The 139,121-nt window shown below is 44.5% G+C and overlaps 1 protein-coding gene and 1 pseudogene across 1 annotated transcript; both read left to right on the top strand.

Moving 5' to 3' along the window:
- The first annotated feature begins 42,664 nt into the window (after positions 1-42,664).
- Positions 42,665-43,241, top strand: LOC110293300 (dynactin subunit 5 pseudogene; annotated as a pseudogene).
- Positions 43,242-57,558: 14,317 nt separating this feature from the next.
- Positions 57,559-112,583, top strand: Melk (maternal embryonic leucine zipper kinase). Its single transcript, XM_021159944.3, has 18 exons — positions 57,559-57,683; positions 60,263-60,358; positions 62,339-62,424; positions 62,886-63,002; positions 64,807-64,950; positions 66,203-66,271; positions 68,118-68,210; positions 74,052-74,150; positions 79,257-79,325; positions 80,687-80,785; positions 87,423-87,509; positions 94,900-95,019; positions 99,516-99,626; positions 102,111-102,342; positions 104,823-104,919; positions 105,966-106,134; positions 109,207-109,310; positions 112,023-112,583. Exons 2-18 carry the CDS (start codon positions 60,301-60,303, stop codon positions 112,198-112,200), a joined length of 1,932 nt encoding a protein of 643 aa, XP_021015603.1. The 5' UTR covers positions 57,559-57,683; positions 60,263-60,300; the 3' UTR covers positions 112,201-112,583.
- Positions 112,584-139,121: the final 26,538 nt, after the last annotated feature.

Below are 139,121 nucleotides of genomic sequence, written 5' to 3'. Positions count from 1 at the left end.
TACCTACTCTCAACGGATCCTCCTGCCTCAGTGTATAGAGTGGCTGGGGCTCCAGGCAGGCCTGTGACTTGGCCTTTTTCTTTCACTTTGTTCTCTTTCTTTTTCTCCCTTCTCTTTCCTTCTTTTCTTCCTTCTTCCCTCCCTCCATCTCTATCTATCTATCTATCTATCTATCTATCTATCTATCTATCTATCTATCTACCTATCTATCCGTCTGTCTATCTTTCTTTGCCCTGGGGATCGAATCCAGGGCCTTACACACTCATGAACTCTGCCTCACAGCTGCTTTTCCATCCTTCTTTGATAATGGCTTTCACTAAACTTCCCCAGGCTGACTTTGAACTCACACTGTAGCCCAGGCTGTCCTTGAACTTTTAATTATCCCACTTCAGCCTCCCAAGAGGTTGAGATTGCACACCAGCATCACCAAGCCCAGCTTTTTGTTTCCATTTGTGCTGTTTAAACAATGATTCCTGTTTCATTTTCAATGATATATTTAACCATATCTAATGCAAAAGAAAATGTGAACATTTTTTACCAAGCTTTTTAACAAACAGTTTAGTTTTCATATGTCCAGAAATTGCCTCTTCTTGTGTTTGTAATTTTGAAGTTTAATTATTATTTATTTAAATCACAAAATTTCAGTAGTAAATATAATCATTATAAGCAAGAATGGGAATAAAATTTTCTCCCAACCAATAGGATCGGTAAGTATTAGTTAGCCTACTGTGTGTGAATGTATACATGGGTGTTCTTAGCACATTTTAAGTAAGCATCGAGAGAATTGGTTAATCTCGGTAGAGAGTTATAGAATTAGAAGGGTTTATGTCTTCCCATTTGATATTTTGAGACAGGATTTCCTTCTACAGCCCAAGCTGGCCTTGAGTCTGAAATTCTTTCAACTTAGCTTTCTAAGCAGTGGGTTGCAGATTTGTGTCCCCATACCAAGCTAAAATTATCCTAATATCTTTTTCTATTTTTTTTCTTTTAGGTTTCTTAGTAACCTTAAAAATACTGATTCTGGCCGGGCATGGTGGCACACGCCTTTAATCCCAGCACTCGGGAGGCAGAGGCAGGCAGATTTCTGAGTTCGAGGCCAGCCTGGTCTACAGAGTGAGTTCCAGGACAGCCAGGGCTACACAGAGAAACCCTGTCTCAAAAAACCAAAAAAAAAAAAAAAAAAAAAAAACTGATTCTGTGTGTGTATGTGGTGTGTGTGTGTGTGTGAGTAGATGACACTTGTATATAGAGAAGTGTGGAATATCTCTAGCTAGAGTTAAGACAGTTCAGAGCTGCCCAACATGGTTGCTAGGAAGTAGCAACTGAGCCATCTCTCCAGCCCCTTAAAAACATCTTTTCTTTCCTTTTTTTTTTTTTTTTTTTTTTTCCAGAGCTGAGGACCAAACCCAGGGCCTTGCACTTGCTAGGCAAGTGCTCTACCATTGAGCTAAATCCCCAACCCCTAAAAACATCTTTTAAATGAGTGAGTGTGTGTGTGTGTGTGTCTGTGTTCCTATGTGCCTGTGTGTGTCTATGTGCCTGTGTGTGTGCCTGTGTGTGTGTGTGCCTGTGTGTGTGCCTGTGCCTCTGTGTGTGTGTGTACACAGGGCAACTTGTTGGAATCTGTTCTCTCCACCACATAATTTCCAAGGGTCTAACTTCAATGGTAAGCCATGGCAGCAATGACCTTTACTCTCTGAGCTGTCTTGCCTGCTGTCTGCTGTGTCTTTTCTTGAAGCTCTTGGTGGGAAGTAGCATAGCCATTTCTTGAAACACAGAGTGTATTGGCTGGTACAGTTGGCTACTCCAGGGTTGAATGTTGTTCATTTCCAGTCTTCCTCCATTGTATGTTGGCATCCTGTTAGACTTCGTATGATGACAAGATTGGCACTCCTGCTGCTGACACAGAAGAGAGGATGTGAGTCCTTCTCAGTGACCCGAGCAAACTCTAGCACTACTTTCTGTTGACTAACATTGAGTATATACCACCCTTGTGCTGACCTGTGGCCAGGGCAACAGGAACAAACTGGTTGACTTAGGAATGAGTTCCCTCCCTCCCCGAGGCCCTACCTAACCCAGCAGACTGAAAAGAAGTGCCTATCCAGACAGTGCTGGCACAAGCCTTTAATCCCCAGTACTGGGGAGACAGAGGCAAGCGGATTTCTGAGTTCGAGGTCAACCTGGTCTACAAGAGTGAGTTCCAGGACAGCCAGGGATACACAGAGAAACCCTGTCTCAAAAAGAAGAAGAGGAAGAGAAAGAGGAAGAGGAAGAGGAAGAAGAGGAGGAGAAGAAGGACAAAGAGGAGAGGAGAGGAGAGGAGAGGAGAGGAGAGGAGAGGAGAGGAGAGGAGAGGAGAGGAGAGGAGAGGAGAGGAGAGGAGAGGAGAGGAGAGGAGAGGAGAGGAGAGGAGAGGAGAGGAGAGGAGGAGGAGGAGGAGGAGGAGGAGGAGGAGGGGAGGAGGAGGAGGAGGAGGAGGAGGGAAAACAGTGCCTGGAGCATTGCTGCCTCCAACAAGAGAAGTCCACTCCTGAGGTAATGGTTGCTGGGGAAGGCAGAGCCATCTGCTGCCTGAGGGCAATTCTAGCACGAGGTTCTTCTCTGTCCCCTTCTCTCAGTAACCAAGTCCCAGGATATTTTCCTGTACGGAGCAGGCATTGCTCAGACTTAGTAGAAGTGAGAAATTTGCATTTTCCTCTCCGGCCACTGCACTTCACTGAATTTTATGGGAAAGACTTTCGTCGAGCGCAGGACATCAGTCTTCATTTGCCTAAATCTTGTCATCTTTTGATCTTTTGTGCGTCAAAGCATAGGCTCCATCAGGGTTTGGATGCAAAGACCTAGAGAGCTGCGCTCCTTAAAGCATCTCCCGAGGCGGTACTTGGTCGGCTCTGCTCATTGTTTTTTAGCACTAGTGAGACTGAGCCAGCTCCTTTTGGGCTTCTGTCAGTGCCACTTTGGGGGGTTCTTCTAGGGTCCTTCCCCATCCTCCTCCCTGAACTTAGCTTCCGCTGGCCCCTTGCTTCCCTGCAGCCACAGCTGCTTGGCTCGAGGGCACTCAATCGGCACTGTCGCCTTGGCAACCCAGAAGGGGGCTTCAATCTACTGTCTCCCCAGAGGAGATGGGTTGGCCCAGAGCCAGGAAGAGGCAGGGGGCAGGGGACCTGACTGGCCCTGAGCAGAGCATGTTGGGAAATAAACAGACTGTCGGGTGTGCTGCCTGTCATGAGGGGGATGGGGGGGGGGATGTTGTGGGTGTGATTGTCTGTGTGTTGAGCAAGCAAATGGCCAAGGATACAAGCAACCTATTAAAGAAATAGAAATGGGACAGAGAAAGAAGGCCTCTTGTGTATCTTGGGGTAAGATCTGTAGGCCTGGGTTTAATGGTTGAACCTTGGTGTTTGTTTCTAGGGCTGTCATAACAAATACCACATACTGGGTGCTTAAAACAACAGAAATGTATTGCTTAAGTCCTAAGGTCCAGAAGTCCAAAATCTCTGAAACCTATAGTGGGATTCATCTTTGCTTTTACCAATTCCCGTGGTGTGCTGGCAGTCCTTCGCATTCCTTTGCTTATGGCTACGTAACTGTAGTTACTACTCTGGAAATCTATGGAATTCTCCGTTTGATTCTACAAGGCTTTCTGCTAAGGACGCTGCTCCGGTCCAACCTACCTTGCTCCAGTAGGATGGTCCTATTTGTTTATTTTCTTTTGGGAGTACATTTTTTAAAAAAGATTTATTTATTTATGTTAGGCATATGAGTACACCACCATTGCTCCCTTAAGACACACCAGAATAGGGCATCAGAGCCCGTTACAGATGGTTGTGAGCCACCAAGTTGTTGCTGGGAATTGAACTCAGAACCTCTTGAAGAGAAGTCGGTGTTCTTAACCTCTGAGCCATCTCTCCAGCCCAGGAATACACTTTTGAGACAGGTGGCTTCAAACTCAATCTGCAGCGGAGGATGTCCTTGAACTCCTGATCTTTCTGCCCCCACCTCCTGATTGCTGGCATTATAGGCAAGTCCTACCAAGCTCAGCCTATTAGTGTCATTTTCTCCACCCATCCTCCCTCTGTTTCTTCTTTTCTCTCTTTCTTTTTTCTTTCTTTTCTTACTTTTGTATTGTGAATTGAATCCAAGGTCCCAAGCTATAGCAAGCAAGCAACTGTACCAACTGAGCTATATACCCACCTCTGATTTCACAGTAGCTGGTTACAGCTCCACTGACCGTGGTTTTAAACAAGGTCACATCCTGAGATGCTGGGCTTTGAAGTGGGACATGCTATAACCCATAAGTAACCTTTACATGAGGAAATGGAGAGATGGTCTTCCAGAAGACTGAAGTTTAATTCCCAACACCCACACGACAGCTTCTGACAACTTCACACAGGCATATATGCAGGCAGAACACCAATGAACATAAAATAAAACAATAAATTACATAGAAAAGAAACTCCTGGGTGAGGGTAGGGTAAGCATTTTGATGATTATTTATTTATTTATTTTTATTTATTTATTTACTTATTGATACATGTCTCCTATAACTCAGGCTAGCCCTGAGCTTGTAATTTTCCTGCCTCTTCCTCCCAAGAGCTGGGATTACAGGCATGCACCATCACATCTACCTTTGACCTTATTTAGTGCAGGAAAGCACAGACAGCAGTGTGTCAGGCAACACAACTCAGTTTGTCACATAGACAGCAGTGTGTCAGGCGACACGACTCAGTTTGTCACATAGACAGCAGTGTGTCAGGCGACACGACTCAGTTTGTCATCAGACGCTTTGTAGGGCTTAGGGTGGAGTGAGCCTTCTGTCTCCAGTGTGTATGCCTCTGCTGTCCCACTAAGTCAGAGCACAGCCACGTAATGAATCATGGCAAACAAACAAACAAACAAACAAAAACCCTAGCAAAGATTTGGGGGTGATTCAAAAGTGAGACTGTCACTTGCTGACTGTCTCAACCTCATCAACTGAATAAGGTTACCATGAGGGTCTTTTTTGTAGAGTTGGCAGAAGAATTTTGTGTGCGTGTGTGCATGTGTGTGTGTGCATGTGTGTGTGCATGTGTGTGTGCATGCGTGTGTGCATGCGTGTGTGCATGCGTGTGTGTGTGTGTGTGCGCGCGTGTGCGTGTACACGTGAGCACGTGCATGGAGAGGGAGGGAGAGGAGACAGACAGATATTAAACAAAGAAATTGGAGTGTAAGCACTCAGGAAGCAGAGACAGGAGACTCTGGAGTTCCAGGCCAACCCGGGCTGTCTGCATAGTAAAACTGAAGTTCAACCCAAACAAACAAAACAGAAATAAAATGCAAATGCCTGGCAGATAACTCAGGAAAGGATTGCAATCATCACTCAAATGCAAATGGCTCACTGGGCAAAGGAGTGCAGGAGAAGCCCTTACCAGTGCAGCACGTCAGACTGCAAACCCTGGGACTCCTGCCCTTCCCCACCCTGCCCCGCCCCGCCCGGAACAGTCATTGCTCATACTGGCAAAGTGCTTGCCAGGTTTCCAGGCTCTTTCTCATCCAGTCCCCTGTCTTTATGTCATCTTCAGGACAATCTCACGAGACAGGGAGGGCTGTCATTGTCTCCATTTTGCAGACAAGAAACTGAGACCCAGGTGGGTTCCATCGGCGGCTCCCAGCTTTTCTTCTGGGACACATGACAGATGATGCTTTCGGGTGGAACACTCACTCCCAAGTGCAGCCCTGCCATGTCTTTATCCGCTTCCTCCTACTGGAAAGCAGTTAGTGCTATGTAGCTGTTAAGGAGGGTAAGAAGAGTTATGTATAATTGATGGGGGGGGGGGGGGGAAGTAGCTCTGATATATTGTAGGTGAAAAAAAATCCAATTGCCAATTTACTATTCATAGTAATCCTGTATTACTATGTTTATTTAGCACACGTCTATTTACGTGTGCATGCCGTTGTCAGGAAAGGCTGCGTATGAAACTGTTAACAGTGGTAAACTCAGGAACTGAGGGTGGATGATGGCCGACAAGCGCTTTTATACCATTTTTTTTCCAAAGCGTGTGTATTATTTTTATCATGAAAGCATTTGGTATTCAAGCAACATTATAGGCAGACCTTGAGTCTGCTCTGATTTTCTTCAAGGAAATCATTCATGAATATGTATAGATTACCTCTGGAAAGATATTTAAGAAGCTGACGGCAGGCAGTGCTTGCCTCTAGAGAGGAAGTCTGCGGGACTGTTGTTTGCAGGGAAGGACGGGGGAAAAATGGACTTCTCGCTGTATCCTTTTATAAGGTTTAATTTGTTTTCAACCAAGTGCATGCATTATAAATTCAAATAAGTTGAAAGAATATTATTAAAAGCTTCAGTGGTTTATAATTACCAGTGAATAATTTGTACCCCACCTTCTGCCTGATATTGCACACCAGTTATTCCTACTGGGTTGGCTACTAACACAGGGTGCTTACATTCACGTTGAGGGCCTCCCTGCATCTGTGGCTTTCTACATTGTGTCCTCAGTGTGTTACTTCAAGGGACACACCTTCACACACCCGCTGTCCCCTAGACCCAGCTTCAGGATCAACAAGACTGGAATGAACTTACCAACCTATCTTTAACTGAACCAAAAAAAAAAAAAAGACACAAAACAAAAAAAAGGTCAAAAATTGACTTTAATGATAATGTTTTATCACTATATCTATTTAGCACACATTCTGTATAATTTTACCATACTCTGCTGTTTTTTTTTTTCCTTAAAATATAACTTACTTGTTAAAAAAAAAAAAAAGCATAATCCTGTCTCAAAAAAAAGTGCACGGGTTTGGAGAGATGGCTCAGTGGTTAAGAGCACTGACTGTTCTTCCAGAGGTCCTGAGTTCAATTCCCAGCAACCACGTGGTGGCTCACAACCACCTGTAATGAGACCTGATGCCTCTTCTGGTGTGTCTGAAAACAGCAACAGTGTACTCATATAAAAACAACAACAAAAGTGCACAATAATTAGATTTGGCTCAATGACTTGTGTTATTATTGTTTTTATTTTTACATTTATTTGGTTGGTGTGTGTGTGTGTGTGTGTGTTTACACACAAGCATGTGCCTCAGCACTGGGATGGAGGTCAGGGGACAACCTGCAGGAGTTGGTTATCTCTCTGCCATGTGGGCCCCAGGGACTGAACTCAGGTTGACAGGTTGTGAGCTTGGCCATCTAAGCAGCTCAGCGTCCCTTGTTGTTTTGAGGCAAGGTGTCTGTACAGCCCAGACTTGCCTGGAACCCATATGTATCTCAGACTGGCCTCAAACTTAAAGCAATCCTCCTGTCTCAGCCCTTCAAGTGCTAAGATTATAGGTGTGAGTCACCACTGCCAGCTCTCACTCTGGTGAATTTTTAAGTATGTCCTACTTGTGTAACAGACACCCGGATCAAAATATAGTTGTGCCATCTCTCTGGAGATGTTCTTCCCTCGCCTCTCCAGCCCTTGCTACTCTTTGAAGGCAGCCCTTATCTGATTCCTAGCACCAGAGATGGACGGCCACCTCTTTGGGGTAACATACTAGTGAGACACACAGTGTCTCTCTACTGTCTGTTGCCATAATCTATCCATGTTGGGGTGCATAGCAGTTGTTTGGTCTTTACCAGACTGGAAGTGCTGAGTCACAGGGTATACACATATTTAGCTATAAGGATCCTGTCAGGCAGCTGTCCACTGGTAAAAAGGTCTACTTGCTTCCCAGCTGCAAACCCTCCGCACCATCAGCCCCTTTCATTTCAGCCTCTGTGAGGCTTACCGACTCTGCTGTGACCCCTTGGTTCCATGGTCCCCATCTGCTCAGTCCTCTGTTATGAAAGCACACCCCACCCCTGAGACACACACACACACACCACAGTGAATCTGAATGCCTAACCACTCTTGCCGCATTTTCCTTCCTGGGACAGAACCCTATCCTTCCCTGACCCCAACCCCTGATCAAATCCCAGCATGCATCACAAACAAATCCTGTCTCTGCCTCAGGTTGAGACCTGCTTCCAGCAGAGACTAAGCCCTGAATGTGAATCTTAGCTGTCCTCTTAGCCCACCACACACTGAGTCCTAATCACAGCTACAGTGTGACCCCGCCCCCAATTCCAGCCGAGGCCTTCCACAAGTTGAAAGACTGAACTCCCCCCTTTTAGATGGTGATTTAAGTTGACCTAATCTGAACTCCTTACAGAAAACACAAAAGGGCCAAGCGCACTGTCCAAAATTATTAGGAAATGTAAAATTGCAATAAAATGTGCCAAGAAGCCATCGCAAAAGTGTCTCCTTGATGTACTTCAGACGCTCAGTGAGACTGAATCTTCCTAAGTTAGAGAAAGAAACTAGGATCAACCCCACTCTGATATGTAATAAAGGAACAGGCTGGGGGTGGGAGTGGGGGTGTGCATCCTAAGAAAGACTGGAGCTAAGCTAGTCCTGCAGATGGTGGAAGAAGGAGAGTAACCTTCCTCCCAGTGCTCACAAGATGGCAGGTTTATTTTAACAATGTTTCTAACAGTTTGAGAAATGGATTTAGAGAACCCAGAGGGAAGTCTCTGATTGGGGAGCCTCTGTCCATGATGGCTTCTTCTTCTTTTTTTTTTTTTTTTTTTTAAACAATGGTATTTGACTCCTGGTGAGATTTGTTCCTTCATTAAATTCTGATCGTAGTGTGTTTACACCCCCACCTTCCCCACCCCCACCCGCACCAGCAGCAGCACCCCCTCCCCCTGCAGTGGCCGCGGGGCAGGAATTCAGAGACTTCTAAGAGGGAGAGACCTTTGGGTTGTTTGCTCTGCCACCTAATCAGCAGCAAGCTGAGAATGTTGTCTTCACTTGGCTACGGGTCCTTGAGAAAAAACGCACTTTTCCTCTTTAACACCGGGAGGAGCGACCTGGTAAGTACCCTGTCCTCTGAAGGCTGGAGGAGCTGGGGTCATCATAGAGATGCATTCTCTCTCTCTCTCTCTCTCTCTCTCTCTCTCTCTCTCTCTCTCTCTCTCTCTCGTTCTCTCTCTCTCTCTCTCTCTCTCTCTCTCTCTCTCTCTCTCTCTCTCTCTCTCTCGTTCTCTCTCTCTCTCTCCCCCCCCACTCCCCACCCCCCACCCCCGGACCAAAAGTCCTGGTTAGTGTAAGATTGCGATTTCCAAATTCCTAAACATTAACTGGGTGAAACAACATGTAGGACGAGGTCACGTGACCATGGAAAGGACACTGGGATTTGTGACAGGAGACCAGGACAGTTCTGCCACCACCAGCCTTTACAACCCCCAACCCCACTTCTATCTCTAGATCTCCTCCAGGTCTCTAGTGACAGCAATACAGTGCACTTTGTGATTGGGTCTTTTATAGACACAGTGCCTTATTTAATCTTTGTAACGATCCCAACGAGACGGGAGCTTTTATTATTCAAATTTTCCAGAACAGCTGGCAGGGATTTAGAGAGATTAGACTTTGCCAAAGGTGCCAGGCATGGTGGTGTGCATGCATTTAGTTCCAGTACTCCTGAGGCAGAGGCAGAGGCAGAGGCAGAGGCAGAGGCAGAGGCAGAGGCAGAGGCAGAGGCAGAGGCAGAGGCAGAGGCAGAGGCAGAGGCAGAGGCAGAGGCAGAGGCAGAGGCAGAGGCAGAGGCAGAGGCAGAGGCAGGTGGATCTCTGTGAGTTTGAGGCCAGCCTGGACTATAGGAAGTTCCAGATCAGACTAATCATTGCTACATAACATGACTCTGTCTTAAAAACAAAACAAACAAACAACAACAACAAAAAACCCACTTACCAAAGGTAAGACACACCACAGTTTGTTTAGTTTGGTTTTAATTTGAATATAACCTTTTCATGTTGGTTGTCACTGATTTGCATATTACCATTTGTTTTGCATCTTTATGTCTTTGTCTTTAGATACTGAATACTAATTTTGGCTCAAGAAGGCAGCAATCATGTTTAACTAGTCTAGAATGTTGATGCATCCACTAAAGAGAGCATGGGTTTCCCCTTTCTCTCTCTTTTTTCCTGTTTTTAATTACATTTATCTGGGGGTGGGGTGGGCCCTTGAGTGTTAAGACATGCATGTGGAGCTTCAGGAGTTTGGTTCTCTCTTTCCACCCCAATCAAACCTAAGCCATCAGGCACAGCAGCAGTTACCTCCAACCACTGAGCCATCTAGCCAGTCCTGCCCTCTCTTCTTGTCTTAGGACGAACCTGGGTTAACACCCTAGCTCTATCCTAGCAGCCTATTGATACCAAGTACAGACTCAGATCAAGGCTTGATAACTAACTCTCCGTCTCAGTGAAATCACAATACCGGACAGAATCGATTAGAAGAGAGACTTATTTTGGCTCGCGAGTTTACAGTGCTTCAGTCCATCAAGACCGGGAAAGCCTGGCGGAACAGCTCAGGTGTCTGTGGCTGATGCTGCTCACATCACAGAGGACCAGAAATAGATCCTAAGGCTTGAGCCTCTGGTTGGGCTACCATTTTCAAAAGTCTTCCCCAATGACCTACTTCTGCCAGCAAAGCCCCACCTCCTAAAACAGTGCCATCCGCTGAAGAGTGAGTGTTCAAAGCATGGGCCTGTGGGGTTTCACTTCAGATTCCTACATCAGTGTTACTCGCGCTGAAAATCACTCCTGACCGCTCAGGTGCCCAGGGACAGGGCCTATAAGTGTCCAGAGAAAGTGTGGCTTTAGTTTTTCCAACTGGAGTGACTCTTATTTGTTCCTTCTTTGGTTTGTGGTACTAAATGTTGAACCCAGGGCCTTGAGGTTGCTAAGCAACTGTGAAGGCTAATCTTGGTTGTCTGGAGTCATCTAAAACCCAAGCATCTGGGCAGGCTCATGAGGGATGTTCTTGACTGGGTCATCTGAGGTGGGAAGACCCACTCTATATCTGGGTTGCAGCTTCTGGTGTCAGCTCATTAAAGGACATGAAACAACACTTTGTTGGGTTTTTTTTTTGGGGGGGGAATGTTGCCCTCAGTCTCACTGGTGTGTTTATATGTCCAGCAGCTGGAATTATAACTTAACTTCTTTGTGATTCCAATGTAGATTGAAGACTGGCTGAGACATTTGGCCTTGTGGCTTGAACAACTACCAGATTCTTGGGTTTTCCTTAGAAAGATGACAGCCATTTTGGACTAGCCGGACCGCAGCCTGTGAGCCACTCTAGCAGATCCCCTTTAAGTACATATTCACTCTGTCAGTTCTGCTCTTTTAGAGAGCCCTGACTAATGCAGAGTGGTCTGCCACTGAGCCCCGTTCCTGGCTCTAAAGTGATTCACAGAACACGGTTGATCGGTTATGAGCCTCCTGAAAGGTATGACCACGAGACACAAGATTTTAAATCCTGTTTGGGACAGGGAATCTCCAAATTAAGATTAATGCCACACCTTCTGATCATACCTCCTTGACCATTCACAGTGGATGGGGAGATTCAAGAAGCCTAGTCACTGGGTCACTACAAGAGTGTCCCAAAGCCCAACCCTTTAAGTGATGGCTCCTTGGTAAAGTGCTTCTCATTTTAGACCCTTCTGAATTAATATGATGCCAACCGAGGCTGAGGATATTTGAGTGGAGTTGAATGCCTAGTTGAATTTAAAGGCAAGTTGATAGTGGACATTCAGAGGTAATCCTAGTCAAGTGGTTCTGAAGATGAGATGCAGCCCTTTTGTGTCTAACCCTGGGGCCATGGTTCTCCTCAATGGCCCCATGTTGATCTGACATTGAAATGATATTCAATCACTGGGACTAGAGACAGGGCAAGGAAAAAGAATGACTAGTACACACAACATAGATGAGTCTCTCAGATGGTAATGAAGCCAGACACAAATGAATACACTCTGAATAATTCCACTTATCCAAGGTTCAAGCACAGTCAAAACTGACCCAAATAGTGGCTATCCTGAGGGTGTTGGCTAGAGGCAGAAAAGATCTCTTTAGCAAGCTATAAATATTCCGAATTTTGGGTTGAGGATACAGCTTAGATGGTAGAGCACCTGGCTACTATGTATAAAGATCTGGATTTAAAGATCCTCTGCACCACACAAAATGGGCACAGTGGCATGAAGTATATCCTAGCACTCTGGAAGTAAACTCCAGAGGATCAGAAGGTTAGCCTGGCATGGTGGTGCCCACCCTTAATCTCAGCACTTGAGAGCCAGAGGCAGAAGGATTTTTGTGAATTTGAGGCCAGCCTGGTTTACATAGTGAATTCCAGGACAGCCAGGGCTATATAGAGAGATCCTGACTCAAAAAACCAAAAAGAAACAAGAAGAAGAGGAAGAGCAGGAGGAAGAAGGGGAGGAAGAGGAAGGAGAAGGAGGAGAAAGAGAAGAAGGAGAAGAGAAGAAGGAGGAGGAGGAAGAGGAGAAGAAGAAGAAGAAGAAGAAGAAGAAGAAGAAGAAGAAGAAGAAGAAGAAGAAGAAGAAGAAGAAGAAGAAGAAGAAGAAGAAGAAGAAGAAGAGCAAGAAAAGAATTCAAGTTCAAATAGTCTCCTTGGCTATATAGTAAGTTTGAATCAGCCTGAGCTAGTGACCCTGTCTCCCCCTGAAAAAAAGTCTATGTCTTGATCGGGTACATAGAAGGATATATATTTTGAAAGATATTTAAAGGCAACCTCATGCTGGCAGTTTATACACAATGAAGATAGGGTAAGGTATTTAGTTGAGATTTGAGGTCTTGAACTACAGATCACACTTTTATGAAAAGCTTATACTGGCCTGCAGAGTAGAGGGTGAGAGTCTATTCCTGCTAGTCTGTATAGCCAATATGGTGGGTTGGATGAGATGCCCCCATATTTTCATGCATCAGAATACTTGGTCTCCAGTTGGTGGTGCTGTTTGGGTAGGTTTAAGAGGCTTGGCCTTGCCAGTGGAAGCAAGCCACAGCTCACTAGCTGTGAAATTTCAAAAGCCTTGCCCTGTTTCCAGGGGGCTTTCTGTGCTTCTTGCCTGCATTTGGAGACTTGAACTCTCAGCTGCAGCTCCAGTTTGCTGCCTCTGCTCCACCATCATGGGCTCTCATTCTTTTGGAACCCTAAGCCAAATAAATCCTTTCTTTTATAAATTGTCTTGGCTATGGTGATTTAGTGCAGCAATGGGAAAGTAAGCAAGACAGCCAACTCGTGCTAGGAATTCTGTCTCTACTGCCTAGATGTTGCCATTAGAGGTAGTTCCCATGTCTACTCAGTTTGATATGGATTTAGGGAATCTGAACTCTCATCCTCACCCTTGTGCAATAAGCATTTTATCCACTGAGTCCTCCACCTGGCCCCAATATAAAGTTTAAATGCAAGAAAGCATGCCTAGTGATGCATGGGACTTTCAAGAAGTCAAAGCAGGCAGAAAGGAAGTTCTAGGTCAGCCAGTGCATCATAGCAAGACCCTATCTCAAAAATAAGCAGAGCAACTGAATAAAACAGCGTGCAGTTTAGAGCTGAAAGAGCATCTAGGATTAAGTCTTGCTCTCACTAGAGTGTTCATACTAGCAAAAAACAACTTTCCTAAAAGATTTGTTTTTACATTTTATTTTTTAATTATCTGTGTGTCTGTGTGTGGATTTGTGCACACAGTGTCCCTGGAGTCCAGAAGATGCCCAGGAGCTGGTTTGTCAAACATCTGATGTAAGTGCCAGGAACTGAACTTGAGTCTTCTTCTAGAGCATCAAGTATTCTTAACCACTGAACTGTTTCTCCAGGCCCCCAAAAAACTTTCTTAAGACCACATAACAGACTGGGATATAGCTCTGTTGATAAAGTGCTCATTTAACTTGTACCCAGCCCTGGGTTTGATCCCCTGGCACCAAACATTTAATCATAGAGCAAACACATACACCACTTAGAGGTGGTGGCAGGAGAGCCAAAAGTTCAAGTTCATGCTTGGTTACATAGTAAACCTGAGGACAATCTGGACTATGTAAGACCCTGTTTCAGAAGGAAGGAAGGAAGGAAGGAAGGAAGGAAGGAAGGAAGGAAGGAAGGAAGAAGAAAGAAAGAAAGAAAGAAAGAAAGAAAGAAAGAAAGAAAGAAAGAAAGAAAGAAAGAAAGAAAGAAAGTCAGAACGCCAAGCCTTGTGGTGCATATACCTGTAATCCCAGAACTTTGGATGCGAAAGCAAGAGGATAGCTGTGAGTTTGTGAGTGTGAGGCCAACCTGGGCTATGATAGCGAGACCTCGACTTCATAAATAAGCGAGCAAATCAATAAATGGAGAAGCTCATGAGTCATCTCTTACAAGGAATGGTTGAAAAGATAGAGGCCATTTTCCTGAAGAAGCAAGCATCCATGACCAAGAACAGAGTTTGAGAGGAGTCAATACACAGTTGGAATTCTGAGGAAAAGGCAGACTCAGGCCTGGGTTGGAGGTTAACCGTAGGGGACTTGCCTGGCATGTACTGAAAAAGAAATCCTAAATTGCTCAAGATGACTCCAGATGGGACAATGGTGGCTGAGTGGAAATTCTGGGAAGTAGCGCATGAAAAAAATCACAAAGCATCAGAGACCATATGGCTTTCCCGCCAACAGGACCTGTGCATCCAGTTATTACTAATTCCCTGGGCTGAACTTTGGGAAAGAGAGACAGATCCCAGTTCTCAAAGAGCAGTGCTAATATCACTACTCAGAAAAGCAATGGCTAAATATTCAGTCTCTCTCTCTCTCTCTCTCTCTCTCTCTCTCTCTCTCTCTCTCTCTCTCTCTCTCTCTCTCTCTGTGTGTGTGTGTGGTGTGTGTGGTGTGTGGTGTGTGTGGTGTGTGTGTGTGTGTGTGTGGTGTGTGTGGTGTGTGTGTGGTGTGTGTGTGTGTGTGTGTGTGTGTGTGTGTGTGTGTGTGTGTGTGTGAGAGAGAGAGAGAGAGAGAGAGAGCGACTGACCTACATCTGTGTGCAGGTGCTCTCAGAGGCTACAAGGGAGTATCAGATCCCCTGGAGTTGGAGCTACAGGCAGTTGTGAGCCATTGAATGTGGGTTCTGGGAACTGACCCTGGGTCCTCTGAAAAAGAAGTGGACACTTAGCCATGAGCCATTTCTCCAGCTCCGTGTCTGGCTTCTTAAATGCAGGTGCAGGGGGGTAGAGCTTGGGTTCTCATGCTTACATAGCAAGCTCTATGACCTACAGAGAGATCTATTTCCCTTGCCACAATGGCTGAAGTTTTAGTTAACAGCTTGAACAATGAAATTCCTCTCAAAAAGAAGGCCACTAATTACCCAAGGGCCTTGGGGTTCTATTAACTCTGGTGTCCCTACATCATTACATCAACTCTTGGTTTACCATATCTGACCCCATCTCCCCCCCCCCTTTCTTTTTGAGACTGGGTTTTTTGTTTTGTTTTGTTTGTTTGTTTGTTTGTTTTTGTTTTTGTTTTCGAGACAGGGTTTCTCTGTATAGCTCTGGCTGTCCTGGAACTCACTCTGTAGACCAGGCTAGCCTCAAACTCCGAAATCTGCCTGCCTCTGCCTCCCGAGTGCTGGGATTAAAGGTGTGCGCCACCATGCCTGGCTTGCTTTTTGTTTTTTGTTTTTTTCTTTTTGTAGCCCTGGCTGTCCTAGAACTCACTCTGTAGACCAGGCTGGCCTCTAACTCACAGAGATCCGCCTGCCTCTGCCTCCTGAGTGCTGGGATTAAAGGCATGTGCCACCACCTCCCAGCCACTCTCCCCTTTTATGTGTGATTCTGGGATTCAAACCAAGGCTTTTTATGTTCTGGCAAGTGCTCTATCACTGGACCACACTAGAAGTCACCTCTACACTTTTTTTTTAACATTAAAAAACAATATTCAACTTTATTTTTTGTTAATTATTTAATTTTTTGAACCAATCCAAATATGACACACTAAGAGAAATGTTTTTTGTTTTTGTTTTTGTTTTTGTTTTTTTTGGTTTTTCGAGACAGGGTTTTTCTGTGTAGCCCTGGCTGTCCTGGCACTCACTTTGTAGACCAGGCTGGCCTCGAACTCAGAAATCCGCCTGCCTCTGCCTCCCGAGTGCTGGGATTAAAGGCGTGCGCCACCACGCCCGGCCGTTTTTTTGTTATTAAGAGAAAAGTTAATAATGTAAAATGAGACTTGGGATTTTTGTTGTGAATACCTAGAGAGTTCTGGTTATCTCCTGGGTGACGTCATCTGCATGCAACTTCCCCCAGACATTTTAGGAGGACACAGTCTCTCTGGAGTTCTTTGGTTCTCCAACAGCAGTTTGTTTATTCTGCCAGGATAACGCGTATCACACTGAGTTTGTGCCAGGTCTCTCACCCACGTTTTTTATTCCAGTGCACTGTTTGCAGCATGGGCGTGGCTAAAGCATTGAAAGAGGAGGGCGGGTGTGTTGCTGTCCGCGGTCCTGAACTTTCAATGGGTTCTGTGACATAGATGTTTTCTTATCACAGAGGCAACAATTACACTCTACGAACCTCACTAAGGAATCCCGAGCAGGCAAGGGAAAGGTAAGCATGTGAATAAAGAATGAAGGCAGCGAGAGAGAGACAGAGAGACAGAGACAGAGACAGAGAGACAGACAGACAGAGAGACAGGCTGCCAGAGAACAACCATTGAGAGGAGGCCAGGGAAGAAAAACAACAAATGAACATTTTTCTCAAAGAATGGCATCAGAATCAAGGAAGACAGACACTAGCCAGGTGTGGTGGTCCACGTCTAATTCCGGCATTTTGGAGATGGAAGCAGGGGTTTGTCAATCAAAGGCATCTTTATCTACACTGTGAAATTGAGGCCAGACTGGCCTATAGGGAAATATCTTTAAAAAGGGGGGTGGGGAGGGTGGGGAGGAAGATTAGGAAGGAAAGGGAAAGCAGAGAAGAAGAAGAAAGAAGGAAAAGACAATGGAGAGAAGGAAGAAGAGGAAGAAGGAGAGGAGAGGGAAGGGGAAGAAGAGAAAAGTGGGAGGAGGAGAAGTTGGTTTACAAAGCCCTACACCTCCTTGAGGTTCTACAGGCAGACAATGGTTTTAAGGGAGGGAAAGAAATTTTTTTCAGTGATGTAGCCACTGTCAAGTTGCCATGCTCCTGTAGGTAACTCTAAGTAATCTTATTGGTACAGACACACAGACACACAGACGCCACACAGATAAACAGAGAGAGAGAGAGAGAGCATCAAAAAGGCAGAGGACTATTATTACTATTATTTAGGAAGAAGGAGAAACATGAAATATTTATAATGAAGCAAATTATTATGTTTGAGGAGTATATGGTAATAGAAACTAAATAATAAGAGTAAATAGGTGAACTCAAGTCCTCAGAAGGAAGCAGCAACTAGGTTAAAGATTTTACTAGGTTGACTGATTGGAATTTTGTGACGCTGAATTAGTGAAAAAAGGAGGATGTGATCCTCTGTGTTCTCGGTATGGTTAACGCGGCCCTCAGTATGGCTGAGGGGGAGGTTTATTGTAGATACGAGGGAGAATTCAACCAGAAGCATCTGGAAGGATCCAGACTGAACGAGACCATGACGGGAAAAGGAGATAGTAAGAGAAGGGGATGTGAGAGGTCAGGAGCAAGCCCGGAGAGCAAGAGGCCAAGACACTGAGTGCCTACCATGGGCAGACCACCAGCTTCCACAACGGAAGATCAAAGGATGTCATTAGACAGCATCTAAGTCCTCCTGGAGAGATTCCCCCACTTTGCTGCAGCCTGACAACCTGATCTTTTCACCAATGTGTTTTTATTATACTGTACTTATTTGTTTTGTCTGCGTACGTGTTTGTGTATGTGGTCATATATGTGGAGGTCAGAGGACCTGGAGATGAAACTCAGGTTGTCAGGGTTGGCAGCAAGTACCTTGCCCACAGAGCCATCTCATCAGCCTTCCACTGTTGTGTTTTAAAAATGCCTTGACATGGGCTGGAGAGATGGCTCAGTGGTTAAGAGCACTGACTGCTCTTCCAGAGGTCCTGATTTAAATTCCCAGCAACCATATGGTGGCTCACAACCATCTGTAACCATATGACAGTGTTCCCATATACATTAAATAAATAAACTCTTTAAAAAAAAAAAAAGACTTCCTTAAAAAATGTCTTGGAGAGCCGGGCGTGGTGGCGCACGCCTTTAATCCCAGCACTCGGGAGGCAGAGGCAGGCGGATTTCTGAGTTCGAGGCCAGCCTGGTCTACAAAGTGAGTTCCAGGACAGCCAGGGCTACACAGAGAAACCCTGTCACAAAAAAAAAAAAAAAAAAAAATGCCTTGACATAAAATTTATGTCTCTTGTTCTCTAAGTATGAGCACATACAATTCTTTCCATGTTGGAACATGTTATTTGAGGCAACCTGAATCTTATGTTCCCCAGGTCATGCTAACTCCACTAGGTTCCAGAATAAACAATCTCCTATTTTCTTTTGAGGTGAGAGCTGTTTTTGTGCCAACAGATACTTAAAGAAGTGTCATAAGCATGTGTTCTAAGGGACACAAAGCTGCCCATGTGTTGGTATGAGCAACTGTGTTTGCACAGACAGGGAAGCAAAGTGTCCTGTGGATGGAGCTGGAAGGAGACGTGTTCTCACTCACACCAGCCTTCAAGTGTTTGCTTTTCAATCTTGATTGCATCTGATGAGTTTTAGAACAAGTGCATAGGGGACTGGAGCTGCAGCACAGCTTGGGGCATGCTCACCCAGCAGGCACAGAGCCCTGAGTTCCACCTCCAGTGCTGCATTAAACTGTGTGTGGCAGGTGCCTGTGGTCCCAGCACTCTGGAAACTGAGGCAAGATGAGCAGAAGTTCAACGTTCTTATGGACTGCATAGCTCACTGACAGTCAGATCTTATCTCAATCATTAAAAAATTCAAACTTGACTTTAGTCAGAAAGCTAAGAAGTGACTAAACTAATTAAATAATTAAACAGTGCTTCAGGAGCCGGAGATGTAGTTCAGTGGTGTGGGATCTGCCTAGAATGCACAAAGCTCTGGACTCATTCATCTGTAGCATGCACACACACAAAGTGATTTTAAAAGTTGTTCGGGCTGGAGAGATGGCTCAGTGGTTAAGAGCACTGACTGCTTTTCCAGAGGTCCGGAGTTCAATTCCCAGCACCACATGGTGACTCACAACCATCTGTAATGGGATCAGAAGCCCTCTTCTAATGTGCCTGAATACAGTTACAGTGGACTCATATGCATAAAATAAATAAATACTTTAAAAATTTTTGTTCCATTGAAGGATTTGTACATTGACTTCTGCTTTAGAGTTCACATAGGTAATTTCACATATTTAAAAATTATTTGCTTCTCCAAGCCAGTGTTTCCCTCCTGCAAAAGATTCTTGTGTAGATCTTGTTTCAAATTCATGCTAGGTGCTTTAAAATGCATTATCCCAGTTAATACTCCAAGCAGCCCACAATATCATTGTAATTGTTTTCATTGCAATTAAATTCATGACATGGATTTTTTGAGGCTGTTTGTGAATAGCTGAGACAATGAATAATGATTAAGAAATGTCAAGGGTCTATTCATATTCACCCATCTGTCTCCCAAAATAGCCTTTGAATATTTGGCAGTCATAAGACTTATCTTGTTCATCAGTGAATTCTCAGCATTACCTAGAACAGCTCCTAACACATAGTAGGGGTGCAGAAATATTTTTGAACAAATGAGTCAATTGATGAAAATGTACAATAATTAGCATCATATTTGAATAATTCAAAGAGCTACATTTATACACAATAGAGCAAACTTACCTAAGAGAAATTGTAAAATGGTCTTAACTGTAGTGAAAAGGTTAGAAAAAAAGGTCTACACACAATGTCTACTAATGAAAAAAATATTCCCCGCATAAACTAGGCTGGGTTCCAGCTTGGGACTGAAAGAGTCCAAAACTCCCAAAGGGAGGCACTTACTCAAGCCTCGGGTCAGCTGCGCACCCAAGAAGACACTGAGACCGAACTTAAGATGTATAGAGAGTAAGATTTAATATAGCAACGACAAGAAAGCACATAAAAAAAAGCACATATACCAGATATCTGGGGTCGAAACTCATGCAGCCAGCAAGGTGCAGAGGAGATTCGGCAACCAGCCCAAAATTTTCACAGGCTTTTATAAGAAAAGGGCAAGGGGGGGAGCAGGGCAGTGAAAGTACAAATTTGCGTCACTAAGGTGTTCTGCCAAGGGGCTTTACATAACCAAGGGGTCGTGTCCTATATTTTGGCAATGTACTCGATCTATTGGAACATTCCGGGATAGTACCAGGAGGCCCCTATCTCAAAAATGTTCTTGGCATAGTCTTCAGTTAGGAGGGGTAGGGGTAGGACTAGGTTTTTTCCAGGAGACCCCTTATCTAAAAAATGTTCCTGAAGCAGTTTCCAATTGGGAGGGGGTACCTTGGGGTAAAAAGTTCAGGAGTGCTCCGGGAACAGTCTCTGGATGGGAGGGGTAAGAGGACCCTGAACTGAAGAGTTCATGGAGAGTTCAGCTTTCCTTCTTTCAGGACCATCCTCCTACCTCCTGGCCTCAGTACTGGAATTACAGGTAGGTGCTGTACAGCCCTTCAAAATGCATTAGTTTTCAATTAAGACAGGGAACAAAACAGTGAGATAAATCCCCTCACATAAACCAAAAGTCATTTGTTAAGGAACAAAGTGGGGGGCCCTCAGCCTATCTCCCTCCTTCTGTCTCTTCTTTGCTCTCCCGTCCCCAGAACCTGTGGAGATCCTCTGTTTACATACTATGAAGGTTTCAGACTTGGCCTTTTTTTTTTTTTTTTTGGTTTTTTGAGACAGGGTTTCTCTGTGTAGCCCTGGCTGTCCTAGAACTCACTCTGTAGACCAGGCTGGCCTCAAACTCAGAAATCTGCCTGCCTCTGCCTCCCAAGTGCTGGGATTAAAGGCGTCCACCACCACCGCCTGGTGACAGAATTTATTCTTTTTTTTTTAAGATTTATTTATTATTATTATATCTAAGTACACTGTAGCTGTCTTCAGATGCACCAGAAGAGGGCATCAGATCTCATTACGGATGGTTGTGAACCACCATGTGGTTGCTGGGATTTGAACTCAGGACCTTTGGAAGAGCAGTCGGTGCTCTTTTTTTTTTTTTTTTTAAGATTTATTTATTGATTATATGTAAGTACACTGTAGCTGTCTTCAGACACTCCAGAAGAGGGAGTCAGATCTCGTTACGGATGGTTGTGAGCCACCATGTGGTTGCTGGGATTTGAACTCCAGACCTTTGGAAGAGCAGTCGGGTGCTCTTACCCACTGAGCCATCCCACCAGCCCCAGTCGGTGCTCTTAACCACTGAGCCATCTCTCCAGCCCCCAGAATTTATTCTTATGGAAACAAAAAACAGGAGTCTCACCTCATGTAAAATAGTTTATTTTGAGACAATATCGGCCATAGCCTGAGAACACCGATTCAGGTTACACCAGATTCCATGTTTCCACATGCTAACAGGTCCATGAAGTTCTGTAGCAACAGAACAAAGAAAGTCACAAAGGCATTTTTCAGTACACTGTTGGGGACATCTGCAAGGGGTTACAGCAGAGTCAGGCAGTCTCTGCTAAGGCCTCAGATGCTATCTGAGACATTTTTAGCATTTTGGTTGTTAGAAGCTCCTGGTCCATTGAGTCAATACATTCCAAAAGGTTTCACCTGCTAGTCACAAGATGTTAGATGAGCCAGAGGTGGGCAAGGAGTGGCTGTTAACTGGGCTAGAGAGTCAGGTGTGGTGACACACACTTTTAGTCCTAGCCCAGGGAGGTAGGGACAGGCAGATAGATGTCTGTAGGTCTGAGACCAGCCTGCTTTACATAGTTACTTCCAAAACAGCCAGAGCTACATAGGGACCTTTTCTCAGAAAGGGGGAGAGTTTAGAGGTAGCCTCAAATACCTGTAAGAGGGCTCTGGATCTGTAACATTCCAACCTCTCCACTCAGCCCGGCAGCAATTCCTGTGTAGGGGTGGCTGCTTTCGTGATGCTTTCCTTCATATGCTCGTCAGAAGGGAAAGGTCATGACCCTAAAACTACTGAGACAAGGAACAACGATCTTTCTTTCTCTCTCTCTCTCTCTTTCTCTCTTTCTTTCTTGCTTGCTTGCTTTCCCTCTTTCTTTCTTGCTTTCCCTCTTTCTTTCTTCTTTCTTTCTTTCTTTCTCTTCCTTCTCTCTCTCTTTCTTTCTTTCCTTCTCTCTTTCTTTTGTTCTTCCTTTCTTCCTTTCTTTCTTTCTTCCTTTCTTTCTTTCTTTCTTTCTTTCTTTCTTTCTTTCTTCCTTTCTTCCTTTCTTCCTTTCTTGATTTATTCATTTTATGTATATGAGTACACTGTAGCTGTACAGGTGGTTGTGAGCCTTCACGTGGTTGTTGGGAATTGAATTTTTAGGACCTCTGCTCACCCCAGTCAATCCCGCTCACTCCTGTTGGCTCCGCTCACTCGCTCCAGCCCAAAGATTTATTTATTATTATAAATAAGTACAAGTACACTGTACTGTCTTCAGACACACCAGAAGAGGACATCAGATCTCATTACGGGTGTTTGTGAGCTACCATGTGATTGCTGGGATTTGAACTCAGGACCTTTGGAAGAGCAGTCGGTGCTCTTAACCACTGAGTCATCTCACCAGTCTCAAGAAACAACTTTCTACAGTGATCTGAAGCACAATGTTGCCTTCTTGCCCTCATGCACTTTATCTTAGAAGACTGGCCTGATCTTGTTTTCTATACCCAGAAGCAAAAAACAAACAAAACCAAAGAAACTCCTCCTTTCTCAGTCTGTCACATGAACCTGCAGTAGCTGGCAAACCATATAAAGGCTGTCATCCTCTGAAAATACACACACACACACACAAAGACGGGGAAAGCCTCAAAATCATGTTCACTACAGTTAAAGCAATGACCTGGGAAGGGTCTCTAGAACCTACAACTCAGCTATGTTGTTGCTGTATGTGGACACCAGAGTCCAGTAAGGTAGATAGATGATACAGCCAGGGACACACAGCAGTCAGTACCAGCGTTGAGGCACAGGCTTCTGACCTCCCTGTGTGCTTCCTATTCTCCAGTATTTCTTAGCTCCATTATTTCTTCCTGCTGACAGGCAAGATCTCAGGCTACAACCAAGCAATGACTACACACTTGACCTTGAGACAGAGGAAGCCTGCAGGCCTGGGCTTATCAGGTTATTCTAGATAGTGCAAAGAACTTTTTGTTTTGTTTACATGTTTATTTCAGGCAAAGTTTTTGTTTGTTTTGAGAAAAGGCTTCTCTGTAGTCCTAGATATCCTGGCACTCACCCTGTAGATCAGGCTGGCCTTAAACTCAGAGATTTGCCTGACTTTGCCTCCAGAGCTCAGACAAAGTTTTGCTATGTGGTCCAGACTGGCCTTGGATTCATGGGCATCTTTCTTGCTTCTGCCTCCTAAATGCTGGAATTATGGGCATGCATCTAAGCGCAGGACTAAGATAAGCTTTTAGACACAGACCTTTTTTATTTTATTTTTTTAAAAAATATATGTGCGAGTGTATGTGCAACATGTGTGTATGTATGTGGGAGTGTGTGTGTGTGTGTGTGTGTGTGTGTGTGTGTGTTACATGCTTTTGGCCTGGAGGTGCCCACAGAGCCCAGAAGAGGGTGTTAAATGGCCTGGGCTGGGTCTAGAGTTATGGGATGTGGACAGCTTTTACTATGAGTGCTGGCAACTCCAGCCCCCCAGCTTTTTTTTTTTTTTAATGGTAGGGTTTCATGTAGCTCAGGCTACCTCAGCTTCAGTATAGTTTGGAGGATGACCTTAAACTCCAGATCCTTCTGCCTCTGCCCCTCAAGTGCTGGGATTACAAGTGTGTCTTACAATACCTAGGTGGTTGGGATGAATCCCAAGCCTCTGTGTTGACAAAGTAATCCTTTTACCAACTGAGCTACATCCCCAGCCGAATGACAGTAACTGTTCTCATTTGTCTTAATGTTTAGGCAACATAGGGGCTGGAGAAATGGCTGCAGTGAAGAGCACTCACTGTTCTTCCAGAGGACCTGTGTTCAATTCCCAGCATCCACATGGTGACTCACAACCTTCTGTAACTCCGATTCCAGGAAACTGGTGGCTTCTTCTGGCTTCCTCAGGCATCAGACACACATAGTGCACACACACACACACACACACACACACACACACACAGACAAAACACCCCTATGCATAAAACAAAATTTTAACAATATATAAGAGGCACATTAAGCATTGATTTTTTTTCTTTTACATTTTAATTTACTTTGTATATATGTATGGTATGTGCACGTACTTGTATGTGTGTGGAGGCAAGAGGACAACTTTCTCTCTGTGTGGATCCTGGGGATCAAACTCCAGTCACTTAGCTTGCTGGTGAGTGCCCCTACTCACTGAACCATCCTACCAGTCCAAACTGGTTTTGTAGAGAAGGATACCAAAAAGTGATGGCTAATCCTTTGGACTTGGAGAGATTGCTCAGAGGTTAAGTTGGCAGTTCTTGAAGAGGACCTGGGTTTAAGTCTTAGTAGTCAACAGTTCCCAACTGCCTAAAATTCCAGTCTGACAGCGTCTGACCTCCTTAGGCACCAGGCATGCCTAAGTGCACATACATATAAAATAAAACAAATCTTTAAAATAAGAGTTTTGGCCAGGCACACACCCTTAATCCCAGAGCTCAGGAGCCAAAAGGATCTCTGTGATCTGTGAGTTAGAGTCCAGCCTGCCTGGTCTACACAGTGAGTTCCAAGCCAGCCAGGGCTTTGCAGTGCAGCACTTTCTTGTTTCTTCCTTTCTTTCTTTCTTTTTTTTTTTTTTTTTTTTTTTTTTTTTTTTTTTTTTTTTTTTTTGGTTTTTTCGAGACAGGGTTTCTCTGTATAGCCCTGGCTGTCCTGGAACTCACTTTGTAGACCAGGCTGGCCTCGAACTCAGAAATCCACCTGCCTCTGCCTCCCGAGTGCTGGGATTAAACACGTGTGCCACCACGCCCGGCTCTTTCTTTCTTTCTTTCTTTCTTTCTTTCTTTCTTTCTTTCTTTCTTTCTTTCTTTCTTTTTCTCTCTCTCTTTTTTTTTTTTTTTTTTTTGAGACAGGGTTTCTCTGTGTACCCCTGTCTATCCTGGAGCTCACTCTGTAGACCAGGCTGGCCTCGAACTCAGAAATCTGCCTGCCTCTGCCTCCCGAGTGCTGGGATTAAAGGTGTGCACCAGCATGCCGGGCCAGTGCAGCACTTTTTTTTTTTTTTTTAAAGATTTATTTATTATATGTAAGTACACTGTAGCTGTCTTCAGACACTCCAGAAGAGGGCGCCAGATCTCGTTACGGATGGTTGTGAGCCACCATGTGGTTGCTGGGATTTGAACTCTGGACCTTCGGAAGAGCAGTCGGGTGCTCTTACCCACTGAGCCATCTCACCAGCCCTAGTGCAGCACTTTAAAAAATAAAAAAAGCCGGGCGTGGTGGAGCACGCCTTTAATCCCAGCACTTGGGAGGCAGAGGCAGGCGGATTTCTGAGTTCGAGGCCAGCCTGGTCTACAAAGTGAGGTCCAGGACAGCCAAGGCTACACAGAGAAACCCTGTCTCGAAAAACCAAAAAAAAAAAAAAAAAAAGGTTAACTCTCAGTCCCACTGGTGTAATATGATATCATGTGGGATCCCATCCTGGTGCTAAGGAGGTGGCTCAGTGTGGAAAGTGCTTGCTGTTACAGTATGAACATGTGAGTTCTGATTCCCAGTAGGTTTGTAAAAGCCAGGGTATGGTGAAGCAGCACAGCTATCTAATCCCAGAGCTGGGGCAGGGCAGATCTTGCAGAGCTCACTAGCTCTCAGTCTAGCTAATCCACATACCCAGGTTCAGTGACGTGATCCTATCTCAAAGCTAAGGATAGGTCATTATTAGGAGGATACCCCACGTTAATTCTGGCCTCCACACTCATAGCCACACTCGTGTGTGTGCACTTACACACTGGCACAGTCCCACATGAGCACAAGTATAGCATACATACACCTACATATTAAATTAATTTAGTTAGTAAAGTTTTCTTTAGGGCCATGTAAGTAGCTTAGATTGTAGGGTGCTTGGTTAGTATGCAGAAAGTCCTGGGTTTGATCCCAAGTGGAGTATCAGTGCAGCCTGTAGTGGATGGAGTGTATCGGTGCAGCCTGTAATCCCATTACTTGGGAAATGATGCAAAGGCTCAGGAGCTAGTCATCCTCCTGACTAGCTCCTCCACAGCAAGCTTAAGGATGGTCTGAGATACATGAAACCCTATTTTTAAAAAGAGAAGGAAAGAGGAAAGTGAAAGAAAAAAAAGAGAAGAAAGGAGTGCGGGTGAGATGGGTCCCAAGTTAAGATGTTGATTGTCAAGGCTGACGTTCAGAGACTGAATTCAGTCTCTGCAGACCACAGGAACCCACACAATGGAAGACGAGAGCCAACTTGCAAGTTTTGGGTGTGTGTGTGCACCCCCCCCAATGATGATGATGATGATAATGATAACAACTATTATTTAACAGTTAGTACAAAGAGTCCCAAACAATTGTGTTAGTTATGCTTTGTCCTCCCAAGGTAAAGTGGACTTTAACCAGTGTAGCTGCTCAGGCTGTGATGAGAAGACATCATTTAATGTGAATGCATGATCAGACATTCGGTATTCTGAGCAGAACCGCACTAAATGTAGTCAGAGGTGAATACTTTATTGAGTAGGAGCCAAAGGCTGTTAGATAGACAAGTCAGGCCTGCATTTGGGAGTGTGATGGAAATGACCCCACGTTCAAATGTATACTTGTGGATTAGCAAAGGGTCACAGAGCTACCCTGTGACCTCTTTTTTTTTTTTTTCTTTCTGTATAGCCCTGACTGTCCTGGAACTCACTCTGTAGACCAGGCTGGCCTCGAACTCAGAAATCCGCCTGCCTCTGCCTCCCAAGGGCTGGGATTAAAGACGTGCACCACCACGCTTGGCCCCTGTGACCTCTTTTATAGTCTCAGATGACAATCACGAGGTCCTGTCAGGAAGCTTCCGGCCTCTGCTGCTCCACGTAGCCCCTCTGAGTGTATGAAAAAACTTGGCTGTGAGCGATCACTTTGACTGTCAAGAAGTTTTGAAAGGTGAGTGGAATGGAAGATGGAGAAAGGAGGGAGGGAAGGGAGAGGGAGCGGGAAAGGGAAGAGGGAGAGGGAGAGAGAGAGAGAGAGAACAAAAGAGAAAGCCAGGTGGGAGGAGCTATAAGAAGAAGGCGATTACTGAAATGATTTCAGGCTTCGTGTGCTGAAACAGTCATTCTTGCTACAAGCTGCTAGCTTCTCTTCTTATGAAAACATGTCTAAGGTGGCAGATGAATATATTTAAATTTTTCTCCCTGAAACATAACACTCCAACAGGATGTGTCAGAGAAATGCCAAGAAAAGAAAGCAGAAGGAGGTAAAATCCCTGAATGAAGTCAGTGACAGAGGGACTTCCGCGTGGACACCGGGAGGCAAGTCCCACGTCCCCACCAGGCTCCTTGGTCTCCCTGATGGAGCTGACCATCTCCTTGTTGGACTTCTGTGATGTCCATGACCGTCTTGCGGGACTGGAGTGACAGGTTATGAGCTTCTCGGTATGTCATTGCCAGCAGCTCACAACCCTCTGGAGTTCAGCGCTGTGTTGTAGTCATTTTATTCCCAGTTCCTCCCACAGAACCACCCGCGGGGCATGCGTGGTAGCTCTGGAGTTGGGCATGCGTGGTAGCTCTGGGGTACATAAGCCTGAGCCTAAATCTAGGACTTGGAACCATGACCTTTGAGGGAAGAGTGAAATCCAGGGGACAGTTAGCCTGGAAAAGGGATAACTATGGGAGACGAGACTCCCTGTTTTTATATATTTGACAGATGATTTGGAGGCCACATTTGAAATGTATTCTGTGGTCCAAATGTGCCCCTGGGACTAAGGATGAACTGTTGTATAATAGGGGCCTGAAGTTAACAATGCTTCGTATCCTGGAAAATCGCCAAGATGGTTCACTTCTATTTAGCTATTTATCTGTGTGTAGGTGTGGCAGGAGGTGCTTGACCATGTGTGTGCATGGTGAAACCAGAGGTTGAAGTCAGGTGTCTTCCTGCCCTTTCCCCTTTTTGAAGCAGGGTCATTTATGGAATCTGATCTTCACCAGTTGATAATCCTTGCAATCCTCCTGTCTCTGCCTCCCAGTGCTGAGATTACAGGTGTGTGCCACCACACCCAATTTTTAAACTAGGAGATCCAAACTCTGATCTTCATGCATGCCCAAAAAGCACTCTACCCACTGAGCTAACTCCCACTCCATCCCTTATTGTATTGTTTTAAATTCATTATTAGCAATTTACAAGAACGCCTCAGTGTGTAGCCCAGGTTATACAGACATCTGTGTTAGTTACTTCTCTGTCGTTGTGACTAAACACCATGGCTGACGCCCCTTATAGAGGGAAGAGTTTATTCAGAGGATGAGTCCTGGAGGCATGGCCGCTGATGGCTGATATGGGAAACAGAAGGGATCACATCTTCAACCCCAAGCACAAAGCAGAGAGAGTGTGTGAGGTAGAAGTAGGGGAAGGCTGTGAACCCTCAAAGCCTACCCCGTGCTGTATTTCTTCCAGTAAGGCTACACACACACACACACACACACACACACACACACACACTGACACCTCCCCAGGCACCACCTGGGGACCAAGGACTCAAATGTCTGAGCTTGTGGGGGACATTCTCATTCAAACCTCTGCATCACTCCTGGGCCTCCTTAGCCATAACCAAATCACAATTAAAAAAAAAAATGCATCGAGTTCAAAATCTCCACAGTCTTTAACAGACTCAACATGATTCAAAAGTCCAGAGTTTCTTCTGAGACTTACGGTAATCTCTTGACTGCTGTCACCTTCTGTAAAACAAAACAAAGCAAAACAAAAACCAATAAATTCCATACTTCCAACATTCAATGGTACAAAATGTATATTAGCATTCCAAGAGGGAAGTGTTGGGGTATAGTGGGGAAATACTGGCCCAAAGCAAAACTCATCAGGACAAACTCCAGGTCTGATGTCAGTGAATTTAGCTCAGCCCCTGCAGCACTGCTGCCTTCAGCCTACATCTCTGCCTCGGGCCACCTCCGCTTCCTGTGTACAGCTCTCTGTAGCAGACGACTTAGGGTTCTGATTTCTCCCACATCCTGCAGTCCAGACTTCCTTTTCACAGCTTTACACAATGGCTGCTCGCTCAGGGCCTTCTGCTTACAGCAACCCTAGCACTGGTACACATTGGTTGGCCTCAGTAACTCTCTGAAACCACAGAGGAAGAACCCACAAGCCCTCGCTCTTGCATCTTTCATGCCCCTAAGTGACTAATGCATAGAGGACACAGCCAAGTTCAACTGTGGGCTTGGGATTGAACCTCGTCCCTTTGACCATGAGCAGAAACTTTGGTATGGTATAGCTTTCTCAAGTAGAAGAGCCCTTAGGCTCCATTCTACTAGTCCAGAGTTTAGCTAGGTGGGGCCTTTCCCTAGGGCACCCCTCCCATTAGTACCGCCCAGAGCAGACTTGCACTACAGTCTGAGGCGCTTGTTTTCCTATCTGCAGATGAAGGCAGGAGAAGACTATAATTTTATATTATGAAATAAAAGAGCCAGGTGCACATACTTGGGAGACCAAGGCAGGCAGATCTCTGTGAGTTCACAGCTAGCCTGGTCTACAGAGCAAATTCCAAGACAGACAGGGCACAGGGCTACATAACAGTGAGACCCTATCTCAAGGAGAGAAAGAGAGAGACAGAGAGAGAGAGAGAGAGAGAGAGAGAGAGAGAGAGAGAGAGAGAGAGAGAGAGAGAGAGAGAAGATTTGGGATTTGGGGATTAGGGAGTTTTGTTTTACTTGGAAATTGGGTCTCTTGTAGCCCCATGTGAACCGATTCTCCTGTCTCTGCTCCCAAATGCTGAGATTACAAGCATGAGCAGCACATCTGTTTTATGTGGTATTGGGCATCAAACCCAGGACCTCACACATATTAGGCAAGCACTCTATCAACTGAGCCATGTGCCCAGAGTTCAGAACTTTTCTTTACGATAGTATCATATCCAGAACCTAGTTTTTTCTTTCTTTCTTTTTGAAATATTTATTTTATGTATATGAGTACACATATACATATTGTGAGCCTTCATGTGGTTGTTGGGAATTGAATTTTAGGACTTCTGCTTGCTCTGGTCAACCCTGCTTGCTCAGTCCCTGCTCACTCTGGCCCAAAGATTTATTCACTATAATAAGTACACTGTAGCTGTCTTCAGATGCACCTGAAGAGGTTGTTGGATCTCACTATGGGTCGTTGTGAGCCACCATGCCAGCTCTCCAGCCCTTCTTTCGAAATTCTAGTTTTCTGAAATAAGAGTCTTGCTTTGCTCCTTATTCCTGGTAATTCTGTCTCTGTTTCCCCAGGGTTTTTTGTGGCTCACAGATGTGCGTACGTGTGTGTGTGTGTGTGTGTGTGTGTGTGTCTGTGTGTGTCTGTGTGTCTGTGTGTACAAACATGTGCATTTGTGTGAGGGCCAGAGGTCAACCTTTAGAGTGTGTGGTGGTTTAAATGAGAACAGCCTCCCCAGGCTCATGTATTTGAATACTTGGTCCCCAGTGGATGAAACTGCAGGAAAATGACTAAGAGGCTTGTCCTTGCTGGAGGAGATGTGTCACTGAGGGTGAGCTTTGAGGTTTCAAAAGCCCACACTGTCTTAGTCAATATTCTGTTGCTGAAAAGAGACATCATGACTGTGGCAACTATTATAAAAGGAAACATTTAATTGGGGCTGGCTTACAGGTTCAGAGATTTAGTTCATTATAATCATGGTGGAAAACATGGTGGACACAGGCAGACACGGTGCTGAACAAGGAGCTGAGAGTTCTATATCTGGATTGGCAGGCATCACTGGGGGTGGGGGTGGCACACGGGACCTGACTTGAGCATCTGAAACCCCAAAGCCCACCCCCCACAGTGACACACTTCCTCCAACCAGGCCACAGCTACACCAACAAGGCTATATATCTCATTTAAAAAATATATTTATTTATTTATTATATGCAAGTACACTGTAGCTGTCTTCAGACACTCCAGAAGATGGCATCAGATTTCATTACGAACGGTTGTGAGCCAACATGTGGTTGCTGGGATTTGAACTCAGGACCTTTGGAAGAGCAGCCGGCGCTCTTAACCACTGAGCCATCTCTTAACCACTGAGCCCTTGGCTATATATCTCTTAATCCTTGTTAAGTAACACCATTCCCTAATGACCAAGTCTCCAAATATATGCACCTACAGGGGCCATTCCTTTCTAAACTACCTCACACACCATTCCTAGTTAGCTCAATCTGCCTCCTGATTGTTTCGAGTTGTAAGCTCTCAGCTATTGCTCCAGCTCCATGCCTGCTTGCCTACTTCCATGCTCCCTGCCACAGCAGTTAAGGACTCTGACCCTTGAAACTATGAGCCCCAAGTTAAATGTTTTCACATATAAGTTGCCTTGGTCATGCTGTCTTATCATTGCAATAGAACAGTAACTAAGAGTTGTTTCTTAGGTTTCATCCACTTTGTTTTGATTTTTGAGAAAGGAACTCTCGTTGGCCTGGGGGTCAAACAATTAAACTATGCTGGCTGGAAGTAAAAGAGAATCAAAAAGAACCGAGCATGTGTGGTGGTTTGAACAAGAATGACCCCCATAGACTCGTGGGTTTAAATGCTTGGCCCATGAGGAGTGGCATTATTAGGAAATGTGGCCTTTTGGGGGAAGTGTGTCACTGTTGGGGAAGGCTTTGAAGTCTCATACTCTCAAGCTAAGTCCAGTGCTGCTCAGAGTCCTCTTCTGGTGCCTGTGAATCAAGATGTAGAACTCTTAGCTCCACCACCACGTCTGCCTGCACACTGCCACGTTTCTCTCCATGATGATCATGGACTAAACCTCTGAAGCTGTAAGCCAGCCCCAATTATGAGAGTTGCTGGGGTCCTGGTGTCTCTTCACAGCATAGAAACCTTAACTAAGACAGTGAGCATGGTAGCACAAGCTTTTTTTTTTTTTTTTGGTTTTTTCGAGACAGGGTTTCTCTGTAATAGCCCTGGCTGTCCTGGAACTCACTTCTGAAGACCAGGCTGGCCTCGAACTCAGAAATCCGCCTGCCTCTGCCTCCCAAGTGCTGGGATTAAAGGTGTGCGCCACCACACCCGGCTGCACAAGCTTTTAATTCCAACACTAGGGACGTAGAGACAGGAGACAGAAGATCTCTGCAAACTCAAGGCCAGCTTGGTCTACATAGTGAGTTCCAGGACTACACAGAGAGACCTTGTCTCACCCCTCCCACTGCCAAATAAAAGCAAACAAGTAGATTATAAAGCATGCAATCATTTTATAAGAGTTTTCAGGGCAAAGCTATTTCTCTAGAGTTTCTTTCCCTCCCCCCACCCCAACTCCCTTAGTTGAAGTCTTTTATTTCTTGACCCCAGTTCCCATATTTTACGACAGGGTCTTCTGTGTGGCTCAGGCTAGCCTTGAACTCAAGCTCTTCCTGCCTCAGTCTCCCGAGTGCTAAGATTACGATGTGCTCTGCCATACTTTTACTTTTCCTCCCTCTTCATGAAACACTTCAGGCCTACTTATAGCGTCAGCGTGTGTGTGTGTGTGTGTGTGTGTGTGTGTGTGTGTGTGTGTGTGTGTGTGATACATGCCTGTGCTTGCGTATGTAAGGGAGTTCACCTTTGCTCATATGTGTGGAGGCCAGAGATTGACATTTGGATATCTTCGATCATTTCTTTACCTTATATTTCTGAGATAGGGTCTCTCACTGAACCAGGAGATCGCCATTTTGGCTAGAATAGCTGGCCACTAAGCCCCCAGGATCCGCATGTCTTTGTGCCCCTGTGCTGGGGAACATGGAGAACATGCACACAGGGCATACCTGACTTTTACTGAGGAATCTAAACTCAGGTCTTTGCGCCTATGGAGCAAACACTGTACTCACTGGAAGCCATTTCCCCAGCACCTTTTTATTTTATTTATTTATTTATTTATGCCGGGCGTGGTGGCGCACGCCTTTAATCCCAGCACTTGGGAGGCAGAGGCAGGCGGATTTCTGAGTTTGAGGCCAGCCTGGTCTACAGAGTGAGTTCTAGGACAGCCAGGGCTACACAGAGAAACCCTGTCTCGAAAAACAAACAAACAAACAAAAACAAAATAAAACAAAAGGTAGGTGTGTGTGTGTTTGTTTGTTTATTGAAATAGGGTCTAATGAGGCCCAGGCTAGTCTTGAATTTAATCATTATGTAAGCAAAGATGACCTTGAATTTCTGATCCTCCTGCCTCACCTTCCTAGAGCTAGGACTCCAGGTTGGCAGCACCACACCAGTTTCTACCCTTAACATTTTATTTTCCTGGTTAGAGAGCAGGTGCAGGAAGCAGAAAGACGAATCTGAAATGCTAGCATTCAATGTTTTCTTCTTTTATCCTTATCTCAATCATTAATATTTGCGGAATGAATTCTGAGAAAACACGGGAATCCTTTGATCATTGTCAAGTACTCCAGCAGAGAGTTCATATCATTTGAGATGGGTTGATCAAAGTCTACAAAGTCCATTAGAGCCAGGCAGCCAGGCATGGTGGCTCAGACTTGTAATCTCAGTATTTGGAGGGAGAGGAACGAGGGTCAGGAATTCAAGGTTATTTTCAGATACATAGTGAGTTCAAGTTGTCTGTGAGGGTATTTCCCAAGGAGGGAAGCTCCATCTTGGATGTACTTGGTGTTAGCTGACAGTCGATTCCACTAGGGTTCCTCCCAGGGACCTAGCAACTGGTTATGTCATCACCTGCCGCTGGCACCAAGTGTGCCAGGTGTGGGCTGTGTATAAAAGGGCTGCCTGCTACTCCAGCGCTCTCTCTTTCTCTCTGTTCCCATGTTTTCTTTTTCTCTCTCTCTCTTTCCCCGTTTCTGTCCTTCTGTATGCCCTACCCTCTTCTCTGATGGCTTTGCTTCCGTCTGTCTGTCTGTCTGTCTGTCTGTCTGTCTGTCTACGTGTCTATCCTTCCGCCTCTACCCCTTCCTCAGGTCCTCATGTCCCTCCTATCCCCAATAAACCTCCTTTTACCTGATCTGTTGCATAACGTGATTTCATTGGCATGGCCTGTCAGTACAACCTCCCCCTCCCGCGCCCCACCCCGCCCCGCCCCACCCCGTCCCTGCCCCACCCTGGCCCACTGCCTCATATTTTATAACATTTGGATTTATTACCACGGACTGGGCCCCCTTACTGAGAAAAGATCTGTGGGCCAGTCTCCATCTGTCTGCTTCCTGACTGTGGATGCAGTGTGACCTCAGTCTCCTGTCGCCATGCCTTTCTCGTTGTCCCTTTAAATTGTGAGCCAAAATGAGCTCTTCCTCCTTTCTCTGTTAGCATTTAGTTATTTTCACATCGTTTATTTATTTTGCATCTGTGTGTGCATGTGCAGGAGAGGATATGAGCTGCAGCACTCCTGTGGAGGCTGGGGGAGAACTTTCAGGAGGCCGTTCTCCTTTGCCACCGCGTGGGTGCTGGGGATTGAACTCGGGTTCTCAGGTTTCGCCTGGTTACCTGCACCCACTGAACCATATCGCCACGGCCCATTACCTTTCTTAGTTTGCCTTTATCAGGTTTTTTTGTTTGTTTCCTTTTGTTTTTATATAACAATAAGAAGAGTATAACCATGGACTGAGGATGTAGTTCAGTTGGTATTTTTACCTGGTACGCATGAAGCCTTGGGTTCAATTCCCAGTACCACATAAAATATAAAACCAAGTGTGGTAGCACTCTTATAATCCCACACTCAGGAGGCTGAGATAGGAGAATCTCACTTTTGAGGCAGAATTGAACGACATAGACAGACAAAACAAAACATGCCCCCCACCTACCGACCCAGGGACCAGCAAGATGGCTCAGCAGGTAAAGGTGTTTGCTGCTAAGCTGAATGGTCTCAGTTTGATCCCTGAGGCTCATGTGGTCTAAGAAGAGGACCAATTCCTATAAGATATCCTGTGACTTGCACATGAGTACTGTGGCTTATACATAGACAGTCAGACAGACAGACAGACAGGAGTAAATGTGTGCATTGCAAGCACAAGGACCTGAGGGTTTTTTTTTAAAGATTTATTATTTATTTATGTATTTATTTAATGTATGTGAGTACACCATAGCTGTACAGATGGTTGTGAGCCACCATGTGGTTGCTGGGATTTGAACTTGGGACCTTCAGAAGAGCAGTCAGTGTTCTTACCTGCTGAGCCATCTGGCCAGCCCGAACCTGAGTTTTATCCCCATACCCAAGTCCAAAAGCTGGGTGCTGTGGTGCTCAGTTGTATTTCCCATGCTGGGAAAGTGTAGCCAGGCAGATCTCTAGGGCATGCTGGCTAGCCAGCCTAGCAGAGCTGGTAAGAGCAACCCCACTGAGAAATACTGTCTCAAAAGGAATAAGATGGGTATTGCCTGCAGAATAATTCCAGAAGTTATCTTCTGATTTCCACATCTGTATGCACCCCCACCCATAGATATGGGCGCACATAAACACACACATAAAATAAACATGCCCCTCACCACCACCAAAACCAAAACATCAACAACAGTAACAACAACAACAACAAAGCCACAAGGACTCTCAGAGGAAATGAGGTGGCAGGTGATGCTGAACCAAAGGCTGGTTTCAGCCGGCTCCAAACTCATCCTTGGCATTCTGTCACTTTCTGATGACCTTTCACTCACTCTGGGGCCAGCTGCATCTGGCATAGGTGTGTGTCTCAATGCATCCTTTCTCAGTCCCACAGGATTCTGAAAAGATGCTGTCCCCAGGCACAGAGGTGTTTATAACATTGGAGTGCACGTTTTAGTTCAGAGGAATTCCTGACCGTAATGAGGGCAGAGGAAAGTATCTTAGAGACCTTGCTAAGCACAGAACCTTACTGTCCAGGGTTTCATGTATTCTTTTTTGTTCGTTTGTTTGTTTGGGAGGGGGTGGTTTTTCGAGACAGGGTTTCTCTGTGTAGCCCTGGCTGTCCTGGAACTCACTTTGTAGACCAGGCTGCTGGCCTCGAACTCAGAAATTCGCTTGCCTCTGCCTCCTGAGTGCTGGGATTAAAGGTGTGCTCCACCACGCCCGGTTCATGTATTAATGGAACAGTGGCTTAGGTAACTGTTGAGTCTGGAAGGAGACATGGCCCATATGGGGCTTGACACTCTCCTCTTTCTATTTTTCTCTGACACAAGCCCTCGTGGATGTAATGAATATTCTGGTGTGTCTTTTTAAACCGTAAATGCTGTGTGAGATCAAGAATTGCCTGGACTCGCCGGGCGTGGTGGCGCACGCCTTTAATCCCAGCACTCGGGAGGCAGAGGCAGGCGGATCTCTGAGTTCGAGGCCAGCCTGGTCTACAAAGTGAGTTCCAGGACAGCCAGGGCTACACAGAGAAACCCTGTCTCGAAAAACCAAAAAAAAAAAAAAAAAAGAATTGCCTGGACTCAAGTCAGGGTCAGGGATGTATTGCCAAGAGCTATCCTGTACTTTGGATAAAAAAAAAATTTACTACAATTGTGATTACAGTTCTATGGTAGAGTGCTTACCTAGAATAACTGAGGCCCTGGGTTCCACCACTAGTCCTAGAAAACAAACAAATACACACACACATACACAAAACACAACACAGACTTCAAGAAAGAGAAAATGAACATAATAAAGGTTATACAGAGATTAGAGTCTGGTGAACCAGGCCTATGTGCAGCAGAATTTGGGGTGCATGTTAGAAAGTGACAGGAAAAGAAGATGGTAAGCCAAATGTGAAGTTCTAGGCAATCCTAGCATGTGTAGCTTGAAACCAAGTGCCATGTTTATCATGACCTACTGACCTACTGACCTACTGACCTTCCAGCACTTAGAACGAACAGTGTCTAGCCAAGGAGAATGAGTGCAGGACGTGAGACACTGTGCTTGATAAACTGGGTACATCGCCCTGTGGGCGATGGGGGCTTCGAGCCTAAAGTCAGTTGCTAGCTACGTCAGTGCCTCTCAATGTCTCTTTCATGAGGCACATCAAGGACCTCTACAGGACTTTCTGTCACCGAACTCAAGCTTAGAAATCCCGGCGTGCTCAACCAGTGGCATTTAAACTAATAAGCACGGTGCATCAAGAGAGTCCATGCATGCACTAGACGGAAGTCAAGTGTGTGTTTGAGTCGAGTGTATGCAACATATGAGTGAACAGAAACAGAAAACATAACCTTTAGGAAGAGACAACAGGCAAATGCGAGCCACAGGAACGCAGAACATGCATTATTCATACTGCAAAACAAATCTGAGGCAAGACATGTCTATTTAGCTATTTACCTAAAGAAAACCACTACTGAACAACACAGGGACGGGCCAAATTTATAAGAAAAGTAGCAATCTGAGCTCTTCTTTTTCCTTCCTTCCTTCCTTTCTTCTTTTTCTTTTCCTCTTTTTTTAAAAAAAAGATTTATTTATTTATTATATGTAAGTACAAAGTAGCTATCTTCAGACACATCAGAAGAGGGAGTCAGATCTCGTTAAGGATGGCTTTAAGCCACCACGTGGTTGCTGGGAATTGAACTCAGGACCTCTGGAAGCAGTCAGTGCTCTTAACCGCTGAGCCATCTCTCCAGCCCCCCTCTTCTTCTTTCTCCTTCTCATCTTTTTCTCCTCCTCTTCCTCTTTCTCTTCCTCTTCCTCTTACTCCCCCTTCCTCCTCCTCCTCCTTCTCCTCCCCCTCTCTTCTTTGCAGAAAGCTCATGGTGGTCAAAATTGTCACACAGCCCAGGCTGCTTTTGAATTCCTGCTCCTTCTGCGCCGCCATTTCCAAGGGTTGGAGTCACAGGCATGTGCAACTATGCACAGACTCTTATAATATAAATAAAAATGGGGCTGGGATATAGTTAGTTGGCAAAGTACTTTCCCAGAAAGCATGAAGCCTTGGGTTCCATCACTGGCTGCTGAATAAACTGTGTGCCGATGGCACAGCCTATAAGTCCAGTACTGAGGAAGGGGCAGCTAGAAGAGCAAAAGTCTAGGGTTGTCCTCAGCTTTATAGCAATCTGGAGGCCATCTTAGACCACAATGCACCTTGCTTCCCAAAATGGGTAGTGGTAGTAGTGGGGAGGCTGGTGAGATGGCTCAGCATGTAAGAACACTAGCTGCTAGCTAAGTCTAACAACCTGGATTTTGCCCTCAGAACCCACACGGTGGGACGGTAAAGCTGATCAGAGACAAGTTGTCTCTGATCTCCACAATAGCTTCAGCATGCCCCGTGCCTCACAAAATTATAAATGTGAGGGCCTGGAGAGATGGCTCAGGGATTAAGAGCACTGGCTGAATTCCAGAGGACCCAGGTTCAATTCCCAGTACCCACATGGCAGCTCACAACTGTCTGCAACTCCTGTTCCAGGGGGGATCCGACATCGTCACACAGACATACATACAATCAAAACATCAATGTACATAAAATAAAAATTAATTAAAAAATAATAGTAGATGTAAGAAGGAGGGACTAATTTAAGAAACATGAGAAACGTAAGGGTGTTGGGCCAGAGAGATGGCTCAGAGGTCAGAGGGTAAAGGTGGTGACCTGAGTTCAAACTCCAGAACCCACATAAACAATGGAGGGAGAAAACCAAGTCTACAAAGCTGTCCTCTGGCCTCCACATACACTGAAGGCATGCATACACATGTAGGAGAAATCAAACCAGAAGACGAGGGACCAGCAGGAGCATGGTGAGGGCCATAAGGTGAGGGGGGCGTATGGCGGCAGTTTAATGTCTCAGATGCAAAAGGTATGATCAGAGATGTGAAGAGTCCTGAAAGAGGGCCCCGAGTCACAAGGGCTAAACAAACAGAGTTTGAATAGCCAGAGAGTCAACGAAGGAAGACCACAATCAAAACTGTGACGTCAAAGTACAAACCCAACAAGAAAATGTCTGAAAGTCTAGTGTGGTGGGGCATGCCTGTGACACCAGCACTTGGGAGGTGGGAGCAGAAAGATCAGGAGTTCAAGGCTAGCCTGGCTACATGATACCCTATCTCAAGGGAAAAAAAACTAAAAGAATTAAATTTCTACAGAACCTGACAATTACTTCTAAGAAGACAGTGGGGTTTGGTTTCCTTTCATCACTAACTTCCTGCAGGAGAAAAAGAACTCTTGAGAATGAAAAGATACGGTAAGTGCCCCCGCCCCGTTTCGCTATTGAAGAGACCCTGGCACTGCACAGTTTAGCTGACACATTTCCACACGCGTGACTGATGTGGGTTGAGCACTCAGCTCCTGACTCTCTTCCCCGTTTGCCTGCCCCACTCACCCTCACTATCCCAGCCACCTTAAAACAAGCAGTGGCAAAGAGTTACACAGCACAAAGCACACACCATGACTCGGCAGACTGGGCATCCATCCACGAGAGAGGTGAAAAGATCAAGAGAGTCTCAGTTCTTCAGATGCCAAATTAACACTTGGAACTGTGCGGATCTTGACAGAAGAGAAAAACAACCATCTGCCGGCAGCTCCTGACAAGTATGGTGTTCCTGTAGCTCACGGTCATCTCTGTTACAGAAGACGTGTGGTTTACAGCGATACCGGCTAACTTTGTTCCTGGTTTTAGAGATGGGCACATGACTAAGGAGGGCCTAAGCTAGTTCACATAGAACACTCCATTAAAGACAGTGATCTTTTCAGTATTAAGCCCAAGAGGTGCGTCAGGACAACTAGAGCTAAAGAAATCCACTCTGCAAAACATCTGTGCCCTGGAAAGAGAAGAACAAGTCTCTTTTCCTGCGAAAATTGATCAATACATGGTATATGGCTAGAGCAATGGCAGCCTCTTGGCTCCTTGAGGTTCTCTCCCGAGGCCCGATGCAGCATAACGAAAGCGGAAGCCACAGATGAAAGGAAATTGTTCTAATGACATGGTTTGAGTCATTTGAGCCTTCTCAGGAGTTGGCACTGCCACTGGGTTTCTATGTGTGTGAGCTCATACATTTCCTCTAATGAAGCTAATTTAGGTTTGGGTTTTCTGTAGCATGAAACAACAGGATCTATAGATTTACCGTGCCCGTCAAAGATGGCGCTACCAATTTATTTACCGTTCCACATGACCTTCTTGTGGTTCTACTGATAAGCTTCTCCTCAATAGGTGAGTGTGGCCACACCTCTTAAGAAGGCCAGGCCCCAGGTTGCTGTAACCAGTGTAGTATTTGACCCTCTGAGGCTCCAGAGGCTTCACTATCCTATCACTTGGGGACCACTGCCACCAAAACTCAACTCATATTGTCAGGAAACTGTTTGACAAGGACATGAGCAGAAGGTGTCACCAATAGTCCCGGGTAAGGTCTCAGCTGACAGCCGCAGTAAGTCAGGAGATATAAGTGAGGGAACCCTGAGGAGGTTCCAGACCCCAGTCTTCGAGTCCTCCCAGGCAGCATGGAGCAGAGGTAAGCCGTTGTAGCTGTGTGACTCATCTAATACCCCATGCTACAGGAGGTATGAAGTAAAATAAATACCAGCGATTGTTTTAATGCACCTCACATTGGGGAGCAATTTCTTCCACAGCAATAAATTAGCTAATACATAACCCTAATAGATACAATTGGTATTCTACATTAAACTGTTCTCAGAATAGTGGAGGGCTGGGAGCATAGATAGAGGGGGGGCCTGCTTAGCATCAGGCCCTGGGTTCAATTCCAGCTGCATAAAATTGGGAGTGGTGGTATACACCGGTGGTATATATCAGTAATCCCAGATCTTGGTAGGATCATCAGTGTCCCTGCAGTACACACATAAGTTAAATAAATAAATAAATAAATAAATAAATAAATAAATAAATAAATAAATAAATAAGAAACAAAAAACCCATGGTAGACTGCTCTTGAGGAATGTCACCTAAGTTTGACCTCTTGCTTCCACAGGCACACATATGTACAAAGACATGTGTGCAAACATGCTCGCTCTCTCTCTCTCTCTCTCTCTCTCTCACACACACACACACACACACACACACGCACACACAGCAAAAAGTTCTCTTACCCCACTTATATACCCACCCTCTCTACCTCCCAGAAAATAGCTGCTCTGACTTCTGATCTGTTGTACCCTTTTGAGTGTCCTGACAATGGAATCCTGCAGAGCCAGTCTTGGGCATGCTGCCCTCACCCGGCATGGCTTTTTGACTAGTGTGCATTTGCAAGAGATCATAGTTTCTTTTCAGGGTGAGTAGTGTTTCATTGTGTGAATATGTTTATCCATGTCCTAACTATGGTAAAGAAATATGAACATCATTCAACATTGTGAGGGTGTGGTGGTTTGAATATGTTTGGCCCATGGGAAGTGGCACCATAAGGAGGTGTGGCCTTGTTGGAGGAAGTGTGTCACTGTGTAGGCAGGCTTTGAGGGCTCTTAGTGTTCAAGCTCCACCTAGTTCAGAAGAAAGCCTCCTCCTAGCTGCCTGCAGAACAGAGTCTCTCCTGGTTGCCTTTGGATCAAGATGTAGAACTCTTGGCTTCTCCAGCACCATGTCTGCCTGCCTGCTGCCATGCTTCCTACCGTGATGAGAATGAACTGAAGCTCTGAAGCTGTAAGCTGAGTCTAATTAAATGTTTGCCTTTATAAGAGTTGCCTTGCTCATGGTGTCTGTTCACAGCAATAAAATCCTAACTAAGACAGAGGAATGTGTTCATATTTCCTGGGAGGGTGACTGCTAAGTTACTGGGTAAGAAAATGTTTAAGTTCATTAGAACTACTTAAAAGTTTATCTAAGTAGTCTTAATCTTGTGTTCCTCTCAGCAGCACAGGAGCATGCTGGTTACTCTACATTTGCCAGGATTTGGTATGGTTACTCTTTTGGTATGATCAGCAGAACTTGCTGATGATTATAAGTGTTCATCCTGATGAGTATCTTTTCTTTCATCTCTGCTTCCCTAGTCTGCTTCCAGGTCACTCTCTGTGGGATAGGGAGTAAACAGCAGTGTTAGGGTTTAGATTGGGCATTTGTGGGAGCCTGGTGGTGCTATCATGTGGTGGAGTTGTAAGGTCACTGGGCTTGTCAGTGTGCCACCATGTCTGTGACTTCACAGTTGAATGGGTCACTAGGAGGGTGTGGCTCACCGAACGCACAGTTTGGAGGGTGTGTCTACTCTCTGTTTTCTTCTCTCTCTGATTCCTGTCCACCATAAAGTGGGTCAGCTTGCTCCCTGCCATGTTGCCTATCCAGGAATTCTGCTTCCTCACTCCAGAGGCTCAGAAGCAATGGAGGCACCTCTCCATAGATTGATATCTATGAGTCAAACTATGTCTTTCTGGGGCTGGAGAAATTTCCCAGTAGTTAAGAGCAGTTGTGTTCTTGCAGTGGACCCAGGTCTAATTTTCAATTTTACATAGTGAGCTCACAACCTTCTCTAACTCCAGCTGCAGGAGATCCACACCCTTTTCTGGCCTCCTAGGGTACCGGGCATGCATGCGGTACACATGCATACATGCAGGTGAACACTCATAATATAAAATAAAAATAACTTCTTAAGTGTGTTCTGCTCATGCAGAGGGCTTGAGTTTCTAGCACCGAAGCTGGGTGGCTGACAACTGCCGGTAACTCCATCTTCAGGGGATTTAACACCCTCTTCTGACTTCCACTAGCACCTGTGCATACCAACTGTTAAGAAATACAGTGTGGGGTCAACCGGAAGTAGCTGGAATCACCGTCAGCCTGAGCTACTGACAGGATCCTGAGGTTCAAAGAGGGGGCAGCCATGGAGTTGGGCAAACTGCTGTACAACAAGTCGGAGTACATCTGGGAACAAAGGTAGTCGCCAGTCTGTTTTGTGTGGAAGCCAGAACATCGTCCTCAATGGCAAGAGCATTATAATGAATGACTGTATCATCTGAGGAGACCTGGCAAATGTAAGAGCTGGACGTCACTGTGTCGTGAAAAGCCGTAGTGTCATAGGCCACCATTCAAAAAAATTCAGCAAAGGTGTTGCATTCTTTCCTCTGCATATTGGGGATCATGTCTTTATTGAGGAAGACTGTGTGGTCAACGCTGCCCAGACTGGTTCTTATGTTCACGTTGGGAAGAACTGTGTGATTGGGCGCTGTTGTGTATTGAAAGACTGCTGCAAAATTCTCAACCATACAGTATTACCCCCAGAAACTGTGGTCCCCCCATTCACTGTCTTCTCCGGCTGCCCAGGACTCTTCTCTGGGGAGCTCCCAGAGTGCACACAGGAGCTGAGGATTGACGTCACCAAAAGCTACTGCCAGAAGCTCCTACCCCTAGCACAAGCCTAATGTCTCAGCTTCACATCTTTAATTCTTTTGAACTCTAAGACGAACCTGGAGATAAAGAGAGCAGCCAGTGACTACAAGAGCTGTCCTGTTTTTGACAACTTCTACTCTCCCGTTGTTGGCTTTTTTTTTTTTTAATTTTAAATGGCTCTGAGCATTTAAGAATTTAATAAGGCTAGAGAGATGGCTCAGTGGTTAAGCATGCTGGTTGTTCTTCCAGAGGACCCAGGTTCAGTTCCCAGCACTCACATGGCCCTACAACCATCTATAACTCCAGTTCTAGAGGATCTGATGGGTTTCTGGCTTCCATGGTCACCAGACATACATGTGGTAAAGACATATGCAGCCAAAATATCCCTTCACATAAAAAAAAATTTTTAACAAGAAAAAAAAAAAGAAAGAAAGAAAAGAAATACAGTGTGAGGCCGGGCGTGGTGGCGCACGCCTTTAATCCCAGCACTTGGGAGGCAGAGGCAGGTGGATTTATGAGTTCGAGGCCAGCCTGGTCTACAGAGTGAGTTCCAGGACAGCCAGGGCTACACAGAGAAACCCTGTCTTGAAAAAAACCAAAAAAAAAAAAAAAAAAAAAAAAAAAAAAAAGAAAAAGAAAAGAAAGAAATACAGTGTGGTGAGGGGGTACCTGGCAGGCCCATGCCAAGGTGTCTCCTGAGAAATTAAGCCATACAACAGATCTGGTATTTGGAGAAGGGAGAAGGGTGAGGACCTGAAGATGAGGTCGAGGCGCTGCTGGTGGTGACATAGCTATTGCTAGGGCCTTGGGAGGAGTCTAGTGGAATCACCTGTAAACTAACACCAATCCCATCCCACACTATCCCATACTATTAAAAGAAAATAAATCTTTCCTCTGTTGAATTGCTTTGCTCAGATGTTTCGTTACAGTGACCACAAAAAAAAAAAAAAAAAAAAAAAAAAAAGAGAAATGACTACATAGAAAATCTGCACCAAGAAGGGAGGTCATGGCTGGGAGTAGTGGCACATGTCTTCAATTGCAGTACGAGGAAACCAAAAGCAGGCAGATCTCTGTGAGTTTGAGACCAGTCTGGTCTACATAGCAGTTCCAGGCCAGTCGAGGCTACGCAGTGAGACCTTGAATTAAAATGAAAGAAAGAAAGAAAGAAAGAAAGAAAGAAAGAAAGAAAGAAAGAAAGAAAGAAAGAAAGAGAGGAAGAAAGAGAGAAAGAAAAGGAGAAAAAGTGGGATGTTTACTGTGACTATATCTGAGCATGGGGTTCAGAAGTTTTTTAGAACTGCTTGTGGGGAGGATTCTGACAAGGTTTGGAGAAGCAGGCTAGAAAGGCTTGGAATGACGAAAGTGGAGTATAATGGTGATTCAGGCAGCTTACCAACACAGACGGTGGAGACACAGACAGTAAGACTGATTCTGAGATAGAAAACCACATTATTTTTTCTACCTCAAAATCAGGAGATTCTGGATCCTCTTGAAGCAGAGTTACAGATGGTTATAAGTCACCATGTGGGTGCTGGGAATAAAGGTGGGCCTTCTGAAAGTGCAGCCTAAGGACTGAGTCAAGGGTAATAGTGCTTGCTTTCTTCCTTCCTTCCTTCCTTCCTCTCTTCCTTCCTTTCTTCCTTTCTTCCTTTCTTTCTTTCTTTCTTTCTTTCTTTCTTTCTTTCTTTCTTTCTTTCTTTCTTTCTTTCTCTCTCTCTTTCTCTCTCTCTCTCTCTCTCTCTCTCTTTCTTTCTTTCTTTCTTTTAAGATTTATTTATTTTTTTTATGTATATGAGTTCATTGTAGCTGTACAGTGTGAGCCTTCATGTGGTTGTTGGGAATTGAATTTTTAGGACCTCTGCTCACTCCGGTCAACCCCGCTCCCTCTGGTCAACCCTGCTCGCTCAGGCCCAAAGACTTATTTATTATTATACATAAGTACACTGTAGCTGTCTTCAGCAGTCAGTGCTCTTACCAGCTGAACAATCTCGCCAGCCCTAGTATTTGCTTTCTTGCTGTGGAAATACCTTGAGCCATTTAGAGACTAGCTGGTTTTTGGTTTTTTTTCAAACTACAAAAAACAAAACAAAACAAACAAACACCAACTTCCATAGTTTAAGAAAACCAACAGTGGGGCCAGTGAGACTGTTCAGCAGATAAAAGCACCTACTCAGACAGACAGACAGACAGACAGACAGACACACACACATATACACACACACACACATACACATACATACACAGATTAAAATACTTGTTCTGTAGATCATACTGGCCTTGAACTCAGAGATCTCCCAAGTCTGAGATTAAAGACAGGCATCACCATGCCCAGCTATGAAATAATAAGTTTTAAAGTAAAATAAAAATAACTTAACTGGGCCAGGCAAGGTGGCAGATGTCTGTCTTTTAATTCCAGCACCGGGGAGTCAGAGGTAAGGTTGATCTCTATGAGTTCAAGGCCAGCCTGGCCTACAAAGTGAGTCCAGGACAGCTAAGGCCGAGTTCTGGTACTGGGTAATCTACAGAGGCAGGAGGCTCACCACAAGGTGGAGACCAGTCTCACTACCCATCTAACTCTAGATCTGTGAGGGTTACATAGGGAGACCCTGTCTTAAAAAAAAAAAAGTGTAGAGACATATATATATGAAAAAAACTAAAAAGAAAACCAAATTCTATAAAAGCAAGCCACAGATGCCTGGCCCACATTTCAATTCCAGAAATATGGTGCAGCGACAGAAAAAAAGAATAAAAAGAATGGGTTTGGGAGTTAGAAGTCCTGAGTTTTCCTCTCTTTTCTCTCTCTCTCTCTCTCTCTCTCTCTCTCTCTCTCTCTCTCTCTCTCCCTTCCTCTCTCCCTCCCTCCCTCTCTCCCCTTCTCTCCTCCCTCTCTCTCTCCCTCTCTCTTTCTTTCTCTCTCTCTTCCTTTCCCCTCCTTTTTCTCTTTCTGCCTTCATATCCGGTCCACTTCTTCCCCAACTATCTAGAAGTAAATCGCAAATGCCCTATATTTTTTTAAAAATAGTGTGGGGCAGCTTAGGTTCACCTGAAACTTGCTGCAAGGCTGAGGATCATCTTGACTCTCCCTCCCAAGTATGGGGTCACAGGCACCCCTATTCCTGGTTAATGGGGTGCTGGGCTTATGCTTGCAAAGCCAGGGTGAGCATCACTGTGGCCCCTTTCCTTGTTTGTTCGTTCCACTTTTGGGAGATGTGGTCTTACTGTAGAGTCCTGGCTAGCCTTGTTCTTGGGGAGAAATCCCTACACCTCCCGAATGCTGGGACTATAGGCCGACCACACACAGCTAAAACAAATGTAAATACTTTATTTTGCCTGTTTCTTTTAAAAAAAAAAAAGCTATTTAATTATTTTATGTATCTGAGTACCCTGTAGCTGTCTTTAGACACACCAGAAGAGAGCATCAGATCCCATTACAGATGGTTGTGAGCTACCATGTAGTTGCTGGGAATTGAACTCTGGGCCTCTAGGGAGAACAGCCAGTGCTCTTTTTTGTTTGTTTGTTTGTTTGTTTGTTTGTTTTTGGTTTTTGGTTTTTCAAGACAGGGTTTCTCTGTGTAGCCCTGGCTGTCCTGGAACTCACTTTATAGACCAGGCTGGCCTCGAACTCAGAAATCCACCTGCCTCTGCCTCCCAAGTTCTAGGATTAAAGGCATGAGCCACCACCTCCCCGGCCAGCCAGTGCTCTTAACCACTGAGCCATCTCTCTAGCTCTTCCCTGTTTCTTTTTAAGATGGGTTTCAATATATAACCCAGACTGGCTTTAAGTCATGATCTTTCTGCTTCTGTCACCTGAGTGTTAAGGGACAGGTATGATTTACTACATAGGCTAAATCACATTTCTAAAAAGTTGTGGGAAACTAGGTGTTGCTTTTAATCCCAGTACTCAAGAGGCAGAGGCAGGTCAGGTTCACTCTCTAAGAATTCAAGGCCAGTCAGGTCTACATATCAAGTTCCAGGCCAGCAGAGGCTATATAGCAAGATCATGTTGTTGTTCTTGTTGTTGTTGTTGTAATGAGGAGGGGAATGGATAGCACAGCAGGAGAAAACTTAGTGGAGTCGTTCCGTCCTTTACCTTGACCTGCGTTCCAGGGATTGGATTCAGGAAACAGGTCTTTGTGGGGCAAACATCTTTTTGCCAGATCATCTCACAGGCTCTAATCACAGCTTTGGAAGGACTTTTGTTCACGATTTTGTTCCTGGACTTAGGGGTCTAGGCTGGCTCCATTTTGACTAGAACTCAGACACTGGATTTTGAAGAAACCCACAAATGACAGTGAGTATATATATAATCCTGGCATCCCATGGACAAGACAGAGTCTCAGTAGTCCAGGCTGGCTTTAAATTCTGTCTTTGTGAGGAGAACATTAAATCCTGATCCTTTTGTCTCCAAAGACTTTTAAAGTTTAACTAGGGATTATTCAAATGTTGGGGGGTATAACACACTGTTAAACACATGTGTGGTGGTTTGAATATGCTTGGCCCATGGGAAGTGGCACTATTAGAGGTGTGGCCTTGTTAGAGGAATTGTGTCACTGTGGGGGTGGGCTTTGAGATCTCAGTGCTCATGGTCTACCTAGTGTGGAAGAGACCCTCTTCCTGCCTGCCTGGAGGAGACAGTCCCCCTCCTGGCTGCCTTTGGATCAAAATATAGAACTCCTGGATGGCTCTTCCAGCAGCATGTCTGCCTGCACGCTGCTGTGCTTTCCATCATGATGATCATGGACTGAAGCTCTGAAGCTGTAAGGGGGCCCCAGTTAAATGTTTTCCTTTACAAGAGTTGCCTTGGTCCTGGTGTCTCTCCAGGGCAATGAGATCCCAACGAAGACAATGTATGTTAATATAGGTGTATAATATAATAAAGTAACTATATATTACACATATTCTCTTTCTCTACATATATGTGTATATGTTCATATATACCTTTTGTTTTCTTTCTTTCTTCCCATGGCTGAGAGCTTCACAGTTGCTAGGCCAACACTGTCACCGAGCCATACCCACCGCCCAATCCTGCATGCGTCACCCCTTCACCCCCTAAGCTGAGAACAGAATACAGGGCCTTGTGTTTGGTAGGCAAGCTCTTCACTGCTGAGATAAATCCCCAACCCCCATGTATGTATCCTTTAAAAACATTTTCTTTCAAAGTTAAGCCCTATATGATCATGAGCCTATCCCAAATTGAAAGGTTGGAGGGATTGTGCAGGCACAGTGAAGAAAGCACTTGCTATGTAAATGTGAGTACCTCAGTTTAAATTCCAAGAATCCATGTCAATCCAGGTGCAGTATTAAATATCTGTAATCCCAGCATTCCCACAGAGAGATGAGAGGCAGAGACCTGAGAGAACTTGGATGCTCTTGAGCCTGGTAGTTTGTTATAGGCAGTGGTGAATAGCAAACTCTGTGAGGGGCTGGACTCAGTAGCTAGACACTGGCTGCTCTTTCAGGAAACCACTTTCTATGCCTAGCACCCACATGCTATCTCAATACCATCTGTAATTCCAGTTCCAGGGGATGTGACAACCTCTTCTGGCCTACTCTGGTACCAGGCATGAACTTTGTACACAGATACAAACATATATGCAGTCAAAGCACGCACGTGTGCATGCACACACACACACACACACACACACACACACACACACACGAGGGAGAGAGAGAGAGAGAGAGAGAGAGAGAGAGAGAGAGAGAGACTTTTTCTTCAAAACAAGGTGGAAAGCAAGAACCTATACTTACATTTGTCCTGTGACCTGCTCATGTGTGCTCTGTGTGTGTGTGTGTGTGTGTGTGTGTGTGTGTATGTGTGAAAGTTCATGTCTGGATCCAGAGCATTTGAATCAATGACCTCACTTATGAGAGGCACGTGTTCTTTCGCAGAGCTCAGGTTTGGCCTTCTTTTTGCATGACAAGGATGCTTCATGGATGGTGCTGTGTGTGGTGTATGAGCCCATCAGGAGTTGCATAATGATGGCCCTCTTTCTGTCTGTACCACTTTTAAGGTAGTATAATGGAATCGGTGGTTAGAGTATACTGCCACCAAGTGGTAACAGTTTGGTATGGGCACAAAAGGAGATCCTAGGAAGGATCTGAGATCCTGGGAAGATTTTCCTACAGTGGATTATAAATTGCCACTATCCTCCAGACACGCTGAGGTGCTGGATATGGAATCTGGGCCTTGTATAAACTAGGAGAGATATCTACCCCTGAGCTGTATCCCTAAGCTATCCAGTCCATATCACTACTTAAATGGGTATATAGATAGATAGATGGGGTCTCACTATGCAGCTGTGGTTGACCTAAAACTTGTGGGGCAAAACAGTCTGACTGCAAACTCGTGGCAATACTCCTGCCTCAGCCTTCAAAAAAGCTTGGATTGGATTATAGTTATGTGCTACCATATTTGGCACTACAATGTTTCTTTAACATGACATTTACAAGCATTAAAAAAAAAGGGGGGGGTCTTGTGTATCCTAGACTGGTCGTTAATTTACTATGAAGCGCAAAGATGACCTTGAACTTCTTATCCTCCTGTTTCCAAATCCAGAGTGCTGAGATTATAGGTAAGCCATCAGACCCAGGTTTCTACAGTCTGGGATAGAAGCTGGGATTCATGCAGGCTAGGCAAGAACTCTTCCAGCTTAGCTGCTCGAGAGTCTAACAAGTTACCTTTTAGAGTAAACCAATACTGTGACTCCACGGCACATTATAATAGCCAGAAGGCATTGAGCCCAAGACCCTCATACAGCATCCAGGATTACTAAAGCCAGGTATGTCAGCACATGCCTATAATCCTCTCAATCAAGGGACTGAAGCAGGAGGTTGCTGCAAGTATGGGGCCAGTCTGGGCTAAATAGTGAGGCCAGCCAGTGCTGTATAACAGTGTGTGATAGATAGCAAGGGCCAGCCAGAGTTCCACAGCAAGATCCGGTTTTTTTAAAAACAAAATGGGGGCTGGAGAGATGGCTCAGTGGTTAAGAGCACTGGCTGTTCTTCCATAGGTCACAGGGGTGAGGGGTCACCTAGGGGGCATGTGTGGTGAGGGGTCACTTATGAAGCAACAGCACCACGGGCAGGAACACCCCAACATGGAGGGTGACTTCCCTGTAGCTGCGTAGATTGTCTCCTCTTTCCAGTTTAACACCCAGAATCAATAAGCTCTACCTCCAGTTCTTGTACAATAGGGGTACAGTGACATGCAGAGGGCATAGAGGCAGACGGGGAACAGGTAGGAGCTCAGGTGAGAATCCATTAACTCTCCCCAACCTCTCCTTTGATGAGGAAATACCAGTAGTCAGAAAGCCTGATGTCTTGCAAGTAACAACTGTGATAAGGATAATGGACTATGCTCAGATGTTTGGGAGAACATGTTGTGAACCATTTAATGTAGAATATATATAAAGAATTCAGGCCGGGCTTGGTGGCGCATGCCTTTAATCCCAGCACTTGGGAGGCAGAGGCAGGCGAATTTCTGAGTTCGAGGCTAGCCTGGTCTACAGAGTGAGTTCCAGGACAGCCAGGGCCACATGGAGAAACCCTGTCTTGAAAAAAGCAAACAAAAAAATTTAGTACATTTTCTCTAGATTAGGACATTCACTCATATATCATATAGTTCACCAGTTCACTGTCCAAAATCAGAAAATTTCACCAATCCCTGAAGTTGCTTCAAAATCAAATCCCTGAATGTTTTCTTTTTGCAATAGGATCTTGTTACATAGCCAAGCATGGCCTCTGGCCTTGGCCTCCTGCTTGCTGGGATTATAGTCAGGTACTACTGCACTCAGCTTTGCTCTGAGCATTTATTTTTTCTTTTCTTTTTTTTTTTTTTTTTTTGGTTTTTCGAGACAGGGTTTCTCTTTATAGCTCTGGCTGTCTTGGAGCTCACTTTGTAGACCAGGCTAGCCTCGAACTCAGAAATCCGCCTGCCTCTGCCTCCCGAGTGCTGGGATTAAAGGCGTGCGCCACCACGCCTGGCTGCATTTATTTTTTCATTCATTTATTTATCACAAGCACACATACACACACAGAGTAATGCAATAAAATTTTAATATATAAATACCATAAAATTGTAACAATGAAATATTCCTTAAAAGCGATTAACAAATATTTATGGGATGAGTTGGAGGCTGCCCAGATAACAGATATTTCTCCCTTTTGTTTTGTTTTTGTTTTCTGAGACAGGGTTTCTCTGTGTCATCCTGGCCTTCCTGGAACTCACTCTGTAGACCTCTTGTAGCTGGCCTCGAACTCAAAGCTCCAGCTGCCTCTGCCTCCAGAATGCTCGGATTAAAGGCACATGACATCACCACCCAGTTTGTAAATATTTGTAATTTGCTTATCAATTATTAAGTGTGTGTGTGTGTGTGTGTGTGTGCGCGCGCGCGCGCGCGCGCGCTCGCGAGCACGCGTGCATGCCCTCATGAGTGTCAACTTACTTACGGGAATGATTTCTGTCTTTTTATCATTTGGATTCTAGGTTTTGTATCGTTTTATCTTACATGCATTGGTGTTTTGCCTACTTGTATGCCTTTACGTGAAGGTTTCAGATCTTGGAGTTATAGACAGTTGTGAGCTGCCATGTGGGTGCCGAGAGTTGAACCTGGGTCCTCTGGAAGAGCAGTCAGTACTCTTAACCATTGAGCCATCTCTCCAGTCCCCATGTGGATTCTGCTTGTATTGAATTCAGATCATTGGTTGCAAGCACCTTCATCTGCTGGGACATCTCAATGGCCCTAAACTCAGCTTTTTAAAAAGTAGATTAAAAAAAAATCCATCTCATTAGAGAGCGGTTGACCAAGGCACCCAGTGCCTGCACACACATCTGCATACACATCTGTACACACCTGTACCCACAAAACCACAGGTATGTTCGTGAATACATCCTATCTCCTTCCCCTCCCGTCCCCAGCAGACTGTTACCTGAGTTTTAATTTTGTGTGGTTTTCAGCATGTAATTAGGTTGGCTATAAACTTCATTTGGTTTATAGTTTGAGGTTGGCCAGTCTGGGTGACCTCAGCATGTGGTTTATAGTCTGAGGCTGGCCACCCTGGGTGACCTCAGCATGTGGTTTATAATCTGAGGCTGGCCACCCTGGGTGACCTCACAGAGCATAGGATCTTGCTATGAACAGCGCCTTCAGCCTGTGGACTGCAGCTTTTCTCTCCTGCTGTATTGATGACTCAGTCACACATGGCCACAGGGATTCACAGCTTTCACTTCGACATTAGAGACCACACCACCCACCCATGCTAACCCACCCCTGCCTTAATAGGCCAGGCACATTCTCAGCTGAGTGGCTCCTCTGGCTTTCTCTGAAATGCATATCTACTCACCTCTGTCTCCTGGCCAGCATCCCCAGAGAGAAGGCTAGTACTCAAACATGGGGTCTCCGGTGTGTCAGCCATCTCTGTCTTATATGTCCTCTGTACCCCATGCTCCCGTTCTGCTGAACAGGTCTTCCTTCCTTCCTTCCTTCCTTCCTTCCTTCCTTCCTTCCTTCCTTCCTTCCTTCCTTCCTTTCTTTCTTTCTTTTTATTTTTATTTATTTATTTTTTTGGAGACGGGGTTTCTCTGTATAGCCCTGGCTGTCCTGGAACTCACTTTGTAGACCAGGCTGGCCTCGATCTCAGAACTCCACCTGCCTCTGCCTCCCGAGTGCTTCGATTAAAGGCGTGTACCACCACACCTGGCTAGGTCTTCCTTTCTTACCATCCCCTCCCTGTGTCCACCCAGATTGCTTTCCCCCACCTTTGTGCTTCTGCACACTTATTTCCCCCTGTCTGGAGAATATTAGTCTGTCTGTCTGTCTCTGTCTGTCTCTGTCTCTGTGTCTCCGACTCTCTCTCTCTCTCTCTGTCTCTCTCTTTTTTTCTCTCGGCACTTTGCTAGGATGTCTCAATTCTGGTCAGAATGAACTGTTCCTCTTTGAGCTCTACCCTGCATGGCTGGCTGCATACACTCCCGACAGTACTTCTAGCTTGTTCTTTCTTAGCACTGCTTTCTTTTTATGAGTTTTGCATGTCTCTGAGCTCCCTTGGGCAGAAGCCACATCTCTTTTCTTCTTTTCGCTGGCAGTGCCTTGAAAAGGGCCTGGCAAAGAGTAGACACTGGTGACTGCCGAGAGAATGAGGGCACAGATTATCCTGTGTGACAGGGCAGACCCTTGCGTAAAGGGGCGACACATGTATGAGTGCATTAGTTGTTTGTAAAACAGTAGTGAGTTTTATCATTGCCACGAATGGTGGTGGTATTGGTAGAGATGTTCTGTTTTGAATGGCCTGACCTAGTCAGTTTAGACGCTCTTGAAACAGGGAGCAGCAGAGTAGGAATTCAGCTTCCTTATTGCCTGAACAAGGAAATAAGTCCACAGAGGGTCAGGCTTTGGTTTTGGGGCACAGAGGCTCATGGCTCCTGCCTTCTTGAACTGGGCTGTTTTCTCTGCTGTAGCATTATTCTTTCTTTCTTTTTTTGTTTTCTCTCTATGTAGCTTTGGCTGTCCTGGAACTCACTGTGTAGGCTGGCCTTGAACTCACAAAGATACACCTGCCTCTGCCTCCCGACTGCTGGGACTAAATCTGTGTGCCACCACCACCTGGTCTAATTATTCTTTCCAGTGTGGTGCTATTCAAAATAGTCACTCAAAATCATGTTGGGAATTTTAAATAGATATTAAATTTTTTCATCATAACCTTGATACACTTTCTAAGTGGTAACTATTTTTGGTTGTTGGTTGTTGGCTTTGTTTGTTTAGCCTTTTGAGTCAGGGTTTGTCCTGGAACTTGATCTGTAAACCAGAGCTGGCCTTGAACTCACAGAGATCGGAAATCCACTGGCAATTTTAAGTTTTTCAAAACTCTATTTTTTAAAAGATGTATTTATTTTATTTATATGAGTACACTGTAGCTGTCTTCAGACACACCAGAAGAGTGTGTCAGATCCCATTACCAACAGTTGTGAGCCACCATGTGGTTGCTGGGACTTGAGCTCAGGACCTATGGAAGAGCAGTTAGTGCTCTTAACCACTGAGCCATCTCGCCAGCTCACAAACTGTCTCTTTATCATTCACACAGTTTCTTTCTCTTTTCCCCACTCTTCATATTTCCATCCTTTATATTACCTTAAGTTTCCCCCTTTGCTTGAAAATCTTCTATCCAGAACCCTAAAACCCTTCACTATTATAAACTAAACATCTAGGGGTATTCTAGTTTGCTCTCTATTGCTATGTAAAACATCATGACCAAAGCAATCTGAGGAGCAAAGGGTTTATTTGGCTTACACATCGTTGGGAAAAGGCAAGGAAAGAACTCAAGGCAGGAACGAGGAAGGGAGGAAGATAGGATTAAAGTAGAGACCATGAAGGAGTGCTGCTGACTGGCTTGCTCCTCATGGCTTGCTCAGCCTGACTTCTTACACACCCCAGGACCACCTGCCCAGTGGTGGCCCTACCTACAACAATTTGAAGCGTTCACATCAATCATCAATCAAGAAAATACTCCACATAAGGACTGAAGGGATGGCTCAGTGCTTAAGAACGTTGACTGCTCTCCCAGAGGACAGAGGTTCAATTCCTAGCATCCCTGTGGTGCCTAAACTAGGGTATCAGAAGTGCTCTCTTCTGGTCTTTGGAGGCACTGCACACATGTGGTGCTAAGATATCTACACAGGCAAAACACACATACACATACATATAAAACAAAATTAAGTAAAAACTAAAAAATAGAAAAAGAAAAAAAGAAAATGCCCCACTTGCTTGCCTATCCAATGGGAGGCATTCTCTCTCTCTCTCTCTCAAAGATTTATTTTTTTATGTGAGTACACTGTTTTCAGACACACAAGAAGAGGGCATCAGATCTTATTATAGATGGTTGTGAGCCACCATGTGGTTGCTGGGATTTGAACTCAGGACCTCTGGAAGAGCAGACAGTGCTCTTAACCACTGAGCCATCTCTCCAGCCCGGGAGGCATTTTCTCAATTGAAGTTCCCTCTTCCCAGATACCTCTAGTTTGTGTCAAGTTGACAATAATCCTAATCAAAACTGGGAGCCAGTGAAATAGTTCCTTTGTAGAAGTGTAGTGAGAAGGGCCAGTCTGTCATCAATAAATGGTGATGGAACCACAGTCCATTCGCAAACACAAGCTCATCTCTGAAATAGGTTTCTAAAAGCCTGCCCTTGGACAGGCTTCATGAAAGAGATTGGGACTCTAAATGTGTCCATTGATACAGGTTCAACAGAGTTGCCCTAGGGCACGCCCCGTGTTCTATTTTGCTTTATGATTATCTGTGGGGAGGGCTCACTAAATAACTCTGTACATTGGTACACTCTGTCTCTTTGGTAGCTACTTTCAAAACCGGACAGTCCATGAAGATGTGAATTAACTGCTGATAATTATAAAGATGCAAATACATATGCATCTTTATTTTTTTCTTCCCCATGGCTGTAACTCCTAATATATATTTTTTTGAGACAGGGTTTCTTTTTGTTTGTTTGTTTGTTTTTTGTTTTTTGTTTTTTTCGGGTTTCTCTGTGTAGCCCTGGCTGTCCTGGAACTCACTTTGTAGACCAGGCTGGCCTCGAACTCAGAAATTTGCCTGCCTCTGCCTCTTGAGTGCTGGGATTAAAGGTGTGTGCCACCACGCCCGGCTCTAATATTTTTCTGGTTTGGGCTGTCACTACAATTTAACTCATGCAACCGATGTAAGTTTTATAATGACCAAGCTCATGACTAGGTCTAATAAGGATGCTATGATGAAAAATACTTCTATTGGCATACTGGGTGTTTATGGTGCATTGAATTTTTCTTTCTTTCTTTCTTTCTTTCTTTCTTTCTTTCTTTCTTTTTTTCTTTTTTTCTTTTTTTTTTTTTTTCCAAAAATCACTTCTGTATTTGTTTGCAGGGAGGGTAAATGAGGAAGTCAGATTTCTGGGGATTGAATTTAAGTTGTCAGGGCTAGTGGCAAGAATCTTCACCCATGAGCCACACTGCTAGCATCTTGATGGATAGTTGATTTAGGTTTTATAACTCATAGCATCAGATTTTTTAAAATTTTTTATTTTTTTTTATTTTTTTTTAAGATTTATTTATTTATTATATCTAAGTACACTGTAGCTGTCTTCAGATGCACCAGAAGAGGGAGTCAGATCTCATTACGGATGGTTGTGAGCCACCATGTGGTTGCTGGGATTTGAACTCTGGACCTTTGGAAGAGCAGTCGGGTGCTTTTACCACTGAGCCATCTCTCCAGCCCCAGATTTTAGTAAGAATTGTGAGATGCACAGGGAAAAGTGGCACAAGGTTAGAGCTCTTGCTTAGAATAGCCAAGGCCAGGGAGAGCCCTCCCATGAACCAGAAGGGGGAAAAAGATCAGGGGAAAGAGGGGTCAATGGGTAATGGCAATTGGTACCAAGTTGACAGCTTGACTTGATTAGTTAGACCCATTAAGTGGCAAGACAGAACCAACTCTTGAAAGTTGTTCTCTAACTGCCACAGGTGTGAAGTGACACATGCCCCCCCCACATGCGCACACACGAATAAATGAATGTAATGAAAAATTAAGAACATAAAAAACTTAATTATATGAAAACTTTTTATTTATTTATTTTTTTTATTTTTTTGGTAGTCCTGGCTGTCCTGGAACTCACTCTGTAGACCAGGCTGGCCTCGAACTCAGAAATCTGCCTGCCTCTGCCTCCCAAGTGCTGGGATTAAAATATGAAAACTTAACAAGTCAATGTCTTCTGGAAAAATTTTCCTTGTCCCTATGAGATATGTACACTGCAGTTAGTAAAGGCAAACTATTAAAAAAAAAAGGAAGTGAAGATGAGAGAGGGTTTTGGGTGGTGTGGGGAGCAAGAAGGGAGAATAAAGTGGATATGATCAACATTCATTGTATACATGTATGAAAGAATAATGGTATTTTTTTAAAAATAAAAATATTCTTAAAAAAAAGAAAGAAGAAGGCAAGGCCTTAAGTCTTCAGTCAGTATCTTTTTTTTTTTTTAATTAGGTATTTTCTTCATTTACATTTCCAATGCTATCCCAAAAGTCCCCATACCCTCCCCCCCCACAACTCCCCTACCCACCCACTCCCACTTCTTGGCCCTGGCGTTCCCTTGTACTGAGACTTCAGTCAGTATCTTAAAGCCTTCACCATTACCGATACTGAACATTTGACATCCTACACATTTAGTATCCCATCAAAAGTTTGAGCCTATCTCGCCCCGCCCCCATCGCCCCGCCCAGTTTTTCTCCCGGCCCCGCCCCACCTCCCTGGGACTGGGCTTCCTTGGGCCCCGCCTCTTCCGGCCCGCGAGGTTTGATTCCTTTGGCGGGCGGAAGCTGCTGGAACTTGAATCCTGCAGAGATTCCCACCGACTTGTTCCGGCTTTGCTAGATTCTGCAGCCGGCTGCTTCACCTTCTGTCCTGTTCGTCCTGTTCGGTCCTGCCGGGCCCGCTGCCCTTCAGGTCAGTTCTCCCGTCCTCGGGCCGCACTCTGGGCCTTGTGGGGCGTGGCCGGGAGACGGAGCTTCCCTGGGGTTCCACCCATCAGCACTGTTCTCTGTGAGAACGTCTAGGTTTTTCGACCTTTCACAGATGGTGGATGGTGGTGGTTTTTTTTTTTTTTTGTCTCGCGTTCTGAGATGTATCTTGCGTCTTGAACTCACTGGTCTCGAACTCACTTTGTAGCCAAAGTGGTCCTTGAATTCTGGATCCGCCTGCCTTAGCTTCCTGAGAGCAGGGGATACAGGCGTGAGCGCTCCCCACTCCCCATTCCCCGCTCAGCGGGTAATTGATAAAAGTTTGACAGAGCATTTGACGCCCCGGAGGGAATTTCCCGTTCTGTTTCAGTGCTCTTGACTGTCTGCAAAAGCGATTCAGAGATGGGCTTTGAGGCACTTACACTTTTCAACTCAGTTTTCTGGGGTATTCCAGTTAAAAGAGAATGTGTGATTACCCACTTTGTGGAGTCCAAAGCCTTCCTCGCCTTGCACCTCTTCAAAGCAAGTGGCCCGAGACTCGTATTGTAAGGACGCCCAGAGGCTATAGCAGTAAATGGAGGAGCCAGGTGGCTCCTGCCAAGAAGGGTGTGGAGGGGAGCAGTTCCCTGCTTCTCATCCCAAGGCAGGAGCTCACACTAAGGTGAGGTAGGTAGATTTCTGTGGTTAGTGGAGGAGGAGGAAGTGAGGGTTTCAGAGGGGTCTGAAATGTTGGCTAGAGGATTTTTTTTTTTTTTTTGGTTTTTCGAGACAGAGTTTCTCTGTATAGCTCTGGCTGTCCTGGAACTCACTCTGTAGACCAGGCGAGCCTCGAACTCAGAAATCCACCTGCCTCTGCCTCCCGAGTGCTGGGATTAAAGGCGTGCGCCACCACGCCCAGCTTGGCTAGAGGATTTAGTCCCAACTTTTGTTCATGTTTTGGCTTCTGTTTCTTCTTAAACCCCTTCGTGGAAACAGTGGCTCTGTCCCTTTTATCTATTATGAACCAACTAGATGGACAGGTTAGTCCCTAAATGCTTTGGGGAATGAATGCCTCTATTGCTGCTCTCAGAAATCTCCGCAAGGGAGCAGAAGGGTGCCGCCACTCAACTGTATTCTAAGACCAGGTTGTAAGCCATTCTGCACTCTCATCTGAAATGACCAGATCAGTGTCAATGAGAGGCAAGTTAATGTGTTTTGTAGTAAGTGATAGCATGGCTCAAATAACACCATGCTGGTAGCAAAATACCCTCAGTTTGCCTTTTATGAGGACTCACTGTATAGTGCAAGCTGGCCTCTAACTCACAGAGATGCACCTACCTGCCTATGTTCCTGAGTGCTGGTACAAAGGCATGTACCACAGTTATCTAACAGAATCACAAATTTCCCAATATCTAGCTAATTTCTTATTTTTTTCAGAAAAGTTTCTCTATTGCATATACCCCATTTCTTCACCAACTAGAGGAGTTCTGAGATATCATATTTTTGCTTTCTGTATTCCAATTTCTAGAAGGTAAATGGGATGTGTAAGATTATTTAGACCCAGCTTTATACCTACAACATGATCTAATCACTAGTCTTTTTGGGAGGGGTGGGGTGGGGTGGGGGGAGGCTTTGAGACAGGGTTTCTCTGTGTAGCCCTGGCTGTCCTGGAACTCACTCTGTAGACCAGGCTGGTCTTGAAGTCAAAGATCCGCCTGCCTCTGCCTCCCAAGTGCTGGGACTAAAGATGCCACCTCTGCCCAGCTAGTTTTTGTAATAGTAGCAAAAATGATCTTCCCTGGATTTGAAGATATAATCTAGCCTTACAGTGGTGATACTCAAAGACATGGTGTGATTTCAGGGAAGAGGGTAGTCAGAAAAAAAGGATTTAGTGTTTGTGCAAGTCTTTTCCTAGGAACTGGACATTTTAAAACTCCATAGGGAGGAATCTGTGAAGAAGTTAATTATGAGCCACGCCTGGTAATGCAGTTGTAACTGTGTGTGCGTTTGTGTGTGTGTGTGTGTAGGTTAGTTGCCAGCTATGGGAGTTGGTCTTTCTGTCATGGGGGTTCTGGGATCAAACTCAGGTTTTCAGGCTTGGTAGCAGGTGCCTTTACCCACTGAACAAGTGGGTTTGTTGTTTGAGGCATAGTCTCCTGTAGCCCAGGCTGGAAGAACTTGCTGTGTAGGAAGACCTTGAGTTCCTGCTTCTACTTTTCAAATACTGGCATTACAGGCAAGTCCTATCACCTTGGTAAGTTCAACTCTTTATTGGAATTTGATTTGTATGGATGATATGAGACAGAAGCCAGGTTTTGATTTTTGTTTTGTTTTGTTTTTGATATTTGAGACAGGGTTTCTCTGTGTAGCCCTGGCTGTCCTGGCACTCAGAGATCCTCTTGCCTCTGCCTCCTGAGTGCTGGGACTCTTCCACCCAGCTCTGTTTGTTTGATTTTTGCTATGGATAGTTAGTGCTTCCATGGTCATTTACATGCCTAAGCTTTGTGTTTATCCCTGTTTGCAAAGGGAGCTGGTGAGCTCTGACAGTCCTTTTATTAGATGTGTGCTCTTTCTTCTGTTTTACAGGTTCTTGTTGTCATTTTGAATAACCTTCCAGGTGGACTATGAAAGATTATGACGAACTCCTCAAATACTATGAATTATATGAAACTATTGGGACAGGTAATTGTCATTTTTTTCTTGGAGGCAGAGTACGGATAAAGTAATTCAAAGTATGGTCTATTTGGGTGGTCATGAGGTTTTTAGTATAATTGATGTGGCTTAAATTTTTTCTTTACCTATAATTAAAAGTTTGAATTTATTTTAGTGTGTGTGTGTGTGTGTGTCTGTGTCTGTCTGACTGTCTGTCTGGTGTGCATCTGTGTGTATGATGTATGTGGGGAACATGCCACAGCATACACATGGAGGTCAAATGACAGCTTTGTGGAGTAGATTCCTTTCCACCTTTATTTGGTTTCTGGGGCTGGGATGCAGGTTGCCAGTCGCCTTTGCCTGCTGAGCCATCTCTCCTGATCCTCTGCCCACTTTAACAAGCAGAGTAGAGCAAGGGTAGCTAGCCTATCAGAGAGAGGCTCACAGGTCACTACGAAAGTGTTGTATTTCAGTGTCACTAAAGCCACTGGAGAGTTTTCAGCTCAGGAGTGATAGGGCCTTTGTTTTGAAAGGGTCGTCCTGGCTGCCTGGGAGTGAAGACCCTGGGTGGGGGAGGGCATAGCTGTCAGAAGCAATGGCAGGCAGGAGAGTCCATGCCAGGCGAGGATGGCAGCATGGTTAGAATGCTAGGGTGAAGCTAGTGAGACTGAGTTATACCATACAATAAACCGTGCACAGGTCTGAGTTTACGTGACTATATAGATAGTCATGCGCTATCTGCTCAGAGAAGGCTTGGGCAATTTAGTCAGAACCTGGGTCCTTTCCCCCCAGGAAGTCACTGGTCTGTTTCCCCGTGTAAGTAGGTGGGATTTGCCTATGAGTTGTGCATGGAATGCCAGAGAAACGAAGTCTCATGGTCTTGTGCCCAGCCACCTGGGAGAACAGTGGGGAAGACTATGGTAGAAACTATCAGAAACTTCTTTTTGGGTGTATTAATTTGAACATCTTTCAGATAGCTAGAAGTATTTAATCAGCCTTTGACCCAGTTCTAATACATAATTGATTTGTAGTTTTTAAGCTCATTGAAGTTTTGTATAATTTGTCTTCAGTTTTAGTAACTTTATATTGTGTTCTAGCATGTTCATAATAAAGCAAATTTAATTGAAGTATTAAACATGGAATATGGTTAGAGATTTACTTCTATGTATGTGTGGTCTGGTTAAAGAGATTTACTTCTATTAATATGTATGTGTGGTCTGTGCATGAGCAATCCTTATGTCTGTGGGTGTCTGAGGAGAACAGGAGAGGGTGTCTGTGTGTCTGGAGCTGGAGTGATAGACAGCTGTGAGCTGCCTGATGTGGGTGCTGGGAATTGAACTCTGATGGTTTGTAAGAGTGACAAACATACTTTATTAGCCATCTCCAGCTCCCATAGAGCATATTTTAAAAGAGTGAATTTTTTTTTTTTTGTTTTTTTCGAGACAGGGTTTTTCTGTGTAGCCCTGGCTGTCCTGGAACTCACTCTGTAGACCAGGCTGGCCTCAAACTGAACTCAGAAATCCTCCTGCCTCTGCCTCCCGAGTGCTGGGATCAAAGGCGTACGCCACCATGCCCAGCTGAGTGAATAGTTTTTTCCTACTTCTTTATTGTAAAATTAGGTATTTGCTGTTCATGGTAGGAAAACAAATTCCGTCTAGAACAGTAGTTCTCAATCTTCCTAATGCTGCTTCTCTCTAACACAGGTTGTGGTGTTACTACTTCATAACTTTAATGGCTACTGTTAGGAATTGTCATATAAATATCTGTTTTCTGATGGTCTTAGGTTCCCTGGTGAAAGGTTTGACCCCACCCCCACCCCAAGGGGTTGTCATTCACAGGTTGCAAGTACTGGTCTAGAAACATGGACCGAAAAGAATTTGCAATCCTGGCTAGCATGTTGGAAGTGACAAAAGAAAGGAAACTTTCCAGAAAAACGTGGCTTGATAGAGTCTTTTAAAACATCTGTGTTTGGGCCCTCATTTTTCTCCGTTTGCATTTTTCTGTACTCAGGTGGCTTTGCAAAGGTCAAACTGGCCTGCCATGTCCTCACTGGAGAAATGGTAGCTATAAAAATCATGGATAAGAATGCACTAGGGGTAAGTTTGAGATGACTTTTTATTTTAATTGTACAAAATACCAGGTTCCATTGATACTTTTATGTATGAGTTATAGTATGTTGGTCATATTTGTCTCTCAGGACATTAAAAACTTAATTTTGATCAAGGTTTCCCTATATAAAGCTGTCCTAGGCTCACCTTGTGTGGAAGTTGGCCTTCAGCTTGCCATCTCTGCCTCACCCTCATGATAGTTGGGGCTGCTGGTGTATGTCTTCACCCCCTCCTAAGAAGTATATGTCTTCTCATATGTGTGTGTGCATGGCATGTGTGTGGGAACACATGTATGTGCACATATATATTTGAATGGTCCCTTTACATTAGTGTGAGATTCTTTCAGGAATTCTAGGCATTGTACTGTTGACCTAGTATGAAAGTTGCTGCTGCTCGGAACACTTGCCAGAGAGCTTGTTGCTTATCTGAACCAATGTTTTGTCAAACAGAGTGATTTGCCCCGAGTCAAAACTGAGATGGATGCGCTGAAGAGTCTGAGACATCAGCACATATGTCAGCTCTACCATGTGCTGGAGACAAAGAACAAAATATTCATGATTCTGGAGGTTAGTGCTGGGTTCCAGACAACTACAAGTTTTTGCTTGCTCTTTTAGTAGGTGAGAGAGAACTCTGTCTTCTTACCTGAAGAATCAGTGTTTGTTCCAGTTTCCTCTCCGTCGCTGGGATAGATAGAGTACTCCTTATAGTGCATAATTGAGGAAGGGTTAGCTCAGCTCCAGGGTCACAGGAAGACTAAGAGGAGAGAGAAATAAATAAATGCTTGCTTGTCTGCTTGTGCTCAGCTGGATTTCTCCAGTCTCATACGCAGTACAAAATCCCTGTCGAGGGAACAGTGCCACCCATAGTGGGCTGGGACTTCCCACATCAATGAACTTGGTAATGGCAGTCTCCCACAGACATACCCACAGGCCAGTCCCATCGAGTCAACCTATGATCCTCTGCCCAGGTGATTCTAGGTTGTGTTAGGTGATAAAGCTAGCTGTCACTGTTATTTGTTCTTTTCTTTCACCTTTATGTGGGTTCCTGGGATGAAAGCCATCTTGCTAGCCCTTTTTGTGCCTTTTATTAGTATATATTAATTATATACAACGTGTTACATTGTGACATTTAATACATCACATTTTTGTATATGAAATATATTTATTTTATGTTTATGAGTATTTTGCCTGCATGTCTGTCTGTCTGCACCATTTGTGTACCTGGGGCCTGGTGAAACCACAGAGGGTGTTGGATCCCCTGGGGCTGGAGTAATAGACAGCTGTCAGCTGCCATGTGGGTGCTGAGAAATGAATGTGTATCCTCTGCAAGAGCAGCCAGGGCTGTTAACCCCTCAGCCATCTGTCCAGCTTCCTATGTAATGTTCTGACCATATTTGGCCATCTCTGTTACATTGCCGCCTCTGGTCCCTTCTTCTCAGCCAGCCTTGCTTCTGCTCCCATGTCTTTGCTTGCTTTTGCTTTTGCTTTTTCTTTTTCTTTTTTTGAGGGTTGCTTACAAGAGCATGGCTACTTTACTAATGACTGTATCCCTGAAGAAAAGGTTTCCCCTCCCTTATCAACCATTAGCTATATAAATCCTGAACAGGGGGCTTCGTAAGCTCTTTTCCTTACTGGCCTTTTCGCCTATAGATAGGTGCATGATTTTGTGTCAGACATCTGTGTGCTTGTGGGCATGCACGCTTGCACACGTGCACGTGGAAGCACAGAGTGTCTTTCTAGCTTGTTCTTTCCCTTCCTTGTTAAGATCTCTCACTGAACCCGGGTTAGGCTGGCTGGCCAAGGGCCCCAGCTCCTTGTCACAGAGGCTTGTCCCTGCCTCTGTGCTGGGATGACAGCTCTGTGTTGCCAACTGCAGGCTTTTATGTGGGTGCTTGGGGGTCTGAACTCAGGCCCTCATGCTTGTTCAGCATGAACCCCTAGTGGGCTCTTTTTAGGGAGATTGAAAATCAGTGGTCTTTGGACAATGGCCAGCAATGGTTACTGGAGAGACAATACTTACGCCTGCCTTTCATTTGTAACTTTAGATGGCTGTAGGAAATGTGAATTTGTTAACTTGAGAATGAGTTTTAGTACTTTGCTATAAAAATATCAAGCCCAGAGTGAGCTTTTTAAAGTCACAGTGGTAGTTGGTTTAACTTCTGTTTATTGGTACTAAAGCTGCTCATGGGAAGACTTATTGTTCTCCTTTCTGGACTAATCACTGCGTTGTTGGATCCTGAGAGTGCAGCTCTCTCACTCAGTTACCTTGCCTTTAAAGTTAAACTCATATTGAGTTTGCAGTGCTTTCATTCTCCATTCCTGGGAAGTGATTTCTGTAACGTGTGTAAGTGTGAGTCTCTTGTTGTTGAAGTACTGTCCAGGAGGAGAGCTGTTTGACTACATAATCTCCCAGGATCGCCTGTCGGAAGAGGAGACCCGGGTCGTCTTCCGTCAGATACTGTCTGCAGTTGCATATGTCCACAGCCAGGGCTATGCCCACAGGGACCTCAAACCAGTAAGTGGCCCTATCAGCCTTAGATGTTTACCTGGGAGTTCAGCACGGTGTGCCTCATCTCTCCAGGTGCCCACATGCTCTGCTTAGAAACCGTCCAGTTCTGCTCCTTAGATTCTTGTTGTAGTCAGGATCTGGCCATTCACATTTCTTTCTTAGCATCCTCATGTACGTGACATTATAGCAGCCCTTCGTCAAGATTTTATCCCTGGGAAAAATGAGCCATCCAGTATTTTCCATTCAGTGTTCTGTTTTTGTTTGAGACATTGTCTACCTATATAGCCCAGGCTGGCCTAGAGCTCATAGTATAGCCTTGGCTACCCCCAGCTTAAGATACTGCTATCTTAACCACCCAAAATGCTGAGATTATATTCCTTTAATTTCAAACCATTCCCCCCAAGAAGGGGGTAGCTCAGCAGAATTGACAGCTTGTACCTTAAAAGACTGATAAAAGATGTGAGCATTCCTTTAGCTTTTAGGATCCAGTGTGTGTGATACTGAGTGTATATTTAACGTAATTTTGTAAGACAGAGTCAGGAATGTAGGATCGGTCTGCAGCAGTGTTATCTCTTTTTAGTTTTTATACTGAACTCTTCGGTCTGAGTTCCATTTAGTCTCTCTTTTGTTTTTTTGTTTTTGTTTTGTTTTTGAGACAGGGTTTCTCTGTGTAGCCCTGGCTGTCCTGGAATTCTTTCTGTAGACCAGGCTGGCCTCGAATTCACCGAAACCCACCTGCCTCTGTTTCCAAGTACTGGGACTAAAGGTGTGCCATCACTGCCCAACTCTCTAGACCTCTCTCTCTTTTTCTTTCTTTTTGTGGTTCTGGGGAGTAAACCTAGGGTCTCAGGGTTGCTGGCTCGGGGCTCTTCCTCTGAGTATCATTTCCGTTCTCCAGCCTTTTTCTCTTCTTTTCCTTGTTTTGTTTTTTTTTTAAATCAGAGTTTGGGGGGATGGGTTGGGGAAGACAGGGTATTACTATGTAGCTCTAGCTGACCTGGAACTCACTATGTAGACCAGGCTGGCCACAAACAGGTCCCCTTGCTTCTGCCTCCTGAGTACCGTCATTAAAGGTGTGTACTTATCCCTAGCTCTATTTTTTTTCTTGTTTTTTTAATTAGCTTTTACTATGTTTTAACTTATATTGGATCTCAGCTTCAAATAGAAACAACTCTAAATTATTTTTAGAAAATGGTTAGAAGTGGGGTATGACTTAGGACATCAGAATACAGTTATCAAAATATCTTTGTTTTCTCAGGAAAATTTATTATTTGATGAAAATCATAAGCTAAAGCTGATTGACTTTGGTCTTTGTGCAAAACCCAAGGTAAGTATGGAAATAAAAATGCGTTTATGTCTATAACTATACCTGCTGGTGTGTTATTTTGCACTGACTTTCACTTAATCTTTATTGTTTGGCTATGTCCATTTAGAGGAATATTAAATTTTATCCTTAGCATTAATAGTTTTATAAGTATGCGACATAATTCTGAGATGGAACCAAGATTGTGAGTCCCCACAGGGAAGCTATGAGACTCTCGAGTGACAGGTAGCATGAAGCCATTATAATATGACACTGAATCATGTGTTTGTAGTTTGAGTATTTTGCCACTAGATGATGCCTTTGTTCATTTGTGTACAAGTTGAGAATTTAGTGTGTATCTAGTTTTTGTTACCCAAGTGGTTATATAACTAGGGATAAGTTATACGCCGAGGTGACCCCCTTGCCTTGTGAAAGAAGAGGGGAGTGGATGGCCATGGGCTTCTACAGTCACTCTGCTCAGGAGTCCCCTCATTTGCACTAAGTAGTAAGTGCTGGTGTTCTTCAGCATAACTTCTCTTTGAGGTGACTTTGAACTTCTCAGCTCTGCTGCTGCCGCAGGTCTCCTGTGAGGCTGCTGGTTGGAGGCTTCCTTCTGGGTTCTCTAATGATGGCGCTGCGCTGCTGAGATGAGCTGTCTGTACTCATTAAGAATGTTGAAATTGCAGACTCGTCTCAGCCCTTTGTAGTCCCATGATGATTTCCTGCCCCTCAGAACTAGCAAGGTGCAGAGGGAAGCAGATTTTGCCTCTTCAGTTCTGAATGTCTGCTTCTTTCTGCTGCTTCTCCCACTGATGTCTATTCTGAGATTACCAGTGGGGGCCTGTGTCTGGAAGCAGATGATTCAGAAGGCAGGTTTAAAAGGTTTTTTACAGACACAAAAGCTTATAAAGATCACCCTTTGGCATGTAAGTTATATTCTCCACAGGAGGTAGTGGGGATGTTTGTAGAAGACTCCCATTAGCTTTTTTGGTTTTTGGTAATGGCTGCCACAGATTCAACTCATATAGACAGCATCTAAAAAATGGGGAGGTTTGGGAAAGATTGGCCTCAGTTCTGTGGGGCTCTCACTGTGTCACCACGGCCTGGCTCATTTGTAAACAGAGTCATAAGGTTTCTTGATCCTTTGCCTCTGGTAGAGCTCAGCACAGGAGTGCAGCGGCAGCTTCGCTGTTATAAGGCCTATCTATGTTGCTGTGGGAGAGAAGAGGCAAAGGGATCACCGGGGAAGGCCGTGATTGGTCTTAGCACCGAGGCTAGACAATAGATTAGCAATGCGGTCATTCTCCTATGAGGCAGTTGCTTCTTCCTGAGAACAAGAAGGAAGATCTTCTGTATTGGCAAAGATGGGATGCTAAAGCTAGGGACTTGAGTTCTGTGGGTATTCCTTGAGTACTTGGGTGTGGGAAATCATGGGTGCTTAGATAAATGTGGGGTTGATAACTGTGCAGATGCGTATCTGGGGAAGTATACAGTTGATCTGAGTGATCTGAGGGGAGAGGATCTTCATGGAGGTCGAGTGGTATTGGAAGTGTAGAGAATCCCAATTGATATGTGCACATGTGCGTATATACAAAGAACAGTGGCGGAAACCCTCACTTTGGGGGATGATTTTTCATCTATCCTCTCTTTGAGTTCAAAGGGGAGAATTTATCAAAGTTTAATGCTTTTAATGTTTATTTTTGTTTTCTGAGACTGGTCTCATGTAGCTGAGTCTGATCTTGAACTCCTGATCTTCTTGCTGCTTCTGGTCAAGTGCAGGGATTACGAATGTGCAGGAGCATGCCTGATCTGAGAGTCACTGTTCCTGGGGCCATAACTACAAGTTTTTTTTGGTTTTTGTGTTACGTAGGGCAACAAGGACTACCATCTGCAGACGTGCTGTGGGAGTCTTGCTTATGCAGCTCCTGAACTAATACAAGGGAAGTCGTACCTTGGATCGGAGGTAATTGTTACTGATTAAGTCGGATGTGTCTCTTCATCCTCATTGTGCTTGCTTTTGTATATAGTGGCTATAGTTTGAACTGGTTAGGTCAGCTAGGAAGGGTCCAAGGCTATGGTGTTGGGCCCAGTTTTCAAAGATGTTTATTAATTAGCACAGAGAAAAACTTACCCTTCGAGCATAGCTGACTTGTTTCTTTTGTTTGTTTGTTTGTTTTTGTTTTTTTTTTTTTTTGAGACAGGGTTTCTTTGTGGCTGTCCTGGACTTCTTTGTAGACCAGGCTGGCCTCAGACTCACAGAGAGCCACCTATCTCTGCCTCCTGAGTGCTGGGATTAAAGGTGTGTGTCACCACGGCCAGCTTGCCCTTGGGTCTTAGTTCAGTCAGCTATCTCATTCTCTGCAGCTCAGGTGGTGCTGATGTTAGTGTCATAAAGAAACAAGACACGAGTGGTCAGTAGCTCAGGAACTGTGGGGCTGAATGCCTCCTGTCTTTCCTGCAGTCTGGTACAGGGTGCTCTCTGGAAGGGACTAGCACAGGTGGCAGCTGGGCTCAGCTTGCTTTACCTACAGCACCCACGTTTCTCATGGAACATCTCTGGGCATAAGTGCTATGTGGGAGAAACTTTAGAAATACTAGCCTACTTAATCTGAAACAGGAATAGATGGGAATTTGTATATTTTTAGTGACTTCATTTTGATCTAAATTTAAAGTGTTGTACAAAAATAGAATTAAGACATTTGGTATGTTTTTATTTAAATTTGTAATTATTTATATTCTTTCCTATTTGCTTAATTCTTTCTCCATACAATTTTATGCACATCCTTCTTAAAAATCATATGAATGTGACCTGGACATCATATTCCTTTTTAATTAAGAATTTGCGTGTATTGTATTTTTTTTATATATTATCTCTTTAAAAACTGTTATATCTTTATTTTGTGTGTACATTGGGGCAGCACAGGCCCAGTGTACATATGGATGCCGGAGGATAACTTCTGGGGTTAGTTCTCTCCTCCACCATTGGGGTCCAGGCCCTGCACTCAGCTCGTCAGGCTTGGTAACCAAGCAAGTACCTTTGGAGAGCTTTTACCTGCTGAGTCATTTTGCCAGCCTGTTTTTTTTTTTTTTTTTTCGTGTATTTATGTTAAATGAGCCAAAATTTTAATTTGTTCATTTCTTGCTTTTGAAGTGCTCTTCCATGACCTCTTGGCCTGAGATTCTTTGCCACAGTCTGTACCCGCTACATAGTTGCAACCAACTACTTTATGGGGTGGGGGTGGGGCCCGGGGGGGGGGGAGGGTATCCCACCTTGATAGCTACACACAGAGGCCTAGCTCTTTATGGGGTGGGGGTGGGGCCGGGAGGGGGGGGGAGGGTATCCCACCTTGATAGCTACACACAGAGGCCTAGCTCTTTATGGGGTGGGGGTGGGGCCGGGAGGGGGGGGGGAGGGTATCCCACCTTGATAGCTACACACAGAGGCCTAGCTCTTTAGCTTGTTGGGTCAACTTTAGGTTGATTTGGTGCTCAGCACAAAGGGTCTCCATCATCCTGGTATACATGCAAACAACCTGATAAACACACATATACATACACAATTGGGAACAGACACACAAAGATGTGCTTGGAGCTTGCCTAAGGCTTTCAGTTCTGTGAATCCTGTGCTAGGCTTTCATGGTTGAACATATTCTTTGTTTTACTTTTTTGGGTTTTTCGAGACAGGTTTCCCTGTATAGGCCTGGCTGTCTTGGAACTCACTTGGTAGACCAGGTTAGCCTTGAACTCAGAAATCCGCCTGCCTCTCTGCCTTCTGAGTGCTGGGATGAAAGGCGTGTGCCACCATGCCTGGCTTGGTTGAACGTATTCTTAAGCTCCTCTTGTAAAGCTGGTAGTGCACCTCCAGCAGCAGTGCCTTCCTTGGCCATGGAGGTGGCAAAGGGTGAAACTGAATCCTGAATGCACTTTGAGGCCCTTCCTCTGGGAGGCTTGGCAATGGCAGGGAAAATGCTTATTTGTTTATTTATTTTGGAAGAATAGTTTATTGAGTATGCTGCAGGAGGGCAGCAGGCTGGGCAGTAACTGGAGTGCTGACTGTAGCTTCATCTATGTGTATTTTACTGGATATTAAACTTAGGGCCTTGAATATGTTAACACTATATCACTGACTAAATCACTATCCCTTTAGTTCTGTTGTTGATATTTTTTTCTTTGTAATTTTGAGACAGGATCTTGCTGAGTCTTCAGTTGGAAACCTGAGGTCCTCCTGCCTCAGCCTCCTGAAAAGGACGTTTTTCGTGTGTGTGTGTGTGTGTGTGTGTGTGTGTGTGTGTGTTTGATGTGCATATATCGGTGTTCATATATTTATGTGTGTAGGTCTGAAGTTGACATCAGGTTGATAGTTTGCACATTATTGAGGCAGGGTGTTACTGAACCCTGGAGTTCTCCAGTTCTGGCTAGGTTGGGTAGTCAGGGTGGCAAGGGAAGCTTGTCTTTGACTTCTGGGCTAGGCATAGAAGTCACACTGCCTAGCTTTTATGTGGTTCTGGGGTTCTAAACTCCCATCCGCAAATCTGCCTGGAAGGGTGTTTATTCACAGAGCAAAACCCATTTTGGATCCTGTGCTGGACTGGAATTCAGTATGTAGCTCGGGCTGACCTTGGGTTTTTAGGTGTTCTTGCCTCATCCTCCCAGTGCTGGGGTTGCAGATTTAAGCCATTATGCTTCAGACCCTCTAAAACGTGTTGCTTGTACCAATCATCTTTATAGCTTTATTATATTGGTTATTGTATTTTGTTAGCTCTATTTACATGTATGCATGTGTGCATGCAGATGAAGGCCAGAGGACAGCTTATGGGGATTGGTTTTCTTCTTTCACTATGAGGGTCCTGAGAACTTATGCTATAACCCTAGGCAACAAGCTTCTTTTCCAGCTGATCCTTTTTGCTGACCCTTTTGAGTTCTTTTTAATCTGGAAAACTTAGGTTTTCTTTGTTTTCCTTAATTGTTTTTTCTCTGAGACAGACTGTCATGCTGTAGCTCTCGTCGGCCTAAAGCGCATTCTGTAAATCAGGCTGGATTCCTGGAGAACCCTTGCCTCTCAGGGCTGGGATTAAAGGTATGCACCACAATGCCTGGCTTGTCTGGTTTTTGAAACAGTCTTATAGAGCTCAGGCTGTGAACTTACTATATAGCCAAGGATGGCTTTGAACTTCTGACCTTGTCTCTACTTTCCAAGTTGTGGAATGACAGACACGTGCCATCACATTCAGTTTATGTGGTGCTGGGGATCCAGTCACGGGCCTCATGCATGCTGGACCCCACCCCCTCAGCTTGTTGTTTTTTTAAATTTTAACTTGGAAAAATACAGATAACATAAAATCGACCATAGTAACTGCTTTGCAGTTTAGTTTAAGTGCTGTCACATTGTTGTACGTTGAAGCTCTACAGTGCTCTTTACTTGTACAGCTAAAACCCAGCGCTCATTGAACAATACTCCCCCATTTCTGCTTAATCTCTTTGGCTTTTGTTCCATTCTCAGTGTCTCTGAATTTGGTTATTCTGCATTAGGTATAATTTTAATAATTTTTGTGACTATCTTATATTCTTCAACATGCCTTCCAGGTTTATCTGTGTTATAGAATGTGTGGGACGACATTCAGGCTTGTCTTTCAAAAACTGTGTGTTGTGCGTGCATGGCAGGGCATTCCCTGAACCTGGGGCTCACATTTTCTTGACTAGGCTGGAAGCCAACAGTCCACAGCAGTTTTCTGTCTGCTGTCCTTGGAGCTGGACTGCATAATTATATGCAGGGTGCCAGTGGGTTCCGGGCTTCTTACCCTTGTCCATGGGAGCCTGACTGTCTTAAGAACTGTACCAAGGAGTCCTCAGGCATCCTTGAAAGATGCAGAACCTTGGAGATTTTGGTCTGGTTGTTTAAGTTGTGAAGTAAGCAGTTGAGGTAATTCTGGTGTTGGCCTGCAAAGGGCACATTCCATGGTGGGCGCTCTGAGGTTCTCACAGATCCTAATGGGAAGTGTTTCGGCATGCTTTCTTCCCCCAGTTCTTTTTATCTTACTGCCAATTGATAGGTTTATTTATATTTACTTGGACTTATGATTTTAGTTAATCAGTGTGTTCTCTCATCTCGTGTGAATCAGTGAAATGAGGTGCTTGATGAGGCGACCTGAAAGTCTCGCTTCTTTCCAGGAGGAGGGTAGATTGTGTGGAAACATTACTATACTCTTTTCATCTTTCAGTTTAATTTCAGACATAATCTGTTTTGACCTCTCATGGTATTTGGTGTTCACTTCCTGTCTTGCCACAACTTAATGAATTAAGTGTTTGCATCTCTCAGGCAAAAATGCTTAACTTTTGATCTACAACTTGGTACACAAATTACCTGTTGACTTGAAAGGCAAGCTTTTCACGTCCGACATCCTGGAGTCCTGGCTGGGGCTTGGTTGTGATTCAGTAGACAGCTAGATAGGCGAGACTGCCGCATTGTTCAACTATTTCCTCTTTTATTTGTCTTTGCCAAAAATGCAGTCCTTTACAAACTTCACAAGAATAAGCGAGGGTGGAGACTGACTGACAGTTAGGCACTCGATCTTTGGGCTGTTCCCAGCAAGGAAGCTGTGTTAGTGTTCTCCAAGGAACAGAACTTACAGAATGGAAGGAAAATACAGATTTATTAAACTGATTATAGTCCAGATAATCTGATAATGGCTGTCTCACAATGAAAAGACCAAGAATCTAGTACTTGTTCAGTCCTGATCTGGTGCTTAAGTCTGAGAGGATTCCTAGAGAGCTGCTGGTTTTCAGTCTTCATTAGAATCCTGACAGTAGTGGATATGATACCAGCCATGAGAGCAGGATAAACGGTCTTGCCAGTGAGAGTAAGCAATAGCTTCATTCTTCCATGTCCTTTTGTGTGGGCTGCTATTGGAAGGTGTGGCCCAGACTTAGGGTAGGTCTTCCTACCCGAAATATGTATTCAAGCAAAGCAATACTGTGGTTTAGTTGATTATAGATGTATTAAAGTCGACAACCAAGTTTGGCTACTACAGGAGCCATGATTAATAATGTGGCATCTTTATTGCTCAAAGCCAGTCTTACTTGAATAGTCATTGCTCAGGACTCAAGGAAATCTCAGAAAGTTACAGTTTTTTTCTGAAGTTTAGGATTTGTAGTGCTGTTATGCTAATTTCTAGCCTACATATTTGAAAAGTCAGCCACTGAATTGTATTAAGATTTCTTCCTATGCAAAGGGTTTTGCATGATAGCTTAATTGCACTTTCAGATTAGCAGGAAGTTTTTAGACTTGTTTTTGACATCTCTAAAGGTCTACACAGTCCTCCTATGTAACCTTCGCCTCCGGCAGCCTTAAACTCGTCTTTGAGAATCAGAATCGGAGATTTGCTTTGAGAATCAGAGAATCAGAATCAAGGTTTTGTTTCTTTATGACTTAGTTTCTAGACCTTTGGGGATTCTTTTCTTTTTATCATTTTTGGTTTTTCAAGACAGGGTTTCTCTGTGTAGTCCTGATTGTCCTGTTTAGGTCTGCTGGCCTTGAACTCACAGATCATCAGCCTCTGCCTCCCTAGTGCTGGGATTAAGCAAATGCACCATCCTGGCCACCTGGGAATGATTTCTAGTCAGTATTAGTGTGCAGCTAGAGGAGTATACGGAATTGAACGTCAGGAGGCCTTCCATCGAGTCAGTGACTTTGGACGAATCTTCTTTTCCAGGCCTTGTGTTCAGTCAGAAGAACGATTCTGTGATTCTCTTTTAGGTGCCCTGCCTTTTTGAAACGTGTTTTGTGTTATTTTTTTCTCCCTCTTAGGCAGATGTTTGGAGCATGGGCATCCTCCTGTATGTGCTCATGTGTGGGTTTCTACCATTTGATGATGATAATGTCATGGCTTTGTACAAGAAGATAATGGTGAGTATATGGGTACAGAATTTCAGAATTAAAGCTCTCTGTGCTGCTTATTATGTGCTTGCATGTATAAGAGTACCAAAAGGCAAATATGCTCCAGGCTGTTAGAAGATGAGACTATAGCTATTGTTTGGCCATGGTTAAGGGGAAAATAGTTGGAGCCTGCATTTTCTTGACCTGGATGTTGGTCATACTTTTTGTATTCAGTTTTTGAAAGCTTACCAAGGTATGCATTTATGATTTATGTCTATCTCTCTTTATGATAGATATCATATATATATGATATATATATGTGTGTGTATATAAAACTTTCAGCTTATATTTTATTAAACTCTTTGAGTAATATTTATATATAATATTATATTTATTATATGTTATAAATATATATGATATATGATATATGTCATAATATGTGTCATATAATATATATCATACTTATTCAAGGCCAGCCTGGGCTGCATGAGACCTTGATTTCAGAAAAGGGAACTTTTTGTTGGCATTGTTTTTGGAAGTGCCATCCATCTCTTATTCTGAGACCGGGCTGTCCCTAGACCTCTTGTGAGTGTCAGAAAGAGGATCTCACCTGGCAGCACCAAGCAGAGCTGGAAACGGAGTATGGAGGATGGTCAAGGTCTGCATCTTCATCAAAGCACTTGCTTCCGATGGTTTCCCGATGCTCCTGGCTGGTGGCTTGAGGAAGCCAGAATCTCACTGTGTGGAGATTACTCATTTTTTCTCCAGGAACTCCAAAGCCATTGTGAAAAGAACAGCTCAGTGGGTCATCAGAATCACCAGCCTTGGTGCCAGGCCGCACGGTGAGGGGTGAGGCAGATAGCTCACGTGCGTACTTCATTTGCATTTAATAAAAGAACAAGGTAGCAGGAAAGACACACTGAACAGTGCAGGATCACCTGAGTGTTTGCATCTTCAGCTTTAGGCTGCTATCTAAGCCACTCAGCTAAGATTTGAGGAGTGCTGTGCTTTTACTGTCTAGACCTTAAATTACTACGTTGTTTCCTTTCCTGCAAATTCACACTCATGACAGATGTGTCATTAATATGTTAATTATTAATATTGTTTAATTAGTATATTTATTTGAGTGCACTAGTGGATCTTGAATAAATCTTTTGGGGGCTGAAACTTAAAATAATATGAAAGTGTTGTGCCTTAATAGTAAAAATCAAGGTTTTATTTTTGGGCAAATTGAGTGCTTTTGCAATTGCATGAATGGTAGAACATGGCTAATTCTCGTTTGGGAGAGATTTGGCCTTCTTAATTAATATTATTTACTAATACTGTATATTCTTTGTTTTTCCTACTTTGAATTTTATTTTTTAGTTTTTCATGTATTTGCAAGTTGAAAATTGATTCAAATTAGGATTTTTATGCATTATTGTGGAATTTAATTTCACACATTATAGATTTTGAAATTTATTGTAATCTTGACTCAGAACTATTGTTCCGAGTCGCAGTGTAACACACTCTGCTGGTTGAATCTAATTAAGGTGTCGTATCACTTGCATACAGTATGTATCTGCCTAGAATATTCTAAAAATTCTCACTTAGGACTAGTACAACTTTCTCATCTTGGCTTGATTGAAAAACTCTGCAATATTTGACACATTGTGAAACTGATTTAAGAGGCAGCCTTTGTGTATCTTGCATTTGTTGGCTATCTTAACAAAACCCTGAAATGTAATTTTCAGCATGATCACTTAGAGATTGTGTTTTAATCTTATTAAAGTCACCTATTCATTTGCTATCACTGTATTTGAAGACAAGCATGACCATACTTCAGTTCTGGTATACAAGTATTAGAGTGGTCTACATAATTTAGAAGTCGAAGTTGGATAGTCAGAAGGTAAAATTTCTTACCAATTGTTACTTTCAAATTTAAGGGAAATGAGTAAGTTGTTTCTTTATGCGATTACATTTTTATAATTTTATAGAGTTGACTATGATGCTGTCATTGTGTGCTGGAAAGACTGCCTGCCTTTCTTAGCACCATGTGCACAGCGCACAACTGAAGGCTGCTAGAATTCCCAGGATTATCCTTAGCCCAGAGATCCCCTTCTCCTCCCACTTGGCTTCTGCCCACTGTTGCTCTTGCTCTCATTTGCAAGGAAGTCACCCTTTAAATAAAGAAGCAGGACTAAGGGGCACAGCCCTGGCTGGCACAGGGCCTTCTGTGGTGCTGCCCCTCCTCGCTGCACTTTTCCCTGAGGTCTTCCCTGTTTAGTCTTTGGATGTATTGTATATCTTACTGCTTAAGTCACCCCTCTGTGTACTTGTGGGCTTCCTTGAGTTATATAAGCACAGCAGAAAGCGCTGCATCTCCCTCTGGTCCTTTTCTAGCCTTCAAGCATACGCTGTTCTGTAACATGTTTCTCAACCTTGGCTCTCTTCTTGATATTTGGAACTAACTCATTCTTTGCTGTAGGTGATGCAGCGCAGAGCACTGGGGTGTGCAGAGCACAGTCTGTACTTACTAGATATTGGGAGCACCCCAGCCTGCACACTCAAGCCAAGTACAGACAGGCTTCTGCTCGAAGTTTCTCGTGCTGGGATAGTGGCACACAGACTGTGGAGTACTCCTACCTTTAGCTAGCAGTTTGGGTCCATTTTTCTTTCTTCCTTTTATTTTTTATTTTTTTATTTTTAATTCTTTTGGGTGTTAGTTTAAGGGCATAACATTTCTTTTACTTTGGTAGTTGGAAGCCTATATTTGAGTATCAGAAGAGCTGGGAACCTGGAGCCAGACTCTTCCTTGGGGAGAGAGGCTGGTGGGAGAGTGGCACCTGATGGAAGCTGTGGGAGTTGCTTAGTGCTTCTAAAGTCAAGGACTTGAGGGTGGTGGCTTAACACAATTCAGATCTGCCCTCTCACAGTTGCAGGTGGGCACAGTTCAGTGTAGAGTAAGGGAGTAAGCAGACGCCTATAGCAGTCAGCATGGGGGATCGCCCAGAGCACAGTCTGTCCAGTGAAAAGCATGGCAGAAGAGCAGGATGAGCTCAGGCACTCAGGTAGGCGGTGGCCATTTGATAAGCAGGTAGGCTTCTCGCTGTGGCAAGAGCAAGCTGAAGTGTGTGAGAAGCAGGCAGATAGGCAGATGGCTGCCTGTATCCTTGAAGAAGTGCTGGGGTAACAGGTGCAGTACCACATAAAGGTTTTCTCAGTGTGGGTTTGGGATTGAATTCTGGGTGCCCAGCAGGTGTGGCTGGTGCCTTTATCCACTGAGCCATGGGTTTTGAGTTGTCTCATATAGTCCAGGCTGACCTAGGCCCTGCTGTGTATCGTAGGATAACCGTGACCTGCTTTCCTGTCTCTAGGATTATAGGTGAGTGCCGCTCCTCCTGGTCCTCTACAGTGCTGGGGACTGACCCCTGCCTTGCGCATGGTAGGCAGTAATCACCAACGGAGCCACATCTCCACATCTAAGTTTTTGTTCCATTAGTTGAATATAATTTCATGCTTATTGGCTACTTAAATGCCTTGCCAGTATTCTTTGCCTGTTTTCTTTTAGAATATATGCTTTTTGTCTAATTTCTTCCTTTAGTCAAAAAATATGAATTGAGTACCTTATACACACTAGGACCCGCCACTGTTCAGGTCAACAGAATGGCACAATCCTTGTATCAAGGAGCTTGTGTCTGAATGTAGCGAGGCATAAAGTATAAATTGATAGTGGTACTAGGGCTGTAAAGCAAATCGGAATGACTGGTGTGGGGCGCTGTGGTAAATATGGGCAGGCCAGGGCGGGCCGATCTTCACTGGCATTAGGTGGAGATCTGAGGAAGACTGCCACATACACTCTGCTGGCACCCAGCACAGCATGACAGACAGGCAGAGGGAACTGAGTGCTGAGGCCTGAGGTAGGCTGCTTTCACTAGTGACTGTCTATAGTTAGGAGATGGAGAGTTTGAGAGGTAGCAAGAAGCGGAAACAGATCACCGTGAGCCAGATGGGGGAACCACTTGGGGGAAGGCTTGGAGTGGTGAGGTGCCATGACTGCCCCACTATTTGAAAAGAATGTAAGCAGTAACGAGTGAAGACTAGACTCTGGGCCACAGTGATGCAGTCTTGATGAGCAGTTAGCAGCCTCACGCAGTGTGCCACAGGAGGCGTGCAGGAGAGATGAGGAGGCTGGGGATGCTGATGAGCTGAGCGTGGGTTGAGAGGAAGAGCAGTTAGGAGTTGACAGTTGGCAGTGCTCCCACCACTCCCGGGGGCAGGGGCGGCAGTGAGGGTGGCTGCCGTGGTGATACCCTCATGATTCAAAGACCTTTTTGTGTGATTAGTGTAGTGTAGTTCCTTTCATTTTGGCAGAAAAGGCTTTTCCCTGATGGCTGCTAATCTTGCTAGTGTTTTGCTGTTCAGAAATGTAATGTGTTTACTTTGTGGTGATAGTCTTACAGTTTTTGGTTTTACCATCATATCTGAAAAAATTCTAAAAGCAATTTCCCTTGCATTTTTTTTTTTTTTTCCTTTTTGGCTTTTCAAGACAGGGTTTCTCTGTGTAGCCCTGGCTGTCCGGGAACTCACTCTGTAGACCAGGCTGGCCTTGAACTCAGAAATCCACCTGCCTCTGCCTCTGCCTCCCAAGTGCTGGGATTAAAGATGTGCACCACCATCTGGCCACTGTGATCTATTTTAACCACATGTCCTGCTATCAGATACATTTTGCTGTTGCTTCACTCTGTCAGCTGATAGTTGCTCTGAGATGATTAATTCCACTTTGCTTTAGCAATATAAAACGAATGTAGTATTCTCCTTGCTGTTCATGTAATAATGGTATGGATTATGGATTCCAAAGCCTTCAGTATGTATGTCTTCAGTATGTATGTCTTGTGTGTGTGTGTGTATATATGACTGTTACAGTCTCAGTGCTATAGTCCTTTTCTGATATGTGGATAATTTAGAGGTGACGAAAGGATTTAATTTACTGGATTTTGTTCTTTTCAGCAAGAACTGGGAGTTGTTCTTAGTGTTGACTGAATCTTGTAGTTGGTTAGAGAAAGTTAGAGACACAAACCTCAGCAGCCCATTACCTTAGAATACGAGCAAGGTGGGTTGGACCTAAGTCGTAATGTTTCCTCTGCTTTTTTCTAGAGAGGGAAATACGAAGTTCCTAAGTGGCTCTCTCCCAGTAGCATTCTGCTTCTCCAGCAGATGCTTCAGGTAAAGTTTGTTATTTATTTTTAAGTTATAGAAGCTCATAGTAATGGTTTGATTTAACTTTAATATCTGTGGAACTGCTGCATTTATTGTTTCCTGTGAGCTTAAGAAGGATTCCACTCATCATGTATCTTGTTCTCTCTGGGAACCTCTACTAGTTATCCTGTAAACACAGTTGCTCTAGACTTTGCCTGTCTTTGATGATGTGCCCCTTTTCACATTTATTGATTTATGCATGCATCCATTCGTTCCTTCATCCACTCAGCAGTCATTCTGTTTTCTCTAACTCTTGCATGTTAGGCATGTGGAAGCCACTGAGCAAATGCTTGGATGAACTGATGTGTAGTCTATGGCCTGTGATCTAGTAGAGCGCGTTTCAAACGTCACCGTGTGTCAGAGTGGCCAGGTGGACTTGTTAGTGGGCCCCGTTCCATTTGTCTGATCTGACAGATCTAGAACAGGACCAAGCATTTGCGTTTCCAAAAGGCTCCTGAATGGTGCTGATGTTTTGGGGCCACTTTGAAAATGACTCTGATGGGATGAAGGTGAAAGCCTAGGTATTCATCCTATTAATCAGTCAGTAGTAGACTTACCTCCTAAACTGTTGGGATCTATAAAAAGAAAGGGGCATGTCTGAGCTGACCGCACTGGTCTGTGGAGTATTTTAGATACAGTGATTGGAAATGCTTGGAAAATGAGTATCTTATTAGTGAATCATTTTACCCACTGTGTTACCTGAATGTCTTCCAGTTTTCCAATGATTAAGCCATCTTTACCTTTAATTTAAAATGTACCTCAGGCTCACCCACCTTGATTAAGTAGAACCAGACCACCAAATCTCCATAGTGAGATTGAAAAATGCCTTGGCCTTTCTTCTGGACCCCAGACTTAATCTTTGTTGATTAATTTTTCTCTCCTCACATCTGAACATCACAAATGGAAGCGAAAGGTGTGCTTTTCAGCTTGTTCTATGTGATTGTGAGTGAATCGGAAGTAGAGATTGCATATTCAGTGTGAATGCCCTGCGTTGCGCTTACTTGAATACTAAACCGGTGAATCTTTCCCATGAATAGGTTTTCCAGCAAAAAGACTATTACATCATACAATAGATTGACTGAACTTCATGAATAATGTCCATACCAATGAAGTTCGTGTTTGTTAAACATTTATCTTGTAGGCCTGTGTTGGTTGCTATAGTTTTCTTGCCTCAATTGCCTTTTTAAAAGAATTCATTCCAAGGCCATTTTAAGGTCTTTGACAGCGTTATTTGTGATGATAACATTTACATCTATTCTGGTGCATTTTGAGTTTTCAGGAGAAAGGTGTTATAGTCTCTGTTTGAAATGTACTTTAATGGCCACTAGGTGGACCCAAAGAAACGGATTTCTATGAGAAATCTCTTGAACCATCCCTGGATCATGCAAGATTACAGCTGTCCCGTTGAGTGGCAAAGCAAGACTCCTGTAAGTATGCTGAAACTACCCAGGAGTTTGTTTTCAGAAGTTTGTGTGACTTCAGAACCTGCATGCTCTGCTCTAAATATGAAAGAAAACGTATTTTGCGTACTAAACCTGGACTGATGGTGGAGACTTATAGCCCAATCCTATACTGCCTGTCAGTCTCTGGGCCAGTGAGTGGTCGCTCAACCTGTACTGCACACAAATCACCTGGAACCTTCAGAAGCAGATCCTGCTGGGAATAGTGACACCTGTCTCTTAAGTCAAGCACTTACTGCCTCCCACTCTACAGTACTTAGTGAGTAAGTACATTCAGAAGCTCCCGGGTACAGTCAGGGTTGTGGACAGTGCTCTGGAGTTGCTGCTGCTGCTGCTGCTGCTGCTGTTGTTGTTTTGAGACAGGGTTTCTCTGTGTATCTGTGGCTGTCCTGGAACTCATTCTGAGATCCAGGCTGGCCTTGAACTAAAAAATCTACCTGCATCTGCCTCTGCTTCCCCAGGGTTAGGATTAAAGGCCTGTACCACCAAGGCCTGACTGCTGTGGAGTCTTGAAGAAGTTATTTAACTCTGCTTGGCCTGTTTATTCATTTGTAGCAATAGGTTGAACTTGTTCTGCTTTCCAGAGTTATGAAGTTACGTTAGTTTTCAGACATCTAAGCCTGAGGAATGTTTTGCACCCTTAATATATATTTATTAGCTCATTAAAAAGTAACAGTAAGAGTTGAGTGTAGTGACACATGCCTATAATCCCAGCACTTGAGTCAGGAGGATTGCAGGTTTGAGGACAGCAGGATCTAAACACTGAGATATCTCTAAAGAAAAAACAATCAAGAAATCTGTTACACATTATGAATACATATTTTTGTGAAGAAAAATCATTTAAAAATAATTTGTCAAAGGAGTGGCCTGTTGATGACTTTACGAGCTTCGGTGAGCCTGGTATAACAGAGGATGCCTGTGTAGTCTTTGGTTTCTGCACTTAGAAAATGCAGCCTTACCCAGACAGAGGGAAAAGGGCAAGTCTTTTAGTAATCTTTCAGATAGTTGTGATAATTCCTTAATGCTTGTTTGTTTCTTTTCTTTTTCTTTTTTAAATCTTTGTTTTAGTTTATGTGTGTGGATGCCTGTACCCTGTGACCAAAGAGGACAGAAGGGGACATGGGGTCTCCTGGAACTGAAGTTGGAGATGGTTGTGAACCACCATGTGGGTGTTGGGAAGCGAACCTTGGTCCTGAGTAATGAGAACAGCGTGTCTAGCCCTCAGTTTGGGGGATTTTTAAAAGATTATTTGAAGGTGGAGTTTGGAGTCACATTGTTGAGCACTGTGGATTCTCCCATAAAGCCCAAGAGTCTGGTCTTTTCTCCATGTTCCACTCTGTATTGGTCATGTGGAAAATATTTGGGCACTGAGTAGTGCAGGCTTTCCAATGCTGACACATTTTTTTGACACAAATGCCATCAGTTAATTTACTTTGTTGAGCTTTGACAAATTATTTCTCAAATACCCAAATTTGAATAACCAGTAAGGAATGATATTCCATGACTATAGATTCTTTTCTCAGACAGCAATGGCTTTGCATCTGACACTTCCGTCTTATACTAAACACACACATGCACAATGTTGACATGTAGTAGAATAATTCTTTTCTTTGTTTCATCAAGGGTTTAATTGAAACTGACTTATGAGGGGAATCGTGAGTCCATGCTTTCTACAGAAGCCCCAGTTTCACTCATTGTTGTTGTGCTATAGCTCAAATGTCGGCACTGGGGAACTGTGAGAAACACAAGTGTTATAAAAATGGTGTGGGTGCTGGAGCGCCTCAGGATACTGCAGACCACATTCTAAAGAGTGGTCTACTATACATGACATTCTCCTCACTGCTCTCACAGGCACATTTGGTACACACACATGTGCACACACCATATACACCCTGTACACACACATGCATGTACTTGCACACATGCAGCTTAACATTTGTAGTAAGAAACGGGAGGAGTGTCTTTATAGGCTTTTCAGGTAATTAAGACTGTTCTCCACTTCTGCAATGGCATGTGTCTTGCACATGGATTGGAATAGCTTGGAGGTGTGTCTCAGACATGTTACATGTAGACAAATGGTAAGTTTGTCTCTGGAATAATCACACCAGTGAAGAGAAATACTCAGTAGCCAGCTAGTCTTAGAAAAGTTGACTTTTGCTTCAGGTCTCTACTCTTGTCCCCATGTTAGGGCCATACAGGCTGGACTAACCTCCTCTCCCCCATTTCCCTGTGATGGTTAACTCTCAGTGTATCTCTTATCCATATTCTCCTCAGTCCTCCATGATGGAATGGATATCTACTGAGTAAATGCAACCTAATCTAGTGATTACTAATGCCAGAGCCTAAGAATCATGTGAATATCTGAGCAGGTCAGCAGAAAGAACAGGGAAACTGATGTGCCCCTTGTGAGGTGGAGATTGGGGGTGCAAATGCCTGTGTTCAACCATTGGGGGTCATCATTTCTCCACGTGTAGAAGGCTTCTATCTTTTGAGCCAAGATTCTAATAGAATAGAATACACTCCTATTCATGTTAGAATAGACACCAAAATGAAGTATGTGTCTCATTGTTCGTTCTTGAGACACAGTCTCATGTACCCCAGGCTGGCCTCAGACTTGCGGTGTAGCTGAAGCTGGCATAGAACCTCAGGTCCTCCTAACTCTGCTCCTAAGGACATTCTCCCATTTAAGCAAACGTCAGAGGGTTTGTGTGTTTGCTTTCTGGTCTTTGTTTTTAAATTTGGGACATAGTATAAAGTAACATGTAATTTTCAGTGTTCCCAGGCCATACAGTTTTATTCACATCCTAATATAATTGCTGGTCAGTGGTGGTGGCGCAGATCTGTGATCTGAGCGCCTTGGGAGGCCGGGCAGGAGGAGGACTAATTGGAAGCTGGTCTTGTGTCTCGGGAAAAAGAAAGGAAGACAGTTAACGATAATCTGGATCTGGGGGTGCATCGTTGTCATCCTAGCTCCTGGGAAACCAAAGCAAGAGGACTGCCAGGAATTGAGGCAGCCTAGAGCTACTCGGTAGCCCAAGACCCACACACACACACACACACACACAGAGCAATACAAATAGACCTTCAAAATTTGCTAGTATTTGTTGCATTCTACATTAGCGTGCTACTATGGAATGATATGGGTGGAAGTCTTTGGATAGTACTTTTCGGTAAAGTGTTGTTCTGTAGCCTCTCTTAACTCATCCCGCCTTTGTACTAGCTCTCTGAACCGGGGCTATTATTGCCCTCTTTTGCAGATGGAGCAAAAGAATGTACATTTTCATGAAGTAACACAGTTGAGTGGCCAGTATGCATAGAGACCCAGAATTTAAATCCAGACAGGGGCTGTAGCCTGCAAAGGACCTGGGAGGTCAGTTGATTTAAGCGCGGGCCTGTATCATGCCCAACTGCCACATTCCTTGTCTGGTGTCTCCTGAACAGAACCATTGACAGGTAGCATCATGGCGTGGTAGAAAAGTCTGAGCCAGGAATCAAAATGCCAGTCTTGGCTGGGGTCGGGGCTGGGGTGGGGCAGATGATCTTCTTTTCATCATCCCTAATCAGCACTTTGGTTAGTGTCCTGTCTGTAGAGTCGGGGTACCTTTCCCCATCTGATTACTCATCGCTCTCCCGCCTCACAGAGCTGTTGTGGGTGAAGTGAGTTGTAAACAGGAGGTCTAAGGATTGTTGTTGCCTTTTGAAGGATTTGCTTTTTTCTTTCAGTGTGTGTTATCAAGAATGAACTATAAAAATAATGCTGATTTACTTGGGTATTTAAGGCATAGATGCTGTAATAATTCTACGCATGATCTCCTTGTGCTATTTTCATGCACAGGTCTAGTACCCTAGTATTGTATCAAATAGAAGTTATATTCAGTTTCATTTTCTGCCCTAGTGAACAGGAAATGTAGCAGGCACGGATAATCCAAAATAATTGGCTACCTTTGGACATGCATTTGTGTCCTTAACCTAACCTGAGTACGCAAGCTGAGAATTCAGAGCACCATCAAACTGCCGAGCCCCTCTGCGGGACTCGGTTTGAAATGAGAGACTTTCTCAGACCCTTGTCACCCTGTCCTTTATAATTTAGCTCAGGAGTCCAACAGAACGCACAGTGCCTCCTTTGTGCCTGTCCTGCTTTTCCTGTGATAAGAATGTGTAGATGCACAGGACACGGTGGCTGGAGGACAGGCTCTTGTCTGTTTCCTTTAAAAACGTGGGGCTTTTGTTGTGTTTTGCATTTATTTTTGTGTGTGTGTATGTGTGTGTGTGTGAGAGAGAGACAGAGACAGAGAGAGACAGAGAGAGACACAGAGAGAGAGAGAAACAGAGAGTGTGTATGAGAGAGAAAGAGACAGACAGAGAGAGAGAATGTGTAGGGCAGAGAAGTCAGCTCTTTCCTTCTATCCTGTGGTGTTCACAATCTCAGGCCATGGAGTTTGGTGGAAGGAGTCTTTTCTTCCTATGCCATATTGCCAGACCTGGTTTTTTTTGTTTTTTGTTTTTTCCCCTTTCTTTTTCTCGTTTAAAAATAGGTTCTCCCAAAACGGGAGAGATGGCTCAGCATTTGAGGGCACTTACTGCTGTTGCAGAGGACTGGGTTCAGTGTCCAGCACACACATGGTGACTCACGGCCATCTCTAACTCCAGTTCCAGGGTGGTCTGGCACTCTTCTGACCTCTTTGGACTCCAGGACGTTGGTGTTGCACATACAAACACTCAGGCACACTCATACACAGAAAGTTAAAGTCCTGTGTAGCCTGTGCTGGCCTTGAGTTTGCTGCATAGCCCAGTCTGGCCTCGAACTCTTGATCCCCTTTTCTTAACTCCTTGAGTATTAGAATTATGGCTGGCATCATACCTGGCCGAGAAGTGTTTCCTGCTTAGGGCATAGCTTGGGTATGGAAGGAACTCAGTATTTTCTTCTTCCTTGAGCAGTGACATCAACAGGAAGAGGCCCGACTGGGTGTTGAAATGTTTGGGGCTTTTGAGGTCGAGGTCATCCTAAATGAGGTGACTGTACTCAGAGTCACAAAAGCTAGAGCAGCACATTGGATATATGTCTTAGCACTTTGGAGCTCTCCAGTGCCTCTAATATAACCTGTGGGGGCTGTCCTTTTTCTTTCTTTTATTAAAAATGACCCTTGAGTTTGTGCTTGTCCCAGCCAATAGCGTAAGTTTGTCTTGATCTGCTCAGTCTGTTCTAGAATGGAGCGCCATGCACTGGGTGGCTGGGAGGCTCCAGGCACAGCCTGCGAGGTGGCTGGATCCCTGTCCTCTCCCCTTCCATCTCCCAACACTCAGGTTGGTCATTAGGGGTCACAGACACTGGACCATAGAAAGGTAGTCGTCTTCCTGTTTCTCTCCGTTCATGAAGGTGGGATAAGTTTCTTGGGAGCTCACTGTCACTTGTGTGTGGCGCATGAGGGTGGTGGTCGTGGTAATGCTCTGCCTTGCGCAAGGCAAACGTCTCCTTCATGCTGTGTCTGATTCCAGGTCGCTCATTTGGAGGGGAGGAGTGGCTGTAACAAGAATATTTAAATTTCTGAAAGATGTCAAGTTAAAGAGGAACTAGAATTGTGTGTATTAGTAAAAATAGTTAACCATTTGTTGAGGGCCTTGAATGTTTTAGCTATACTTGAGCTTTCCTGTGTTACATGTGTGGCAAGGCATGTATCATGTATTTTACAGATGGTAAAACAGGCTCAGGGAGGTGTACTGGAATATTCAAGGTCAAATGGTTATAAAGTGATGTCACAATGAAAACCAAGATCTCTCTAATCTCAAAGCCTGTTAGCTGTCAGGCTGTGCTGACTCAGTAGTGAGAGATCCCATGGAGACACGCTTAGGTGACAGAGAGGCCGAGCACCCCAGCTGTCCCACTTCCCTGCAGAGGAGAGCTGGGAGCATAAAGTAGACCGTTCTGTCCTGGAGCTGTTGTGGGGAGAATGGAATATGGCTTACTTTGGAAGCCATATTCCTCATGATTGTCTTCACACATCATCTTCTGAGGGTTTTCCAGCCTAGACAAAGCCACTCCTGTCATTTTGTTCTTAAGGACTTGGTAATTGCCCTTAGGCAAATTGAAATTTAAGTTGAGTTTCAGTGTGTTGACATTACGGTCTGCTGTATCTTCAATGTGACTAGCTATGCTGTGTTTGTCACACACTATCACATGGCCTACTGGGATTGTGCAGACCTAAACCTGCCCAAAGTGCAACACGACAAGTCAGGTCACCCTTTGACCACTTATAAAAATGCTGACTTCTATATGTGGCTACTGTCTTGCAGCAGACATGGGGAAGAATGCGATCCCTTTGCTGCACAGAAGCACTGACTGTCAGTCAGGGGACGGCATCTGAGAGCCAGATATGAACTCCCTTCCTTGAAATGGTGGTCGGCCTCTGATGGCTGGGAGCAGTGAGGAGGCTGCTGCTCTGATAGCTCAGCAGTAGAGTACGTGGGTTTGGGGCTAGCACTGCAAAAAGAAAAGAGTCATAGGAATGTTAATGTGTAGCCAAAAGTTTGACAAGCTCGTGATTATGCTGATTTTAACTTTCAGAAGAGCACATATGCAAACAGCATATGAAATTGTGTTTTGTAGTTGACTCACCTCGACGAGGATTGCGTGACAGAGCTTTCTGTACATCACCGCAGCAGCAGGCAGACAATGGAGGATTTAATTTCGTCGGTAAGAAATGCAGCGTGAACTGAAACATGGTGACTTTTGTTTCATCGTCCTTCTGTTTTGTTTGTGATTGACAGTGATGTAGCATTTTTAGGACCATGGGCCATCATGAATGTAACTGTGGCAGTGTATATTCGTGTATGATACAGTTCTTTCCTTGCATCTTCTGGGTGTTCTCTTAAAACCTTCGATGGTTTGTTTATTTGCTTGTTCTGTGTGTATGTGTGTGGGTGAGCACGTGCTGCCGGAAGTGTGTAGAGCTCAGAGGACAGCGTGTGGGAGTTGGTTTTCTCTTTGCACTCAGGAGGTCAACCTGATGACGAGTGCCTGTACCCCCTGAGCTCTCTCAGCATCCCTGTATGTCCTCTTTAAATAAGAACACTCTGCACTTTGGACATTGATTAGAGAGATGTGATGTTTACACAGTTGAGAATCAGAGCAAGTTAATCCACAGGGAAGTGGTAGTGCTTGTCATCATGGTTCTGAAGTTCTCAGACGCAGAAATCTGGTTCTGCAGTAAATATGAAGAAGACAACATACTTACACAAGCTTTCACGTATGTCCAAGGGTAGGCATGTAGGCAGTGGTAGAGTACTTGCCTGGTATGCTTGAAGCTCTGGGTTCTAGCTCTAGCACCAGAACAAAACAGGAACAAAAGGGTTTGTTTTCAAACAAACAAGGGGCTTGTATTGTAGTCCCCATAGTAGGCCCCAAATAACATGCCCTCTCTGTTTCTGACTTCTTTGTCTGTTTTTCTGTCTGCCTATCTCTCTCTCTCTCTCTCTCTCTCTCTCACACACACACACACACACACACACACACACACACACACACACACACGCACGCACGCACGCACGCACGAAACCTTTATGTATGCCTCAGCTGGCCTTACCCTGGAGTTCACTGTCTACCTTGAACTCGGTCTTCCTGCATCTGCCTTCCTAGCACTGGGAACACAGGCATCTGCCGCTGCCCAGCTCACACCATAGTTTTCTTTCCTAAAAACAGCCCTGTAGTCTGCTATTCATCGTCCAGCTTATGAAGCTCATTGTTACGACAACATTGGCACGATTTCTGATGTTGGATTGCTTTTGCTTTTTCAGGTCCTTTATATCCACACGAAACCTGTAGTCTCTCTAGAGATCACAACTCCGAGTCCCATCTCGGGTAGCAAGTGAGGCTCATACCTCCACGTGCTCCTGTTCAACACTTTGTCTTTGTCACCCGTGCTTTGTATTTTTGTTTGTTTGTTTGTTTGTTTCCATAGTCCAGTTTAGAAATCTTAACAGTTTGTTTTGAGACAGCTTTACTGCTTTGCCATGAGAGCTTTGCACTGTGAAGAAACTCCTCTGAGTGTCGCCGCCATGCAGCGGCTCTGGCCATGCTGACAGAATGTCAAGAATTGGAAGCTAATGCAGACTGTCTTAATGTCCCCTTAGTCTCAAACAGTACAAATTTGAAATTTCTACTTCAGCAACCTAAAAAATTTTGCATGCTTTTTTTTTGGGGGGGGGATCTTTAATTAAAAATTACATTTAATGCCACCTGTAATCCCAGCCCTCAGAAGGCTGAGGCAGGAGAGAGACCACCTCACACTAGCCAACCCCACAGCCGTGGGAGCTCACTCCTATAATGCAGTACTTGGGAAGTTGAAATGAGGAATTTGATGCTAATCTGGGCAAACCTGGGCTACGTTCTGAGACTCTGTCTCAAAGAATGAACAAAAACCAGCTCCTGGTCACCATGTAGGATTAATGCTGCCCTTGGCTCTAGAGAAGTTTCTTACTGCAGAGGGAGGCAGTCAATGCAGAAACCTCTAACTGGTCAGAGTGATGGCGCCATGTGTGACCCCCAAATGAGCCATCACCTTTTCCAAAGCTCAGAACATGTAGAAACATGGACAGAAAGAGTGTATGAGTGTATGAGCCCGAGGATGGGGCTGTGTTGTGAAAGATGTCTTTCTGGCCTTTGTACTCATGCCCTCACTGCACAACATTTCATTGTGGGTGGGACGATTGGCATTAATGGTTTCAGGGAAGGTGCCATTTTCTCGGTGCTGTAGTCACTGATAAATTGGCCACACTCCAGCAATAACCCGGTGGGCCACACACAGCCAGCAGGGTGGTAGGAGGAGGCTTGTTGGGAAGAGGGGTTCATGGGAGTGGGCGTGATATGAGAGAGGGGATTGAGAGTGACAAAAACTCAAATTCATTGGGTACATATGTGAAACTCTCAAAGAATAAAGGTAGGATTACATATAGGTTTTATATAATTGTTTTTCTCTCAGAAAGGTTGAGGTTCAGAAAGTTCACATTTGTTCCAAGTACTTTCCAGTTTGAGATAGAAGCCAGCTAGCTCTGTATAGCTGAGGCTGACCTTGAACTTTCAATCCTGCTTCAGCTTTCTTAGAACTAGAATCACAGTGTCACCATGCCCAGTCTTTATTTTCCAATTAATTAATTAACTAAATTTTTTTTTTTTTTTTTTTGAGACAAAGTTTTTCTCTGTAGCCCTGGCTGTCTTGGCTGTCTTGGAACTTACTCTATAGACCAGACTGCCCTTAAACTCAGAGATCTGCCTGCCTCTGCTTCCTGAGTGCTGGGACTAATGGCATACAGGGCTTTTACTTTCCAGTTTAAAGATCTTTGGTGATCCGCTAAGGTTGAAGTTTGGAGCTCTGTCTTTGTTTTGGGGCTACCTTGACAAATCAGTTCTTGTGCCTCATGCTAATGTGGTGCCATTGATGTTTGTGAGAAGACAGAAGCAGCACTGACTCACAGACGGAAGCTCTGCAGACACTCCTACAAGTACTTGTCCCTTGTCTGTTTGCTTGCTTATTTCCCTTGTCTGTTTGCTTGCTTATTTTGAGATAAGATTTTGCTCTATAGCCCAGGCTGGTCTGGAATTGCCTGTAAAGTCCAGGCTGGCTTCGTATTTCCACCAGCTTTCCTGCCTCAGCCTCCTGGGAGCTGGGATTAAACATTTGAGTCACCATACATGACTTCTAAATTGTTTTATTAATAAATGTTTATATGGAGTAGTAGTCAGATCTCCCTGGCTTGCAGGTTGGCCCATGTCATTATTCCTGTCCTGAGATTCCCAGTAGTGGTGCTGCAGCTTCTGGCTTATCACGCCCTTATGCGTCCTGCTCTGAGTGGTTCTCCCGAGTGCCTGTGAAGCTAGCATTTACCTTAGAGAGGATTGTAACGCCCTGTGTGGTGGTGCGCCCTTTATTCCTGGCACTCAGGATTCCAATGCAGGCAGATCTCTGTGAGTTCACAGCCAGCTTGGGCTACATAGCAAGTTCCAGGACAGCCAGAGCTGTGCAGAGACCCTCTCTCAACAAAACTGGGGGGAGTGGTCAGTTGTCAAGATAGCTCAGTGGGTAAAGGCACTTGCTGCCAAGGCTGACAACCCGACTTTTGAGTCTGGAACCTACAGAGTAGAAGGAGGCTGTGGACCCTTTGGCTTCCGTGTGTCCACTCCCCCACGTAAACTTTTAAAAAGTTAAAAGTGTTTATAGTTTTCTAGAGAGAGAAACTTTTTCCTAACAGGCAGCCCTATCAGCACCAGACATTTGCTTTTAGAGGAGGGAGTGACCCAGCAGGTGAGGATGCAGGAGGGAAGCCACTGCATTGACCTCTCTCCCCGTGCTTCCCGGGCCCTCATCGGATCAGAGGGTACAAAGGAACCACAGCCCAGAGCGTTTATAAGTGGATGGCTTTTGCCAAGGGAAAGAGGAAGCGCAGGCACGTGTAGAGAACACACATAAACTGTTGTGAGGTAATTCTACCGGGGACATAGGGACGTTCTTAAAGCTGAATAGAAAGTCTGTTCAAAATATCTAGAGCACTGTCCTCAAATATTCACAGTGCTTCGATTAGGTTAGTATAGTGACAGCCTCCTCTTTTATTTTGGTGGTACTGGGGGGTTGAACCCAGGACCTCAGGTGTCCGGATGAGTGCTGTACAGCCTGCTAGCTAATGTCTTTCTTATCCTCTTCCTTCCTTCCTTCCTTCCTTCCTTCCTTCCTTCCTTCCTTCCTTCCTTCCTTCCTCCCTTCCTCCCTCCCTCCCTCCCTCCCTCCCTCCCTCCCTCCCTCCCTCCCTCCCTCCCTCCCTCCCTCTCTCTCTCTCTCTTTCTTTTAAAAGATTTATTTATTATTATATCTAAGTACACTGTAGCTGCCTTCAGATGAACCAGATCCCATTACAGATGGCTGTGAGCCACCATGTGGTTGCTGGGATTTGAACTCAGGACCTTTGGAAGAGCTGTCGGTGCTCTTAACCACTGAGCCATCTCTCCAGCCCATTCTGTGTCTTTCAAACAGGGTTTGTTTGTTTTTATAAATTTGTTTTCAAAAGGTGGCAGCACAGGTGACCCGATGGATGTGGAGGATTTTAGTATAATTGGGAAAAAGGAAGGATTTAGTTCTGCAGTTCTTTCTCTGAAGTCTTTTCTGCCCCCTGCTATGATGTGTACAATAGTCAGAATTCCACTGTAATTATCACAACATACAGTATTTTATTCCCTTTCTAGATCGAAAGGACTGGCATGAAAATTTCAAGTCATTTATTACATGTGAGCCTATGTAAAATATTAACTGACAAAATAACAAAAGCTATGCCTTTTGTGCCACGCCCTCTTGAGAGCACATCATGGCATTAAATATTACTCCATTATTAAAAGTTTGTGCTTTTTTTTTTTTTGGTAAGGACAGAAGCTCGTAGTCTGAATTAACTTTGAGTCTGTAAGTATTTTCTGAAATCTCATTAAAACAATAGAAAAGGACTTTAAAAAATCAAAAGCTTTCTAGGATACATATATAAACAGGAGACAAATGGACATCAAGAAATTTTTTAAATTTATGAAATAGGTTGCAGAGGACAAGAGGAGTTGGGAGAAAGCCGACGGCCACCTGTTTGTGAGGGAAGAGGTAATGGGGCACTGACTTGCGCTCTAGAATTCCGGGAAAGGGTCAGTTAGCAAGGAAGAAGGAAGAGAATGGGAAGGCATGGTAATCGAATACATAATGCAGGGAATGGGGAACTGGGTAAAAAGAATAATATTCTCAGAACTAAGGGAAGCTAGTTAGTTCTTAAAAAAGATTAAGGTGTGTTCATAAAGAACTTTCTAAGTGCTAGCCCTCAGAACTCAAAACTCTCCACAGGGGGAAAAAAAAAACCAAAACTCAGTAGAAATGTTTGAAAATGAAGTTAAGGTGAAGTTTTCAAAAGTAGGAGTAAGAAACAAAAGACATAAAACTGAGAGAAGGGGTAAGAAAGCTGTATCATGACATTGTTAATAGTAGTAAGAGAAGGCTAAACAGTGGCCTGGTCAGGGGAACCATCAAAGAAAACGGACCAGGATTTAGCATTGTGGATGAAAACAGATACACAAATCAATGTCTCCTCTAGAGGGATTTCAGAAAGCTGGGGAGGACCACAAATGTTTCAGAGACAAAAACTAAGGCCATATACAGAGGCATGGGAGCTAGACTGTGTGTTTGTATGTTAGTATGTATATATGTATGGATGCATGCATATACGTGTGGTCTGTTTTTTGGTTTTTGGTTTTTGGGTTTTTTTTTTTGTTTTTTTTCGAGACAGGGTTTCTCTGTGTAGCCCTGGCTGTCCTGGAACTCACTCTGTAGACCAGGCTGGCCTTGAACTCAGAAATCCTCCTGCCTCTGCCTTCCGAGTGCTGGGATTAAAGGCGTGCGCCACCATGCCCGGCACGTGTGTATTTTTTAAGACAAGGTTTGTCTATGTACCCCCTGCTGTCCTAGAACTTGCTCTGTAGATCAGGGTGGCCTCAAACTCAGAGCTCCTCCTGCCTCTGCTTCATAAGTGCTGGGATTAAAAGCATATGCTACCACCATCCAACCTGCGTTAGACTTTTAAAAACAGCTATGCTAGAATCAAAAGGAATAATAGTATCTTCCAAACTATAAAAATTGTTATTAGTTTGTAATTCTTTACTTGACCAAACCAGAGTCAGTCATAAGGACATATGCTGTCATATATCAGACATGCACAATTTCAAAACATCTACCTCATGTCAACCCTCAGGAAGTTACTGGAGGATGGTAACTCCACAAGAGTGTCAGTCAAGAAAGAAGACTGCCTGGGTACACTGTAGCATGGAGAAAAAAGTTGCTAGGCTGGCAGGTGGCACAGGGAATGCCAATGGGAAATGTCTCTAGAAGGGAGGAGGTGGGTTAGCCAATGTATTGAGAAGGTTGAGAGGCAAGACTATTACAATTTGTGGTAGAATTAGAAAAATGAGGCACTTAAAAATTTAATTTCAGGGGTGGCATAGTTCTAAAACATCAAAAGGAAAAATACAGGAATCGCGACTCTTTATTACTTCTCTTCTGTTTTAGTGTCTTTGTTTTTAGTTCTTGTGTGGTTTGGTTGCTGGGCTTGTAGCCAACCAGTGTGGCTGGTATTAATCCTGGAGGCGGTGATGCTGCTCTGAGTACCTCCCTGTCATGTCGTCCTGTCGTGTGTGTGTGTGTGTGTGTGTGTGTGTGTGTGTGTCCCGTCTTAGATACTCTGTGTACTTCCCCGATATCTTATTGTTACTTTTGTGGTGCTGGGGATGGAGTCTTGCAAGTGCTAGGCAAGTACTCTTATCATTGAGCCACTTCCTTAGCCCTGTGTCTCATAAATTGTTAAACAGTTAACTAGTGATGTTATAAACATTCATTCATACACACACACATACATACATACATACATACATACACACATACATACATACACATAGTCTAGCTCCCATGCCTCTGTATATGGCCATAGTTTTTGCCTCTGAAACATTTGTGGTTTCTGAAATCTGAAACATTTGTGGTTTCTGAAATCTGAAACATTTCTGAAATTCCTCTAGAAGGCCCTTATTGGCCACCTCTTGGTCTCTATTCTGACTTGTTGTATTGGGGTAACAATACAGTATTTAAAACCTACCTCTTTTTAGTTGTGAATGCTACTTATAAAGTCTTAATGATGTAAATTTGATTTAGCTGCAAATGATAAAATTACCAGAGGAGGAGATGGGAAGATGTATGTAGGAAAGATGTTGTAATAGATCAAAATTTTTACTTTCCATACTAAGAGTTCTGTGGGGGAATATCTGAGGATAAGACAACTTGAACTACAAAAGAAATTAGCTTAGAAATATTCAATGGAAACAAAATAGCTTTTAGGTGTTTAGAAGTTCTTTCTGTGCAGGGCAGTTTTAGGTGTGCAGGCGTGGTGTGGAGAAATGTTAAGTGTCGCGTCTGCAACACTGTTCACTGAATTCTGAATGCCTGTGGCACCGAAGTAAATAATTTACTACTGTTCCTTCTTCACACATGTGAGTGTGTTAACTGCCTGGTTTCCTTTTCCCTCAGTGGCAGTACGATCACCTCACAGCCACCTACCTTCTGCTTCTAGCCAAGAAGGCCCGAGGGAAGCCAGCTCGTCTACAGCTCCCGTCCTTCTCTTGTGGAAGCGCCAGCACCACTCCAAAGGCAAGTTGTAGAAGCCCTGTGTGGCCACCTGCTCACCTGGCCTGCAGCCTTAGTCACGAGCAGACCCACCACCGCCAGTATGAGTAAGCCTGATGCAGATGCAAGAAAGGTTGTGTCTTCTGCAGTGCTGGGATTGAAATCCAGCCAAGTACTTGACCACTGTGCTCTTTCCAGGGGGTTTAAACATCGTGGTGAGAAAAGTGGGAGTTCTGAACTTGATATGGCATTTAAACAACCCTTCCTCTGCCCCCTTTCTCCTTTTCCTTTTTTGTCCTTTTATAGCACATCGTGCTTATTGGGAAATAGATTAACTAAAAGAAAGTAATAGAATTTACTTAGAAACCTGCTAGCTAGCTACAGATGATATAATTCCTCTTTTTAAAAGATTTGTTTACTTATTTTAATGTATATGAGTGTTTTGTTTGCATACCTGTATATACCACTGTGCGTTGCTTGGTGCTGGAAGAGGCCACAAGAGAATGTCAGATCCACTGGAACTGGAGTTAAAGATGGTTGTCAGCCACTTTCTGGGTGCTGGGAATTGAATCCTGGTCCTTTCCAAGAGAAGCCAGTGTTTTCGTCCACTGAACCATTTCTTTGGCCCTGGATAAAGTTAACTCTTCAATGTGTCTTTCCTGTCTCTGCTCTGAGTACTTGACAGGGCTTTAAAAGGGAGTGAGGCCTGTGGACACATGATGTACTGCATTTTATATGGCTCGGACTACTTGACTATGAACACTTTCATGCTTATCTCACTGTTGAGATTTAGGTTTCTGCAGTTGTCAAAGCTCGAGCAACGTAAACTCTACTAGAGTTGGTTTTAAGCAAATTGTGATTCTTTTATGTGTTTCCTCTGTCGTGACTGTTGATAGTGATGGAGTTTCTGTATTGTAAACAACATGTCGTTCCTCCTAGACTCCTAACTCAGATTTGTTTTCTGTTTAGTTCTCTCTTCCATACTTGAAATCTATTTTATATCATTTATTTATTTGTTTGTTTATTTGTTTGTCTGACTTATTTATTTATGTGTATGAGTACACTGCAGGTGTTTTCAGACACACCAGAAGAGGGTTTGTTTGTCTGTGTGCGTGTGTCTCATGCTTGCGTGTGTGCACACGTGCCACAGCATGCAGGTGCTCAGAGGAGAGCTTTTAACAACTGATTGTCACAGGGGGTTGAGTTTATGTTCTTAGGCTGGTACCTTCTCCAGCTATTTCTCTGGAGCCCCTCCCTGCATGCCCACTCTTGCTTAAAATCTAACGGACAGTTGTTGGAAGGCTGAGGCAGGAGAATTACTGTGTTCTGAAGCCAGCATGGGCTACATATATGAATTCAGGCCAGCCTGTGGGTATGGAATGAGACCCTATCTGTAAAACAAACTGCTTGAGGACTTTGTTAGGTGGGTGTGGGATACTGGAATATAGACTTCGCTCAGTTTAATTCAGACTGCAGTTTACTGACTCCAGTGTTAGGAGACATACCGTAGGGTTGCGGCAGTTGCTCAGCGGTAGTGGGTTCATTTAGCATGCATGCCTGAGACCCTAGGTTTGATCCCTAGTATCACAGAGAACCAAAGGAAAAAATCAGAAAGGAAAATGTATTTTTGTTATCCTCAGAAAACCACAATTGATCTTCTTTATATTTATTTGATATAATCCAAAAGGCCCTAAGTTAAGCCCCCTTTTTAAGATCTCAAAACTTTTTAAATATGTTAAAGTCATTGCCTTCATGGTCTCTAGTTTGTTTTAATTCCTCCTTTAGAACTATTTCATGGCCTGTCAGTGATGAGCTGTGGGTCAGGTGGATGTTAGGGTCCTGACAGACTTTGTCCATCTCCTGTCTTTCCTCCCTTCTTGATATTTTGACCAAACTCTGGAGTAAGAGTGTCAGGGCAGTTGACCACTGTGTAAGTCTATGGAGTGGGGTCTGTGAAGGCTTGGAGAGTTCTATGAGGCTGCTGAGTGCCCCATGCTCTTACCTGTATGTGGAGTGAATCAGCCCATCACCTTTCTGGATGCTTTAAAGGGTCAAACCCTTTTAACTTTAGATTCATTTGGGTCCAGGAGGACATAAAAATATGAGCTTTGTTTCTGGGTAACTGCAGGAAGGGATGATTTACCTCTCCATAGAATAATGACTTTAGCCAGATATATTCAGTTAAGATCCCTGGTGCACTCTTCTGAGCCTTGGGTTTTCTTGTTTTTGCCTTTACATGGTCTCAGTAAATGGCTTCTTTGATACATAAAGAATCCAAGTGGGAAGATCTGAGAAGATACACCTGACTTCCATTCACTACTTAGTAAATATTTACCTAACCATTGTATTATTTGGGCAGTCATGTTACTGAACCAATTTTTATAGCAAATAGACATTTTAGTGATCAGAAAATAAGCAGAAATCAAATTTTGAGTTCCTTTTAGCTGTTTGTGCTAATTAGTGAACTTGAGCAGGCTGTATAGTTTTTTTTTTTGCACTCTGATAGGATGGCCTCTTTTACTGTGGTTTTGTTTTTAAGAGAATTAGTAATTCTGACTTACCAATCAATTGACGGTGCTTTCATAGAGATAATTATTAAAGTCTGAGTCAGGAATCACTGAAGACCACACAGTTGTCGGCAGTAGTGTTGCCAGGCACCGTGGCCTTGGAGAACAGATTTATCTGACTTGGTACTTGCTCTTGGAATAGTCGTGCTGAGGGAAAACACAGACACACAAGAACTGTGTACCTCAGTGGATGGGCTTCAGAGTAAGTGGTCAAGGTGAGGACTTTGGGAAATAGGAGTGACCACCATTGGGAGATTCAAACTGGATCAGCAGTTGAGTCTGAGTTTAGAAAAATGGAAAAGAGGGAGAATAGTAACTATGGCGAGATAAATGTAATTAGCAGAGCTCAGACACCAAATTGGGCTTGCCAAACCTAACAACCTGAGTTTGGTATCCAGGTTCCATGGGATAGGAGAGAATTGGTTCCCATAAGTTGTCCTTCATGTTTGAGCAAACACACACTCAAATAACTAAATGTCAAATTAGAGAAAGAATTCCTGTATAGAATTGTGTAGTCAAGTCAGGTGTGTCGGCACACACCTTTAATCCCAGCACTTGAGAGACAGAGGAGTTTGAAGCCAGCCTTATCTACAGAGTGAGTTCCAGGACATCCAGGGCTAAACAGAGAAACCCTGTCTTAAAATACAAAAGCAAACAAACAACAAGAAGACTCATTCAGCCGGACGTGGTGGCGCACGTCTTTAATCCCAGCACTCGGGAGGCAGAGGCAGGCAGATTTCTGAGTTCGAGGCCAGCCTGGTCTACAAAGTGAGTTCCAGGACAGCCAGGGCTATACAGAGAAACCCTATCTCGAAAAACCAAAAAAGAAAAAAAAAGAAGACTCATTCAGTCAGGGACGCTGCCTGGCAGTTTTGCCTGCTATAGAATCATCACTGCCATCCTTTGCAGAACACTGAACTTCTCCCGACCTGCCCTAGACTTAGCATCAGTGTTCTTCTCAGCCTGGCAGTCTACGTATGCAGTGAGTTCTTATTGGTAGTACTCGGCAACCCCGGAGAACTCTCAGGGTAAGTGAGAGGGTAGGAAGGTTCCCTGTTTGAGGAATATATAGATATGAGAAGATTTGGCCTTGAACTCAATTAGCTGTAAGTCTGGGTAAAGGGATGTAGGTAGGTGTTAGGAATTCAGTAGTACTCCACAGCCTCAGTCTTTAGGCTGTCTAACATACGGTTAGTTTGTACAGGGGAAGGATGAAGGAAAGTAAGGTGTTCTGCTGGGAGTGTTAGCAGAAGGCCCACGTGTCCTGTTTATGGGCAAAGTGTTACCATAGAGCCCACGTGTCCTATTTATGGGTAATCTTACTTAAAGCTAATTTACTCCTGGCCAAAATGATGAGCTTTTAAAACTTACTTGTACTGTTGCTTTTAATGTTTTCTTTTTTAATTAACACCCTCTTAGCCTCTATAGGCACCATTTATGCATGGGGCACATAGACCTGTATGCAAACAAAATACTCTTAAACATAAAATAAAAATTAAACAAATAAAGTTTTGATTGAGATTGCATAATATATGTGTGGGGGGTGTATATCCATGCCATGGCAGGGTTTGGGGGTCAGAGGACAGCTTGGTGGAGTGAGTTCTTTCCTTCCACCTCCATGAGTTCTGGAGATCAAACTCAGGTCACCAGGACTGCAGGGCAAGCGCTTTTACCTACTGAGCTTCATGCTGGCTCCTGGTAGGTGCTCCTCGGTGTCAGAGGTTATGTCTTTTCCAGCTTCTGCTTTGGTGAGATTATACTTGTAAATTTGCAAATGAGGTGTCTAATATTGCTGTGTAATAGTGACAAGCTAAGTCAGTCGTTTTCCATATAACATCTAGCTTGTCTCTGTTTCTGCTTCCAGAGTTTCTCCCTGTGTTTGGGATATGCTGGTGTAAAATTGGAATCCCGGTGTTGTTATTGCTAACTTCTTTTGCCTTTTTAAATTAATAGTCAAAGAATCTGAGCCTGGAAGATATGACCACAAGTGATGATAACTGTGTGGCTGGATTGATAGACTATGAATTGTGTGAAGGTAAATTATTAGCTCCGAAGACACCACAGGTGGGTAGTTTTATTACTACTTAAAGCAGAATGCAAGTCTTAATTATAAACACATCAGTCCAACAGGAAATCAAGTCTGTGCTTGTAAATTTATTTACTCTCTAAGCCATTGAAGACATTAATGAGAGATTATTGGAATATTAATGAGGGGGAAGTCAGTGATTTCCAAGTTAAGAAAAGCAAGATTCCATTCTAGAGCACTTCACTGCCTCTGCCCTCTTTGAATGAACTGTAATTTGCATGTAGTTAAATAGTTGAAATTCGCCCTTGTAGTGTTTAGCTATGTGTTTTACAACATAGAGCCACCAGAAATTGTGACACAGTAATTCTGTTGTCCTCTCAAGGGTCTCTTATGTGCTTCTGTGAACTCTTTTCCTTTTAACTCAGGGCAGTGGCAGAGGTGTTTTCCTCCTCTAACAATTCTTGTTTGAATCCTACTTCACGTTTGTTGGACTTCTTAGGTGCACGGTTCAGAGTTGTTCCACCAAATACGGGACTTTACGGCCAGGATTTTTTTTTTTTTTTAATGTGAGGTTTGTCTCATTGTAAGTTTTGTCTTTGTTCTGTTTTCTTTTTGTTCTTCAGAGTAATTTTGACCCACCTGTTTCCAGTGTGCTGATTCCCTTTCTAATGGTTCCTGACAATGCTGTGAATTATTCTAATTAGTCAGTCACCCCCTCCCCCCCCCCAGTGTGTGTGTATGTGTGTGTGCATGTGCGTGCACGTGCAGCACACCCCATGCGTGCCTGCCCTCCCCCGGTAGGGCCTCGCCATCACTCTGTAGTGTAGTGCTGGTTCCCCTGGAACATACAGTGTAGCTCTCAGGCAGCTCCCCTCATGCCTCTTCTATACCACTGTGCACATGTACTTTTTAAAGTATTACTATACTTTTCAATTTAGAATTTCTGGGTAGTTCGTGTAATTTTATCTCTGTTGATTCTATGGTATTGCCCTTATACTTAAGTTGTCTAGAACTGAGCATCTATCTCTTAATCCCAATCTATTTATCTTGAGTTGAACTGAACTCTTGAGTTGAGAAAAATTTGGCAAAAGTGAAATGTTTATGAGTATACAAGGATCAAAGACTGACTTAACATCAGCATGTGGTGGTGTTCCTGGTGTCGCTCGCTTGTGTTGTGTCATGTGACTTCACTGCAGCCTCTATCCTAAGCACTCAGTATGTGCATGTGACTGTGAATGCTGTAGACTCCACAGTGGCCTGTGGAGGATGCGTCAAGGGCCTTGGCACAGATTAGAGACCATTATTTGCTATGAGTTAAGCTCCATTCTAGGTCCCTTCCTTATGTTTACTTTCCTGTTTTAGAATTCCATTTCCATTTATATTTAGTCTGCTATTAGATATAGACACTATTTATTATTTTTATCCCTTTTTATAATTTCTGTAGGTTCTGATTCTCTTTATAAGCTACCAGAATACTCTGTTGTCTTGTTCTTATAGTCTGATCTTAAACACTAACATATATACTCTTCATTTGTCATTTTGATAGCTAATATTTTTCTGGTCTGATTCTGAGTCTTTATTTTTATTTAGTAGGAACACACACAAGCGTGTGTGTGTGTGTGTGTGTGTGTGTGTGAGAGAGACAGAGAGACACAGAGACAGACGGCAGACAGACAGACAGACAGACAGACACACACACAGGTCCACATTGGGTGTCCTTCTCTATTATTCTCCATCTCATTTCCTGAGACAAGGATCCCTCGTTGAACCCAGAGCTCAGCAGTTAGCTAGAGTGGCTGGCTCCTGTGCTTTAGGGATCTGCCTGTGTTAGTGCCTTCCCCAGGGTTATAGACAACAATCACACCCACACCCAGCTTTTACATGGGTGTTAGGGGCCAGAGTACAGGCCCCCATGCATGTACAACAGCTATTTTTCTAACTGAGCCATTCCCCCGGCCCCTGTTAGAATTTTTGTTTGTTTGTTTTTTAAGGCAGGGTTTCTCTGTGTAGCCCTGGCTGTCCTGGAACTCACTCTGTAGACCAGGCTGGCCTAGAACTCAGCAGTCCACCTACCTCTGTCTCCTGAGTGCTGGGTTAAAGGTGTGCACCACCATCTGCAAAGAGTATTCTAATACCTTTTTTTTTTTTTTTTTTTTTTTTGTCCCAATCACTGAGAAAACGTTATTTTTGGTACATATTAGAGCTAAACCATGGCAATGTAGGTATTAAGAAACATGACATAGGCTGTGTGTGGTCATTCCCAGCATTGTCTGGGATCCTGAGTGTGTTTAAACACCCATTCTGAAATAGGGAAATCCCTGCTAGTAGAAAAGACAGATGATCTACCTGTGCCAAGGAGAACTGAAGACACTGTCAGACATCCTGGTGTGCCAGCAATGTCCTCTTGGTGGCCTTGAATTTTAATAAGAACAGTACAAGTAATTTACTGATTATTAAGGTATATCGTAAAGAAATAGACTTTTCTCCTTAGTGTACTTTATCTTGGACCTTTTTTCCTCTAGGTTACCAAACACTTGGCAGAATCAAATTATGTAGCATCTAAATCACCAATGCCAGGGGTGCGCAGAGCAGCGGCAAATAAATTAATGGACAAAGAAAATGTGTGCACTCCCAAGTCTTCTGTGAAGAATGAAGAGCAGTTTGTATTCTCTGAGCCGAAGACTCCAGTTAGTAAGAAGCAGTATAAGAGAGAAATACTCACCTCGCCAACCCGCTTCACAACACCTGCTAAAGGTATTTGATAGGAAGTAAGCCGAGATATAAAGGTTCAAATGTAACTCTTAATGTTATAAATAATACACTGGCTTTTGGAAATATGTAGCCTTGTTGGCTGGCTTCAGGGGTGGGTCAGCTGCCTTTATCTCAGATACTTGAATTAGTGGAAATGGAGATAATACCTAACTTGTAATTCACAGTGGTGCCGTTACTTTCTTTTCCACATCTAAAGATTTATTTTAGGGGTGTGTGCGTGCGTGTGCGTGTGTGCACCCAAGGAGTCTTGCAGAGAGAGGAAGGAGTCCCTGGAGATGGGGTTACAGGTGGGTGTCAGCCACCAATGTGGGTGCTGGGAACCAGACTCTGGCCCTCACTGGAAGCACAGCCAACGCTCTTAGCTGCTATGCCATCTCTCCAGCCCCTCTGTCACATTTGTGTGACTGAGTCATTGCAGTAGGATAGCAACTTAGAGCTTGCCGTGTTTTCATGTGTAGTAATGGAGACTTAGAGGAGTGGGGTGCTTTGCTGAGGCCCTGCATCCAGGCTCAGCCTACTTCACCCTCACTGGGACTCAGTCAGGCTGGCGTTTCTGCTGAGCTCTTCTTACTGTCTGGTTCTACGTCCTGGTAATCTGGTCCTGCCCTGCCCCTCAGTAGTGTCCTGGAGTTCAGAAGGCAGGGGAGTCTGTGACTCCTTCCCAGACTTCAGGTGACGCTTCTTTCTCTTGGTGTCCTCTTTGGTGTAATATCTACCAGTTTTTAGACCATTTCTCCAGGACACTTAGTGTTTTGGTTGCTGTCTCATCTGGACACATTCTGCTGTGTCAGTGTGAGGCCAGTTTGCTGGGATCAGGTCTCCCCATGACAAGTAATCCATGTTCACAGCAGAGTGCTGGGACTGAAGGTACGTGACACCACTGCCCAGCTTATCTTTGCGTTTTCAGACTCTCATGTAGCCCAGGCCAGCCATACACTTGATGGCATTGTGTGAGACTCTGAACCTCCCAGGTGCTAGGCTTGTAGATTGCACCATTTTGCCTGGTGGAGAGAGGCGGGGATAGAGAGGGGGAGCGCGAGAGGGGATGAGAATGAGAGAGAATGAATATGTAGGCCAGAAGTCATCCTTGACTGTATTCTTCAGGAGCCACCTACTTTACTGAGACAGAAAGTTTTAGTGGGCTCTGAAGTTTATTTGGCTAAGCTGGTCGGACATCACACATGAGGAGCCCACCTATCTCTGCCTCTACCTCTCTAGTGATGGAATTACAAGTTCATTCAAAACCACACCAGGCTTTCTTTTCCCCACTGGGTGCTGAGGACCTAAGCTCAGGTTTTCATGTTTTTATAGCCGGTGACTGTCTTAGTTAGGGTTTCATTGCTGTGAAGAGTCACTGTGACCAAGGTAACTAATAAAAGCAAACATTTAATTGGGGCTGGCTTACAGGCTCCAGGCTTCAGTCCATTGTCACCATGGAGGGAAGCATGGCAGTGTGCAGGCAGGATGGCACAGGAGGAGCTGAGAGTTCTAGATCTTGTTCCAAAGGAAAACAGGAGAAGACTGGCTTCCACCCAGTTAGGATGAGGGTCTCAGAGCCCACTCCCACAGTGACACACTTTCTCAAGCAAGGCAACACCCACTCCAACAAGGTCATACCTCCTAATAGTGCCACTCCCTGGGCCAAGCATATTCAAACCACCACACTAATCCAGCCATTTCTCAAACCTCATTCAGGGATTAAAAGAAACAGACAAAACAACAACAGAAAACCTCTTGGCCATACAGGGCTTTTTAATACTTTATTATTATTATTATTATTATTGATACTTTTCAAAGTGATTGTAAAGGTTTTGGAATGTGGACAGTTTGCAGTGTAGTTTACACAGCTTATCCTTGCAACATTGTGTTAGTGAAAAGCTTGATATTAGCGATTTTTCTTTAAATACAAGAGCTTCCACAGAGAGCAAGTGGCTGAAGATGCAATTGGCAGCTCCCACGAGTACATCTTACGTTTTTTTGGCGTGAATATTAATCCCTGCGTGTGACTCCTATGTGTCCAGGCAGTGGTAGTTGTCACAGGACAGCTATGGATGGTAACATGTTCTGTTAGAATACAAAGATAAAGACTTTTTAAATAGCCACTTTTAGTTAGCTTTTTTTGTTGTTGTTGTTCCTGTGAAACTAGGGAAAATAGAATTAATTAGTTAAAAACAAAACAAAACCCCCACTTAATAAATGTTATCAATATTACCATTAAAGGGAATAAAGCCTATGTACTTTTACTGGGGCTTGAACACAGGACGTTGAGCATGCTAAGCAAGTGCTCTTCCACTCAGTACAGCTGACAGAGCTGTAGAGCGCTCAGCCACCATGCCAGCAGTATAAAACTTAGACCAGAAAAGACGTTAGTCAGTAGTAACCAGATCTGTTGATGTGTGTCTGTTGCGGACCATGCTGGAGCCCTGTCAGCTACATGTGGTTTCTGTTTATTTTTCTAATAGCTACAGCCCAGTGCCCGAGAGAAGCCCTGGTTAGAACACCAGGGAATTCCACAGGAGCAGACACACTAACGACAGGTGTCATTAGCCCCGAGAGGAGGTAAGTGCTGCTCTTCCGACTCCATTCTTTAGTGTAGGCCATGGGATTACTCTTCTCATCGGGGAGAAAAATCGGCAGAGGGAGCCAAGACGGATGCTGCTGGAAGCGGGCAGATCTGTGTGAGGACGGCCTGGGGCTGAGCATGGCTACTGGAACAGCATGGAGTCAGAAACTGATGACTTCCAGCACAGTGAGCCAGGAAGGCAGGGACCCTGCCTCTGGCCATCACTTCCTTCTCCAAGGCCACTTAGGTCCATTTCTCTGCCAGTGGAGTACAGGTGCACTAACCATCAGCATGCCCCCAAATGGTAAAATACTAATTTAGACCACAAAGAGAACTACCTCGCTGCTCTTAGATGGAGAGTCCCAAGGCATAGGTGAACCTTCATTGCTTTTGTAATTATTTTTAGATGCATGATCTATTTGGGAGAAAATAGAATATAAACTGGTTATTGGACGCTGCTGCAGTGTTTCAGAATAGAAGAATTATGATACCTTCTGGTGGCTAAGCAAGTATGTAAATGTACTTCATCTGTGTAGTGTCTATATGCACAGAGAAAGCCACTGACCAAATATTAGCAGTTGTTGGCCCTAGGAGGATATGTGGTATTCTGATGTCTCTATGTTTGATTTAAACAAAAAAGTGAAGGGGCTGAGCCTGTGGCATAGCATAGGCCTGGATCTCACCTACTTGGGAGGCTGAGGCAGGACCACAAGTTCAAGGTCAGCCCATGTAACCTAATGAAGATCCTATCACAAAAATAAAAAGTAAAAAGAAGCATTGGTAGAATGCTTTCCCAGTATAAATGAGGACCTAGGTTCAATCCCCGACATCTCCCAAAAATAGAAACAAAATGAAAGGAAAGGGAGACTGATGCGGCAGGCGGAGGCCCTGTCTGTGGGAGATGGCTTTAGTGTCCCCTCCCCAGGAGGATTGAGGTGACCTGGCTGGCTCACCTGCCTATGGCCCTTGGTGTATGGAGGGTCAGGCACGGGAACTGTGAGGGCAGCAGGGCAGTGCCATTAGTGCTCTGTTGGTTTTTAAGGTGCCGTTCAATGGACGTGGATCTCAACCAGGCACACATGGAGGATACCCCGAAAAGGAAAGGAGCCAATGTGTTTGGGAGCCTTGAGAGAGGACTGGATAAGGTTCTCACAGCGCTCACAAGGAGCAAGAAGAAGGGCTCTGCCAAAGATGGGCCCAGAAGGCGAAAGGTAGGTGGGCCAGAGTCTGTTACAGATTTCAGAAGCTGACTCTTAATAGGTGTATCGAGCCCCACCCTTCTCTGTTTGGTTGGGTCTCTAGCCCAGGCTGGTCTTAAACCAGGGCAGTCTTCTTCCCTCAGCCTGCCAAATGCTGGGGTCACAGGCATGTGCTGCCATGTGTCGTGCTTGTCTGTCTGGGGTGTTTCCATCCCACCTCCCATGTCCCTGTGTGTGCACACATGCATGTGTGTACATGTGTGTACATGTTACTGTTGATCCAGGGGCTAACACAGGGTGTCAGGTTTGCGGATCTGGGGCCCTCAGCCCCTTGAGATCGTCCTTGGTAGGGGGTAAGAAGGTGCAGAGTCAATGACAGTCAGGTCAGAGGCAGAAGCAGACTGGTTTATTGCAGGACGGATAGTGCCTTTGTACCTTCCACCCGTGTCCTATTGGTCCATGACATCTCGTTCCCTGGAGCCGGCACCGTCTGATTAGTTGTTCCAGTCATGGGCTCTGTCGTCATTTGTTTCCAGGACTCAGGCGGATTTCATAGTTGCCAGAGGGAGAGGTAGCTGGCGTGCGTGCGTGGGATATCCACTATGGGCCACCAGTCAGGATAGGCTGACTGGCTCCTCCTACACATGTCACACGCTCTGACCTACTTAGGTGTCTTGCCAGTAGATCTTTTTGCTTTTTAAAAACAACTATATCAAGTAACTTTACTGTTCTTTTAAAAAATTACTTATTAGTTCATTTATGCACTTTTTTTGAGTAGTTAATACTTGCATGTTCTTATATGGTAGATTTTAAGAATGCAGAGGTGGACTGGAGAGATGGCTCGGTGGTTAAGAACATTTGTCTTGCAGAGGACCTGAGTTCATTTCCCAGCACCTACATGGTGGCTCATAACCACCCACAATTCTAGTTTCAGAAGATCTGGTGCCCTCTGTAGCCTCTGCAGACACGAGGCACACATATCATAAATATCGTGCACAGACGTGCAGACAGAACAGTCATACACATAACATAAAGTAAAAACCTAAAAAATATTTTCTTAAAGACTGCAGAGGTAATTTAGGTATAGTCTCCCTCTTCAAAGAACATATAACTAGAATTCAAATACTTTAAAATCATACAGATTGATCACAGGACAACATAGAGGTGGGGTACATGGCATATATATGGGAAAGGAAGATCTGCCTTCAGGCTGGAGACCTGAGCTTGGCTGGCACATTACAGAGTCCCTGACACACAGATACCTTTATAGGTTCTCATGAAATATTTACATTCAAGGAAAGTAAATTTGAATTTTTAAAAAACAGTTGTTTAAAAATAGTTCTGCTTATGGAGGTCAGAGGACAGCTTGTGAGAATCTGGCTTCTGCTTCTACTGTGTGGTTTCTGAATAGCAAACTCTGGTCGTCCTGCTTGGGAGTAAACTCTTACTCACGGAGCCATCTTTGCTGTCCTAATTTGAACTTTGCATTGTAGTATGTTTGGGTAAAACAGTGAGGCAGGATGGGAAGGTAGACTGGAAGGCCCCAAAGTCTGGCTAAGAGGTTCGCTTCTTATTTAATAACCCTGTTACACTTTAAAATAGTTAAGCTGTTGGTGTAGACAAGATACTTGGTGGGGAAGGGGAAAACAACCTATTAGAAGTGTCTCACCGGGCGCACACCTTTAATCCCAGCACTCGGGAGGCAGGCGGATTTCTGAGTTCGAGGCCAGCCTGGTCTACAAAGTGAGTTCCAAGGACAGCCAGGGCTACACAGAGAAACCCTGTCTTGAAAAACAAAAACAAAAACAAAAAAGTGTCTCATCACTGTTTTATGTCGTGATGAGATACTATGCCGAAGGCAACTCTTATAAAAGAAAGCATTTAGTTGAGTCTTGCTAACAGAGGTTTAGCCCATTATCATCATGGTGGGAAGCATGGCAGCTGGCATGGTAGGCATGGTGTTGGAGAGGTAGCTGTGATCTGCAGTCAGCAGGAAGAGAGCCTCTGGATCGTGCATGTGCTTCTGAACCCCAAAGCCCACCCCCAGTGACACAGTTTCCCCAGCAAAGCCACGCTCCTAATCCTCACAGTCTTTTGAAATCGTTCCACTTTCTGGTGACTAGTCAAAGATATGAGTTCACGCGGCTGTTCTTATTCAGACCAGTGGTGACATTCTGTTGGTCCTCATAGGGCTTGTAGCTATATCATAATGAAAACACAAATTCAGTTCAACTTTGAAAATCCCAAAGTCTTTCATAGTCTTAACATTACTTAAAGTCCAAAGTTTAAAGTCTCTTCTGATATTTACACTAATCTCTTCAACTGTTAACCCCCCAGAACGCAGGTCACACACTTTCAACATACAATGATACGGATGTACATTACCATTCCAATAGCGTGGGAAGGGAACATAGCAAGTAAAGTCTGGGTCAGAGCTAAGAAACCAGCAGGGCAGATGCCAAATTCTGCATCTCTGTGTCTGGTGTCAAAGTTCTTCAGCTCTCTGACTCCCTTTCGCTTTGGTGACCGCAGCACTCTTCTCTCTTGGGCTGGTTCCACTCCCTGTTTGCAGCTCTCCTTGGCCCTGGAGGGAGATTTCACACCCTCCTTTTTTATCCTTGTTTCTAAAGACAAGTGTACACACTCACACACACACACACACACACAGTGAAAATGTAAGTTGAAAAATGTAAAAGGTTGGTAAGACAGGAAGATGAACATGTAACAGTTGACATGAGGCTGGTGAGAGGCTCAGTGGGTAAAGATGCTACTGTGGAAGCTCAGAGAGCTGAGTTCAGTGTTCAGTCCCCGGAGCTCACAGAACAGCCAACGGGGAGCAATGTCATACACAGTGCGGTTCACTCATGCTCACATGTATGTCACGTCTACACACACGCACTTTTTATTTGAATGGGGATGTTTCTGATGAAGCCAGTCTCCCTGGCTACCCCGCTGCTGTGCTAATGCAGCTGGCTGGCTGGCTGGCCCTCCTGTGTTTTCTTCAAGTGTTCTTATTTGAAAAGGTGTTGTCTTGGGTTTTTGTATCGCTGCGGAGTTCAAGTCCTCAACCTTTCTCTCTCTAAGCTGCACTACAATGTGACTACAACTCGCCTGGTGAACCCCGACCAGCTCCTGAGTGAAATCATGGCTATTCTTCCAAAGAAGAACGTGGACTTCGTACAGAAAGGGTAAGAAGCTCACCGACTGCCACCGATGCTGCCACTCTCCCCCTTCCTGTCAGCGCACTGTGGCTCTCTCTCCCTCCTGCCCCGCTGAGAATGCCCTGCGACCGCCGCTCTCCAGAGGGGGCTGTGCTGGTGCCATTGCTCATGCGGATTGTCTTATGAGCTGAGAACACTCATGGTCACCACTTTCAAGGTTGGACTTCCATCTCAGAATTGGGAAACCGGGACTTGCATTTGTTGTAAGACAATCCTGTACATCTTATAATTTTCTGCTTTATTTTTACTATTTATCAGTTGAATTATTAACCAGTAAGACACTTTGGACAAGTAAAAATTTGTAGCTCACGTCTTTGTGACTACCTCATGGAGTTTTGGTAAATTAAGGAAGTTATTTTGACTGAGTGTCCCTGCTGAGAGGCTCCGAGTGTGCCTCATGGTCTGAGGAGGTAGGTCTCTTCTGATCATGTGAATTGTTTCTAAGAATTTCAATAATGTATGTCTTTAAATTTTTATATTTATTTCATGTGCATGGCTGTTTTGCCTGCATGTACATATGTCTATCACATATGTGTGCCTGGTGCCTACAGAGGCCAGGAGAGGGGCATCAGACTCCTAGAGCTAGAGTCACAGATCACTGTGAGCTGAGAATTGAGCCTGGGTTACGAGCAATGTTTGCTCCTAGCCATTGAGCCGTCTCTTCAGCCCTACTCATTTATCCGAAACACAGCCTTACTGCGTAGCCCAGGCCAGCCTGGAACTCCCGATCTGGACCGCCTCCACCTCACAAGCACTGGGATTACAAGTATGCTATCACAGCAGCTTCTAAATGCCTTTATTACAGCAGCTGTGTACATACTGACCGCATGCAGATAGGATCATTTAGATGGAGTTGAATTTCTTTGTTTAGCCTTTTGAGACAGGACCTTGTACTGTATGTAGTCCAGGCTGGCCTCAACTTTTGATCCTTCTGCCTCAGCACCCCGAGTTCTAGGTTATCTCCGGTTGGCCTGGAACTCAGTTAACTAATCCAGGATGGCCTTAACCTTTCGATTCTTACCTCTCCCTCCCAACTCTGGGTCTACAGGCTTGTGTGGCTGTGGCCGTGAGTAAGACTTTAGGCAGTCCTTTGTGAAGGGATCATTACTCAGGCGCTGCAGGTGTGCTACCTATGTGAACTCTTGCTTTTCTCTTTTCAGCTTCATTAGAACATGTTTCTCTGACTCACTCTTGCTGTTTCCTTGGTCCCAGAAGCTCTGGCTGACTCTCCGAGGCCTGGGGATGATCGCTCCTTTTGGCTTGTGATTCGGCAGCAGATCACTAGCTGACATCCACCCAGTGTTTTGACCTCCTGATGTCCTGAGCCACCAAGGGTCTTGACTCTGTTCTGTTCCTTTCTGTTTGTTTTTACCTTGTGACAAAGCAAAGGGCAGCTTTCCTATGTGATGTGGTAGCTCATTCTCTCTGGTAAGGATGGACCACGTCTCACAGAGCCACACTGCTTCATTTGCCTGTGAAGACCCTTCGCCATAGGGTGTTCCTTACGACATTTCTCAGACTCGTTGTTTATTTCTAAGGCATTATGTCCCCTTTCCCCAAGTCACTCTAACTAAGGAAGACAAATTGTAATGTTTTGTGAAACTTGATAAGTGATAAAATCAGTTGCAGTTGTGCCTAGTAGCACATAAGTTATTGTGAGTTTAAGGCCGGACTGAACTATACAGTAACTTCCAGGCTAGTCTGGGCTACATGGAAAGATACTATTTCTTGTTGTTTGGTGGTTTTCTGTTAGTTAGTTAGTTTGTTTGTTTGTTTTTGAGTCAATCTCAGGTAGCTCCGCTGACCTCAAGGGTCCTAAGTAGCAGTGTGGAGCAGGGGATGACCTTGAACTGTCTCTGTCTTACAAGTTCTAGGAGTCCATGGCTACAAGACCCTGTGTCAAAAAACAAACCAGAAATGTCCATACTTCTGAGGAATGATGCCTAATCATACGCTTAAATGGTTAAGAGAACTTAAATCTAAAATAAACTCTAGTGTTTCTTGTGGCTGTTATGTGTTGAAGATCAGTAAGACATAACTCATTTAAAATATAAAGTAAATAATAATTTTATTTATATGAGTTCAATTTGTGCCACTTTCATAGTCAAGGCCCTGTTTTGTGTCGCTAGGGAAGGGAACCTGGCAACTTTGATATGCATGCCCTATGCTTCCAGCAGGACCATCTCCCGGTCTTTTGCTTTCCTTTCTACTGTAAAGTGTTACAGTAATCATAATGTCTACACATGTATTAGAGAAACCTGAAGGCAAGTCTTTTCCTAGAAAGTTAACTGCTTCAGCTGTACGCCAGTGAAAGTCACACATCTCAGAGAGAAGAATATTCTAAAGTTCCCTTGTTTTCTTTTGTTGGGAACGTTGTAGAAATGGCCTCATGTTCCTGGACTACACATAAAATGCCAGGCTGCCGGGGCATGTGTGTCATGTGCAGCTGGGAGAGGAGGAAGGCTTTCCTGTGGTCTGAGAGCCGAGCACTGTGATCACGGCTCTCTTAGGGTCGCCACTCAGCACTGTAGCACAGCCAGGCCAGTGGGAAACTATGGGGAGTGGATTGCTAGAGCAAAAGAATGCCTCACTTTCCCCCAGCTCCTGGGGCTCAGGAACCCTCTTGCATCATCCAGAACACTTAGGGCTCCCTAACTGCTGGTGTCTTGTGTCTTACAGTTACACACTAAAGTGTCAAACGCAGTCTGATTTTGGCAAAGTGACAATGCAGTTTGAACTAGAAGTGTGCCTGCTGCAGAGACCTGACGTGGTGGGCATCCGGAGACAGCGGTTGAAGGGTGATGCCTGGGTTTACAAGAGATTAGTGGAAGATATCTTGTCTGGCTGCAAGATGTGACCGATGACACTGTCCGCCTGCCCGGATGAATGTGGGTGTGATGCTGCACACAGGAAGACTCTGAGATTGGTTCAATTTGGGGGCCCATTGGATCTATGGAACTACAAGCTCATCTAAATAGCCATCTTCAAGACCAGTGTATTTTTGCTTTTTCAACAAAAATTTTTACTTTGTGGCTGAATCCAAGGCAACTGTTCTGTCATTATCAATTACTCTCTGTTCTAATCATGGGCTTGGTGTGTCAGTAACTGTTTTTATATTCACTTCCGTCAGGGGATGCCAGCTCTTCACTGTGACTCATTTTGATGTACAGTTTCTTTCTGAACTAAAACCATTTGTGAATATATCAAGCTCTTTTTTGTATCTGATTTTGATCCAAATAAAACCTCAAATGGCTTCCTGACTGTTAAGTGGAGACTATTTGGAGTGTGTTTTATCTGTTATCAAATATGCCGTGGGCAGAAAAACAGATAAGAATTCATTTGCATAATTTTTCCCTGTCTCTGATTTAAGTAGGATTTATTGAGATCGTTAACTAAGTCACAGCTGTGGTTACCAGAGTTAAACAACACATTTAATATGTGGAATAAAAGCGTATTGACTTCAGTAAGTATGTCCAGTCAACAGTGATAAGTATCCGAACTGCAGGCCCCGGGAAATGGTACTTTATGGTAATCTCTAAGTCTCAACGATGGCCCCAAATTTGTATTTTTATTTCATTTTATTGGTCTCTAAAGGCCAGAACTCAAGTTACATTTGTATGGATTTTACCAATTAAACTAGTTGGAGAAAAAAATAGCACTGTTTCTGGTCAGTAGCAAGAGGGTGTTTGTCATTCATTTATTCACTAAACATTTACTGAGTGCTTACATGCGTTTGCTTCTGGGGCTGGAGCTGGTACTGTCTAGCAAACCAGGGAGTTCAGAGTCTGCCATGAGGGCCAGATGTTTTCGTATTCACACATGATCCGAAGGTAGGTGGTGTCTTGGGGAAAATAGCATTTATTCTTGACAGATCTACAGGGAGACACTGGACAGAGGTGGGGCGTGTGCTGTTCTTAACAGAAGTTACGCGGAGGCAAAGCAGTTTCAGGTAAAGGAAAATAGAAATGACATTAAGTATTGCAAGAAAATAGATGAGATAGAAGCTTAGCCAAGAATAAACCCTGGAGGAACTGAACCCCCTACTGAAGAGAATACCTTGGGTAAGGAAAGCCGACGGCAGGATCTTATACTTTGTAGTGACAGCTTTATTGACATATAAGTCACACACTACAGGCTCCACCTTTTAAAATATTGACAATTCAGTGGTTTTTAAAAAGCGTACTCATGGAACAGTGAGATGATTCAGCAGGTAACAGTGCCCGCTGCCAAGCATCCCTGAGCCCACATGGTGCAGAGAACTGATCCCATTTAAAAGAAATCTTAAAAAAAAAAATAAATAAGGACTGGGGTATGGCATCTGAGAGTGAGAGCCGGAGTTGGGATCCCCAGGACCCCTGCAAATGTCTACCTGGAATTGTAGTCTAAATTTGACCGAGAGACCTTGCTCAATGAATATGGCAGGAGAGTGATGAAAGATGGTTGCTAGTGCCAACCTCAGACTCTGATGTGCACACATGCGGACATAATGAAAATGGGGAAAGCTTGCTCACAGTTCTGCCAGCACCACCACCACAGTCTGACTCTGTAAGATTCATCCTCACACGAACTGCACTGCAAAGACTTGCTCTCCATTCCCCCATTGCTCATCCGTACCCCCGATGGGCACGACTCCGCTTTCTGCCTTTTCAGACTACCTATTCTGCATAACTCATATAAATGTGCTCCAGTTTCACTCTTGCTTTGGCAAATAGCACAACCCCAAAGCAACTTAGGCATGCTTCAGGTTACACTTCTGGGTCACAGTCCATCACTGAAGGAAATCCAGGCAGGAACTCAAAAAGCAGAAATCACGAGGAAACACTATTTGCTGGCTTTCTTACAGACCCCTGCTTACTGTCTCTAGGATTTTTTTTTTTAATTATTTATATGTGTATGTCTATGTGTGGACTTGCGGATGTTAGTGCAGGTGCCCTTGGACGTTAGAAGAGGGCATTGAATTCCTTAGAGATGGGCATACGTTGTGAGCCGCTTGAATTTGGAATTGGATTGAATTTGAATTTGGAAATTGAATTTGGGTCCTCTGGAACAATGTGTGCTTTTAACCACTAAGCCATCTCTTCAGCTCCAGTTAGCTTTCTTTTCTCTTCTTTTCTTTTCTTTTCTTTTCTTTTCTTTTCTTTTCTTTTCTTTTCTTTTCTTTTCTTTTCTTTTCTTTTCTTTTCTTTCTCTTCTTTTCGAATTATTTATTGTATGTATGTACATTGTCTTCAGACACACCAGAAGAGGGTGTTAGATCCCATTACAGATGGTTGTGAGTCACCATGTGGTTGCTGGGAATTGAACTCAGGACCTCTGGAAGAGCAGTCAGTGCCCTTAATAGCTGAGACATCTCTCCAAACCTCCCCACCCCCCCCCCCCCAAGCTAGCTTTCTTAAATGGCTCAGAACCACCTACGTGAGGAATGGTGCTGCCCATGGTGGGCTGGGCCTTTCGGATCCATTAATGATTAAGGTCATTCCTCACAGAAGTGTCCACAGGCCATTCTGATCTAGGTGATTGTTCAGTCGAGGCTTTCAGATGATTCGAGGCTGTGTCAGGTTGGCAAAGCTATCAAGGACAAAAGGGGGTTTGAAAGATAGCTCAGTGGTTGAGAGCACTTGCTGCTCTGTCAGGAGGTCTGGGGTTCAGATCCCCACACCCACGGCGGCCAGCTCATAGACACCTGCAACTCCACCTCCAATAGAACATATGCACACACACAAATCTTTTTAAAAAAGAAAGCAAAGATAATTAGGACAAAATTGGGTCACGTGTTACTTTTGGGATCTAATTTTTTCTTTTTTTTTTATTAAATATTTCTTTTTATTACGTATTTTCCTCAATTACATTTCCAATGCTATCCCAAAAGTCCCCCATACCCTCCCCTCCACTCCCCTACCCACCCATTCCCATTTTTTTGGCCCTGGCGTTCCCCTGTACTGGGGCATATAAAGTTTGCAAGTCCAATGGGCCTCTCTTTCCAGTGATGGCCGACTAGGCCATCTTTTGATACATATGCAGCTAGAGTCAAGAGCTCCGGGGTACTGGTTAGTTCATAATGTTGTTGCACCTACAGGGTTGCAGATCTCTTTAGCTCCTTGGGTACTTTCTCTAGCTCCTCCATTGGGGGCCCTGTGATCCATCCAATAGTGGACTGTGAGCATCCACTTATGTGTTTGCTAGGCCCCGGCGGGATCTAATTTCTTAATGATTCCAAGACTTATTATGATGCCTGTATTAGTACTTCATCCTAATCCATAGCTGAGTAATACTCCATTGATGTTTACAAGAGCGATAAGCACTCTATAAACTCCTGAGCCATCTCACCAGCACCTTAGTCTGTGTGACTAAGTCTCTTTTGTTTGTTTGCTTGTTTATCTTTTTTATGTCTGTGGGTTTCCTAACTTGGTGGTGAATTTTGAGGAGAAAAAGTTGTAATTTTCTGAAGCCCAGGTTACTTGTTCTTGGAAGGCATAAGACAGTGAAGGCATTCTACCTCTACCTCTGTGGGGAATTGCGTCGTCTAGAAAGTGAGTCTCAGAACTATGTTTACCAAAACCCACAGTAAATTCATATAATGCAAGCCCCTATATGTTAGTATCTCACTTGGGGATTTTGACGAGAGAGTTTAGGGGAGCATAGAAGCCACCAGATCCATTAAGAGTCCTGAGCATAAGAGGGTCTTCACCGGTGAGGCTTCCAAGTCAAAGAACAAATAGCAGAGAGAAGATCAGCCGATCTCCCGCTCAGAAGTTTTGTGTATGAAGAGCATTACACAGTCATTTACCATGCGGAATTTCTGGAGTGTAACTTCTTTCATTTAACATGATTCTGAGATTTGTTCATGCCATTGTCTATATTAGTAACTCATTTTTATTGTTGAATAATGTCTATTAGTGCATCCTAATCAAAAAATCTAAAGTACTCCAAAATGGTGTGTGTGTGTGTATGCATATGTGTGTCCAGCCCCTTGGTTCTATTCTTCTAGAGAACCATTACAAATGATATTTAAGGAAAGTCTCTATCTATCTATCCATCTATCTACCATCTATCTATTCCTCTATCTATCATCTGTCTATCATTCATCTATGTAGTGACTTTCCTAAATTTATATTATATATTCTAGTAGCTTTTTGAGGTAGACTTGTAAGTGTTTTCTGTACATGTAACTATGTCATTTGTGAGCACAGACATCTTTTGCCTTTTCAAATCTGCATGCCCCTTTTCCATTTCTTATTATATCATTTGGGCTAGGACCTCCAGTTGTTATGGTTAGTATTAATTATCAACTGAACAGAATGTAGAATTGCCTGTGGGGTATTGTCTTGACTGGATTAATTGGGTGGGAAGGCACCCCCTTAAATATGGATGGCACCTTTTCTTGGGCTGGGTCCTGGACTGGCTGAGTTGTCGATCTCTGCTTTGTGCCTGTGGATCCTGTGTGATCAGGTACAGTGACTGTTAGCTCTTCCAGAATAAACCCTTTCCCGCCTAAGTTTTATCACACTGTCAGGAAAAGAGACTAAGACACCAGGATATTGTTGTAATAAAAGTGACTTTAAAAGATAACCTTCTGCCAGGCAGTGGTGGTGCACGCCTTTAATCCCAGCACTCTGGAGGCAGAGACAGGTGGATTTCTGAGTTCGAGGCCAGCCTGGTCTACAGAGTGAGTTCCAGGACATCCAGGGCTATACAGAGAAACCCTGTCTTGAAAACAAAAACAAAAACAAAACAATAACAACAACAACAAAAAGATAACCTTCTGCATATTCTGATATTCAGCACCATGTCTACCTGCACACTGCCATGTTTCCTGTCATAGTGATAAAGGACTGAACCTCTGAATTGTAAGCCAATCTGGCCCCAATTAGACATTTTTTTTATATAAGTTGCCATGGGCATGGTGCCTCTTCACAGCAATCAAACCCTATCTAAGACCCTCCCTCCCCCGCCTCTTGCCATTTGCCTTGTTTTTTTTTTTTTTTAAGATTTAATTATTTTATGTACCTGACTACACTGTAGCTGTCCACCAGAAGAGGGTATCAGATTCCATCACAGATGGTTATGAGCCACCATGTGGATGCTGGGAATTGAACTCAGGACCTCTGGAAGGGCAGACAGTGCTCCTAACCGCTGAGCCATCCATCTCTCCAGCCCCATTTGCCTTATTTGTGTTGCCTACATCTTGAGCTCAATCTGCCCGGCTGTTGCTGTGTTTCCTAGCTTTCTATTTACCCACATGTCTACCCTTTCCATTGCACTATGGGTCAATGGAAAGGGTAGACTATGTCACCTTGGGTCAGCTATGGTCGGTCACCATGGCTTTTGACCTCTGCGTGAAGTGCTCTTGTTGATTTTAGAGCAGCTTTTCCAGGATAAATTCTTCTGTTTTCTGTTTATCTGAAGCCATCTTTACCTTGTTTGTATTTTTAAAGCTTTCCCCATGACTATAGAATTCTAAATGGGTACAGTTGCTTCTCTGTTGTCGGAAGTTTAACGGTGTAGATTCCACTGTAACCTGGATCCTAGAATTAACTTTTGGGAGACATTAGCATCTGTCTTACTTGGAGGAGGATGCTTGCTGCATTTCTCAACATATTTCTCTTGTCTTTAATTTTTTTTCCAAGTAGGGTGATGATGTAATTGTTTTGTTTTTTCTTGAAATTTATGCTGTCTGGGCTTTGTTGGTAATTTTCTGCTATCTTTTATTAGTTTAATTTTTTTTTTTAGGTGTTACCTTTTAAAATGGCACTTTTACTCCCCCCGCCCCTTTCCAGTCTGATTCAACCCAGAGCCTTGTACATGTTAGGCTAATGCCATGTCAGAGGTAAAGCTCCAGCCACTCCCCACCCCTCGTCCCCTGGGACTGCAGTCACATGTAAGTGACACTTTCCCTGCTGTCTTACATCTTTGGTACTTTTTGTTGGTTTTCTCTGTGCACCTCACTTTGCTGACCTATCTTCCTATTCATTCATTTTGTCATCTTTTATGTCTAAATTGTAGCCATACTGATCAGTCGGTATATAGAAATTATAAATGTAGAAATTATACACACACATACACACACATATATATATATACAAACTTTTTATTGATTCTTTCTGAATTTCACATCATGCACATGAGCCCCATTCATCTCCCCATCCCTTCATATCCACCCTCAGCCTTTATAGCCTCCCCCCCCAACAAAATAAAATAAGTTAGAATAAACAAAACAAATTTAAAGCCAACTTGTCATAGAAGCTGCAGTGTGACACAGTATACCCTTTACACAGTATACACATCTTTACTTGCGAATGTCCATTGCAAAGAGTCACGGTCTGTTTGAGGCCTCTGGCTTCTGCAGTACCATTAATACTGGATCCTCACCAGGACTTCTCTCTGATATCCTGTTGTTGTCTAGTGTCATGGAGGTCCTGCAGCTTTGGATATGCAGGACCGTCTCTTTCACTTGAGTTAGCAGATCCTAGACGGGGTAGATGTTGGGGTGGGCTCCCCCAAAACTCCGATCTGGGCCTGGGTGCAGCTGAGTTGCTCAGCCTCCAGTGCTCTCACACCTAAATCACTGGGGCGAGCTTGCCAGCACTGCCCCAGCTAGCTTGCCTAATGTTTCAGCAGGCAGGGTCAGCTGCCCTGTGCAATGCCCTTGGGGTACCAGGGCCAGCTCTGCTGTGCTGCCCAAACAAGGTGCAGGGCCTGCTCTTCTGAGGGCTGTATCAAGTGAGGGGTGGGGCCAGCTCTCATGACCTCAGGGCCAGTCCCCCCTGCCTTCGAAATTATATTTTTAACCTTTAAATTTATTTATTTCAAAATATGATTGTTGGGACTGGTGAGATGGCTCAGCAGTTAAGAGCACAGGTTGCTCTTCCAGAGGACCCAGGTTCAATTCCCAGCACTCACATGGCAGCTCACAGCTGTCTGTAACTCCAGTTCTGGGGCATCTGACACCCTCACATAGACATACAATACCAATACACAAATAAATCATTTTAAAAAATGATGGTCTTGAACATAAAATTAATAGATTCTCTTTTCAGTCTTTGCTCGGAAGGGTAGGTTTTGTTTTGTTTTTTGTTTTTTGTTTTGTTTCTGGTGGTAAGGATCCAGTCCCAGGTAAGCACTCCGTGTAAGCTATATCTTCAGCCCACAGTTTTTTCTTTTAATCCCCCTTTTCAGTGATGGAAATGGAGCCCAGGTCTTCACACATGCTAGGCAAGTGCTCTACCACAGAGTTGCAGTTCACGCCTTCTTTCTGAGGGGAGCTCTCACTCAGTTGTCCAGGCTAGCCTTGAACTTACTTCAGAGTCCCAGCTGGCCTTGAGTTCCATATAAAGCCAAGGATGGACTTGAACCCAGATTCTCCTGTCATGTATTGGAGTTACAGGCGTATGCCGCCACACCCATCTTTATTTTCATCTTTTTTAGTAATTACTTTAAATAATCTAATTTAATAAAATTAGATCTTTATATATTAAAGGTTGTCGGAATTGTAGGTGATACCTTCTTTCAAAAGGATTTATTTATCATTTATTTTTTGGTGTTTCAAGACAGGGTTCCTCTGTATAGTCCTGTCTGTCCTGGAATTCACTCTGTAGGCCAGGCTGGCCTCGAACTTGGAAATCCGCCTGCCTCTGCCTCCCAAGTGCTGGGATTAAAGGTGTGCGCCACCACTGCCCAGCTCTACTCTTTTCTTACAGCAAGAAAATCAAGGGCAGACACTTCCATCCTGTGAAGCCTGAACTGAGGCTTGCAGTGGGCCAGGGCTTCTGACGGATGTCCAGGGTGTCCAGTAGGTCTCATCCTCAAAGTAGATCCTGACGTCTAAATTTTGCCTTCTGAGGCCTCTAATGTTATAGGAACTATTTGTAAGTAGCTGTTTGGCTTATTGATTTTGACTTTTACCCTTACATAGCTCCAGAATTTACAAATACTTCAACATTTTTATTATTTTATTTCGTATTGGGGAGTTAGCACATGTATCCCCATCCCTTTAAAACAATTTTACTTCGTTTTGGGGTAGGGTCTTGGTGGTGGGAGGCGGAATGCTTTTGCCTTAAGATCAAGTATACCGGAATGCAAGGTGGGTCTGCTCAGAGCTGTTGGGCCGTGAAGTGAAAAGATCTTAGTATTGGAAGTGGGAGCAAGAGCTGTCGTTGTAGACGATATGACCTCGTGGGTAGAAAACACTACACACAAAACTACCTGGGTGAGTAAGCGCAGCAGGGTCGCTGGATAATGTCAAAACCAGCTGTGTTTCTATGTGTGAACAAGTCAGTCGGAAGGTGAAATTACAGTAAACAATTTTAAATAGAAACTACTTAAGAAATAACTATATAAGGTTGTACTCTCTGGGGCTGGAGAGATGGCTCAGTGGTTAAGAGCACCGACTGCTCTAGAGGTTCAGAGTTCAATTCCCAGCAACCACATGGTGGCTCACAACCATCTGTAATGGGATCTGATGCCCTCTTCTGGTGTGTCTGAAGGCAGCTACAGTGCACTCACATACATAAAATAAATAAATAAATCTTTTAAAAAAGGTTTGTACTCTTAAAGCCATAAAGTAATATCCCGTGCTCACGGATATGGGAGGAGTTAGTGTTCCTGAGATGGTGGTGTCCCCAGCTGGTCTCCAGTGTGAGCATCCTCACAATCCCATGTGGTGCTTTTCAGAATCAGACAGGCTGATTCTAAGATTCATGTGCGTATGCAAGGGACCGAGACTAGCCAAAACACCTTTGAAAAGGAGCGGGATTGGAGGATTCACACTCCTCTCAAAGCCAAAGCCTCAGAGATCAAGACAGGGCTGCCGGGAATGGCTGGAGGATATAAATGCTGGTCTCAGAGCAGAGTTCAGAAGTGAATGTGTTTATTAATTTACTAGTTTTCAAATTCTGCTGTCAGATTTAGTGGCTAGCCCTCTTCCCACTCATCACCACCATCATTAGCTTACAGCTCTATAGGTCAGAGGTCGACCACAGGTCTCACTAGGTTCAAATGAAGGCCCTGATAAACCTGGATCATTTTCTCTAGACTCTGGATAGATACATTTGCTTATTTTCCCCTAAAGCGTTCCACATTCCCTGACTCATGGATCCCTTCCTTCAGGTGGGAAGTCAGCACAGGTGGTTTCTCTTCACAACGCGCTGATCTGAATCTGTCGCGAGAGACCACCTTCCGCCTGGTTCAACTCACTTAACATTCCAGAAGAGGAACTAGAGGCTCTCAAATGGTTGGTGACTGTGTGGCGGTGACAGCAATGAACAGGGAGCACGGGGAAGTCCTACGTGGTTAAATTATATGTGGCAGGTGCTACATATATATCTGGTCACCTCTACATGGGGGACACTTGGATTTATCAAAAATCTGTAGAACTTTATAGCACAAAGAGTGTATCTTTGTGTATGAAATCTTGTTTTTAAACCCACTCCCAAGGTTGGGAGATGCCCGGAGGAGTGTATGCTGTGATGAGAGACTCTCTGTGAGCAGGTCTAGGAAGCACGCTGATGTGAGCCACTGCAAATGAACGTCTGTGATACAAAAGACCAAGAGGCCAGACGCTGCATGTTAGTTGAGAAGGCCGTTTGCCTTGCAAACCCAAGTTACTCATAGAATTGAGCCCTGAAGTCAATGAATGGCAGGTGGTGAAAGTCAGGTTTCTCACATGGGTGGGAATTTACTGAGCTGGGAGCTAGAAGGATCCACCTGGTGATGGACTGTGGTGGGACCCCCTGAAGCTTATTATGGACACAATGGGTATGTGTGGGAATGTCTGTCTGTTCATCTATCTATCTATCTATCTATCTATCTATCTATCTATCTATCTATCTATCTATCTATCTATCTATCTATCTATGTGAGTTAGTGTCTCACTATGTAGCCCTGGCTAGCCCTGTACTATGTCAAGCCAGGCTCCCCTCAAACTCTCTATGTACCTGAAGATGGCCTTAACTCCTGATTCTCCTGTCTACACCTCCTGAGTGCTGGAATTACAGGTATATGCCACCACACTCAACTTGAATCTTGGTTTCCAATACAATTCTCTAACAAAAAGAATCAGGACTTGTTATAGGATGACTTGTTATAGTCATTTAGATGGGGGGAAACATACAAAATATGCCTGGAATACTGGACTAGAAAAAGCAACAGTAGAACCCACATTGCCGGGTTTATGTCACTAGTGGAAGAGAGCAAGTAAGATTTGGGGAGTGTTTAAATTTTTAGAGTATATGGAATGGCAGGTACTCCAGAAGTTCTGTTATGTCCTGCTAGAGTGATGTTGAGCAACTGGGCGTCTCCTCAAAGCGTCAGATGCTCAGCTTCACAGAGAACAAAACAGCGCCTTCTTCCAGGGAGGCTGTAAGCTCAGTGAGAATGAATGGGCAGCATAGGGGTTGCCCAGAGAGAGAACGCTGGAAGCCCACTGACCAATGAGTGTGCTCCAACCCCACTCTCGATCTCTCTACCAGGAAATTCAGCTGTCCACACCCCACAATGGTCTGCTAGTTCACCCCATACCCTTCACTGAATATTCATTCTAAGGCCAGCTGTGGGGTACTTAAGTACTGGCCTTTACTTTGAACGTTAGCAGAAAGACCATTGGATTTGGGTCCAGACCGGTTTCTGCTTTGTGACTTTGGATAAGTCACTGCCTATTTCTGGAGTGCTTATATAGACCTCACACACATCCCTATTTTGGGGTCCCTTTAAGCAGACCCTACAGATACAGGCTGCCTTTGTAATTTGTTTTCTAAGATTTAGTTATTTTATGTATCTGAGTACACTGTAGCTGTATAGACGGTTGTGAGCCATCTTGCTGGGAATTGAACTCAGGACCTCTGTTCTCTCCAGCTCCTGATCGTTCAGGACCAAAGATTTATTTATAACTATATGTAAGTACACTGTAGCTGTCTTCAGACACACCAGAAGAAGGCGTCAGATCTCATTACGGATGGTTGTGAGCCACCATGTGGTTGCTGGGATTTGAACTCAGGACTTTCAGAAGAGCAGTCAGTGCTCTTAACCGCTGAACCATCTCTCCAGCCCTGCCTTTGTAACTTGTAATGACAGAAGAGATTTAACCAAGATAGCCAATGGGGCATCTTAAACACTTCACTGTGTGCCATGGCACAGGCTCAAATCCAGGGTTCCTTTCCAGGACCCTCAGGCCTGGGCATCTACCCCTCCATTAGAAGTGCTGGTCCTGTGACCTTAGTGGCATTCTGGTCTGGTTTTTATACTCTGAGAAAACCCAACCTTTTTCCTTTATGGAAAAAAATAACTTGCATAGAAAGCCATCTGAGCAATGAGACAGTCACAGAACAGAAAGACAGAACTTCATAGGAGACTCTCAAAGAAGTGGGACTGTTATTAATACTGTTCTTGGATTGACCCAGAGATAAAGGAGCTCCCAGAAGGCCCTGGCTGTGCTATGTCTGAATGTGTTCATGTCCAAGGTTTAAAAAAAAAAAAAAAAAAAAGAAAAAGAAAAAGGAGAATGTATTTCAAGAAGGAGCTGTCCATCAGGGTTTAATATCCTAATTTTGTTTTTCCATTTTAAATCTGCTTAATGGTCAATTGGGTTTTGTGTGGGGCTAGCTGTTAGAACCAGGAAGCAACGATGTTTTCAGGATTTCAGAGACCGGGCCTTGGTACGAAGGTCTGCTTCCCTCCTCACCCTCTCCTCACCCTGCCAAGTCCTTCCTGAGAGAGTTGGTTTTTTTTGTTTTTTGTCTTTTTTTGTTTTTTGAGAGAGAGAGAGAGAGAGGGAGAGGGGGAGAGGGGGAGAGGGAGAGAGAGAGAGAGAGAGAGAGAGAGAGAGAGAGAGAGAGAGAGAGAGAGAGAGAGAGGTGAAACGGAATCACAGGGAACAAGCCCAGGGTGGCGAGATTTCCCATCCATCCTGGCTTCTGACCGTGAACAGTTGGCGCCTTTCTCTCTACACTGGGAGGTTTTTTTTTTAATTAACCTTTTTTCATTTTTCCTACTTTAGATCTTCACATTATAGTCCTTTGTTCATCCTCTTCTTTCCTCTAGATAATGAAAATGGATCTAATATGAACTTAAGCTCACTTGCCCTGGGTCATTGCCAGTGCTTAATAAACTGTATTAGTATTTGTAGTAATGATAATAACCCACAGATAATGATGTCGCTAAAGACCAAAGGGTCCCCTTGCATGAGACACCCCCGCTTCCAGTCACCTAGCCCTGCCAGATTTAACGGGGACCTTGACTGCTTCAGATAGTCATTGTCCCCTTTAAATTACAAAGGTTTCATGGAGACAGGCATTCTTCACTTAAGGTTTTCTGGACGGTCTGATGTGCTGGGCTCTGGATAACCTTGTCCGATGTCACCATATGTCATACTGCCTCTCAGAAAATTGTTCCCTGATGTTTGCAAAAATGAACTACTTAAAAGAAAACTAGAAGAAATCCCTTTTGTGCACCGAACAACACACTTCACTATTGGAAATGATTACACTCAGGAGAGCGGGGTAGGCCGCACGGGGACTGGAATCTGTGTGGCAAGAGGAATGGCGGAAGGGATGGAGGTGACCCAGGTGACCCAGCAGTCTGTGGAAGCATGGAAGAGGGGTTTGACTTCTTCTGGGTGGTTTTGCGGGATACACAGAATACCAAATGTGGGTGTGGCTCTGTGTGATTTTACCTTTAGCTGTCTGGAAGGAAAAAAGTACTTGTCCTGAAAGTGACAAATTCCCAGTCACCGTGTACTTAGGCAGAGCGTCCGCTGGATGCTGGGCACGAGGCTTACAGCTCCAGGTCTCAGTCACTCCAAGTTCCCTCTGAATCCTGAGAGTCAGGAACTGTGGGTTTTTCATACATATTTTAAAAAAGATTTTTAAGGCTTGGAGAGATGGCTCAGTGGTTAAGAGCACTGACTGCTCTTCCAAAGGCCCTGAGTTCAAATCCTATCAACCACATGGTGGCTCACAACCATCTGTGATGGGATTTGATGCCCACTTCTGGTGTGTCTGAAGACAGCTCTAGTGCATTCATATAAAATAAATAAATAAATCTTAAAAAGATTTTAAAATTTTATTTCATATGTATTGGTGTATTGCCTTTGTGTCTATCTGTGCACTACTTCTGGTCAGGGCCAGAAGAGGGGGGCATTAGATCCCCTAGACAGAGAGTTGTGAGCTGCCATGTGGATGCTGGGAGTCAAACCTGGGTCCCTTGGAAGAGCAGCCAGTTCTCTAAGCCACTAACCTACTGTTGAATTTTTGCAGCCAAGTCCATCACAGCCTTCCATGAATGTGCACCATGCTGAGGGTTCTGTGGTATCTCTCATGCTTAGCTTACACGGTGTGTTTGTGTATTCACATGTGTGTGGGTGCACACAGGTGCATATGTGTGCATATATGTGTGCCTGCTCATGTGGGGGGCTGAGGCTGACACTGGGTGTCTTCCGTGATCGCTTTCCACCTTTCTCACCGATTCCAGATAATCTAGCCAGGCAGTTTACCCATGGGATCTCCTGCCTCTGCCCCTTGGGTGCTGAGGTCCATGCCTGCCTAGTCTTTTACACACATCTGGGGGATCTGAACTCAAGGCTTCACACTTGCACAGTAAGTGCTTTATCCACGAAACCATCTCTCCAGACCTCCAACATGATTCTAGGGATCTGAGTTGACTCGTTCAAAGCAATATGATCAGCATTCCGACAGTTTTCTCTGGGCGGCATCTTCCTCCTCCAGCATGGAGTGCTCATGGGTTATTAGCAAGCCATTTTTGGACAGTGCCAATTATCTCGGCAGCACTCCATTTTCAGTATATGTGCTAAGCACATCTTACATTCTTAACACAGTCTGGCAAAACTGAAAACCACGTCTGATCTCTTAGTATCTCTCCAGTTTTGTTTAATTATTACTTTTTTGAACAGGTCTCACTTATCCAAGGCTGGCCTTGATGGTGTAGCCTAAGATGACCTTGAACTTCTGAGTCTCTCCTTTCATGTGGGTGCTGTGATTACAGATGTGTGCCACCATGCTCAGCCTGTGTGATGCTGGGGACTGAGCCTAGGGGTTTGTGCATGCAAGGCAAGCACTCGGCCAACTGAGCCAGGTATGTCTCCAGCTCTACTTTGTTTTATTTTATTTTATTTTTGGTTTTCCGAGACAGGGTTTCTCTGTGTAGCCCTGGCTGGCCTGGAACTCACTCTGTAGACCAGGCTGGCCTCGAACTCAGAAATCTGCCTGCCTCTGCCTCCCAAGTGCTGGGTCTAAAGGCGTGCGCCACCACTGCCTGGCAGCTTCGTTTTTAAGCTAAGCATGAGATCGCACGAAATGCCTCAGCACAGCACAACTTCATAGGGGGTGGGGGGTGGGCATGATACACTTTGCTGCTCAGTTTGTTACCTGAGTGTTCCCCCAACCCCTGGGGAGGGCGGTGTCCATTTGACAGAATGGGACATGGGATGGGACAGGGCAAGAAGGCTCTGGGATGGTCTTTACAGAATTCTTTCTGTTTTCTTTTTCTTCACTGCTGATCGTTCTTTGATCTTAGCTGATAAGTCATCTGACTTGGAAAAATAAAAACCACGTCTCTTTTCTGAGCCCCGTATCCCTCCTTGATAGATGAGCAGGTTACACTAGTTAGACTCTGGCGGCTCTGTCACTGAGTGCCCCTCCCCATTGCGTGAGGAAATCTAGACATTTATGCCAGCCATTTATGTCCTATCTATGCATATATTTAAGCTATCAAAATCGACTTTGTTCTTGGCTGAATGCTGTCTCTCCTCTTCATGCACTTGATTCTTAAGCTCGCCATCCCTTAAATGTCGAATCTTCTTTCCCCCCTAAATTCTCTAATAAAGCTTATTATTCCCACCATTTATGTTTAACATTAAAGTTTAATCATGAAGTTGTTCACCATAGAAAATTATTAAATAAGTGAGTTTGGAATGAGCTTCAGCAGCTGAAAAACATGAGCGAGTATTTTAGAATAAGCTCAGAAAAGACATTTATGCATAGAAAACAATGGAGAATCACAATTAAGAGCTCTGGGGAGCTCAAGCCGATTTGTCCAGCCATTACATAGTCATTTCAATTTAAATTAAAATTGTAACTATTTTCTAGTCTACTAAAATATGAGGTGTCACATTAAGAGTTTTAATGGTGCGGTCTCTGGGGAATGCAGAAGCGGGAGACTGTAGCTCATAAATAGCGATACGGTGCAGGGAGAATAAATTCTTGGCCCAAAATGAATATGATCAAAACAGAAATGACAGCGGATTATCTTATTCCCTCTAGTGAAGCGCAGCTCACACATTAGAGCACAGAGACAGTTCGCAGGGTGCCCAGCTCCATCTCACTTTGTCAGAACTGACGGGGAGAACACAAAACATTTGAATGGGTTGGTAGACAGGCCAAAGCGAGGCTGTGTGTTTTGTTCCCAAAGTAAAGTATGGTTTTAACCACAGAAAGTAACATTTGATATTTCTGAACCAGTAGGGAACTGAGCCAGTCTAGGTTTTAACCACTGTAGAACATGCTCACGGCAATTCTGATTCTGGAGGAGGGTGGATAAGGACATCAGAAGCAGTCACATAGCTCGACGGAGTAAGCGGACCTTGGGGGTGTGCGTGCGTGCGTGCGTGCGTGCGTGCGTGCGTGCGTGCGTGCGTGCGTGCATGCGTACTGGAGAGCTGGTCAGGCTGGACGGAGGCCCCGTGACTGGACACAGGCAATTTGGAACCTTGTTAGATTATAAGTGAGTTAAGATGAAAGAACATTTGGAACCTGGAGAACAGGTAAAGCGACAATAGGAATAAAATTTACTATAATGAAAACCGACCGAGCTCCCTGGGAGCCAAATGAAATGGAGAACTTTGTAACTGTGATTCTCAGAAGGTTTTCCTCCTGATGAGTTCCTGGAGCAATGATCCTCAAATATGAATGTCCATTACAGTGATCTGGGGGATAATATTGATAAATGAGCCCCACCCTAGACATTCTGCCTAACTTGGTCATTCGGGCAGGGAATGTACATGTGTGCTCTTAAAAAGCCTCTCATGATGGCTGGGTTCCAGTCACACTTATTCTCCGTGGTTTATGGAAGGCAAATGAATATTCAGTGTTCTGTAGAAGATACAGAGATCCTTTACAAATATTTAAATTCTGTTCTAAATTTTTATTTTTTGTGTGATATGGTGTGTGTGTATAAGAGTTGGGTTGTCTGGGACTGGAGTTATAGATCTTTGTAGCTGCCATGTGGGTTCTGGGAATTGAACTCAGGACCTCCGGAAGAACAGTCAGCACTCACCCTCAACCTCTGAGCCACCTCTCCAGCCCTCCAAATCAAATTCTTTTTAAAAACTAAAAGAAAAAAAGGGGGTGGTGGTGCTTGAGAGATGGCTCAGTGGTTAAGAGCACTGGCTGCTCTTCCAGAGGTCCTGAGTTCAGTTCCCAGCAACCTCATGGTGGCTCACAACCATCTGTAATGGGACCCAATGCCCTCTTCTGGTGTGTCTGAAGACAGCTACAGTGTACTCATATAAAACAAACAAACAAACAAAAAAAACACCTAAAAAAATGTGAAATGCTTACCCATCCATTCAATTATCAGGCTGCTGGCCTACACAGTCCTTGTCACAGTACTGGTTCCTTCTGGTGCTGGCCCCATCTGAGCAGGACTTCTGGATTGTAGTTTCTATGTGCTCTTTAAAATCTGCATATGATTTAGACATTCAAACAACTGGAGCTTATTTTTAATTTTAGTTTTATTTAATGAAGACTTTTTTCATATATGGCTTTATTAATAATGTCACAGTAAGTTTTGGAATTCGTATATGTACAAATTTTCTTCATGATATTGGCTGAAATAATATTCTAGAAGATAAACATTTCCTGTGAAACCTGAGTCTTAAAACTAAGCCATCCCACCCGGAAGAGATTGACAGGAAGGCACTAAGAGTCTACGATGGGAGAATCGGAGCCAGAGTGAGCGAGAGCAGCAAGGCACTGGGAGACTCAGCAGCCAGGAGGAAGATAAACAAAACATGGGCAAACAGGCTGGAGAGATGGCTTAGCGGTTAAGAGCACTGACGACTCTTCCTGAGGTCCTGAGTTCAATTCCCAGCAACCACATGGTGGCTCACAACCATCTGAAATGGGATCTGATGCTCTTTTCTGGGGTGTCTGAAGACAGCTACAGTGAACTCACACACATTAAATAAATAAATAAATAAATAAATAAATAAATAAATGAACCATGGGCAAAGGAGACCCTAAAAAGCGGAAGCAGAGAGGCAAAATGTCCTCATATTCATCTTCACACAAACCTTCTGGGTGGAGCATAAGAAAGAGCACTCGGATGCATTTGCCTTCTCCTTGGTCTTAAGACTTGCATCAGAGAGATGGGACCACCCACGTCTGCTGCTAAAGAAAAGAGGAGATTTGAAGGCGTGGCAAAGGTTATCATGAAAACCTACATCCCCCTGAAATGGGGCACCAAAAAGAAGTTTAAGGACCCCAGTGCGCCAAAGAGGCCTCCTCTTGCCTTCTTGTGTTCTGAGTACCGCCCGCAACCTGCTGATCTTGCGAAGAAGCTAGGAGAGATGTGGAACAGGTATGGCTGCAGGTGACAAGCAACCCTGGGAGGAGAAGGCTACGGAGCTGAGGGGAAAACACAGAAAGGATATTGCTGCCTACAGAGCTAAAGGAAAACCTGGTGTAGCAAGAAAGGGGTGGTCAAGGCTGAAAAGAACAAGAAAAAGAAGGAAGAGGAAGAGGAAGGTGAGGAGAAGGATGAAGATTAATAAGTTGGTTCCAGTGAAGTGTTTTTTCCTTATCTATCAAGCATTTAAACACCCCACCCCATACACAACTCACTCTTTTCAAAGAAAAAAACTGATGTGTAGGGCTGTGTAAGGTTTGTTTTTAGATTGTACAGCATCTTTTTTGTTTGTTTGTTTGTTTGTTTTTGTATCATTAACACAACACTGAATGTGTCTGTAGATAGCCCTGTCCTGGTGGTATTTTCAATACCCACTAACTGTACCTGGCAGAGTCTGGGTTTGTAAATTAGCATGGAAATTTAAAGCAGGTTCTTCTTGGTGCACAGCACAAATTATATATGCTATATATAAATTATATGTTATATATATATATTATATGGGACAGTAGGGTTTTTTGTTTGCTTGTTTTGTTTTTCATCTGCATCTTATATACAGATAATTATTGTTTTTTAACTAAATACCATTCTAATTGCAAAAAAATATACCTGTTTTGTTGATGTTCTGAATGCTTCTAAGTAAATGCAATTTTTTTATTAAAAAAAAAAAAAAAGAGTCCAAGGTGGATGGCCAGGGTTGAGAACTGAGTTAGTAAGAACTTTTGACTGTAAGAAATAGGTCTTCAGTAGAGGAAGTTCAGAGAGTGCACTCAGAGTTGGTCTAGCACAGGCTATCCTCATTCTCACCTGCTTTACCTCTCATGGTGTTGGCAATGTGTCCCCTCATCATCGCAAGGTGGCTGTAGCAGCTCTGAGCACCATGTCTGCTGTCCAGAGCAGGGGAGAGAGCAATGGGCGATCCATCCTGTTAGTCTCTCTCTATAGGAGGAGCAAAACCCTTCTCACAGGATCTGTCATCTCAGTAGCGGAACCTCCTTACCTGGCTGTTCAGACCCATGAAGAGGCTGGGAATGGCGACTGCTTGCTTCCGTTGCTTTAGTCATGCAGAGATGGGAGAGAGAAAAGGCCTCTGGGAAGGCCAATAGCGTCTAAAGGCCACCATACCCTCGAGGGCAAGGTCTCTCAATCTCCATAAATTGCCAGATGTTGTGGAACAGGTCTGCGGTCCAGCACTCCAGAGGTGGAGCAGGAAGACGGGGGAGGGGGGTGGGTGGGGGTGGGGGGGTGGGGGTGGGGTGTAAGTCGCAAGCCAGCCTGAGGTAGGTACGTAGTGAGACCCTGTCTAAAACCAAACCAGAACAGATGCCCAAGAGAAATAAGTGCCCGCCGTAATCGGAAAAGGACTTCTGAGAGCTCTGTAGCTTGCACTTGAAGGTGAGATATGCATGCAGGCTTGACTGGAGAGAATGTCTTTGGTGATTCTCAGGGCACTGAGGCAAGCCCAAGTCTGACAAGTTCTGCAGCAGAAAATAAAGTTTCCTTTATAGCCAGCCCAGTGCTTCAAAATGTCTGACTGTGGCATCTTTTTTTATTAACGTGTAATTGTGTGATGTGTGTGTGTGTGTGTGTCTGTTTGACTGTCTGTCTGACTGACACTGTGTGTGTACACCTCTGCATCATCCTCAAGGAATTCTGTCCACTTTGGTTTGAGACAGCCGGGGAGGCGGGGCAGTGAGCCCTGGGATCCTATTGTCTCCCCCCCAGTCACTGGCGTTATAAGACAGTGCCACCATTCTCTGCATTTCACATGAGTTCTGGGTTTTGAAGTCAGGTCTTCCTCCTTGCAAAGTGAGTGCTTTAGCCATCCCATGAGCCCCACAGTACCTTTAAAAAAAAAAAAAAAAAGGACCAATCAGAAACTCATTACTACGTTGTGGAGCCAGGGCTCTGTGTGAGCTTTGGGTATCATGGCATTGTTAGATTAAACTCACTGAATCTTCACTGTTAACACTTCACACCACTCACATGCCATCTGCCATTCACTCCTTGGTCTCATTGATTCCAATCTCTCTCTCTTTTGCCCTTGCCCTCTCTCCCTCTCTAGTTTATAATCTCCCATCTTCTCCTGACCTTATTTGCTGTGTATCCTGTTCCTGGGGTTTGATATGAAACATCCCCACAGGTCCCTGTGTTCTGCTGAGCACCTGGCCCTAGTGGGCAACACCACCTGAAGAAGTTATGGAATGTTTAGGAGGCAGAGCCTGGCTGGTGGAGGTGGGTCACTGGGGGGCGGGCAGGAGGAGGGGTGGGGAGACCTTTCAGAGTCAGCCTAGCCTGACCACTTCCAGTCCTTTTCTCTGCTTCCTGAATCACCAAGAAGTAAGACGTCACCATGCCTCTCTGGCCACGGTGGACTGGACTCTCAGAAACTGCGAGCCAGAATGAATCTCTCTTCCCTCCAGATGCCTCTTCTGACGTTTTGTCCTATCTGTGGGAAAAGTGACTACTTAAGAGCTGTCCTGTTTGCTTTTATGATACCACAACTGCAAAAACAAGTATGGCGGGTATCATGTGAGAGCAGGGGTGGTGCCTTGGTCATCTCCAGTGACCAGGACAGTGCTAGCACCCAGTAGCTGCCCACTATACATTTGTGAATGAGTCTGTCCCACCCATGGTGGACTCAAGAAGTGTTTGTGTTGAGACGCGTTTTGTTTTCCCAGTCTAATCTTCTGAACGGCATCTTTTAGGATGATGCCCTGGCCTCCTATTTATCCACTGGTAATCGGTCCAGGAGTGGGTACCTACACCAGTGCACCCCATTCCAAAGGCTCTCAGAGTCGGATAGGAAGGGTGGCCATAGTTTTTTTCTTCCCAGTTGGTAGAAAACTAAGAGGTGAAACTTATGAACTCTTGGCTTTCATGTTTCTTTCTCTCCGAGTCAGAGACCTGGAGAAGATGAATCCAAGAAAAGAGAGAGAGAGAGAGGAAGAGGAGAGCCATGGCTTTTACCCAGTTACCCCATCAGAGAAGGAGGATGAAGGAGGGCTCGGGAGAGCCTGAACCTGGGAGTCTTTTCATCTTCCTAACAACGTCACTCTTTTTTGTTTTTGCTTAAGCTTACTTGAGTTTGGTTTTTACCACTTGTGAGTCTTAACTAATAAAATCTACTGAATGAGTTAATTATTGATTATGATTCAAGTAGAAAATGAATGGAGGCCCGAGGCATTTGGGTTTATGGACATAATAAAGAACACAGTGAACCGGGGGAGTCAAATGAAGTGAACCAGGACAGGAGCACAGCAGGCCCGACTCTCGACAAAGGAAAACCCACTCTGTTTATGTCCAAGGTGGTTCTCAGGGTCAAATGAATGAAGAGATGTGATTGGGCTTGGGTATGAAATCAAGCAGAATTGTCTAATAAACCTAAGTATTTATTCTGGGGGGGGGGGGGAGGGTCGGGAGAAGACTACAAAAAGCCAAAGCACAGACATTACCACACAGTCCCCATGGCTTGCCTTCGTAGCTGTCATCATGCCCACACCCCCTGTGCCTTCCCCACAAAGAGCTTTATCCCATGCTGCCAAAGCACCTGTCCCATCTGCATCCTAGAGGTGTATTCAAAGTCACCGGGCTCCTAGTCCCTGGTCTGCCCTACTAGGAGATGCTCTCAGACTGTGAAGGACACACTCGGGCCACTATAGGGTGACTCTTGTGACTGAATAATGCATGAAACCAGCAGATGCCAAGTGGGAGCTTCCTTGAGTGGGTGGTGGGTTGAGAACAGGGTCCTGCCTTCATCAGTGGGGACCTGGCTATCCCATCGTGGCATCTTTGAGGCGAACGATTCAGTCCATATGGATGAAGGATCTTTATGGAGTTTCCTTAAACAGCTCTCAGCTGGCTGGGGGCGGGGGGGGGGGGGATGGGCTGGCAAATAAGACAATGTCATTTAAGCGCACAGAGAGATTCTTAAGTCTCCTAGGGCCACATACTGTCTCAAGGTGGCAGAGAGACCAGGGACAGTAATCTGTCATCTACTGACAAGGAAACCGGGGTCCAAAGAGCATACAAGTGGCTCGGGAGGTGGCCAGTCTTCCAGGTTGGCAGTCTTTCAAAATACTCCTAGGCTGACTAAAGTCACAATTTTTTTTTTCTCAAAATACCTTAGGATATAAAGATGATTCCTCTAGAAAAGAATGTGGCATTCTGTTTCCCAGATCTGTCATCAACCAGAATAACCTAGGGAGAGGCATTTCAGACAATCTCCAACTCCACTCCAGAGGAGGCTGCTTAGGCCTGGCCAGGGGCTGGGAGGCTGGGTGGTTTGATATTTCCTCAGTAATTCCTCATGAGTGGTGCAGCGTGGGGGCTGCTGGATGGGTGAGGGAGGATGGAGTGTGAGTCAGGCCCCTGTGCTGCAGTCTGGACATTACTCAAGTTTTCCCTGTCTTTGAATCTTACATTCTAGGTGACCTCAACATTGTCTCCATGTCTTTTAACACCCCTCCTCCCTCCTCCGCCCCCCCCCCCCCCGAAGGACTGAGCTCAGCAACCCCCTGGCCCCGCAGGGCTCCAGAATAAGGAGAACTCTAGCAGAGCTGACAATGTAGCAGCCGCCGTGTACCTGGTTTCACCCTCGCCCGTGTCTAACGAGCTGGCTCTTTTAAACCACCCACTCCTTTACCACACAGCCACCCACCTTGGGGAACACTGAGTCAGTTTGGTTATATAAGGCACACGGAATGACTGCACCTCCCTAGGGAATGTGATTGATCGTGAACATGTGACCCACTGGGGGCCAATGCAGCAGCAGGAGGGTTTACTAGGGGCTTCTGGGAAAGGAGGGTATTGTGTGTTAATAGGGAGATTCCAGAAGGGACACTTTATGTCTTTGTTTTGTTGGGTTTTTTTGAGACAGGGTTTCACTATATAGCCCTGGCTATCCTGGAACTCACTCTATAGACCACACTAGTCTCAAACTCAGTGACTGACTGTTTCTGCATCCCCAATATTGGGATTAAAGGCTGCACCACCACCACCTGGTTTTGTTTTGTTTTTGTTTTTTGTTTTTTGTTTTTTGTTTTTTTGTTTTTTTGTTTTTTTGTTTTTTTGAGACAAAGTCTCACAATCTGCAGGCCAGGATTGTCTGGAACTTAAAATAACCTCTTGAGTTCTTGGATTATAGGTGTGAACTGTGAGCTGCCACGCCTGGATGCGGCTCTTTTTTCCTTACAGATGGAAGCAGAAAGCACACACATCTCTCACAGGAACTTTTGGATGAAGCTATTGACCACAGAGTTGAAAAGCATCCTCCTGTTTACTGGTCAAGGCGATTGATCACCTTCGAGTGTTTAATCAGTTCCCAAATCCGAATCCTTTAACACCACAGCCATTTCCTCCTTGATCACGTGAACATCCATTGGAAAAACCTTTCACGATCATGGACTGAACTGTACATGTGCTCCCAAAAATTCATACGTTGAAATCATATGTCAGAATGTGAGGGCTGATTCAGTTAGGGTAGAATCTACCCAATGGGACCCGTGTCCTTATGAGGACAGGAAGATGGGGTGTGCAGAAATGCACCTGGGGAAAGACCAGTGGAGACACCGGGCAGAGAGTCATCTCTAAGCCCCACTGTCCCATCTTGATCTTGAACTTTTGGTCTCCAGAACATGAGGAAATACATTCATCTAATCTGAACCACCTAGTCCTGTTCTGTGGTCCCTGAAAACTAATACTCCAGACATCTAACTCCCTCCCCCAGACACTTCTGACATCCCATTGGATGATGGGGTCCTCTGATCTGGCTGCAGACAAGAGAAGACATAGTAGACTGCATAGGAAAGTTTCTGAATGTGAGGCTGGGGGTGGCTCACTTCATCAGCTATCCACTTTCAGTCACCTGTGCACGTTCAAATGCGTGGGAGACTGGGAAATGAGCTACCTGCTCTGGCCAAAGAGAAAATGGAGGCTGGGGAGGTACTGTAGTTGGTAGAATGTTTGCCTAGCGTGTGTGACATCCTAGATTAAATACCCAACACCGTGGTACATGTCTGTAATCCCAGCCTTTAGGATTTAGAAGCAAGAGGATCAGAAGTCCAAGGTCAGAGCTGTGGAGACGGCTAGAGGGGTAAAATGTTTCCTGAGCAAGTGTGAGTCCCTAGGTTTGGCTCCCCAGGGCCCATAGAAAAGCCGAGTGTGGTAGCATCCTTCTGTAACTTCACTAGTGAAGGCAGAGGAGTAGAACCCAGGAACTCAATGGCCATCCCGTCTAGCCAATCAGTGAACTCCAAGGTTAGTGAGAGACACGGTTGCAAAAACTAGAGCAGAAGTGTTGACATTGATCTCTGGCTTCTACACACACACACACACACACACACGCACACGCACGCACACACACACACACACACACACACACGCACACACACACACACGTTCAAGCTCACCCTAGGCTACTGCAGTGGTTTGAATAGGAATGATCTCATTAGGCTCATAGATTTGAATGCTTGATCACCAGGGAGTGGCACCATTAGGAGGCATGGCCTTGCGGGAGGAAGTGTGTCACTGGGGTGGGCTTTGAGGTTTCAAATGCTCAAGCCAGGCCCAGTGGCTCACTCTTCCTGCTGCCTGTGTGTGAATCCGGGTGTAGAACTCTCAGCTACCTCTCTAGCACCATATCCACCCGTGTCTTTCCATGCTTCCTTCCATGATGACAATGGACTAAACCTATGAAACTGTAAGCCAGCCCCAATTAAATGCTTTCCTTGAAAAGAGTCGCTGTGGTCATGGTGCCTCTTCAGAGCAACTGCCCACTAGGATAGCTACATTGTGAGTGTGAAGCCAGTCTGTAACACAGGGGACGCCATTAAAGAAAAGAAGAAAGAAGAAAGTCAGGAAAGGAATTGGTTTGTGATTCTCTAGAATCTCTAGCCTCACCAGAGAGAGAAGGCTCTAGAATGTGTGCTGTTGAATCCACCACCAGTCTGATGCTGGCTTCCAGGACAGCACCCTGCCCTTTACCACTGAACATTTTGTGCGGGTGTGTGAGCACATCGCAGGATTAGCAGATAGCAGCCACTCTGCATGAGAGTAGAAGTTAGCCTTGTGGTGGAATGGCTACTGGCTTTCCTTTCTCCATAGAGTGAGTCAGTGAGACATCTTGTAAGATGATCTTAAATCTGATAGTACAAAGCCAAGGAGGGGGAAGTTGTTGTATTAACAACCCCACCCCTTGCTTTCAAAGCAGAGCGATGTAACTCAATAGTCAAGCCAAGCCTTTATTATCATGTGCAACGAGAGAAAACAATAAAAACTCTATATCTTCCTATCTTCTTGAAATTTTTAGAAAATTTAGATTCATTTGTTTTATGTGTATGAGTGTTTTGTCTGCATGTCTGTCTGAACAGTACACAGTGCCTGTGGAGGTCAGAGAGGAGGTGGGTTTCCTTGGAACTGTAGTTACAGTTGTGAGCTGCCTGTGTGAGTGGTGAGACTTGAACCCAGGACCTCTGCAAGAGCAGCAGGTACTCTGAGCCACTGAGCCTTCTTTCCAGCCCTTCTGCAGACTGGACAGAGCATGCTTGATGGCTGAGGACATCACCTGTTCTCTGGTTCTGTGCTGTCCTCCCCAGCGCAGTGGGGTCCTGCTGCACAGTCAGGCAGCTTCTTGTTGCATACTTTCTTCGGCTCTCGGGCCAGATCTTCCTTAAGTTCTTGTCTCCCTCACTGGAAGGAGCATGCTGAGGTTAACCTGTCCTTTACCAACAACGTGAGTTCTGTGGGCTCCCACAGTTGTGTTCATAGTGAGTATGTGTTTGTGTTGTGTGTATGTGGTGTGTGTGTGTGGTGTGTTTGCATGTGTTGTGTGTTATGTGTGTTGTGTTATGTGTGTAGTATGTGTGTTTTGTTATGTGTGTAGTGTGTGTGTGTGTGGTGTGTGTTATATGTGTTGTGTTATGTGTGTAGTCTATGTGTGGTGTGTTTGTGTGTGTGTAATATGTGTGTGGTGTGTGGTATGTGTGTGTGTGTGGTATATGTGTTGTGTGGTGTGTGTGTTGTGTTGTGTATGTGTGGTGTGTGTGGTGCATTTGTGTGTGGTATATGTGTTGTGTAGGGTGGTGTTATGTGTGTTGTGTGTGTGTTGTGTGTGTGTGGTCTGTGTGTGGGGTATATAGTCTGTGTGTGGGGAGTGTGTTTGTGTGGTGTATGTGTGGTGTGTATGATTTGTGTTTGGTGTGTGTGGTGTGTGTGTGTGATGTGTAGGGGTGTGTATGGTCTGTGTGGTGGGTGTGGGTGGTGTGTTTTTTTCCATCAGTAGAATGACAGCTCTGCCCTTTGAGTGCAGGTGTGGCCTGACCCACATTCACCCCTCATCCAGCCTTGTTTTCCACAGAGGAGAGCACAGTAACTGAGGGGCAGAAGTCCAGAGCAGCAGCATGCCTGGGAAACCTGCTTGTGGGAAGCGGCCTCCAATGTGCTGAGGTGACACACACTAGGTCACCACCATCTTCGTTCCTGGCAATGCTCTGTTTTGTGACTACCTTACTGCAGTTGGCATGATGCATGCCATGTTCATCCGTGTAGCATGTACCAGTGTATCCTTCTTCAAGGCTGGATACTAACCTGTTATCTGCACCTTGTGAGTTTTGTATACTCTCATGTGTCAAGGGTGTTTGGGGTGCTTCTACTTTGTGAGTATTGCTGCTGTGAACTTGGCTATACGATGTCTGTTTAGGCCTTTGCCTTCAAGTCTTTTGAGGTGATACCTGGGACTGGACACCCACCCCTCGCCCAGATCCTCCGGCAGTCATACCTGTGACTTTTTAAAGGGCAGCTGTACTGTTCTCCATGGTGGCTTCACCATTTCCTATCTCTCCCTTCTGTTTTAAAGCTGGAGTCCATCTTCTCCAGCATCCCCCTTCCGTTCCCCAGCCCAGACACCCACCCCGCGCATGGAGCTCGCGTGCCCGCCCGCCCGTCCTACTTATTAGAGAAACAAAGTTGCATTAATAGTTAAAAGTGTGGTAAGGTTGGGCTTGGGTCTGGCAGGGGGTGATTGATGGCCTCCATTACACCCCATTAGATATTTTATTCTTGTTAAATGAAGAGCAGCCAACTTTGTCAAGTATTTTTAGTTCCCTCTGGTCTTATTGGTCCGATCTATTCTTCAGGATGGTCTGCAAA

Source organism: Mus caroli, unplaced genomic scaffold (assembly GCF_978045245.1).
Source record: "Mus caroli unplaced genomic scaffold, Mus_caroli_1 scaffold_6, whole genome shotgun sequence".
Classification (NCBI taxonomy): domain Eukaryota; kingdom Metazoa; phylum Chordata; class Mammalia; order Rodentia; family Muridae; genus Mus; species Mus caroli.
Note: the sequence above shows the minus strand (reverse complement) of the source record. Positions and strands in the feature narration are given on the sequence as shown.

Excerpts from the sequence above, each read along its gene's own strand:
- Melk (XM_021159944.3), top strand. The coding sequence starts at position 60,301 with ATGAAAGATTATGACGAACTCCTCAAATACTATGAATTATATGAAACT. Across the intron at positions 66,272-68,117 it reads GTCTTTGTGCAAAACCCAAG|GGCAACAAGGACTACCATCT; the intron begins GTAAGTATGGAA and ends TGTGTTACGTAG. Across the intron at positions 102,343-104,822 it reads CTTCACAACACCTGCTAAAG|CTACAGCCCAGTGCCCGAGA; the intron begins GTATTTGATAGG and ends TTTTTCTAATAG.